Source organism: Macaca fascicularis, chromosome 9 (assembly GCF_037993035.2).
Source record: "Macaca fascicularis isolate 582-1 chromosome 9, T2T-MFA8v1.1".
NCBI classification, from domain to species: Eukaryota; Metazoa; Chordata; class Mammalia; order Primates; family Cercopithecidae; genus Macaca; species Macaca fascicularis.
Genome location: NC_088383.1, coordinates 103,528,399 through 103,672,577, shown reverse-complemented (window position 1 = coordinate 103,672,577; position 144,179 = coordinate 103,528,399). Strand labels below are relative to the sequence as shown.

General features: G+C 37.5%; 2 protein-coding genes and 1 pseudogene across 5 annotated transcripts; 2 read left to right on the top strand and 1 right to left on the bottom strand.

Moving 5' to 3' along the window:
* The first annotated feature begins 36,891 nt into the window (after positions 1–36,891).
* Positions 36,892–80,712, top strand: LOC102116849 (cytochrome P450 2C20-like). 4 transcript variants are annotated; one of them, XM_045361226.3, is made up of 9 exons: positions 36,892–37,084; positions 38,312–38,474; positions 38,651–38,797; positions 45,773–45,933; positions 47,102–47,278; positions 59,585–59,726; positions 62,431–62,618; positions 65,671–65,812; positions 79,765–80,712. In XM_045361226.3, exons 1-9 carry the CDS (start codon positions 36,917–36,919, stop codon positions 79,869–79,871), a joined length of 1,395 nt encoding a protein of 464 aa, XP_045217161.2. In that variant the 5' UTR covers positions 36,892–36,916; the 3' UTR covers positions 79,872–80,712. The 4 variants fall into 4 exon arrangements, with proteins under 4 accessions (XP_045217161.2, XP_015311894.3, XP_073858341.1 ...); XM_015456408.4 differs by lacking the exon at positions 79,765–80,712 and adding an exon at positions 67,488–68,016; XM_074002240.1 differs by lacking the exon at positions 79,765–80,712 and adding an exon at positions 67,488–68,016 and having other exon boundaries at positions 38,651–39,865.
* Positions 75,406–131,314, bottom strand: CYP2C19 (cytochrome P450 family 2 subfamily C member 19). The gene is made up of 9 exons (XM_045361224.3): positions 131,118–131,314; positions 129,115–129,277; positions 128,795–128,944; positions 117,183–117,343; positions 115,844–116,020; positions 92,480–92,621; positions 83,454–83,641; positions 78,622–78,763; positions 75,406–75,946 (listed from the first exon to the last, which is right to left on the bottom strand). The coding sequence occupies exons 1-9, from the start codon at positions 131,283–131,285 to the stop codon at positions 75,765–75,767; spliced, it is 1,473 nt and encodes a 490-aa protein (XP_045217159.2). The 5' UTR covers positions 131,286–131,314; the 3' UTR covers positions 75,406–75,764.
* Positions 104,494–105,392, top strand: LOC102146491 (histone H2A.Z pseudogene; annotated as a pseudogene).
* Positions 131,315–144,179: the final 12,865 nt, after the last annotated feature.

Here is a 144,179-nt window from a genome sequence, read left to right as displayed (position 1 = left end):
GTATTCTAAATTACTAGCACAGTTATTTGTTTACTTTATTTCTATTGTATATATTTAAGCTATAAACCATTGTTTGGTAGACATATATAGAGTAGAATTATTACTATAGTTAAAAAAGTTTACATATTCATCAATTCTATAATTACCTTCTTTTTTGTGGTATAAGCACCTAAAATCTACTCTTTTAGCAGATTTTCAGGATAGAGTATTAACTATAGTGCTCTTGCTGTTTATTAGATCTTTAGAGTTATTCATCCGATCTAACCACAAATTTGGGCTCTTTGATGCACTTTTTTCCATTTCCTCCCCCTTCCACTTTTGGTAACCGCCATTCCACTCTCTGTTTCTATGTATTTGACTTTTAAAAGATTCTTCATATAGATGAAATCATGCAATCTTTTTTCCTCCGTACCTGGCTTATATCACTTAGCATAATATCCTCCAGGTTCATTCCAGGTTGATGAAAAAGGCAATATCTCCTTTTTAAGTTTAAAAAATATTCCACTGAGTATGTAAATATGCACTACCATTTCTTCATCCATTTATTTGTCCATGAACACTTAGGTCATTTCCATATCTTGGCTATTGGAAATAATACTGGATTCGTGCAGTTATTTCTAATTGCAATAAGGAAAATTCAAGCTTTGTCAAGATCCCATATCAACAATGTTTTATCAAACATGTTTACAGGGATTCTGACAATTTACAGAGAATTTTCATACCCATCATAACCTTTTTGATCCTCTCAATTACCCTTGCCTATGGTAAAATTATTCCCACTCTAGAGATAAGGAAGCTGGGCCTTGGAGATTCAGTATTTTGTTCAAGGACACAGAGACTGAAGATGACAGGGCCGAGGCTGGAACCCTATCTCCTAACTCTTACATCATTCCCTCCAAACAAGAAATTCAGTCCACCAGAAACACCAACATTTACCATGTACTATGGGGCAATATTTCATTACTCAGGATAATCAGTGACTTTCCAATACACATTAACCAACTCAACAGTTGCAACATAGGTTGATTACAATTAGGGTGTGGTTTTGTAACCTTTAGAATTTGAGTCAGTCGAGATTTTGGTGAATAATTTATCTGAGACAAAGAGAAACCGTTATTTTATTACTTGGCTCACATAGCTCTAAACTCTAAAAGAAGTGCACTACTTTGTTTTAGATAAAATGATCTCAATGGCTCTCTTTAAAGCAATCATTTTATTTCTTGAAAAATGGGTCTCTGTTCCTCCTTTCTGTTGAGACTTCTGCCTGGTCCTTTCAAAGAATGAAAGAAATATAGATAATTAGAGACAGAAGGGGTCTCAGAGATCCACTAGCCTAATCCCTACTGTATTATTAGAAATGAGGAATTGGTGAATAAGTGAGGTGAAGTGTTGCCAGTGCATCAGTCCATAATCTTTGTTTTTAGAATCCAGGTTTTAATTCCCAGTTCAGTGCTTCTCACATTGCAGAGATTTCCTATCATTGCCCAAATGGATGGTCACGAGGGCATCTGGCTGAACCCTCCACTGTGGCAGAGTAATGCAAACCTCAGCTTCAGTGGAATTGTGAACGCAAACAACTTCTTTCTAAATAAACCTTTTCAATGGAGTGTAATATACAAATAGAATGTTAGAAACATCCTAACTCTATATAGTTCAATGAACTATCATGAACTGAATATATCTGTGTAAACAACACACAGGTCAAGAAAAATAATTCTGCCAGGACCCCAGAAGCCCCTTTATGTCTCCTCCTACCTTCCTCTCTCACTATATAACTCCAGTATTATGCCATAGGTTAGTGTTGCCTGTTTGTGAACTTAATATTAATGGAATCATATTATGTAGTTTTTGGTATCTAGTATTTTCTTTTTCTGGGTTTGTTATTGTTGTTGTTATTGTTGTTGTTGTTTTGAGATGGAGTCTCAATCTTGTTGCCCAGGCTGGAGTGCAATGGCACAATCTCAGCTCACTGCAACCTCCACCTCTCGGGTTCAAGCGATTCTCCTACCTCAACCTCCCAAGTAGCTGGGATTACAGGCATGCGCCACCATGCCCAGCTAATTTTATATTTTTTAGTAGAGATGGGGTTTCTCCATGTTGGTCAGGCTGGTCTTGAACTCCCGATGTCAGGTGATTCACCCTCCTCGGCCTCCCAAAGTGCTGGGATTGCAGGCGTGAGTCACTGTGCCCCGCCAAGTATCTAGTATTTTCACTTTATTTTGCTTGTGAGATTCATTCATGTTATCACAAATAGCAGTATGTAACTTAGGGTTACTTTAGAGTGTTCATTTCATAACAATTCCAAAATTTATCTTTTCATTGTGTTGTTACGGACTTTTGAGTTGATTATAGTTTGTGGTTATTGTGAATAGTGCTGTTATTACTCTAATACATTGTTATCCCAGTATAAGGATTTCTGTTGATGTAACTATGAGCATACTTGCTGGATGTGCATGTGTTCAGTTTTATTAATGACTGCCAAAGAATTATCCAAATGGTTTAATAAATTTACAATTGTACTGAGAGTGCCAGCTGCTTGTCTTTCTTGCCAACACTTAGTGTATTGTCTTTTTTCATTTTAACCATTTCGATGTGTGTGTGTAATAATATCTTACTGTAGTTTTAATTTGCATTTCTGTGAAGCTTCATGATGCCAAGTGCTTTGGCAATATCAAATCTATTGTGAAGGGCTTGCATAGTTTAGATATGAGTCCATTGTTGGCTTTATATATATCATTTATCTATGTATATGTATATCTATATATATATGCATATCTATATATACACATATATACACAAATGCATATATATTTATGTAATTTTAATAACTATAAATGTAACAAAAAGTTGAAAGTACAGAATATTTTCTCTATTTTGAACATTTGAGAGCAATTTCTGACCTAAAGTTCCAAACCTGAAGTATTTTGGTATATAGCTCTTATAAGCAAGGCAATTCGACTATATAACCAAAATAAAACCTTCAAATACAGGAAATTAATATTGATGCATTAGGGCCATCTAATCCTCATTTCCATCAGTGTTTCCTCAATAAGTCCCAATGATATTCATTATATTCATTTCAGAGTCCAGGTTAGAATCCTGAATCACATTTTGCAACTAGTTGTCATGTCTCCTTAGTCAACCACAGCCTCACACAGTTCCTCAGTCTTTCCTTAACCTACTTGACCTTGTCACTTTTGAAAAGCATAGGTTGGCAGTTTTTAAAATTTCTCCCAATTTGGAATTATCTGAGGTTTTTTTCATAATCAGATTCTGGTTATGCAGCTTCGGCAGGAATATCACAGAAGATGCTTTGACTTCTTATTGCATCATATCTGGTGATAAATAATTTCAATCTGTCCATTATGGGTGATGTTTACTTTGATTTTTTATTACAGTGTCTGGTTGTGTCCTCCACCATAATGTCATTCTCCTTGCATTTGTAATTAAGAAACACTTTGTGGGTAGATTCATTGATTCTATATCTACTTGTGGGTCGATTTTTGCTACTGTGTAAATATACTATATAACTAGATATTCCTCATCAAGTTTTAATGTATTCATGTATTTATTTATATCATTATGGATATTATGGATATAATAATATAAATAAATTAATCATAAATTCGGTTGTGTTCAATGGATTATAATCCATCATAACATTATTTACTTTGGTGCTCAAATTACCTTCTAATGACTGGATTCTGTGTCCTTTTGTCAAGTCCCCCTCGGTTCTTAAGCAATTCTTTACCATATTCCAGGCTCATCTTTTCTTCTTCTTCTTTTTTTTTTTTTTTTTTTTTGAGATAGAATCTTGCTCTGTCTCCCAGGCTGGAATGCAGTGGCGAGATGTTGACTCACTGCAACTTCTGCCTCCTGCATTTAAGCAATCCTCCTGCCTCAACTGAGATTACAGGCACCTACTGTAGATTCTCACTAAAGAGGGAGGAAGACTTACACTTGTGACTCCTTGCCTCTGTTTCAACTCACCAGGAAACCTGATGGCCACTGGGGCCCTCAAATGCTTCATAAGAAAAATGACTCTATCCCAGTATCGCCTCCTTGCCAGAATGCTGTCTTTGGGCTTCACCTGCTAATGTCATCATTGGCATCTTCCCCAAAAGCTTGAGTGTGGGACTTTGCTGCTTGAGGACAAAGTACAGAGGTAGTTCTGCTCAGCAGCCACAGGGGGCTGAAACAGAGTCAAGCATATCCCCAGGGTTGGCATGTGGGAAGGTGTGAGAGAAGAAAGCACAGCTGAGGTCTCAAGAATTTAGGCAACAAGTCCTGTGTCTGAGGCTCAGACCCGTCTTACACTACAAATGACAGATGAGGTTGTGCTGATTCTGAGCCTGGTCCAGAGCCACAAACATTTTCAGCAAAGCAGCTGTCAGAGTCCTCAGTGGAGCTGTGTCACAGATCCTTGGTGTCAGCCAGATCAAGGTTTGTAATGACACTGTAGAAACTGCAGACTGTTTGACCACCAAAGAGTCTCAGGTTTCCTATCTGTATGTGGATCCAACATTAGGAACCGCCTGTAGTAGGCAGTGCTTGCATTGCTATAAAGAAATAACTGAATATATCCCTAGTAGGGGGATTGCTGGATAATAGGGTAGTTTTGTTTTTAATATTTTGAGGAAATTTCCTACTCTGTTTCATAATTGCTGTACTAATTTACAATCCCCAAAACCAGGTGTAAGTGTTCCCTTTTCTCCACATCCTTGCCAATAGTTTTCTTTTTTCTTTTCTTTTCTTTTTTTATTATTATACTCTAAGTTTTAGGGCACATGTGCAGATTTGTTACATATGTATACTTGTGCCATGTTGGTGTGCTGCACCCATCAACTCGTCATTTATATCAGGTATAACTCCCAATGCAATCCCTCTCCCCTCCCCCTCCCCATAATAGGCCCTGGTGTGTGATGTTCCCCTTCCAGAGTCCAAGTGATCTCATTGTTCAATTCCCACCTGTGAGTGAGAACATGCGGTATTTGGTTTTCTGTTCTTGCGATAGTTTGCTGAGAATGATGGTTTTCAGTGGCATCCATGTCCCTGCAAAGGACACGAACTCATCCTTTTTTATGGCTGCATGGTATTCCATGGTGTATATGTGCCACGTTGAAAACATATCTGCACTCCCATGTTTATTGCAGCACTATTTACAATAACTAAGATACGGAATCAAATTAGTGTCCAACAATGGATAAACATAAAGAAAATGTGGTAAATATACACAATGAAATACTTTTCAGCCATAAAAGAAAATGAAACCCTGTCATTTGGACAACATGGATGAACCTGGAGGATATAATTTTATGTGAAAAAGTCAAACACAGAAAAACAAATAGGAAAGTTGATATTGTAGAAGCAGGAAGTGGAACAGTAATTACCAGAGACTGAGTGGGGAGGGGAGGGAGGAAAGAAAGATGGGGAGAGGTAGGTCAACAGGTACAAAGTTGCAATTAGATAGAAGGAATAAGTTCTAGTGTTCTGTTGCACGATAGGGTGACTATGCTTAACAATAATGTATTGTATAATACAAAATATTTAGAAGAGAGGCTTGTGAATGTTCTCACCACAAAAAAAAAAAAGGTAAATACATGAGATGAGGAAAATGCTAGCTGCCCTAATTTGATCATTATATAACATATATGTGTATTGAAACATCAAATTGTATCCCATAAATATGTACAATTATGTGTCAATTAAAATTTTTTTAATATTGGAAAAAAAAAGAAATAGCTGAGGTCATGTGAGGTGCCTCACATCTGTAATCTCAGCACTTTGGGAGGCCAAGGCAGGTGGATCGCTTGAGTCCAAGAGTTCACGACCAGCCTGGGCAACATTGCAAGACCCCATGTATACTAAAATATAAAAAATTAGCCAGGCATGGTGGCACATGCTTGTAATTCCAGCTCCTTGGGAGTCTGAGGCATGAGAACCACTGGGACCCTGGCAGCAGCGGTTGCAGTGAGCCAAGATCGCACTACTACACTCCAGCCTGAGTGAATAAGTAAGACCTTGTTTAAAAAAAAAAAAAAAAGAAAGAAAAAGAAAAGAAAGAAAGAAAGAAAGAAAGAAAGAAAGAAAGAAAGAAAGAAAGAAAGAAAGAAAGAAAGAAAGAAAGAAAGAAAAAGAAAGAAAGGAAGTGACTGGGAATTTATAAAGAAAAGAGGTTTGCTTGGCTCACAGTTCTGCAGGCTGTCCAGGAAGCATGGCACCAGCATCTGCTTGGCTTCTGAGGAGGCCTCAAGAAGCTTTCAATCATGGCAGAGGGCAAAAGGAGGAGCTGGCATCTCACAGGGTGAGAATGAGAACAGAAAGAGGGTGGGGGTCTAGCGGAGGGATAACATTAGGAGAAATACCTAATGTAGATGATGGGTTGATGGATGCAGCAAACCACCAGGGCATGTGTATACCTATGTAACACAACTGCACGTTCTGCACATGTAACTTAGAACATAAAGCATAATTTTTAAAAAATCAAAATACAACAAATGTTAGTGTGGACGTAGAGAAAAGGGAGTACTTACACATTGTTGGTGGGAATATAAATTATTTCAACCTCACTGGAAAATAGTATAGAGATTTCTCAAAGAACTAAAAATAGAACTACTATTCAATCCAGCAATCTCACTACTGGGTATATACCCAAAAGAAAATAAATACTTATATAAAAACACACCTTCATTCATGTTCTTGCACACTATTCACAATAGCAAAGTCAGGGACCCACTATAAATGCTCATCAATGGTTGTTCAGATAAAGAAAATGTGATGTATTTACACCATGGAGTACCACATAGTCATAAAAAACAGAAGAATGAAATTATGTTTTTTGTAGCAACCTGGAAGGAGTTGGAGGCCGTTATCTTATGTGAACTAACTCAGAAACAGAAAATCAAATACCACATGGTCGCACTTATAAGTGGGAGCTAAACAATGGGTACATGTGGACATAAAGATGGAAATCATAGACACTGGGGACTCCAAAAGTGTGGAGGATGGATTGGGGGGCAAGGGTTGGTGAATTACCTATTGGATGTAATGTTCCTCATTTGAGTAATGGGTATACTAGAAGCCCAGTCCCCACCAGTACACAACATACCCATGTAAGAAATACGAGCATGTATATTCTGACTGTATAATACCACAAAATTTTTAAAAACTAACCCATGCGATGATACTATATACTTTATGAGAGGGTGTGGCAGTAGAAAGAATGAGAATGCCTTAGCAACAAAATTCTTTTTTATGCCTTGTTTGTAGGTTATATAAATATGTTCACTTTATGTTAACACATTGAGCTGTACTTTAGAATATGTGCATCTTTTTCTATGTATATTATAGTTCAATGAAAAAGCTTATATAAAAACAAAATGTTCTGCAGAAGTAATATTTGAAGCAGTAACGACTGAGAATTTCCCAAAATTAAGAACAGACAGCAAACCACAGATTCGAGGACCTCAAAGAACACCAAGTAGGTTAGGTACCCAAAAGTCTACACCTAGGCACATGATATTTAAATGAAGAAAATAAAGACTAAGCGAAAGTCTTGAAAGAAGCTGAGGGAAGAAAACATCCTAGCTATCTAGGAATGACAATAAAAATTACATCAAACATCTCTTAAAAGTTCATCCAAATAAGAAGAGAGTAAAGCAAAATATTTAAAGTGTTGGAAAACATTCTCACTCATTTTGCTTTCTGTATCCAGAAAACATCCTTTTTAACTGAAGGAGAAATGAAGACTGTCACTCACAGAATGTTGAGAAAATTTGTCTTTAGTTCCTGCTTTGCAAGAAATGTTAAAAGAATTTCCTCAGAAAGGTATATCTCCTAATGCTAAATGACAAGCTAATGGGTGCAGCACACCAACATGGCACATGTATACATATGTAACAAACCTGCATGTTGTGCACATGTACCCTAGAACTTAAAGCATAATAATAATAAAAAAAGAATTTCCTCAGAAAGAAAAAAATGATACAAGTCAAATACTGACCCACATAAGGAAAAGAACAATGTTAGAGAAGGAGTAATTGATGGCAACATAAAACTTCTATTTTTCTTTTTTTAATTATTCTGACGGATAGTAGTTTGTTCAAAATAATAATGACAACAATATATTTGGTAATTGTACCTTATGGATAGGTGAAATGAATGGCAATGATGACATAAGGAACTGGAGGGAGGAATTAGGGATACTTTGTTACAGGTAGATGCAGTACTCATGAAGCAGTGTAGTCTTATTAGAAAGTGAACTTGAATTAATTACAAATACAAACTGCAAACTGTAGGGAAATTCCTAAAGTAAATATTGAAATATAATGTGTTAAGAAGAGGAAATTAAATTATATAAAATGCTCATTTAAAACCACAGGAGGAAGAACAAGAATTGATGACAAAAACAGAAAAAAGAACAAGAGCAATGAGTAGAAAACAGCAACAAATATGTGGTAGATATAATCCCACTATATCAAAATCACTTTAAACATAACTAAATACACCAACTAAAAGACACAAACTATCAGAGTGGATAAAAAACAGGGTCCAACTGTATGTATGATACCAAAAGCTTATTCTATGAAGATAAATTTAACAAAACTCTAGCCAGTTTCACCAAGAGAAAAAAGAGAGAAGACACATTTTAATAATGTCAGAATTAAAACAGGGACCCTCACTACTGATACCTTAGACATTAAAAGGATAATAAAGATATATTACAGGCAACTCGCTGCCCACAAACATGGTAATTTAGATGAAATAAATTAATTTCTTAAAGATACAATCTTCCAAAACTCAGGAAAGAGGAAATAGTAATCTGATTAAGTCTTTATTTACTAACTTAATTGAATCAATAATTAATAACTTCCAAAAAAGAAAGCACAAGGCTTAATTATGTTCACTCCCGAATTCCTCCAAACATTAAAGGAAAAATTTATACCAATTCTCTTTAATCTCTCCCAGAAAATAGTAGCAGAAAAAATATTTCTAACTCATTCTATGAGAGCAGCATTAACCTAACAGCAAAACTAGGCAAAGATATTAATAAAAAGGAACACTACTGACAAATATATCTAATGAAAATAGATGCCAACAATTTCAACAAAATACTAACAAACTGCATTCTGCAATACATAAAAATAATTATATTTCTAATCATGTAGGATTTATTCCAGGTATGCAAGGCTGGTTCAACATTTTAAAATCAGCTAATGTGCTCCATCACATGATCTTGCTAAAGAAGATAAATCAACATGATCAAATTAACAGTTGTAGAAAAGTCTTTGACAAAATCCAACACTAATACATCATAAATGCTCTCTCGCAAAGTAAAGATAGAAGAGAAATCTTCTCAATTTGATAAAGAGCATCTACAAAAATCTTATAACTAATATTATTATTAATGGTAAGAGACGAAACTTTCTCGCTATGAACAAGAACAAAGTAAAATGTTTCCTCTCACTACTCCTATTCAACATCATACTAGAAATCCTAACTAATGCAATAAGAAAAAGAAAAAGAAACAAGATACACCAATAGGGAAGGAAGAACTAAAACTGTCGTTGTTTGCAGATCACATGGTTATCTATGTAGAAAATCCCCCCAAATTAAAAAAATCTCTAAAAAAATCAAAAGGAAATAAGAAAAACAAAAAACTCTTGAGACTAACAGGCAATTATAGTAAGGTTGCAGGATGCAAGGTTACTATGCAGCAGTCAATTACTTTCTCATATACTAGCAATGAACGATTGTAACTTGAAACTAAAAACAAAGTATCATTTATATCAGTGGCAAAATATACGACATAACTAGGTATAAGTCTGTCACAATATGAAGAAGATTACAGAGGAAAGCAACAAAACTCGATGAAAGAAACCAAAATATCTAAATAAATGCAGATATTCTAGGTTCATGAAGTCTCATTATTGTCAGTTGCTGTCTAATCTATAGACACAATGCCATTACAATCAATATCATGCAACTTCTTTTCTAGATATTGACAACCTGATTACAAAGTTTATGTGGTGAGAACACAAATCCAGAATAGCCACTATTGAAGAACAAAGTCAGAAGATTGACCCTACTTGACCCAACTTAAAAACATTTTGTAATTATGCAAAGTATATTTTTTATTGTTATTATTTTATTTGTATACATTTATGGAATTTATGTGCAGTTTTTTTTACATATGTAGATTGTGTAGTGGCAAAGTCAGGACTATAGGGTATTCATCATCCAAATAATGTACATTGTACTAATTAATTGATAACTCATTATCCTTCCCCCTGTCACTCTTCATCTTTCTGAGTCTCCATTATCTGTCATTCTGCTCTCTAAAGTCCATGTGAACACATTTTTAAGCTCCCACATATGGGTGAAAATGCAATATTTGTCTTTCTGTGCCTGGCTTATTCCACTTACAACTTCCAGTTATATTAAGATCACTGCAAATGACATGATTTCAGGCTTTTTTTATGGCTCAATAGTATTTCATTTTGCATATACACCATTTTTTTAATCTGTTCGTGTTGAACACCTGAATTGATTCCACATATTTGATGTTGTAAATGGTGCTGTTGAAAACATACAAATGCAGATATCTTATTGAAATACTAATGTTTTTCTATTTGTTTAGATACCCAGTAATGGGATTGCTGGATTGAATTGTAGTCCTATTTTTAATTCTTTGAGAAATTTCTGTACTGTTTTGCTTAGAGGCTGTATACTAATTTACATTCCATCTAACAATATATAAGCGCTTCCTTTGTTGTGCATACCCACCAACACCTGTTATTATTTTCTTTTTAGTAATAGCCATTCTTAGTGGGGTAAGACAATACCTCATTGTGGTTTTGATTTGCATTTGCCTGATGATTAGTAATATTAAGCATTTTTTCCTTTTGTTCACTGATCATTATTCTGGATATTGGTCCTCTGTCAGATGAATTTTTCTTTCACTTAACAGGTTGCCTGTTAATTCTATTTATCTTTTTTTTTTTCTGTGTAGAAACTTTTGAGTTTAACTAATTCTTACTTGTCTTTGTTTTTGTTGTCTGTACTTTCAATGTCTTCATCATAAATTCTTTGCCCATACCGATATCTAGAAGGTTTTTTCTAGGATTTTTTTCTAGTATTTTTGTATGTTGCACCTTAGCTTTAAATCTGTAATCCATCTTGAGTTTATTTTAGTATATGGTGAGAGACAGGGGTCCAGCTTCACTTAACTGCATATGGAGTCCAATTTTCTCAGCAATAATTATTGAAGATGGTGTCCTCTCTCCAAATGTATGTTTGTGTTGGCTTTGTCAAAGCTTACTTGGCTGAACCTAAGTGACTTCTAGGTTCTTCATACTTTTCCATCAATCTATGCATCTACTTTTACACCAGTACCATGCTGTTTTTCTTACTATGGCATTGTACTGTATAATTTGAAGTCAGGTAATATAATGCCTCCAGCTTTGTTATTTTGCTCAGGATTTTATTTTACTGTTTAGGACCTTTTGTTGTTCTATATGAATTTTAGCATTATTTTTACTAATTCTGTGAAAAAATATGTACTTTTATAAGAATTTCATTGAATCTCTAGATTTCTTTGAGCAGTATGTTTATTTTAACAGTCTTGATTCTTCCTATTCATGATCATAAGATGTTTTTTCATTTGTTTGAGTCATCTACAAGTTTTTTGTCAGTGATTTGCTGTCTTCCTGTAGAGATATTTTATTTCCTTTGTTAAATAGTTTTCTAGATATTTTATTTTGTATATATTGCAAATTAGATAGACTTCTTGATTTCTTTTTCAACTAGATCATTGTTTGTGTATAGAATGCTACTGATTTTTGTAGTTTGATTTTGTATCCTATAACTTTTTTAAGTCATTTATCAAATCCAAGAGGTTTTTGGTGGAGTCTTTAAGTTATTTTAGACATAAGATCATATATTTAGCAAACAGGGATAATGAGACTTCCTCAATTCCAATTTGGATGGCTTCCATTTCTTTCTCTTCTCACTCTGCTTAGGACTTTCAGTACTATGTGGAGTAGGAGAGGCAAAAGTGGGCATCTTTGTCTTGCTTCAGGTCTTAGTGGAAAGGCTTTCAGCTTTTCCTCACTCAATAAGATGTTAGCTGTTTGTTTGTCATATATGGTTTTTATTATGTTGAGGTATGTTCCTTCTATGCTTAGGTGGTCAAGTGTTTTGTTGTGAAGAGATGTTGAATTTTATTAAAGACCTTCGCTACATCTTTTGAGATGATTATATTATTTTTTCCTTTATTATGTTGATTTGATAGATCACATATATTGATTTGTGTATGTTGAGCCATCTTTGAATTTCTAACATAAAACCAAATTGATCATGGTGTATTACCATTTTGATGTGCTGTTGGATTCAGTTTGCTCGTATTTTGCTGAAATTTTTGCATCTACATTGATCAACAATATTGATTTCTACTTTTTTTTTTATGTCTATTTCTGAGTTTAGTATCAGGGTGATGCAAATCTTCTAAAATTAGTTAGGAATAATTTCCTCCTCCATTTTTTTTATAATAGTTGCAGAAGGATTGGCATTGTTTCTTCTTTGTACATTGGTTGGATTCAGCTGTAAATCCATTTGGTCCTGGAGTTTCTGTTGTTGTTGGGAAGTTATTTTAATATTGACTCAATCTCACAGCTCATTATTGGTCTGTTCAGAATTTCTGTTTCTTTCTCTTTAATTCTTTGGAGGTTGTATAGTTCCAAGGATGTATTCCTTTCATCTAGGTTTTCTAGTTTGTGAGCATATAATTTTTAATAATAGTCTCTGAGGCCTTTTGTATTTTGTGGTATACTTTATAATGTCTCCCTTTGCATTTCTGATTTTGTTTATTTGGGTCTTCTCTTCTCTTTTCTTGGTTAGTAAAGCTACTGGTTTATCATTTTTGTTTAACTTTTAAGAATATCAGCTTTTTATTACATTGATACCTGTGTTTTTAGAAGGATGATTTTTATTATTTTTGTATACTGAAAACTCAACCATGTACATTTAACCCAGTTTAGTGGCAAGTTCTTTAGACTTTTCCTTTTCCAGATTGGAAATACAAATACAACTTCTTTGCCCATTTTATTTTTAAGTGTTTATTTTTAATTAAATAAGAATTAGATATATTTATAGGGTACAACATGTTTTCATATATGCATACAATGCAGAATGATGAAATCAAGTGAATTAGCATCTCCATCACCTCACCTACTTTTCTTTTATTGGTGAAAACATTTAAGATCTTTTCTTTTAGCACTTTCAAAACATACAATACTGTTTCCCCTTAGTTTCCCACTTATGTTTAGAACAATTCAGTGAGGCTCAGGAGTAAGGCATGAAGATAATAAACAATCACTGTCATTACTCTCTAGTACAGGAATCTAGAAATGGTCTAGATTCTGATTCTGACACTACTGAGGGGCAGAGTGAGAATCATACAGCCACCAGCTGCATTGAATAAATTTGGTCAACTCTTTTAGGGGACCAGCCCCTGTAAAATTTTGAGCACAGAGGGGCAGAGTACAGTGAATGCCCTCTGTAGGCAAAAAGGAGGACAGGGAAGAGAAATTGTGTCAAGATGAACAAGTACCTTCTCTTAGATTCACCAATAGTTCAGTCCCCTCCCTCTATAGAAGAGCAGAGAAAGACCAGGAATACTGCTTTAATGGACTATCTCCCCAAATTTCAAGCCACATTAGAAGCAATAAATAAGTATTCTTGCTTGACAATGTCATGAACTAAAAATGCTGTGGGTAACCTGACCATCACTCAGAAGTTAGCATATATAAAATGAGAAATATACTATCTTGAGAAAAGTAAAACTTTTGCACAATAATGGCAATAATAGCTATTGACTTTTGAGTGTTTATTACATGCCAGGCTGTGTTCTAATGAAAGTATTTCATTTAACCCTCACATAACTCTATGATATAGGTATATTTATTACTTAACTCTATGATATAGGTATATTTATTATCTCCTTTTTACAAATGGGGATAATGATGCACACACAGTCTAAGGAACTTGTCCCATGATACATAAGATGGGATGAAATTTGCATATTTTCTGACTTGTTTCCATCCAAGAGTAAGAAGTATATTTTGAGAGATTTATGTAGTTCACATGGATGGATTTGTGCAGTTCGTAGACTTACCCTAGGATGCAATTTGAAACCTCTTCAGTCTGTGATCGCTTATTTTTTTCTTATTGTACAAACACTGACTACCATAATCTTTGTCTACTTTAATTCAGAGACTAGTTCTTTTCTTCCATCTAAGACATTCAATCCAATGCCCTGTTTGATTTTACTGAGATATAGTTTCTAGACAAAAGCTTTATATTTAACTGTCACTATGGCTCATCCAGTCACACGCTGTTTTACCTATAGCCCCCTCCTCTTTACCCCGTTGTAGACAGATAATCAGAACAAAGGCGTGAAAAGTTAGAGGCTACCATTACAGTTTGAAAAATTTGTCAGAAGCAGACTCACCCTAGGATGCAATTTGAAATCTCTTCCTACATTTTATGGTCATTTATTTGTTTTTCTTTTCTTTTATTTTCTTTTTTTATATTATATACTTTAAGTTCTAGGGTACATGTGTACAATGTGCAGGTTTGTTACATATGTATACATGTGCCATGTTGGTGTGCTGCACCCATCAATTCTTCATTTACATTAGGTATTTCTCTTAATGCTATCCCTCCCCCAGCTCCCCACCCCCTGACAAGCTCCAGTGTGCGATGATCCCCGCCCTGTGTCCAAGTGTTCTCATTGTTCAATTCCCACTTATGAGTGATAAAATGTGGTGTTTGGTTTTCTGTCTTTGAGATAGTTTGCTGAGAATGATGGTTTCCAGCTTCATCCATGTCCCTGAAAAGGACATGAACTCACCCTTTTTTATAGCCGCATAGTATTCCATGGAGATTATGTGCCATATTTTCTTAATCCAGTCTATCATTGATGGACATTTGAGTTGGTTGCAAGTCTTTGCTATTGTGAATAGTGCCACAATAAACATACGTGTGCATGTGTCTTTATAGCAGTGTGATTTATAATCCTTTGGGTATATGCCCAGTAATGGGATGGCTGGATCAAATGGTATTTCTGGTTCTAGATCCTTGAGGAATTTCCACATTGTCTTCCACACTGGTTGAACTACTTTACAGTCCCACCAACAGTATAAAAGTGGTCCTATTTCTCCACATCCTCTTCAGCACCTGTTGTTTCCTGACTTTTTAATGATCACCATTCTAACTGGCATGAGATGGTTTCTCATTGTGGTTTTCATTTGCATTTCTCTGATAACCAGTGATAATGAACATTTTTTCATGTGTCTGTTGGCTGCATAAATGTCTTCATTGAGAAGTGTCTGTTCATATCCTTTGCCCACTTTTTGATGGGGTGACTGTTTTTTTCTCGTAAATTTGTTTAAGTTCTTTGTAGATTCTGGATATTAGCCCTTGGTCAGATGAACGTATTGCAAAAATTTTCTCCCATTCTGTAGGTTGCCTGTTCATTCTGATGGTAACTTCTTTTGCTGTGCAGAGGCTCTTTAGTTTAATTAGATCCTATTTGTCAATTTTGGCTTTTGTTGCCATTGCTTTTGGGGTTTTAGTCATGAAGTCCTTGCCCTTGCCTATGTCCTGAACAGAATTGCCTAGGTTTTCTTCTAGGCTTTTATGGTTTTGAGTCTAACATTTAAGTATTTAATCCATCTTGAATTAATTTTTGTACAAGGTATAAAGAAGGGATCCAATTTCAGCTTTCTACCTATGGCTAGCCAGTTTTCCCAACACCATTTATTAAATAGGAAATCTTTTCCCCCTTTCTCATTTTTGTCAGATTTGTCAAAGATCTGATGGTTATAGATGTGTGGTGTTATTTCCGAGGCCTCTGTTCTATCCTGTTCGTGTATATATCTGCTTTGTTACCAGTACCATGGTGTTGTGGTTACGGTAGGCTTGTAATATAGTTTGAAGTCAGGTATCTTCATACCTCCAGCTTTGTTCTTTTGGCTTAGGATTGTCTTGGCAATGCAGGCTCTTTTGTGGTTCCATATGAACTTTAAAGCAGTTTTTTCCAATTCTGTGAAGAAACTCATTGGTAGCTTGATGGGGATGGCATTGAATCTATAAATTACCTTGGGCAGTATGGCCATTTTCACGATATTGATTCTTCCTATCCATGAGCATGGAAGGTTCTTCCAGTTGTTTGTGTCCTCTTTTATTTCATTGAGCAGTGGTTTGTAGTTCTCCTTGAGGAGTTCCTTCACATCCCTTGTAAGTTGTATTCCTAGGTATTTTATTCTCTTTGTAGGAATTGTGAATGGGAGTTCACTCATGATTTGGCTCTCTGTTTGTCTGTTATTGGTGTATAAGAATGCTTGTGATTTTTGCACATTGATTTTGTATCCTGAGACTTTGCTGAAGTTGCTTACCAGCTGAAGATTTTGGGCTTTAATCATGGGGTTTTCTAAATATACAATCATGTCATCTGCAAACAGGGACAGTTTGACTTCCTCTTTTCCTAAGTGAATATACTTTATTTCTTTCTCTTACCTCATTGCCCTAGCCAGAAATTCCAACACTATGTTGAATAGGAGCGATGAGAGAGGGTATCTTTGACTTGTGCCGGTTTTCAAATATGGTATTTGGTTTTTGCTTGTTGAATTGTTTGATCTCCTTATAGCTATTGGATAATAGACTTTGTGACATGCATCTTTTGTGAATATGTTCTACTATTCTCTGGTTGTCTGTTTATATTTAGTTTTTTTTTTTTTTTTCTCTGCAGACGCTCTTTAATTGATCCCACTTACCAATTTTGGTTTTTGTTACAATTTCTTTTGAGGTCTTAGTCATAAATTCTTTGCCAAAATTGATATCCAACATGGTATTTCCTAGCTTTTCTTATTTTTTTTTAGATCTACATTTAAGTCTTTAATCCATCTTGAGTTATTTTTTGTATAGGGTGAAAAGAAGGGTGCCAGTTCCAATCTTCTGCATATGGATAGCCAGTTATTCCAGCATCATTTATTCAACAGGGAGTATTTTCCACATTGTTTGTTATTGTTGACTTTGTTGAAGAACATGTGGTTGTACATGTGTGGCTTTATTTCTGGGTTCTATAACATGTTCCTTTGGTCTATGTGTCTGTTTTTGTGTCAGTGCCATATTATTTTGGTTACTGCAGCCTTGTAGTATATTTTGAAGTCAGGTAATATGGTGCCTCTAGCTTTGTTCTTTTTACTTTTCCTTTGGCTATTCATGCCCCTTTTTATTGTTCCATATGAATTTTAGAATAATTTTGTTTAATTACAGGAAAAATGACATTAATTTTTTTATTATGGGAAAAATGGCACTGGTGGCTTAATAACAAAAAATAGTGAATCTTTAAATTGCTTTCAGCAATAAGGTCATTTTAATGATATTGATTCTTTTTATCCATGAGAGTGGAATGTCTTTCCATTTGTTTTCATTACCTCTAATTTCTTTCAGCAGTGTTTTCTAATTTTCATCGTAGAAACCTTTCACTTCCTTGGTAAGCCATATTTCTAAATATTTTATTTTTTGTGGCTTTTGTAAATGTAATTGTATTTTTGATTTGGCTCTCAGCTTGGAATTTATTGTTATATAGAAAAGCTACTAATATTCGTACACTGATTTTTTATCCTTAAACTTTACTGAAATTGTTAGTCAGTTCTAGGAGCCCTCTGGCAGAGTGTCTGAGGTTTTCTAGGTATAGAATCATATTGTCTGTGAAGAGAGTTAGTTTTACTTCCTCTCTTCTTATTTGGATGTTTTTTCTTTCTTTCTCTTGACTGATTGTTCTGGCTAGGACTTTCAGTACTATACTGAATAAGAGTGATGTGAATGGGAATCCTTGTCTTGTTCTAGTTCTCAAGAGAAATGGTTCCAGCTTTTGCCTGTTCAGTATAATGTTGACCATGGATTTTCATATATGGCTTTAAAATATTAAAGCCATATATGTTAAACTAAATTCATGCGCTAGGCCTTAATAAACCAGACCAAACCAAAAAGAGTCACTCATACTAACTACAGCATAATCAAACTAAAAGTTAAAAGAAAAAAACCAAATATCAAAACAGAACAAGTTTTTTTTCTCTCTCTCTCTTAAAAATAAATACTGGGGGGAAGGTGGAGCAATATGACAACATAGAAGGCTCCAGTAATCATTCCCCTGACAGGACACCAATTAAACAACTATCTGTTAGAAAAAAAACAGTCTTGAATAAACAATATCACCTCCCCCCATCTCTTCCTCCCACCTCTGCAGCTACTGTGTGGTGCAGAAAGCATTTCTGAGTGCTGGGGGAGAGAACACACTGCAATTATGAGGCGTTGAACTCAGTGCTGTTCTGTTATAGCAGAAGGAAAGCCAGAACAAACTCAGCTGATACCTGCCCACAAATGGAGCATTTAAACCAGCCCTAGACAGAGAGAATTGTCAATCCAGGAGATGGAACTTGAGTTCTCTCAAGCCTCTCCACCATGGGCTAATGTGGTCTAGAGTATCTAAATACTCTTAAAAGGCAACCTAACTCACAAGGACTCCAACTTTTAGGTGAGTGCTAGTGCTGAACTGGGCCCAGAGTCAGGAGACTTAGGGTGGGTGGGGAACGTGACCTACTGAGACATCAGCTGGTGATGGTTAAGGGAGTGATGGCACCTCCCCTCCCCAAAACCTCAGGCTGCATAGCTCACAGCTCCAAAAGAGATCCTTTTCTTCCACTTGAGGCAAGGAGAGAGAAGAGTCAAAAGGACTTTGTCTTGCATTTTGGATACCCAGTCACCCACAGCAAGATAGGGCACCAGTCAGACTCATGAGGCCCTGGTTCTAGTCTCTAGCTCCCTGATGATATTTCTAGACAACTCTGGGCCAGAAAGGCTGTGATGAAGAGAAAGACCCAGTGCTAGCAGCATCCATCACCTGATAAATGAATAATCCTTAAGCCCTGAATAATCAATGGCGATACTAAGATACTAAATTGGAAACTTTGAGTGAAACTCTGAGACTTGCAGGCTTCAAGTACCAACTTGGCCACAGAGGGGCAAAGTACCAAGTGGGCTACTGGAGTCATTGATTCCAGGACTTGGCACTTGGACAGCATTTTGGAACCTGTTCAGGACCAGAGGGGAGCCCACTTCCCTGAAGAATGAATTACAGGCCAGGCAGCATTAAACACAAGCTGACTGAGGCCCTTAAGCCTTAATAGACCATCAGTGGTCATCTTGCAGAACTTCCCAGGGGTCTGTCATGGTGGTGGCCATGGAGTGAGACTCTTCTGCCTTTTGAAGGGGAGTAAGAGTGGGAAGGACTGCATCTTGTAGTTTGAATGCCATCTTGGCCACAGTACCACAAAACATCAGATAGACTTCTAAAGATTTTGACTCTAGTCCCTGGCTCCTGACAGGACCTTTGGACTCACCTATGGCCTAGAGGACCTCACCATCCTGAAAGGAAGGACACAAGCCTGGCTGGCATTGCCACCTGCTTAGTGTAGAGCCTTAGAGTTTTGAGCAAACATAAACAAAGCATAGTTACAGAAGCCCATGGGTGGGATCCAGTGCTGTGTTGGCTTCAGGTTTGAACCAGTGCATTCATAGTGGTGATGGCCACAGGGATGATTGTGTCACCCACCTGCAGCTTCAGGTGGCTCAAAAGAGACTTTGTTTGAGAGAAAGTACAAAGAAAGAACAAGAGTACCTGTCTGGTAATCCAGAGAATTCTCCAAAATCTTGTCCAAGAACATCACGATGGTAACTCAATAAGTCTGCAAGAACTACAGCATTACTGAGCTTTCATTACCACCTAAAGCAGATACAGCTTAGACAACACCCAAATTCTTTCAAATAACTGAAAAGCCTACGAAGAAGGACTGACACACAAGCTCAGACTGCAAAGACTGCAATAAATACCTAATTCATCAATACCCAGACACAGATGAACAAATATTAAGAAAATCCAGGAAAACATAACCTCACCAGATACACTAAATAAGGCACCAGAGACCAATCCTGAAGCAACAGAAATATGTGACCTTTAAGACAGAGAATTCAAAATAGCTCTGTTTAGGAAACTCAAAGAAATTCAAGATAATACAGAAAAAGAATTCAGAATTATATCAGATAAAGTTAACAAAAAGATTGAAATAATTTTTTAAAAATCAAGAAGACATCTTGGAGTTTAAAAATCCAATTGGCATGCTGAAATATGCATCAAAGTCTTTTAATAACAGAACTGATCAAACAAAAGAAGAATTAGTGAGCTTAAAGACAGGCCATTTAAAAATACACAGTCAGAGGAGACAAAAATAAAAAGCAATGAAGCGCTACTATAGGATCTAAAAAATAGCCCCAAAACATAAAATCTAAGAGCTAGTGGCCTTAAAGAGGAGGTAGAGAAAGAGATAGGATAGAAAGTTTATTCAAATGAATAAAAACAGAGAACTTCTCAAACCTAGAGAAAGATATTAGTATCTAAGATTATGAAACATCAAGCAGATTTAATCCAAAGAAGACTACCTCAAGGCATTTAATGATAAAACTCCCAAAGGTTAAGGATTAAAAATAAACAGGATTCTAAAAGCAGCAACAGAAAAGAAAGAAATGACATACAATGGAGCTCCAGTACGTATGACAGCAGAATTTAGTGCACACCTTACATTCCAGGAGAGAGTGGCAAGGCATATTTAAAGTGCTGAAAGAAAGAAGATTTTTTACCCTACAATAGTGTATCTGGCAAAAAAAAAAAAAAAAAAAAAAAAAAATCCTTAAAAAATGGAGACATAAATACTTTCTCAGACCAATGCTGAGGGATTTTGTCAACACAAAGCCTGTCCTACAGGAAATGCTAGAGGGAGTACTTTAATCAGAAAGAAAAGGATGTAAATAAGCAATAAGTAAGCACCTCAAGATACAAATCTCACTGACAAAGTAAGTACACAGGAAAACATAGAATATTACAACACTCTAAACTGTTGTGTATAAACTACTCTTTTTTTTTTTTTTTTTTTTTTTCCTGAGACAGAGTCTCGCTCTGTCGCCCAAGCTGGAGTGCAGTGGTGTGATCCACATCTGGCCATAAACTACTCTTGTCTTACATAGAAAGGCTGAATTATGAACCAATCAAAAATAATAACTACAACAACTTTTCAAGAAATAGGCAGTGCCATAAGATATAAATAGATACTACAAAAAGTTAAAAAGCAGGTGGAAGAAGTTGAGGTGTAGAGCTTTTATTAGTTCATTTTTGCTTGTTTGTTTGTTTATGTAAACAGTGTTACATTGCTATCAGGTTAAAATAGTGGGTACTGAGAAAGTATTTGCAAGCCCATATGGGAACCTCAAGCCAAAATACATAAAATGGATACACAAAAAATATAAAGCAAGAAACTAAATTGTATCAACAGAGAAAATCACTTTCACTTGAAGGAAGACAGGAAGGAAGGAAGGAAATACCACAAAACAACCAGAAAACAAATGAGAAAATGGCAGGAGTAAGTCCTTACTTATCAATAATAACACTGAATGTAAATGGAATAAACCCTCCAATCAAAACACATAGAGTGGCTAAATGGAGGCAAAAACAACATCTATTGACCTGCTGCTTACAAGAAACACACTTCACCTATAGAGACACACATAGACTGAATGTAAAAAAATGGAAAAATATATTTCATGCCACTGGAATCCAAAAAAGAGCAGATGTAGCCATCCTAATGTCAGACTAAATAGATTTTCAGACAAAAATTATAAGAAGAAACAAATAAATCCACTTTTGATGACTGGAGTCAATTCAGACAGACAATATAAGAATTTTAAATATATATGCACTCAACATTGTAGCACCCAGATATGTAAAGCAAATAAGATTAGAGATAGATAGACAGGTAAACTTTAATACAATAATAACTGGAGATTTCAACACTTTACTTTCAACATTGGATAGGTTCACTTGACAGAAAGTAAACAAAGAGTCTGGGTACAGTGGCTCACACCTGTAATCCCAGCACGTTAAGAGGCCAGAGTGAACAGATGACTTCAGGAGTCTGAGACCAGACTGGCAACATACTGGGACAATGTTCCTACTCCAAAAAGAAAAAAGAAAAAGAAAAAGAGGGAAGGGAAGGGAAGGGGAAGGGAAAGAGGAAAGGGGAAAGGGAAAGGGAAGGTGAAGGGGAAGGACGAGAGGGAAGTGGAGGGGAGGGAAGGGGAGGAGAGGGGAGACATCTTTTTTTTTAATTTATTCTTATTCTTTTTTTTTAATTTATTTATTATTATTATACTTTAAGTTGTAGGGTACATGTGCATAACGTGCAGGTTTGTTACATATGTATACTTGTGCCATGTTGGTGTGCTGCACCCATCAACTCGTCATTTACATCAAGTATAACTCCCAATGCAATCCCTCCCCCCTCCCCCTTCCCCATGATAGGCCCCGGTGTGTGATGTTCCCCTTCCAGAGTCCAAGTGATCTCATTGTTCAGTTCCCACCTATGAGTGAGAACATGTGGTGTTTGGTTTTCTGTTCTTGTGATAGTTTGCTAAGAATGATGGTTTCCAGCTGCATCCATGTCCCTACAAAGGACACAAACTCATCCTTTTTGATGGCTGCATAGTATTCCATGGTGTATATGTGCCACATTTTCTTAATCCAATCTGTCACTGATGGACATTTGGGTTGATTCCAAGTCTTTGCTATTGTGAATAGTGTTGCAATAAACATACGTGTGCATGTGACTTTATAGCAGCATAATTTATAATCCTTTGGGTATATAACCAGTAATGGGATGGCTGGGTCATATGGTACATCTAGTTCTAGATCCTTGAGGAATCGCCATACTGTTTTCCATAATGGTTGAATTAGTTTACAATCCCACCAACAGTGTAAAAGTGTTCCTATTTCTCCACATCCTCTCCAGCACCTGTTGTTTCCTGACTTTTTAATGATTGCCATTCTAACTGGTGTGAGATGGTATCTCATTGTGGTTTTGATTTGCATTTCTCTGATGGCCAGTGATGATGAGCATTTTTTCATGTGGCTGTTGGCTGTATGAATGTCTTCTTTTGAGAAATGTCTGTTCATATCCTTTGCCCACTTTTTGATGGGGTTGTTTGTTTTTTTCTTCTAAATTTGTTTGAGTTCTTTATAGGTTCTGGATATTAGCCCTTTGTCAGATGAGTAGATTGCAAAAATTTTCTCCCATTCTGTAGGTTGCCTGTTCACTCTGATGGTAGTTTCTTTTGCTGTGCAGAAGCTCTTTAGTTTAATGAGATCCCATTTGTCAATTTTGGCTTTTGCTGCTGTTGCTTTTGGTGTTTTAGACATGAAGTCTTTGCCCATGCCTATGTCCTGAATGGTACTACCTAGGTTTTCCTCTAGGATTTTTATGGTATTAGGTCTAACATTTAAGTCTCTAATCCATCTTGAATTAATTTTCGTATAAGGAGTAAGGAAAGGATCCAGTTTCAGCTTTCTACTTATGGCTAGCCAATTTTCCCAGCACCATTTATTAAATAGGGAATCCTTTCCCCATATCTTGTTTCTCTCAGGTTTGTCAAAGATCAGATGGCTGTAGATGTGTGGTATTATTTCTGAGGACTCTGTTCTGTTCCATTGGTCTATATCTCTGTTTTGGTACCAGTACCATGCTGTTTTGGTTACTGTAGCCTTGTAGTATAGTTTGAAGTCAGGTAGCGTGATGCCTTCAGCTTTGTTCTTTTGACTTAGGATTGTCTTGGAGATGCGGGCTCTTTTTTGGTTCCATATGAACTTTAAAGCAGTTTTTTCCAATTCTGTGAAGAAACTCATTGGTAGCTTGATGGGGATGGCATTGAATCTATAAATTACCTTGGGCAGTATGGCCATTTGCACGAGATTGACTCTTCCTATCCATGATCATGGTATGTTCTTCCATTTGTTTGTGTCCTCTTTGATTTCACTGAGCAGTGGTTTGCAGTTTTCCTTGAAGAGATCCTTTACAACCCTTGTAAGTTGGATTCCTAGGTATTTTATTCTCTTTGAAGCAATTGTGAATGGAAGTTCATTCCTGATTTGGCTCTCTGTTTGTCTGTTACTGGTGTATAAGAATGCTTGTGACTTTTGCACATTAATTTTGTATCCTGAGACTTTGCTGAAGTTGCTTATCAGCTTAAGGAGATTTTGGGCTGAGACAATGGGGTTTTCTAAATATACAATCATGTCATCTGCAAACAGGGACAGTTTGACTTCTTCTTTTCCTAACTGAATACCCTTGATTTCTTTCTCTTGCCTAATTGCCCTAGCCAGAACTTCCAACACTATGTTGAATAGGAGTGGTGAGAGAGGGCATCCCTGTCTTGTGCCAGTTTTCAAAGGGAATTTTTCCAGTTTTTGCCCATTCAGTATGATATTGGCTGTGGGTTTGTCATAAATAGCTCTTATTATTTTGAGGTACGTTCCATCAATACCGAATTTATTGAGCGTTTTTAGCATGAAGGGCTGTTGAATTTTGTCAAAAGCCTTTTCTGCATCTATTGAGATAATCATGTGGTTCTTGTCTTTGGTTCTGTTTATATGCTGGATTATGTTTATTGATTTGCGAATGTTGAACCAGCCTTGCATCCCAGGGATGAAGCCCACTTGATCATGGTGGATAAGCTTTTTGATGTGTTGCTGAATCCGGTTTGCCAGTATTTTATTGAGGATTTTTGCATCGATGTTCATCAGGGATATTGGTCTAAAATTCTCTTTTTTTGTTGTGTCTCTGCCAGGCTTTGGTATCAGGATGATGTTGGCCTCATAAAATGAGTTAGGGAGGATTCCCTCTTTTTCTGTTGATTGGAACAGTTTCAGAAGGAATGGTACCAACTCCTCCTTGTACCTCTGGTAGAATTCAGCTGTGAATCCATCTGGTCCTGGACTTTTTTTGGTTCGTAGTCTATTAATTATTGCCTCAATTTCAGAGCCTGCTATTGGTCTATTCAGGGATTCAACTTCTTCCTGGTTTAGTCTTGGAAGAGTGTAAGTGTCCAGGAAATTATCCATTTCTTCTAGATTTTCCAGTTTATTTGCGTAGAGGTGTTTATAGTATTCTCTGATGGTAGTTTGTATTTCTGTGGGGTCGGTGGTGATATCCCCTTTATCATTTTTAATTGTGTCGATTTGATTCTTCTCTCTTTTCTTCTTTATTAGTCTTGCTAGTGGTCTGTCAATTTTGTTGATCTTTTCAAAAAACCAACTCCTGGATTCATTGATTTTTTGGAGAGTTTTTTGTGTCTCTATCTCCTTCAGTTCTGCTCTGATCTTAGTTATTTCTAGCCTTCTGCTAGCTTTCGAATGTGTTTGCTCTTGCTTCTCCAGTTCTTTTAATTGTGATGTTAGAGTGTCAATTTTAGATCTTTCCTGCTTTCTCTTGTGGGCATTTAGTGCTATAAATTTCCCTCTACACACTGCTTTAAATGTGTCCCAGAGATTCTGGTATGTTGTATCTTTGTTCTCATTGGTTTCAAAGAACATCTTTATTTCTGCCTTCATTTCGTTATGTACCCAGTAGTCACTCAGGAGCAGGTTGTTCAGTTTCCATGTAGTTGAGCGGTTTTGATTGAGATTCTTAGTCCTGAGTTCTAGTTTGATTGCACTGTGGTCTGAGAGACAGTTTGTTATAATTTCTGTTCTTGTACATTTGCTGAGGAGTGCTTTACTTCCAATTACGTGGTCGATTTTGGAGTAAGTACGATGTGGTGCTGAGAAGAATGTATATTCTGTTGATTTGGGGTGGAGAGTTCTATAGATGTCTATTAGGTCTGCTTGCTGCAGAGATGAGTTCAATTCCTGGATATCCTTGTTAACTTTCTGTCTCGTTGATCTGTCTAATGTTGACAGTGGAGTGTTGAAGTCTCCCATTATTATTGTATGGGAGTCTAAGTCTCTTTGTAAGTCTCTAAGGACTTGCTTTATGAATCTGGGTGCTCCTGTATTGGGTGCATATATATTTAGGATAGTTAGCTCTTCCTGTTGAATTGATCCCTTTACCATTATGTAATGGCCTTCTTTGTCTCTTTGGATCTTTGATGGTTTAAAGTCTGTTTTATCAGAGACTAGTATTGCAACCCCCGCTTTTTTTGTTCTCCATTTGCTTGGTAAATCTTCCTCCATCCCTTTATTTTGAGCCTATGTATGTCTCTCCATGTGAGATGGGTCTCCTGAATACAGCAGACTGATGGGTCTTGACTCTTTATCCAGTTTGCCAGTCTGTGTCTTTTCATTGGAGCATTTAGTCCATTTACATTTAAGGTTAAGATTGTTATGTGTGAACTTGATCCTGCCATTATGATATTAACTGGTTATTTTGCTCGTTAGTTGATGCAGTTTCTTCCTAGCCTCGATGGTCTTTACATTTTGGCATGTTTTTGCAATGGCTGGTACCGGTTGTTCCTTTCCTTGTTTAGTGCTTCCTTCAGGGTCTCTTGTAAGGCAGGCCTAGTGGTGACAAAATCTCTAAGCATTTGCTTATCTGTAAAGGATTTTATTTCTCCTTCACTTATGAAACTTAGTTTGGCTGGATATGAAATTCTGGGTTGAAAATTCTTTTCTTTAAGAATGTTGAATATTGGCCCCCACTCTCTTCTGGCTTGGAGAGTTTCTGCCGAGAGATCTGCTGTTAGTCTGATGGGCTTCCCTTTGTGGGTAACCCGACCTTTCTCTCTGGCTGCCCTTAAGATTTTTTCCTTCATTTCAACTTTGGTGAATCTGGCAATTATGTGTCTTGGAGTTGCTCTTCTCGAGGAGTATCTTTGTGGCGTTCTCTGTATTTCCTGGATTTGAATGTTGGCCTGCCCTACTAGGTTGGGGAAGTTCTCCTGGATGATATCCTGAAGAGTGTTTTCCAACTTGGTTCCATTTTCCCCCTCACTTTCAGGCACCCCAATCAGACGTAGATTTGGTCTTTTTACATAATCCCATACTTCTTGCAGGCTTTGTTCATTTCTTTTTCTTCTTTTTTCTTTTGGTTTCTCTTCTCGCTTCATTTCATTCATTTGATCCTCAATCGCTGATACTCTTTCTTCCAGTTGATCGAGTCGGTTACTGAAGCTTGTGCATTTATCACGTATTTCTCGTGTCATGGTTTTCATCTCTTTCATTTCGTTTATGACCTTCTCTGCATTAATTACTCTAGCCATCAATTCTTCCACTTTTTTTTCAAGATTTTTAGTTTCTTTGCGCTGGGTACGTAATTCCTCCTTTAGCTCTGTGAAATTTGATGGACTGAAGCCTTCTTCTCTCATCTCGTCAAAGTCATTCTCCGTCCAGCTTTGATCCGTTGCTGGCGATGAGCTGCGGTCCTTTGCCGGGGGAGATGTGCTCTTATTTTTGGAATTTCCAGCTTTTCTGCCCTGCTTTTTCCCCATCTTTGTGGTTTTATCTGCCTCTGGTATTTGATGATGGTGATGTACTGATGGGGTTTTGGTGTAGGTGTCCTTCCTGTTTGATAGTTTTCCTTCTAACAGTCAGGACCCTCAGCTGCAGGTCTGTTGGAGATTGCTGGAGGTCCACTCCAGACCCTGTTTGCCTGAGTATCAGCAGCAGAGGCTGCAGAAGATAGAATCTTTCTGAACAGCGAGTGTACCTGTCTGATTCTTGCTTTGGAAGCTTCCTCTCAGGGGTGTACTCCACCCTGTGAGGTGTGGGGTGTCAGACTGCCCCTAGTGGGGGATGTCTCCCAGTTAGGCTACTCAGGGGTCAGGGACCCACTTGAATAGGGAGTCTGTCCCTTCTCAGATCTCAACCTCCATGTTGGGAGATCCACTGCTCTCTTCAAAGCTGTCAGACAGAGTCATTTGCGTCTGCAAAGGTTTCTGCTGCATTTGTCATTGTGTTCTGTGCCCTGACCCCAGAGGTGGAGTCTACAGAGACAGGCAGGTTTCCTTGAGCTGCTCTGAGCTCCACCCAGTTTGAGCTTCCCAGCAGCTTTGTTTACCTACTTAAGCCTCAGCAATGGCGGGCGCCCCTCCCCCAGCCTTGCTGCTGCCTTGCCGGTAGATCACAGACTGCTGTGCTAGCAATGAGGGAGGCTCCGTGGGTGTGGGACCCTCCCGGCCAGGTGTGGGATATGATCTCCTGGTGTGCCTGTTTGCTTAAAGTGCAGTATTGGGGTGGGAGTTACCCCATTTTCTGGGTGTTGTGTGTCTCAGTTCCCCTGGCTAGGAAAAGGGATTCCCTTCCCCCTTGCGCTTCCCAGGTGAGGCAATGCCTCGCGCTGCTTCAGCTCTCGCTGGTCTGGCTGCAGCCGCTGACCAGCACCGATCGTCAGGCACTCCCCAGTGAGATGAACCCAGTACCTCAGTTGAAAATGCAGAAATCACCGGTCTTCTGTGTCGCTCACGCTGGGAGTTGGAGACTGGAGCTGTTCCTATTAGGCCATCTTGCTCCGCCCCTCCGGGGAGACATCTTTCATAATCTGCACTACACACCAAACAGTATATAATAGATATTTACAGAAGATTTTATACAGTCACTCTAGAACACACACTCTTTTCCTCAGCACATGGATTATTCTCAATAATAGACCACACTTTAAGTCACAAAACAAATCTTAAAACATTCAAAAATAATTGAAATAATATAAACCAACTTCTATGGCTGCAGTAAAGTAAAACTAGAAGTCAATAACAAGAGGAATCTTGGAAAATAAACAAATACATGAAAATTAAACAGTGTGCTCCTGAATGACCAGCGAGTCAATGAAGAAATTTAGATGGAAATTGAAAATTTCTTGAAATAAATGATAGTAGAAACACAGCATAACAAACCTATGAGATACAGCAAAAGCAGTAGTAAGAGGGAATTTTATAGCTGTAAGTGCCTACATCAAAAAAGGAGAAAAACCTTCCAAAAATAAACCATAACAATGCATCTTAAAGAAAAAGAAAAGCAAGAGCAAATGAAAACCAAAAGTAGAAGAAAGAAAATAATAAAGATCAAAACATAAATAAATGAAATTGAAAAGAAAACAATATAGAAGATGAATTAGCAAAACGTTGATTTTGGAAGGTTAAACAAAACTGAAAACTCTCTAGCAATATTAACTTTAAAAAGAGAAGACCCAAATAAATGAAATCAGAGATGAGAAAAGAGACCTGACAACTGATACTGCAGAAATTTAAAGGATCATTAGTGGTTACTATGAGCAACTATAAGTCAATAAATTGAAAAATTTAGAAGAAATGGACAAATTCCTAGACATATACAACCTATCAAGACTGAAACATGAAAGAATCTAAAGCCTGACAAGCCAATAACAAGCAATGAGATCAAAGTTGTATTTAAAATCTTCCGTGAAGAGAAGCCCTGGACCCGAAAGCTTCACTACTGAATCCCACCAAGCATTTAAAAAAGGACTAATACCAATTCTACTTAAACTATGCCAAAAAAAAAAAAAAAAAGAGCAGGAGGGAATACTTCCAAGCTCATTCTACAAAGCCAGTATTACCCTGACAATAAAACCAGGCAAAAACACATCAAAAAGAAAAAATGATGGGCCAATTTCACTGATGAATATTGATGCAAAAATTCTCAACAAAATGCTAGCAAGCTGAGTTCAACAATATTTTAAAAGGACCATTCATCATGACCAAGTGGGATTTATCCCTGGGAAGGAAGGATGGTTTAACATATGTAAATCAATTAATGTGATACATCCTATCAACAGAATGAAAACTATGTGATCATTTCAATTAATGCTGGAAAATAATTTGATAAAGTTCAACATCCTTTCATGATAAAAACATTCAAAAAATGGGGAATAAAGGAAATAAAATTCAACATAGTAAAACTCATATATGATGGAACTATTAATTATGACAGTTATTATCTTATCTAAAGAGGAAAAATTGATAGGTTTTTCTCTAAGATCTAGAGTTTAAAAACAATGCCCATTTTTATTTTCAGCACTGTTATTGAACATAATATTGGAAGTCCTAGCTAGAGTAATTAGACAAGAGAAAGAAATAAAGGGCATTTGAATGAAAAAGGACAAAATCAAATTACCCTTGTTGCAGATGGTATAATTTTATATTTGGAAAAACCTAAAGATTCCACCAAAAAAACTATTAGAACTGATTTAGAAATTTAGTAAAGTTGCATGATACAAAATCAACATACAAAAATAAGTAGTATTTTTATATGTCAATAGTCAACAACCTGAAAAAAATTAAAAAGTAACCTCATTTACAATAGTCACGAATAAAATTAAAGACATAGGAATTAACTTAATCATATGAGAGAAAGAGCTCTACAATAAAAACTATAAAACCCTAATCAAAAAAATTGAAGAGAACAGCAAAAAAATGAAAAGATATTTCATGTTCATGGATGGGAAAAATCAATATTGTTAAAATATTCATGCTACCCAAAGAAATCTACAGATTCAATGCTATCACTACCAAAAAAAAATTCTTCACAGAAATAGACAAAAAAAAAACTATCCTAAAATTTATAAGGAATTACAAAAGACCTAGAATAGCAAAAGCCGTTCTAAACAAAAATAATAAAATCAGAAGAACCACATTACCTGACTTCAAATTTTACTACAAGATTACAGTAACCCAGACAACATGGCACTGGCATAATAAAAAGACACATAAACCGATAGAACAGAATAGAGAGTCCAGAGACAAATTCACACAACTACAGTGAAGTCACTTTTGACAAACATGTCAAGAACATACACTGGGGAAAAGACCATTTTTTCATAAATGGTGCTAGGAAAACTGGATATCCATGTGCAGACAAATGAAACTAGACCTGTATAATCATATACAAATATCATATCTAAATGGATTAAAGACTTAAATCTAAGACCTTGAACTATGAAAATACTATGAAAGAACATTGAGGAAAATCTCCAAGACACTGGTCTGGGCAAAGATTTCTTGAGCTATATACCCCACAAGCACAGACAACCAAAGCAAAAATAGACAAATTAGAACACATCAAGTTAAAACACTTATGCATAATAAATAAAACAATCAACAAAGTGAAGACACAGCCTACAGAATGGGAGAAAATATTTGCAAACTACCCATCTGACAAGAGATTAGTAACCAGAATATATAAGGAGCTCAAACATTTCTATAGAAAGATATTTAATAATCTGATCAAAAAATAGGCAAAAGACTTGAATAAATATTTCTCAAAAGAAGACATATGAATGGCAAATAGGCATATAAAAATGTGCTTAACACTGATCATCAGAGAAATGTAAATTAAAACTACAATGAGATATCATCTCACTTCAGTGAAAATGGCTTATATCCAAATGACAGGCAATAACAAATGAAGAAAATGTGGAGAAAAGGGAGCCCTCATACACTGTTGGCAGGAAGATAAATTACTACAACCACTATGAGAGAACAGTTTAGAGGTTTCTTGGAAACTAAAAATAGAGCTACCATATGATCCAGCAATCCCATTGCTGGGTGCATACCCTAAAGAAAGGGAATCAGTGTGTCAAAGAGATAACTGCACTCCTATGTTTGTCGCAGTACTGTTCACAATAGCTGAGATTTGGAATGAAACTTAGTGTCCATCGACAGATGAATGGATAAAGAAAATGTGGCATATATACACAAAGAAGTTCTATTCAGCCATAAAAAAGAATGAGATCCAGTCATTTGCAACAATATAGATTCAACTGGAGATCATTATGTTAAGTGAAATAAGTCAGACACAGAAAGACAAACATTGCATGTTTTTACTTATTTGTGAGTTCTAAAAATCAAAGAAATGTAACTCATTTCATACCCCCCATTCTTCCACTACCCTTCCCAGCCTCTGGTAACTCTTCTCTCTATTAGAGAAGTTACTCTCTCATAGTTACAAGAGGCTGGGAAGGGTAGTGGGAGGGTGGGGGGTATGTGGGGTGCTTAATGATTGCAAAAAAATAGTTAAAGTAAAAAAGACCTACTATTTGATAGAAAACCAGGGTGATTATAGTCATTAATCATTGAATTGTACATTTTAAAATAACTAAAAGAGTATAATTGTATTGTAACTCAAAGGATAAATGCTTGAGGGGATGGATATTCTATTCTTCATGATTTGATTTTTACACATTACATGCCTGTATCAACACATCTCATGTACTCCATAAATAAGCACACCTACATTGTACCCACAGAAATTAAAAATTAAAGAAATATAAATAAAATGAATTCCAAAATAAAGAGAGTCTCTCTACTGTAAACCTTACAAATATACTGTGAAATACTTACTCCTGTATTAGAACAGAATAGAAAATCCATAAATGAAGCCACATACCTAGGGACGACAGATCTTTGGCAAAGTTGACAAAGATATACACTGTGGAAAGGATACCCTATTCAATAAATGGTGCTGGGAAAATAAACTTGCCATAAACAGAAGAATGAAATTGTGCCCCTAATTCTCGCTACATATCAAAATTTACTTAAGATGGATTAAAGAAAAATGTGAGACCTAAAACCACAAAAATCATAGGAGAAAACCTAGGAAAAATTCTGACATTGGCCTAGGCAAATAATTCATAACTAAGACCTCTAAAACAAATGCAAAATAGCCTGTGACAATTTTAACCTTGCCCAGTTTTTAATGGGATTATTTGTTTTGTCTTATTGACTTCTTTGAGTTCCTTATAAATTCTGGATATTAGCTCTTTTCTGAATACATAGTTTGCAAATATTTTATCCTATTCTGTAGGTTGTCTGTTTACTCTGTTAATTATTTCCTTGCTGTGCAGAAGCTTTTTAGTTTAATTAAGCCCCGCTTGTCTTAAGATGTTTTTGCAAAAATAAGAATCTAGATGTAGATCTCACAGTATTCACAAAAGTTAACTGCAAATTGTTTATAGAACTAAATGTGAAACAAAAAAACTATAAAACTCTGAGAAGATAACATAGGAGAAAATATAGAAAACTTTGGCAATTGTTCTTCAAATACAATAACAAGCGCACAATCCATGAAAGAAACAATCAATAATCTGAACTTTGTTAAAACAAAAAAGTTTTACTCTGTAAAAGACATTATCAAGGAAAGGAGAAGTCCATCTAAAAGAGGAATAATAGTTCCAAAAGATACAAGAATATATCTTTATAAGAATAAAACACTGTCATCCAAAATACTCAAAGAACTCTTAAAGTTTAACAATAAAAAACTGGACACCCTTAATAGAAACATGGCAAAAGATTTAAACAGACACCCCACCCAAGAAGATAAACAGATGTCAAATAAGCATGAAAACTGTTCAACATTACACATAATTAGGGACCTGCAAATGAAGACAACAATGACACATACCTTTACAATAAGAACATCTAAGGCATTGATAAAACCAAATGTTGGCAAGGATTTGAAGCAATGGGAACTATTAGTTATTGATGGTATGAATGCAAAATGTTACAGACGCTCTGGAAGAGAGGTTGGTGGCTTCTCACAAAACTAAAATATGCTTACCATATGATCCAGAAGTTGTGCTCCTTGATATTTGCCAAATGAGTTGAAAACATATGTCCACACAAAACTTACACATGGACATTTATAGTATCTTTACTGATTATTGCCAAAATTGGAAGCAACCAAGATACTCTTCCCTAGATGAATAAACTGTGGTACATCAATGCAAGGGAATATTATTATATTACTATTTGGTGGTAAGAAGAAATGAGCTTTCAAGCCATGAGAAGACATAGAGAAACCTTCTGCGTATTAGTAAGTGAAGGAAACCTGTCTGAAAAGGCTACATACTGTGTGATTCCAACTATATAACAATCTCTTATAGTAAAGGCAAAACTATGGCAACACTAAAGGGAACTATGGTTCGCTTGTTACCAAGGACTTGCAGGGAAGGGAGAGAATAGGCAGAGCACAGAGGATTTTTCAGAGAGCAAATCTATTCTGTATGATGCTACGATGGTGGATATATAGCATTATACATTAGTCAAATTTATAGAATGTACAACACAAAGAGTAAACGCTATGTAAACTTTGAACTTTGATTGATGATTATGTCTTATTGTTGGTTCACTGACTGTAACTGATGAACCCCACTGATGGAGGTTGTTGATTGTGGGAAAGACTATTTGTAGGTGCTGCGAAGGGGTTTGTGGGAACTGTTGCTGGGAGGCTAAAATTGCTATAAAAATAAATTCTATTAATAAAAAAATCGTGTCTAATTCACCACTCTAACCAAGCTGAGGTTGGTGTCAATCTGTGACTGTGGAGGGCTTAATTAATGTTAATACACTCTTGATCATTTGGACTCAGGTGGGATTTCTATGAGATGGGGTATTTCACTGAACCACCAACAGGAAAACTGGGATTCTAATACAAAATCTTTTACTGGTGCATTGATAATGCTCTAACTCACTGAGTCACCAATTGCTCACTCCTGAAAAACAAAACAAAATTAAATTAGTAGATCTCAGAGATCCTAACTGTCTTTAAATTATCTACCTACCTTTTATTCTTAAAAAGAAGGGTCAAGGCAGGAGCCTCAGCTCAAGAGAAGAAACAAGGAGCAGAGCAAGGACAACTGTCTCTCACGGAATAAAATTATTGCTCTAAAGAGAGAAAGTGAACTTATTTTATCCAAATAAACTAGCTTATACCTATGTCAGTGAGGCAGTAAATTACTGCTTCCCTTTGCCTAGATAAAGGACTCACCAGGACCTGGACTCAGTCACCTTTTACAGGTTGTAAAACCAAACACGTCTGACCTACATTTTACTCAACTGGTGCTAGAATTATTAACTAAATTAATGTTTATTTTGAAAGTCACTGATTAGATTAATCCACAAGTGTGGAATTTTAGTAAATCTTGGTGCACAATCAACAACCCCCATCAGTGGGGTTCATTAGTTACAGTCAGTAAACCAACAATAAGACATAATGATCAACCAAAGTTCAAAGTTTACATAGGGTTTACTCTTTGTGTTGTACATTCTATTAGTAACTGAATGTTTTGCTTAAAAGGAACGCAGCAAGATGCAGGGGTTATGGTTTCCAGCCCCAGCTTGGTCACTTGCATTCTGTGTGCCCTTAGCTAAAGTACTGAATCTCCATAGTCTAACTTTCTCCTCTCTAAACTGGGAATAATTTTACAGGGGGCAAAGATAATTGAGAGAATAAAAAGAGATGTGACGAGTGTGAAAATTCTCTGTAAATTTGTCATAATGTCTGTAGACATAATCGATAAAACATTGTATAACTAGGTCTTAATATTTTCCTAATGAAAGAGCTGGAAATAACTGTACTGGTCAATTTAGAATAAAGGTAATCTTTTCAGAGCATGCCTTTGTACATATACTTTGTCATTAGTGATCTAGGAAAGTTCATAAATCCAGTTGAATTCAGATCTTCATGACCATTGACTATCAGTTCCCATTCAGGTCTGCACATTACAGTCGTTCTGTGCCCTGGGTCCATTCAATGATTTCCCTGTGTTCCATCTTCTATTGAATCCACAACTGTTGTTCTGTATATAATTTCTCTTCCTTGCTGTGTATGATTACATTCTATTATCTGTAACAATAACAGACCAAAAACAATAGAAGCAGCTATGTCTGGAGGTGACTGGGAGGAGGAGAAGCCATAGATTTTCAAGCCCGCTGCTATACGTTATTTGAGATTGGCCCTTTCCTTAACAGTGCTGAACAATTTTCACTTGTGAGGTGATTCAGAGGGCAGAACTCTAATTTTTATTTCTTCTTTTGAGCATCTCTTGTCCTCTTATCCTTATAAACAAATAATGGACTTCTATTTAATGTGAAGCCTGTTGCTTTCTGAACAGAGTCAAGGTGGTGTATTTTCAGAGTAACTAATGTCTGGGGTTTGTTTGGTTTTTCTAAAATTGTTCTTGAGCCAGCTCTGGTGCAAGTGGTAATGCACCCCAATGGGCATCAGAAGATCTCTGCTCAAATCCCGGTTTTACCAGTGATGAGCTGTGTGGCACTGACAGGTGTCCTGTTCTCCCAGAGTTTCTTTCCCCATTTGAAAAATAAAAAATGATAATCTCTACATTCCAGTCTCTTTTAATGATGAATATACATAGATATATTATTTTATATATTTGATATATTTAATAATATAAATATGTATTTATGTTATTATTATGTAATAATGTATGTAACACTCCCTGCTAATTCAGTGTGTTTCTTTGACATGTAAACAATCACCTATTATTATAATAATGTAATAATAACATAAATATTATGTAATAACATAAATACAGATTTATGTATATTGTTTATATACAATTTAAATACATATATAATTTATTAGTTAATGCTTTGATATATGTGTGGTCATTCAACATGTATGAGTTATATTCAGTATTTCATGTTTAGGCAGCAGTATTTTAAGTGAACTATAATAAATATTTGAAAGGCTTTTGTTATCAAGGGCAAAGTCTCTTATTTTTTGATATAGCATTACAATGTACACTTTTTATACATGACATATAGAATACACTGATTTCCCTCAAAGTCATAAATTCCCAACTGTGTCATTAATCTGATAATATGGAATTTTGATTATATTGGAACATAGAATCATTTACTTCAGTATTTCTCCATCATCACAGCACATTAGAACAACCAGGAACTTTTAATTACCAATACCTGGGCTCCAATCCAATATAATTAAACCAGAATCTCCTAGACGGGAACTGCAAAGAAGAAGTAGGGCAAAAGAACATTTTTTCTCTATCCATGGGCCAAAGTCCACACAGAAAAAAAGTATAAATTGGACCTAGGTGATTGCTTACTTTACATGTCAAAGAGACACACACTGAATTAGCAGGGAGTGTTATAAAAGCCTTGGAGTGCAAGCTCTCAGCTGTCTTAGTAAGAAGAGAAGTCTTCAATGGATCCTTTTGTGGTCCTGGTGCTCTGTCTCTCCTTTGTGCTTCTCTTTTCACTCTGGAGACAGAGCTCTGGGAGAAGGAAGCTCCCTCCTGGCCCCACTCCTCTTCCTATTATTGGAAATATGCTACAGATAGATGTTAAGGACATCTGCAAATCTTTCAGCAATGTAAGTATGCTTTATGTTCCTCCAGTCACTTGCAAAGGGTAAGTTATTTGACTGTTATTTTTAGAAAAAATATATTCCTGGAAGCACACTATTACAATAGATCATTGTAAAGCAAAATACTCCCTCTGAACTTCTTTGATGTTTCTTTTGTCTTTCTAAGTCTGTCATTGTCAGAAATAGTAGAGTGTGTCGGTACATTTTGTGAATACACAGTCATTGGGGTCATTGTACGATAGAATCATTTAATACAATGTCAAAAGTTTGAAGTGCTGTTTCCCCTCTTTGTTTCAGAGTGTTTTGCTATGATTTTTGACTGAAGGTGAAGGTAAATGTGTGTGATTAGAAATTTCATCCAATAAGTCCTCTACCGGAGTAGTCATGTGTTTTATTCAGAGTGGTCATGAAAATCAAACTTCTCTGAAGATCGCTTTGATGGCTGATATGAAAGAAATATCTATGGGTTCAGGGCAAGCATAAGTGCATGAAAGAAAGAAGTAACCAGTCAGGGCCCAATTGGTGGTTAACAGAATTCTTCTGGATTCTGAACAAAGCCACTGTCTGTGGCCAAGATTGCTGGAGAATGGAAGAAATTCTTCTTCCAGGAGATGCTGAATGTCCTGATTCTAACTTTGTGGTGTTTCATCTTTCCATACTGGTAATATCAGTAGTTACAAACTGGATTGGGCATTAGAATTGCCTAGGGTGACACTGAAAATACAGATTTCTAGGGTTCATCACAGGACTGCTGAATCAGAATCCTCATGGTAAGAGCTTTACAGGTGACCCTGAAGTCCTTAGCTGGGTATTGGCCTCAAGGCAGACATGGGGGAGTGATAAATTGCTCAAGCATAAGCTTAAATTAGCAGAGGTTCAAGTTTGGAGCTTCTATATATTACCTGTGGGACTCTGAGAATGAATTTGGAATTCTCTGGCCTCAGTTTCTTCATTTTTAAAACAGGGCAAATGAATGTGCTCAATGTGTTGAAGTGAGGATGAACTGTGATTTGTGTACCAATTGCCTGGGTTATTGCATAGCACATCATAGGCCATCTATAAGTGGCTGCTATAACAATCACCATCACATTTATGTACAAAATTCAGAAATATCGAATCTATGTGTGGCAAATATAACATGAAAAAATACAATGAAAATATCAGTCTGAATCATACATAATATTTGGAGCAAATAGCGACTTATTTTGCTGCTATTTGCATTTCCTTTCCCAGTTCTCAAAAGTCTATGGTCCTGTGTTCACCGTGTATTTTGGCATGAATCCTGTAGTGGTGTTGCATGGATATGAGGCAGTGAAGGAAGCCCTGATTGATAATGGAGAGGAGTTTTCTGGAAGAGGCATTTTGCCAATATCTCAAAGAACTACTAAGGGACTTGGTAGGTGTGCATATACCTGTGTCAGCTTTGGTAACTGGGGTGAGGAGGACGGAAAACAGACTCCTAAAAAGCTTCTCAGTAGAGCTTAGCCTATCTGCCTGGCTGCCAAGTGTTGCAGTGCTTTCTTCCTTGGTTGTGAATTCTCCTAGTTTCTGCCCTTTTTTTTTTTTTGTTAGGATTTTCCAGCAATGGAAAGAGATGGAAGGAGATCCGTCGTTTCTCTCTCACAACCTTGCGGAATTTTGGGATGGGGAAGAGGAGCATTGAGGACCGTGTTCAAGAGGAAGCTCGCTGCCTTGTGGAGGAGTTGAGAAAAACCAAGGGTGGGTGACTCTACTCTGCATCACTGACCTTAACAGTTAGCTGTCTTCACCAATGACATCCTTGGAAACATTTCAGGGGTGGCCAGATCTTCATTGTGCATCCTGGTTGTCAGCCCTCAGGTGGTGGAGGGAGGTTTGAAGCAGAGACAAGGGAGGTTTTGTGTACCTGTGCTTTACCTGTATAAATGTGTTTGTTCATAGGGTGTAGGAATAAAAAGTCATTTAATCCAATTTTCTGCTCAATTTTGTTTCCCTGTTTTCAAATCAGAAATCATAAATAAGGGTCTTGAGTTCATTTTTGAAAAGAGTTAAAGAAAGTTTCCCCCCATAACATAAATCTGCGTTGCCTCCACCAGAAGATTTCACCAGAGAACACTTGGAAAGTGGACATGGTGGAAATGACCTCATCACACCCTATGGAACATGAACCAAGTGACATGTGCTTTCATTTGATTAGAGTTTTTTCATATGGTCAGACTCACATGTCTGGAAATTCCTTCCAGGTCCATGCCTACAGCTCTGGCAAGTGATGACACTATGTATGGTTTCACTTTCTTAGGTATATCTCAGTACAGTTTTCATCAGTTCTTATTTCTCAGGAAACACGGTACTATTTGAAAACTGTCAGGATTAATTATTTCTTGTTAGCCACTACTTACTGTAACAATTTATATATTTTGAGTAAATATAATCTACAGTATAACTCAGCAAAATACACAAATACTAATCAGTAAATAATTTGTTTAACTGGATTTTAACTATTATGAAAAACTCTTTATCTTATCTTCCTTAAATGTAATTTGGCTATGTTTTCAGTTCTGTCATCTTTTTTCCCCTGTATTGGATCTTAGCTTTAAAATTTGTGCGAATCGTTTATCTCCCACTGCCAGTTTACTCACCTATGAAGTGCTTGTTATAATCAATGTGATTATCAGCCGGGATAAAAAATTACCTTTTTAAATTCACTCTCTCGGGGCGGAGCAAGATGGCCGAATAGGAACAGCTCCAGTCTCCAACTCCCAGCGCCAGCGACACAGAAGACCGGTGATTTCTGCATTTTCAACTGAGGTACTGGGTTCATCTCACTGGGGAGTGCCGGACGATCTGTGCTGGTCACTGCTGCAGCCCGACCAGCGAGAGCTGAAGCAGGGCGAGGCATTGCCTCACCTGGGAAGCGCAAGGGGGAAGGGAATCCCTTTCCCTAGCCAGGGGAACGGAGACACACAACACCTGGAAAATGGGGTAACTCCCACCCCAATACTGCGCTTTAAGCAAACAGGCACACCAGGAGATCATATCCCACACCTGGCCGGGAGGGTCCCACACCCACGGAGCCTCCCTCATTGCTAGCACAGCAGTCTGTGATCTACCGGCAAGGCAGCAGCAAGGCTGGGGGAGGGGCGCCCACCATTGCTGAGGCTTAAGTAGGTAAACAAAGCTGCTGGGAAGCTCCAACTGGGTGGAGCTCACAGCAGCTCAAGGAAACCTGCCTGTCTCTGTAGACTCCACCTCTGGGGACAGGGCAATAACAAACACAGCCGAAACCTCTGCAGACGCAAATGACTCTGTCTGACAGCTTTGAAGAGAGCAGTGGATCTCCCAACACGGAGGTTGAGATCTGAGAAGGGACAGACTCCCTGCTCAAGTGGGTCCCTGACCCCTGAGTAGCCTAACTGGGAGACATCCCCCACTAGGGGCAGTCTGACACCCCACACCTCACAGGGTGGAGTACACCCCTGAGAGGAAGCTTCCAAAGCAAGAATCAGACAGGTACACTCGCTGTTCAGAAATATTCTATCTTCTGCAGCCTCTGCTGCTGATACCCAGGCAAACAGGGTCTGGAGTGGACCTCAAGCAATCTCCAACAGACCTACAGCTGATGGTCCTGACTGTTAGAAGGAAAACTATCAAACAGGAAGGACACCTACACCAAAACCCCATCAGTACATCACCATCATCAAAGACCAGAGGCAGATAAAACCACAAAGATGGGGAAAAAGCAGAAAAGCTGGAAATTCCAAAAATAAGAGCGCATCTCCCCCGGCAAAGGAGCGCAGCTCATCGCCAGCAACGGATCAAAGCTGGATGGAGAACGACTTTGACGAGATGAGAGAAGAAGGCTTCAGTCCATCAAATTTCTCAGAGCTAAAGGAGGAATTACGTACCCAGTGCAAAGAAACTAAAAATCTTGAAAAAAAAGTGGAAGAATTGATGGCTAGAGTAATTAATGCAGAGAAGGTCATAAACGAAATGAAAGAGATGAAAACCATGACACGAGAAATACGTGACAAATGCACAAGCTTCAGTAACCGACTCGATCAACTGGAAGAAAGAGTATCAGCGATTGAGGATCAAATGAATGAAATGAAGCGAGAAGAGAAACCAAAAGAAAAAAGAAGAAAAAGAAATGAACAAAGCCTGCAAGAAGTATGGGATTATGTAAAAAGACCAAATCTACGTCTGATTGGGGTGCCTGAAAGTGAGGGGGAAAATGGAACCAAGTTGGAAAACACTCTTCAGGATATCATCCAGGAGAACTTCCCCAACCTAGTAGGGCAGGCCAACATTCAAATCCAGGAAATACAGAGAACGCCACAAAGATACTCCTCGAGAAGAGCAACTCCAAGACACATAATTGCCAGATTCACCAAAGTTGAAATGAAGGAAAAAATCTTAAGGGCAGCCAGAGAGAAAGGTCGGGTTACCCACAAAGGGAAGCCCATCAGACTAACAGCAGATCTCTCGGCAGACTCTCCAAGCCAGAAGACAGTGGGGGCCAATATTCAACATTCTTAAAGAAAAGAATTTTCAACCCAGAATTTCATATCCAGCCAAACTAAGTTTCATAAGTGAAGGAGAAATAAAATCCTTTACAGATAAGCAAATGCTTAGAGATTTTGTCACCACTAGGCCTGCCTTACAAGAGACCCTGAAGGAAGCACTAAACATGGAAAGGAACAACCGGTACCAGCCATTGCAAAAACATGCCAAAATGTAAAGACCATCGAGGCTAGGAAGAAACTGCATCAACTAACGAACAAAATAACCAGTTAATATCATAATGGCAGGATCAAGTTCACACATAACAATCTTAACCTTAAATGTAAATGGACTAAATGTTCCAATTAAAAGACACAGACTGGCAAACTGGATAAAGAGTCAAGACCCATCAGTCTGCTGTATTCAGGAGACCCATCTCACACGCAGAGACACACATAGGCTCAAAATAAAGGGATGGAGGAAGATTTACCAAGCAAATGGAGAACAAAAAAAAAAAGCGGGGTTTGCAATACTAGTCTCTGATAAAACAGACGTTAAACCATCAAAGATCCAAAGAGACAAAGAAGGCCATTACATAATGGTAAAGGGATCAATTCAACAGGAAGAGCTAACTATCCTAAATATATATGCACCCAATACAGGAGCACCCAGATTCATAAAGCAAGTCCTTAGAGACTTACAAAGAGACTTAGACTCCCATACAATAATAATGGGAGACTTCAACACTCCACTGTCAACATTAGACAGATCAACGAGACAGAAAGTTAACAAGGATATCCAGGAATTGAACTCATCTCTGCAGCAAGCAGACCTAATAGACATCTATAGAACTCTCCACCCCAAATCAACAGAATATACATTCTTCTCAGCACCACATCGTACTTACTCCAAAATCGACCACGTAATTGGAAGTAAACCACTCCTCAGCAAATGTACAAGAACAGAAATTATAACAAACTGTCTCTCAGACCACAGTGCAATCAAACTAGAACTCAGGACTAAGAATCTCAATCAAAACCGCTCAACTACATGGAAACTGAACAACCTGCTCCTGAGTGACTACTGGGTACATAACGAAATGAAGGCTGAAATAAAGATGTTGTTTGAAACCAATGAGAACAAAGATACAACATACCAGAATCTCTGGGACACATTTAAAGCAGTGTGTAGAGGGAAATTTATAGCACTAAATGCCCACAAGAGAAAGCAGGAAAGATCTAAAATTGACACTCTAACATCGCAATTAAAAGAACTAGAGAAGCAAGAGCAAACACATTCGAAAGCTAGCAGAAGGCTAGAAATAACTAAGATCAGAGCAGAACTGAAGGAGATAGAGACACAAAAAACTCTCCAAAAAATCAATGAATCCAGGAGTTGGTTTTTTGAAAAGATCAACAAAATTGACAGACCGCTAGCAAGACTAATAAAGAAGAAAAGAGAGAAGAATCAAATCGACGCAATTAAAAATGATAAAGGGGATATCACCACCCACCCCACAGAAATACAAACTACCATCAGAGAATACTATAAACACCTCTACGCAAATAAACTGGAAAATCTAGAAGAAATGGATAATTTCCTGGACACTTACACTCTTCCAAGACTAAACCAGGAAGAAGTTGAATCCCTGAATAGACCAATAGCAGGCTCTGAAATTGAGGCAATAATTAATAGCCTACCAACCAAAAAAAGTCCAGGACCAGATGGATTCACAGCTGAATTCTACCAGAGGTACAAGGAGGAGTTGGTACCATTCCTTCTGAAACTATTCCAATCAATAGAAAAAGAGGGAATCCTCCCTAACTCATTTTATGAGGCCAACATCATCCTGATACCAAAGCCTGGCAGAGACACAACAAAAAAAGAGAATTTTAGACCAATATCCCTGATGAACATCGATGCAAAAATCCTCAATAAAATACTGGCAAACCGGATTCAGCAACACATCAAAAAGCTTATCCACCATGATCAAGTGGGCTTCATCCCTGGGATGCAAGGCTGGTTCAACATTCGCAAATCAATAAACATAATCCAGCATATAAAGAGAACCAAAGACAAAAACCACATGATTATCTCAATAGATGCAGAAAAGGCTTTTGACAAAATTCAACAGCCCTTCATGCTAAAAACGCTCAATAAATTTGGTATTGATGGAACGTACCTCAAAATAATAAGAGCTATTTATGACAAACCCACAGCCAATATCATACTGAATGGGCAAAAACTGGAAAAATTCCAGCACACTGGATTGAATTGTAGATTAGAAACTACAAAAAAAAAATAAGTGAATTTGAAGACATAAGAGAAGAAACTATTCTAAATTAAACAAAGGGAAAAAAAAAGACTGAAATAAATTGCTGGGTATATACCCAAAGGATTGTAAATCATGCTGCTATAAAGACACATGCACACGTATGTTTATTACGGCACTATTCACAATAGCAAAGACTTGGAATCAACCCAAATGTCCATCAGTGACAGATTGGATTAAGAAAATGTGGCACATATACACCATGGAATACTATGCAGCCATAAAAAAGGATGAGTTTGAGTCCTTTGTAGGGACTTGGATGCAGCTGGAATCCATCATTCTTAGCAAACTGTCACAAGAACAGAAAACCAAACACCACATGTTCTCACTCATAGGTGGGAACTGAACAATGAGACCACTTGGACTCAGGAAGGGGAACATCACACACAGGGGCCTGTCATGGGGAGGGGGGAGGGGGGAGGGATTGCATTGGGAGTTATACCTGATGTAAATGACAAGTTGATGGGTGCAGCACACCAACATGGCACAAGTATACATATGTAACAAACCTGCACGTTATGCACATGTACCCTACAACATAAAGTATAATAATAATAAATAAATTAAAAAAAATAAAAAATAAAATAAAATAAATTCACTCTCTCAAGTGCAGTTAAAGAAAAAGAACTGGATATCAGATTGTACCTGAGAATCACACACACACACACACACACACACACACACACACACACACACACACTCACCAAGGCTTCCCAAAGTACCTTTCACCCTCTAGGCTACAACAACAGCTTTTCTGAAACTTTAGAGCCCTGTAATGTTTAAAGGAGTCTGGCATAGAAGCTGCTAACTCAGCAGGTTTCCTGTTGTTCAATGTTCCAACTTTATTCAGAACCCTTTCATTTCATGTCACTCTTATTTAGGACCTATCGATGTGAATTTGGGCACCCTTTCCATTTATGTTCACTAGTCACTTGGTTACAGCAATTTCACTTTAGAGATTCCTGCACCAAAAAAAAAAAAAAAAAAAAAAAAAAGCCTTTTTAATTATTTATTTACCTGTAAAATGACAGATTTGGCCTCACTTATGGTCAAATTTAAAACTTTATTAAAACATACTTATCTTGATGACTATACTGAATAATATCCCAGAATCCACAAGAATAGTTTTGCCCAAATGAATTAAATTTGGAAGATGACTGGAAATGATAAACATTATTTCCAAAGGAAGGACATTCATTTTTTACAAATTGATAAAAGAAATAAAAAGATTCCATTTATCAATTTACTTTTTGGTTAGCTTTACTGGGATTTAGATTTGAAATTAAAAGTTAACATTTTACTTATTTAATCTGTTATACTTAATGCTCATTTATATTAGTTTTTCTTCTCATATCATATGGATGTGCCTGCTTTTCACATTTGTTCCCTCAAACACGTGCATTCACCCACAATCTCCCTAACTTTATTCCTATTGGTTCAGCACATTATACTTCAGCTATTCATTATATATAAGACATTTCTAGGTCCCCAACTTATCTCTTCCTATCTCTGTGTTTACTGTCCAGAGGCTTTGCAGACAGATATGATTCTGCTCTAAAACTTGAATTACTAGCATTTCAAAAAAGTCTTCTTTTTCCTTCCAAAATAAAAGATACCTTGGGTTAAAAGAGTTTAAATAAAGGCAGTGGATGTGAATTACCACGTGTGAAATGACATTGTGTAGCTAGACTGTAATGCTCAGCTCATATTTAAGGTAAAAGTAATGTGTTTATTTCATGCATACTGAGTTTTTTTTTTTGGACACATGAGAAATTTCTAAGATATTGTTTAAAATTTCTAAATTTTCTTTATGTCTTAACAAACGCAGATCTTTTAAATATTTATTTTTCAATAATATTTTCAAACTATTTTTAAATCTTTAGCCTCACCCTGTGATCCCACTTTCATCCTGGGCTGTGCTCCCTGCAATGTGATCTGCTCCGTTGTTTTCCAGAAACGATTTGATTATAAAGATGAGAATTTTCTCACCCTGATGAAAAGATTCAATGAAAACTTCAGGATTCTGACCTCCCCGTGGATCCAGGTAAGGCCAAGATTTTATCTTCCTGGGAAACCATTTTTGCTCTTTTTTCTGGTAAGTCCAAAATTCTATATGGACCAAGCCATGAAGTGCATGTTTGAACACCACAGTCCTGCTCAAAAATTTATGAAGTGAACATCTGGGAAAGATGACCAAGTCTTTTATTTTACACACAGAAAATGAATGCCCAAATACAGGGGTGGCTTTCAAGCCCAATGACTTCCTGACCAGTGGTTTATCCACTAAATTCCAAAGACTGTTTCAATAAAGTACTTTGGTGACCACCCAAAAGCACGTCCATACCACTCCATGGACATCCGGGCCCTTTCTGAAGGTTTCCATTACTCAGTAGGCTTATCCTCCAATCAACGCTTACTGACCTTTTTCTAACATTACTTGGCAGAAATATTCTAATTTAGGGAAAGACTATCTCCATCAAGGAGGGAGAATATTTGTGACCATAGAAGGTGCCAGGAAACACTGAGTAGGGCAGGTGTGTTTGATGCTGTAGCTGAGATCCTGGCTGATGAGGCAGCTAGGTTAGGAATGACAAAAATGGTTGGTTTCATCGTGTATGAACCATAAACAAACATTCAAATTTTACCCTGTGCTGAGTTGGCATGTCCTACACTCTGCCTAAATAATGATTGTGTGATCTTAGAGAAATCACTTAACTGCTCAGGTGCACAGCTGGGTTTTAAGGTATCTCTGGGTTGCTTGCACTTCTAAAATACTGATTCCATTTTTGAAGCTACTTGACAGAAATAAAAACAGTGAGTTCTAGCTTCGTGCTTTCTATCAGGTTGCCCAAATCCCCTTAACCTCTAGCGTCATCAACTAAATATAAATCATAGTAATTCATGCTATCTTATATCTCAAGTTAGTAGGGAAGACTTGGTTTAAACATAAGAAAATTGATATTAAAATGCTTTTATACAATAAAAATGATGTATGGGTGAAGAAAATAATTATCATCTTTGATTTCCTGTTCAAAATTTTATCCATCCAATCTTTAGGTACAGAAAATTGCTACACGTGCACAATAAAAATTTCCCCATCAAAATGAACATGATATTTTATTTGTATTTATAGCTATAATTTCAATCAGGGCTTGGTGTAAGATACATATGTCTTATGACGTGTTTATATTTAATATTCTTTTCTCTTTTAGGTCTGCAATAATTTCCCTCTACTCATTGATTGTTTCCCAGGAACTCACAACAAATTGCTTAAAAATGTTGCTCTTACAAAAAGTTACATTAGGGAGAAAGTAAAAGAACACCAAGCATCACTGGACATTAACAATCCTCGGGACCTTATTGATTGCTTCCTGATCAAAATGGAGCAGGTAAGATACTAGCAACAGATCAGTAATTTGATTTCTTGTCCATTTTGTGATTCATCGAATCCTTCTGTAATTTACTAAGGATGTTTAAATGATCAGGCCAGTAATGCTTGAAAAACATCGTAATTACTTATTGTATTTATGGGCCTGCACTAAACATCGTGGAAAATATAAAATTGTCCAATGGCTAGAATGCATAGACCCTCTTTTTGAAACAAAAATAATCTATGTGAGTAGAATAATATAGACATGCAGTCAAATGGAAACAATTACCAATAAGTAGAAAATATAAAATATCCTACCATAAACTGAAGATGGATATCAGTATTGCACGCAGATTATGTGACAATGGAAAAGAATGACATCATAAATGGGCTTCCTGCATGCCCTGCATATTGAAATAGTGCTTAAAATATTTGCAGTATGGAACAGAAGAAAGGTGTAAGTCTGACTGAATGATTTGTGGAGAGGTGTGTGGTGGGAGAGAGTTGGTGGATGGAAGAGAGAAGGTTTAATTTAGTGTAACCTAAAATGAATTTGCACAAAGGAGTTGGAGGTTGATGTTTATTAGGTAACCTGTGAGCGTGAATCCTGTTTTCATTGCACTATTTATTTAAAAAGCATTTTTTTTCCTATTGAATTGTCTTGACAACCTCATTATAAACGAATTGAGTATAAATATGAGGATTTGTTTGTGGGCTCTCAATTCTACTTCATTGATCTATCTGTCCTTATGCCAGTAGTACCTCATTTTGAAGTCTTAATTACTGTAGCTTTGTATCAAGTTTTCAATTCAAAAAGTGTGAGTCCTCAAAGCTTTTTTCAAGACTAGTTGGGCTTTTAGGGGTTCATTCAGTCTCAACATAAATTTAAGAATAAACTTGTCAATTTCTGCAAACAAGCCCATAGGGGTTTTAACAGATCATTAAATCTAGAGATTAATTCAGAAAATTATGATATTTCAAATATTGAGATGAAATTCATATACCATATATCACCCAATTTAAAGTGTACACTTTAATGGTATTTAGTTTAATTACAATATTGTGCAACTGAGTTATGAGGCGGGAATCAACTCCAGAGGTGGGACTTGGACACGGGACGAGATTGATGACTAGCTAAAACAGGGCCAGGACAAAAGCAGCTTTCACTCAGTCCCACTCACCAGTGTACCGTGTCAATTTACTATTCCCATGGCAACACCCAGGAGTTACCTCCCCTTTCCGTGGCACCCAATGATCCAAAAGATAGGACCCATTCCCTGCACAAACTGTCCCTTAATATGCATGCAATTAAAAGTGGGTATAAAAATGACTGCAAAACTGCCCTGAGCTGCTACTCTCTGCCTATACCATAGCCCTGCTCTGCAGGAGACCTCACAGAGCTGTACCACTGCCTGTTCAACAAAGCTGTTTTCTTCTACCTCTGAGTTGCCCTTGAATTCTTTTCTGGGAAAAGCCAAGAACCATCCCAGACTAAGCTCTACATTGGGACTCGCCTGCCCTGCCCCATCTCTCTCTACTTTCAAAACTTTTTTATCACTCCACAGAAACATACTATATCATAAACTAGTTACACCTCATTCCCCACTCCATCATTGTAGTAAACATTAATCAACTATCTTTATGGATTTTCCTATAATGAATATAGCATATAAAAGGACCCATGGCATATGTGATCTTTTTTCCTGACTTCTTTCACATAGCATAATGATATGGAGGATCAACTAACTTTTAGCATGTGATAGTACTTTGTTGCTTTTTGTGGTTGAATAATATTCCATTTTCATGTACACATACAACAATTTGCTTATCATTCATCTGCTGATGATCATTTGTATTATTCTCACCTTTTGGCTCTTACAATGTTGCTATGAACATTTGTATGCAAGTTTCTTCATGAACATATTTTCAGTTTTCCAGGGTATAGTCCTAGGAGTGTTATTTCTGGGTCATATGGTGATTTTATGTTTAACTTTTTGAGAAACAACTAAACATTTCTACAGTAAATGCACCATTTTAAAGTCCCACTAGCAATGTTTGAGGGTTCCTTTTTTCCACATTATAGCTAATATTTGTAATTTTCTGTTTTTCATGTCAGCGCAAAATGGTATTTCATTGTGGTTTTGACTTGACCAATGATATTAATCAGCTGTTTACCATTTTTACATGTTCTTTGGAGAAATGTTATTCAAGGCCCTTGCATTTTATTTTATTTTATTTTATTTTAATTTTATTTTTGAGACAGGGCCTGTCTGTGTTGCTCAGGTTGGAGTACAGTGCTGTTATCTTGGCTCACGGCAACTTCTGACCCTTGGGCTCAAGTGATACTCCTACCTCAGCTTCCCAAGTAGCTAGGAGCATAGGCATGAGTCCGAACACCCAGCCAATTTTTGTATTTTTTTGTACAAATATAGTTTCATCATGTTTCCCAGGCTGGTCTCAAACTCCTGAGCTCACGCAGTCCACCCACCTCAGCCCTCCCAAAGCACTGGGATTGCAGGTGTGAGCCACCACACCTGGCCCTTTGCTCATTTCTATATTGGGTTGCTCATCATTTGTTGTTGAACTGTAGGTAATTGTTTATGGATTCTGGGCATTAAACCCTTACTAAATATGTATCAAATACAAATATTTCTCCCATTCTGTAGGTTGTCATTTCGCATTCTTAATTTTGTCCTTTGATGAACAAACATTTTAAATTTGGTGAAGCCCAGTTTGTCTCCCTTATTTTAGTTGCTTTGGTGTCAAATCTATGCATCCACTTCCAATTCTGAAGGCATTAAGATTTAACCCGATGTTTTATTCTAAGAATTATATAGTTATAGTTCACATTTGAGTTTTTTGTTCACTTTCAGTTATATTTTGCATAAGAGTGAGATAGGGGTTCAACTTCATTCTTTTGTATGTGGTTACCCAGTTGTCCCAGCACTGTTTGTTGAAGAAACTCTTCCTTTATTTATTTTTTAAACTCTTCCTTTAGATTGAATGATCTTGGCACATTTGTTGAACATGAACTGGGCATAGATGATTAGGTTTACATTTGGATTTCAATTTTATTCCATTGGTCTTTATTTCTTTCCTTTTGCCAGTACCATGCTGTTTTGACTACTATAGTTTTGTTTTGAAGTTTGGAAATTTGGAAATTGAGTCCTCTCCCTGTAGTTGCATATAAATTCAGGACTGGCTTTTCCTTTTTTGCACAAATAAAAATTTTTAAAAAGGACATTGGAATTGTGACAGTGATTACATTCAATCTTTAGATTACTTTTGGAAGCATTGCCATCTTAACAATTTTAAGTCTTTCAATCCTTTAACATGATGTGGTTTGCCATTTATTTAGGTACTCCTTATTTTTCTAAGCAACATTTGATAGTTTTCAGTCTTTTATCTTCTTGACTATAGATTCTCAGGGCTTTTGGCCTTTTGGATGCTATTGCAAATGTAATTATTTCCTTGATTTTATTTTCATATTGTTCATTGCTGATATAAACAGACACAACTGATATCTGGACCGTTCTTACACCCTAAAATTAAGCTGAAAATATTTGTCAGCTCTAGTTGTTTTTGTGGGTTGCATGGACTTTTCTTTATATAGAATTGTGTTATCTTAAAATAGAAAGAGTTTTACATCTTGCTTTCTTACCTAAATGCCTTTTATTTCTCTTTCTTATCTAATTGTTTTGGCTAGGACCTTAAGTGTTACGCTGAATAGTAGTAGAAAAATTGGGTATACTTGGATCTTTTCCACCTGATTTTGGGGCATAAGCTTTTAGATTTTCATAATTTGATATAAAATATCTTTGGAATTTTTATAAATATATTTTATTATAAGGAATTTCCCTTCTCTTCATATTTTTGAGTCATTTTATCAGGAAGAGTGTTGAATTTTGTCTTATGCTTTCTCAGCTTCTATTGAGATGGTCATTTTGTTAGATTTTTCCTTTCTTTCTAATAAGGTGATGTATTATATTGATTGATTTTCTTATTGAAGCACTCTTGCACTCCCCATATAGATCCCATTTAGTTATGACATATAATCCTTAATTTTTTGAAAAAAATCCATAATGTACAAGTTGCTATATTATTTCTGTTTCTTGTCTAATTGTTTTGGCTAGGACCTTAAGAAAGATGCTGAATAGCAGTAGTAAAAGTGTATATACTTTGGGTTTTTTTCCCCCCGATTTTAGGGCATAACCTATTAGATTTTCACAATTTGATATAAAATGTCTTTGGAATTTTTATAAATACATTTTATTATGATAAGGAATGTTCCCTTCTATTCATATTTTTTAGTGATTTTTAAAATTATACTTTAGGTTCTAGGATACATGTGCAGAATGTGCAGGTTTTTTACGTAGGTATACACGTGCCAAGGTGGCTTGCTGCATCCATCAACCCGTCATCTAGGTTTTAAGCCCCACATTAATCAGGTATTTGTCCCAGTGCTCTCCCTCCCCTTGCTCTCCACTCCCTGACAAGCCCTGGTGTGTGATGTTTCCCTCCCTGTGTCCATGTGTTCTCACTGTTCAACTCCCACTTTTGAGTGAGAACATGCAGTGCTTGGTTTTCTGTTCCTGTGTTAGTTTGCTGAGAATGATGGTTTCCAGTTTCATCCATGTCCCTGAAAAGGACATGAATTCATTCTTTTTTATGGCTGTATAGTATTTCATGGTGTATATGTGCCATATTTTCTTTATCTAGTCTATCATTGATGGGCATTTGGGTTGCTTCCAAGTCTTTGCTATTGTAAATAGTGCTGCAATAAATGCACATGTACATCTGCCTTTATAGTAGAATGATTTATAATCCTTTGAGTATATACCCAGTATTGGGATTGCTGGGTCAAATGGTATTTCTGGTTTTAGATTCTTGAGGAATCACCACACTGTCTTCCACAATGGTTGAACTAATTTACACGCCCACCAACAGTGTAAAAGCATTCCTATTTCTCTGCATCCTTGACAGCATCTGTTGTTTTCTGACTTTTTAATGATCGCCATTCTTAACTGGGTTGAGATGGCATCTCATTGTTAATTTTATGTTTGGATATTGTAAATGGGATTACTTTTTAAAATTATTTTTTAAATTTTTCACTGTAGGAATATAGAAATACTAGCGATTTTTGTATGTTATTTTGTATTTTCCAACTTTACTGAATTTGTTTATTTTTCATAGTTTTTTAGTGGAGTCTTTAGGTTTTTTAAAACATAAGATTATATTATCTGGAAATGAGGATAATTTGACTTCTTTCATTCTAATTGGGATCCCCTTTATATCTTTCTCTGATTGCTCTAGCTAGGTATTCCAATACAATCTTGAATAACAGTGGTGAAAGTAAGCATCCTTGTTGTTTTCCAGACCTTAGAGGAAAGGCTTTCCATTTTTCCCCATTTAGTGTGTTACTAGCTGTGTGTCTTTCGTAGATGGCTTTTATTATGGTGAGGTATGTTCCTTCTATACCTTGTTTTTTTAGGGCTTTTACCATGAACGGATGTTGAATTTTATCAAATAATTTTTCAGTTATCGATTGAAATCACCATATGCTTTTGTTCTTTATTCTGTTGATATGATGTACCACATCTATTAATTGGCATATGTTAAAGCACTGTTGCATACAGGGATAAACCCCACCTGGTTGTGATGAATGAGCTATTTAACGTATTCATTAATTTGGTTTGCCGCTATTTTCTTGAGGATTTTTGCATCAATATGCCTCAGAGACATTGGCCTATAACTTTTTTTTAATGTGTCTTTGGTTTTCTTATCAGAGTAATACTGGCCTTATAGAATTAGTTTGGAAGTATTCCCTCCTTCACTATTTTGTGGAATAGTTTGAGTAGGATTGGCATTAGTTCTTCTTTAAATGTTTGCTAGAATTCATCATTGAAGTAATTGAGTCTTGAGCTTTTCTCTACTAGGATGCTTTCTCTTGAGTTCAATCTGATTACTTGTTATAATTTTGTTCAGGTTTTGGATTGCTTCATGGTTCAATTTCAGTAGGTTGTATGTATCTAGGAATTTGTTCATTATTTCTAAGTTTTCTAATTTATTGGTATATAGTTGCTCATGGTAGCCACCAATGATCCTTTGAATACCTGTAATATCTGTTGTAATGTCTTCTTTTTCATCTCTGACTTATTTGCATCTCACCTTTTTCCTTACTCTGGCTAAAAGTTTGTCAGCTTTCTTTAACTCTTCTAAAGAACAACTTTTTGCTTTATTGATATTTTGTATTGTTTTCTTTATTTCAATTTCATTTATTTCTGCTCTGAGCTTTATTATTTCTTTTCTTCTACTAATTTTGGGTTTGGTTTGCTCCAGCTTTCGTAGTTTTTTAAGGTATATTGTTAGTTTGTTTAGTTGATGTTTTTCTTCTATTTTGATAGTTGACACTTACAGCTATTAACTTTATTCTTAGTACCACTTTTGCTGAATCCCATAGGTTTTCATATGCTGTGTTTTCTCATCATTTGCTTCAAGAAATTTTTCAATTTTCTTCTTAATTTCTTCATTCTCCCACTGTTCATTCAGGAGCATATTGTTTAATTTTCATGTATTTGAACTTATACAAAATTGATTCAAGATGGATTAAAGACTTAAATGTGAGGTTCAAAACTATAAAAACCCTAGCAGAAAATCTAGGCAATACAATTCAGGACGTCCTTGGGAGTTTTATTATTAAATACCTGGAAGTAGTCTTCATTGGGTTTAATCTGCTTGGTGTTCTATCAGCTTCTTGTACTTAGATAGTGATACCCTTCTCTAGTTTTGGAAAGTTCTCTGTTATTTTCCCTTAAATAAATGTTCTACTCCTTTCTCTTTCTCTACTTCCTCTTTAAGGCCAATAACTCTTAGATTTGCATTTTGAGCCTATTTTCTCGATCCTGTAGGTGTATTTCATTGTTTTTTATTCTTTTTTCTTTTGTCGCTTCTAACTGTATTTTCAAATAGCTTGCGTTAAAGCTCACTAATTCTTTCTTCTGCTGGATCAATTCTACTATTCTATTATTCTACTAAAGACTCTAATGTATTCTTCAGTATGCCAATTGTATGTTTCAGCTCCTCAATCTCTGCTTAACTCTTGTAAATTATTTCATTCTCTTTGTTACGTTTATCTGATAGAATTGTGAATTTCTTCTCTGTGTTATTTTAAATATTTTTAGCTTTCCTCAAAACAACTATCTTATATTCTCTGGCTGAAAAATTACATATCTCTGTTTCTCCAGGATTGGTCCCTGGTGCCTTATTTAGTTCATGTGGTGAGGTCATGTTTTCCTGGATTTTCTTCATACTTATAGATGTTCATCTGGGGCTGGGCATTCTAGAGTTACGTATTTTTGTTTCTTTGTAGTCTGGGATTTTTTTTTTGTACCCATCCTTCTTGTTAGGCTTTCCAGATATTAAAAAGGACTTAACCTATTTTTGACTTGCCCCTAGAATACTGCACTGGCAGTGAACTGCACTTTTTTTAAATAAATGGGAAATGAGTTAAGTGTTGTGATCTAAGCTTTATCTACTTTAGGGGCACTCCAAGCCCAATAATGCAGTGGTTCTTGAAGACTTGTAGAGATACTGCCTTGATGGTCTTGGACAGGATCCAAGAGAATTCTGTGGATTACCAGACAGAAACTCTTGTTCTCTTCCCTTAGCTTCTCCCAAATAAACAAAGTCTCTCTCTCTGTTCTGAGCCAATTGAAACTGGGGATAGAATGACACAAGCACTCATGTATCCGCCACCACTGTGACTGCGCTGAGCCAGACTTAAAACCAGCAGAACACTGGGTCTTGCCCAAAGCCTGCTGCAACCACTCCCTGGCTACTGCATATGTTTCCAAGCATCTGGGGCTCTACAATCAGCTGGTGGTGAATCCAGCCAGGCCTGTGTCCTTCCCTTCAGTGCAGCAAATTCCTCCAGTACCCAGGCATGTCCAGAGGTACCACCTAGAAGCCAGGGACAAGAGTCAAAAACCTTAGAAGTCTATTTGGTGTTCTGTTGTACTGCAGCTAAGCTGGCACTTAAACCACAAAATGCAGTCCTTCTCACTCTTCCCTTTCCTTTCCAAAGGGAGTGGAGTCTCAAGCTTTGAGCAGTGCTATCAAAGGCCCATTGAGAATACTAGACCCTGCACAAGAGCCAAGTCCTGGTTTTGGAGACTCCAGGAGTGCACTTGGTGCTCTACCCTCCTGTGATCAAGCTGGTACCTAGTTGCAAGACAAAGTCGCCTTTATATTTTACTCTGATATCTCAAGTAGAAGGAGTCTTTCCTGATGGCCAGCTAGCTGGGAATGTGTTGAGTCTTACCTGAAGCCAGCAAGTCTCAGAGTCTAACCCAAAGTCCTCAACATAGTACCCGGGTATTGCTGCTAGCTATTCAAGCCCCCATTCCTCAAGCAGAAGAAAGGAGTTTCTTTTGGAAGTGAAAACTGTGCAGCTTGGGATTAGGAGAGGGGGGATGTCAGCGCCCCCTTACCCATCTTCAGCTGGTGTTTCAGTAAGTTGCACCTCCCACCACCGCTCTACTGTCTCTGGGCCCAGTTCAGAACTAGGACTCACATAAAAGTTACAATCCTTGTAGCCAAGTCTGTCTTTCAAGTTCATTTTCAGTCCCAGAGCCCTATAGTCCACAGTGATGAGGCTTGTAGAAACTTGGTTCCAACCACTGGTATCAGAGATTCATCTCAGGCCAGGGCTGGTTTAAATGCTCCTTCTGTGAGTGGGCATCAGCTGAATTTGGGCCTGTTTTCCCTTCTGCCATAACAGAACATCACTAATTTTATGCTCTATAATTACTGTGTTCTCCCTCCTTCAGTACTCAGAAACACTCTCTGAACCAAGCCACTGCTGCCAGGGGAAAAGAGGATGTCAGTAATTCGATAGTATTTTTTCTATCTCTTCTGTTCCTCTTTCAGTGATACACATTTAAATCTAGGTACTGTGCATGCTCATCTGATTTTGGTTCTTATGAAGGTACACTTTGTGTAGATAGCTGTTAAGTTGATGTCCTTGCATGGGGAATAATCAGTGAAGCATTCTATTCTGTCATCTTGCTCCACTCTCTCATTTGTATATCTTCCTTTGAGAAATTTCTGTTCATGTTGTTTGCCCACTTTTTACTGGGAATATTTCGATTTTTTTTTTCTTGCTGTTATGAGTTTCTTGTAGATTCTGGAAAATAGTCCTTTGTTGAAAGTATATTTTGCAAATATTTCCTCCCATTCTATAGGTTGTATGTTTACTCTGCTTGTTGTTTAACTATACAGAAGCTCTTTCGTTTAATTAGGTCCCATTGTCAATTGTTTTTATTGAAATTGCTTTTAAACACTGAGTCATAAATCCTTAGCCTACACCAATGCTCAAAAGAGGTTTCTTCTAGGTTTTTGTCTAGAATTTTTATGATTTCAAGTCTCATATTTAAGTCTTTAGTCCATCTTGAGTTAATTTTTGTATATGGTGAGATATAGGAATCATATTTCATTCTTCTACATGTTCCCCTGGGTAATATAAGCCAAACACAAATCCCACAGCTACTAGTCTATGTGGCTCTCTCCTGCAAGAACCACCTCCTAGCTGGAAGCCAATAGGCACAGCCTATTACAACATCTGCTGGCAAAATAACACAACATTTGGGAAGGAGAAAACTTTTGTCTTATCTCAGCTAACACCATACCCACATCACCCCAGCTAATTAGAAGGTCTTGAGTGTGTTCACAAACCCAGTACATTGCTAGTACAGTTGGCATTTGAGGAAATCACCACACTAAGCCTATTTATAACCGAGTAAATCTTACAGAGTCTATATCACTCTCTTGCCACCCCCATCAGAGGTTGTGCTTGCATTTGCTGCTGGGAGACCAGAGGACAGTTAGGCCCACTCAACATTGCCCTCCTTTGTAGCAAAGAGTGGAACCCAAACACTGTACATCTCTCAGACCTTCCCACAGCCCAAGGCATCAGAGATTTCCAGTTGGCTGACAAAGATGTCAATCATCAATAATCCTCAGAAGGAAGAGCCAATATTACAGGTGAATAATCATAGGCCAAATGGACTGTTAAAGAGAGAGCAATGAAGCTTATTGGTCAATTCATAAGAAGAATCTACAATTCACAAATGCGCGCACGCACACACACACACACACACACACACACACACACAAATAAAGTAAAAAGAAGCTGGCAGGGATAAAACCCTGAGAAACTTAGTAATCCATGGAAAGGACAGGTAGGAGTGTTCTTAGCCTCTCTACCCAATTTGGCAAGCTACTGGGATCTGAAGTCAAGGTGACCTTCTTTATCTTCATGAGCACAAGTACTGGAGTGGGCTGTGGTTTTGAGACTTCTCAAGAACATTACCTTGTTCACACAAGTTCCCTTTCCTTTTCCCTTGGATCTGAGCTCTTTTTAACTGTTTTGGTAGAATTCACTAGTGAAGTAATCTTGAGCTGGAACTTTGTTTTTGGTGGGGGGTAGTTCTTGATTACTAATTCAAATACTTTACTTATTGTAGGTGTATTCACACTTTCAGTCTATGAGAACTTTATTCGATTAGTCCCTTAGCCTTGGCATTTGCATTACCCCTACTCTTCTTTATCCAATATAGGCAGTTAATGCCTCCTGTTTTTGTATTAATAATTGCCATTTCTCTTCACTTTGTATTTTCCTATTTATTCCTGAACTTATTCCTTAGAATAAGTTGCCTGTTGCCTCCCATCTGGATTACAAGTTTGTTAGACCTGTCTTGTCTTTGTGAACTCATTATCCTTCACTATATTTCATTCTTGGTTTTGTTGACATATTTGTTTTACACATTTCAGCTTTGTAATGAATACATAGGTGATACTGAGTCTTTGTAAATTTTCAACAGAAGAAAATTGCAAACTCTTGATTCAAGAGTGTAATACTTTTCATGATATGGCCCTAATTTACCTATATTTACAAACTAAAACTGTGTTCACTTACAAATAATTAAAAAAATCATAAAAATGAATGTGTTAGGCTGTTATTGAATTGCTACAAAGAAATATCTGAGGTCAGACAACTTGTAAGAAAATGAGGCCCAATTGGCTCACAGTTTTGCAGGCTGTACAAGCATGATGCTGGCATCTGCTCAGCTTCTGCAGAGTCCTCAGGGAGTATTTGCTGATAGCAGAAGGCAAAGCAGGAACAGACACATCATATGGCAAAAGGAGAAGCAAGTTGGAGAAACAGTTTTAATCAACCAGATCTTATGTGAACTCACTTATTATCAGGATAGCATCAAGGGAAATAGCGTTCATGAGAAACCTACCCCCATGATCCAATCACCTCTCACCAGGTCCCACCTACAACACTGGGGATTAAGTTTCAACAAAAGATTTGAGAGAGATAAATATTTATTATCCAAACTATATCAAGAGCTTAATCAAATAGTTGGCTTATATATCTCAAATACAATAAGTCTTATGGTGGGCTAGAATAGAAATAATATGGTAGCCCTTAAGCATGAGAAAGTCAAGTACCTTCTTTCTTTTTGTTTACCATGTTTAGTATAGAAGTCTTCATTACTATGATCAAATGCTCATGTCAAAGATGATGTCAATCCTACCTCCCCTTTCACATTCATGTTTTGAATAATAAGGAGAAAATAGAAGATTCATGTTCTGGTTTGAATGAATCCTCTACAGTTCATGTGCTAAAAGTGAATGCCCAATGCAATAGTGTTGGTGGGTGCAGCCTAACAAAACATGACTACGTCATCAGTGTTCTGCCCTCGTAAATATACTCATGTCATTATTGCAAGAGTGGGGTAGTTCTTGACAGCTTGTTATAAATGTGAGTGTGCCCCCACCCCTTGCTCTTACTCTTACCCTTTCTTGCCCTTCTACTTTTTGCCATGTGATGAAGTAGCAAGAAGGCCATTGCCAGAAGCCACTGCCATGCTCTTGGACTTCCCAGCCTTCAGAATCATCAGAAATAAATTTCTTTTCTTTATAAATTACCAAGTCTATAGTATTATGTTATATAGCACAAATTGAACTAAGACAGGGCATCAGTATACTTCTGCTTTTATTTCTGGGGCAAGAAATACTCTGTGTGACTAACCTAAGCAGCAAATGATTTCATGAATGGAACTTGTACGTCTGTCAGGAAATAAAGTTTGAGTTAACTGATCTGCAGTTTCTGCCATACCATACAGTTGCTTTTTCTAATACTGTACTGTCCAGTATCTCTTTTGGCTAACTTTATAACATAGTATGTTTCTTTAAAATTTAGTGTATTTAGATATACTGGCACATAATTTGTCAGATAATTGCATGAAATCATTTCTAGGAAAAGGACAACCAACAGTCAGAATTCACTATTGAAAACTTGGTTGGCACTGTAGCTGATCTATTTATTGCTGGAACAGAGACAACAAGCACCACTCTGAGATATGGACTCCTGCTCCTGCTGAAGCACCCAGAGGTCACAGGTAGGACCACAGATGATGAACAAAGTGAATTTTAGAACAGTGCTGAGAAGATGGTGCCAGTGTCCTCCACCTTGTTTCTCTCTGAGAAGCTTCATTCTTTAAATTTCTGTGTCATCAGCTGGAATCTGTCTAAATTTCATGACATGATTAAAAAGGACATCTTTGCACAATGGAGGAGGATGACTGAGATCAGTAAAAGCAATATGGCAGTAGCAAAATAAATAAAGCCCTGATGAAGTATCTAGATTTCAGCAGAGGTAATTTGTGGTAGGGAGAACCAGTATAAGTTGGTCTAGCAGTGAATGTTGGTTTCATTATGAAAAGTCCACTTTGAACAGTAGGTTCATTCTTGAAGGTATCTTTTCTCGTTTTGAAAATTCCGTGTTCTAATGCTGGGGTAGGGAGATGAAAACAATCTTTATTGAAGCATAAATGGAAATTCTAGAATTGTACTGAGGCATCCTGAGATAAATTCCAGTCTGGGAAATAATCTAAAAGTTAGGCTCCTAAGAAAGGTGTTTCCATTTAAGCAGAGGCCATACCTAAAGGAATTTTATTTTTCCAAAAGTGTGTTTCATAAAACTGCTGTTTGACCAAATAGGAATATTTGGAAGGGGGGTTAATAATTGCATCTTTCACATACAACTTTTCTTTAGAATTTATAATTTACCTTTAGAGTAAACTCTACATTTCCTTAGAATTCACATTTAAATAGTTCCCGTTTTGCAGCAGATAACATACCTTTTTTCCTGTGTCAGGATCCCACTGAAATTTCAGTAACTAAATTACAAATAAAATTAGCCTGTTGAAGTAAAAAGAGAGGAGAATAGAAAACAGCCAATAAAAACACAGAGAGACAATGAAGGTCTGACATGACACGGCATAGAGGATGGAGTTGTAGCGTAAGTTACAAGAGGAGAAGCTAATCTGTGTCACTATGATTCTCATAAGGGTCAGTATTTGGAGGCACCAAGAGCCAAAGAAGGTAGGGAATGAGACTGAAAAGGGAGGCTCTCCTGCCCAGGTTTCCTCCATGACTCCTTTTATCAGGTACATGATTTTTTCCCACTGGAAAAGGGAAGCACAGTCTCCAGAGAAATAGAGCCTAAGAACCCCTGTACTCGGGGACACTTTACAGGGCCAGGAAAGTGTGAGGTGTGAAGCCAGAAAAAAAAGCTTTGGGAAATATCTATTCCTCAAATTCAAAGACTCAGCACTTTTCTTCATCTTGCTTCCTGACATTCAGCAGCTAGATATTCTCCAGAGAAGAAACAAGTCTAGAGAAAAGACCTCCGTATTTTGCCATCTTAATAGAAAGTTATCTACAAGTGTTCAGCAGAGTGAATGAAATTAAAACATCCATCACAGGACACAAAGTCATGGAATTTCAGAGCACCAGAAGTAAAGGGAAAATTAAAATGTTTCAGACAGTTATATCAAGTCATATATAAAATACCAGCATTCAGACAGCATCAGAATTCTCAAGTATATTATCTTGTGTATTCATAGAAAAAAAGTATTTGGGAACTACATGCTTGTTACAAATTTCACCCTCTATACTAACTTTCTCCAATACTGGGGATTGTGCTCTATCTCACATCTGAAACCAAGTCAGAAGAAATTAAGGGTGCCAGGAATCAGGAGACCCCATGTAAGAGAATGAGTGTCAGAGAGGCTACTGGGCTCCTAGGAAACAACCACTTCAGAAGGGAACAGGTAAATAATACACGTAGAGGAGACTTCAAGAACCAAAGAGATGTGATTGATAGTCTGAGATTTCCCTATAATTGAGAAATTATTACTAGGAGTTTCAAACATGTGCAAATTCTCTAACTTGAAGAATAGAAAATTGTGATTTAACTAAAGAACCAAGGAAGAATATGTGTGTGTGTGTATATGTGTGTGTGTGTTTGTGTGAGTATATTTAGAATGATATAAACATGAATAGTGATATAACTAGAAATTGTGGTCTAAATGTATCCTGGTAAGTAGAAGGAGGAGAATTGTGTGTGTGTAGATGTGTGTATGTGTCTGTGTGTACACATACGACTTTGTGGGCGTGTGTCTATACATGGAATAGAGATGGAGATAAAAATTCTCATCTCACATACCAGAAAATCATTAAATATTGTCTAAAAATTGTTAAGTAAAAAATAGAAAGAAATAGTGGTTATTTAGAAATGTAAATATAAATTTCAGAAGAAGCTGCTAGCATGCTCAAAGTGGCCACAATTGGGAAGTGGAGAAATGAAGACAGTACCAGTGCTAATTGCATCACTGCCCCCGCCCCACCACCGCACACACAAATATATTTACAAAATCATTACAATTTAACGTTATACCCCATATATTTTTTCGATAATACACATAATATTTGATTCCTGTTTTTCTGTTTGCAAGCACTGTAATTTCTTGACTTATTATGTTTTATTTTTAAAATATTTATTACTTAAATTTGTATTAGTTGTCATATATGCTAATTTATAGAAATGTACTTGTGCACTGTAATGACTAGTTTGTAGGAGAACGGTATGTGTCTATATTACAGTAATCCTTTTTATATGGCTGGTTGTACTTCTGCACATGTAACTCATGTTTGTAATATTGCTGGGATTTTTACATCATGTTTAATGTGACCATGAATTGCTATGACAAATGTTCCATATATCTCCATTTCCATCAGTTCTTTCTTGTGTCTTGTCAGCTAAAGTCCAGGAAGAAATTGATCATGTAATTGGCAGACACAGGAGCCCCTGCATGCAGGATAGGAGCCACATGCCTTACACAGATGCTGTAGTACATGAGATCCAGAGATACATTGACCTTGTCCCCACTGGTGTGCCCCACGCAGTGACCACTGATATTAAGTTCAGAAACTACCTCATCCCTAAGGTAAGCTTGTTTCTCTCACACTATATTTCTGTGCTTCTGAAATTTCCAAAGTGCTAGTTTAGCTCCAATCCTCTAACAACAGAAGATGAGAGAAGTGCAAAACTCATACATGTGGCAGCTTGATGGACTTTCTGCTATTTTGTTTGGGGCTATAAAGATTTATAAAGCTAGGTCTCCTTAATAGGCTACTCTTAGGTGTTTATACTTTCAAATAGTTGTTGAAAATATCAGTGTGTCAATTTCCCAAAACACTCTTCTGAGAGTTTTATCAAAGTGACATTCATTGTGTAGTTCAATATGGAAAGACTTAACATGTTCATGCATTAAATATTTTAATTCATGAATATGGTTATGCTCCCAACTTATTGAGCTTTATTCTATTTTCTCAGTAATGTTTTCTTTTCAGTGCAGTGGCTTACAACTCTTTTATTAGGTTTTTCCTAGATAATTAATATTTTGTTGTTATAAAATTTTAATGCTTTTTTATTTCTTTGTAATTGGTATATGTAATTGTGTTCAATTATATTATTTTGATGACCTTATATCTAACAACTTTCCTAAATTTACCGATCATTGCTAATAATTTATCTGTAGATATACTTGGAAATTCCATGTACATTATTTTGCTATCTGGGTTAATATGTATTTTATTTCTTATTTTCCAATGATTTTTGTCTTCAATTTGTCTTTATTGCATTACTGCACTGGCTAGGATTTCCAGGATAGCATTGAATAGAATTGGTGATAGAGGACATCCTTATTTCATTTCTAATCTGCTGGGGGGTAGACTATAAGAATATTAATATTTCACTACTGAGAATGATGCTTTAAGTATTTTAGTAGATATTCTTTATCAGAAATCTTTAAGATTCTAGTGGATATTCTTTATCAGATTAGGGAAGTTTTTCCTCTTCTCTTATTTTTATATAAATTTTTGTCATGAATGTGTGTGCAATTTTATCAAATTGATTCTCTGCATCTATTTATATGATTGTATATACTGGCCTCACATCCCTCACTAAATATACAAAGTATACACAAACAGCTGGATTTGCTCTGTTACTTACTGTTCAGGACTTCTGTATTTATATTCATAAGATATTTTGGTCTGCAATTTTTCTTCCTCAACATTTTCTTTTCAGAGTTTTGATAACAAGATAATGCTGGCTGCATAAAACTAGTTGAGAAATGGTCCCTAATGTGGGTCTGTTTTCATTGCTTTCTTTTCCTTCCACTTTTCTTCTTGTGACTGCTTAGTTGTGTCTTTCAAATGCCTAAAACCCTATGGCTCAGTACCAGATATTATATATGAAAAAATGCAGAATTTCGGAGAACGTTTATCTTTTTCCAGAATGGATTCATTCACCTCTCATAGGCAGTTATAATGACAACACCTCCTGTCCCAATTCAGAATTGAATATGACATGAACACAGTCAAAAATTGACTGTAGGTATGAGCTCACCGCTCTGAAGTTCTCCCGTCACTGGGGCCAATTGTCTTTGTAATCTGAGGCCAATTTTGGTCTTTGCAGCTTTACAATGCTGTCTATCATATGGTTTCTGTACTCATCCAGATGTTTTAGTTGCTATGCTAAAAACTACACTATTCCACCTATTATTCAATGAAAAATAATAAAAGTTATATTTTCATGAAGGAAAACAATGAGACTGATAAGGTTTCAATTACTAATGTTATCCTCCAGAGAAGACAGAATTGATAACTTATCAAGATGCGATGGGGCTTTCCCTAATTATCACTGATTTTTTACAAGGATTAGGACTTCAATCCACACTGTTTTTACCAAAGCACACAATCAGAAGAGGTTTTTCTTTCTCAATACAAGCGTTTATCTACACGTCAATACTGCAGTATGTATGCCCCAAAACAAAGATTTTTCTTATACATCATAATAGAGTATTCACGCTCAGCAGCTATTGTTCAAATAATAATACAGCCTAAATTTAAATTTTTTCAATTTTTCTAGAATATTTTTATGACTTTTTTCTTCTGCAGTTTACTATCCAGGCAAGGAACAAGCATATAATTCACTTATGTTGACCTTTTCACTTCCTATAACCAAGGAAAGTTCCTTTCCTTGTTTGTTTCTTTTTAATCAGTTGACCATTTGAGATCAGCAGTCATTTAAAATGTTCCTCAGGCTAGTTTTGTGTGACTGTTTTCTAGAGGCAGATTCCAGCTACAATTTTGGCAAGAAAACTACATAGGTGCTGAATCCCACTGAATATCCCACTGAATCACATTGATGAGGTGGGAGCATAAAATGTCACATATGTCATTATCGGTCACGCTAAGTTCCTCATATAATATGGTGGTATCCTCCAGATCTTACCATTGTAGGGGTTCTGCTTTTTATACACAACTAGTAAAAATCTATGGGAGTACATTAAGACTTTGTGAAACTCCTGCTTCCAGAATCACACACCCAATGGTTCTAGCTTTAATTGATGATCCTTACCTGACCTGATGATCCTGACTTGAATTGTAGCAAAGTGATAATCTTTCTAATTTCATCATCTTTTCAGTGTTTTAAGCTAAAATTAATCTGTAGCATGGCAATAATAAGCACTCAATAGTTTTTACTGGTTATTGCACTTGTGGTTATCATTCCAGATGACATCATGTTAAAATAGATTACATGTTTATTTACAAAAGTTCTATGAACAGATACTTTGGACATTTCAAGTGTCAACAGAGACTTCCATTTTAAACCATAATCTACATAATCTAAATACAAGATGTGTGAAATTTGAAGTGATGGGGACAGACAAGGGCATCAAAACTTGATGATCTGGAGAACACATTCAGAGGGTTACACACAAGTATCCAAGATGTAAGACTTCAAATGTGATTGGAAAGTTCTTTAGCAAGCTTCCACTACTGGCCTTTAGCTCATCCATGTAAATTACTGTGGCTTGCTGGACCTAAGTTCCCCCACCTATAAATCAATGATATGGGGCTATGTGATGTCCACTACTTCTTCTCACTTCTGGACTTCTTTATAAATCAGATTATCTGTTTTTTTACTTCCAGGGCACAATCATAATGACATTACTCACTTCTGTGCTGCACGATGACAAAGAATTCCCTAATCCAAAGATCTTTGACCCTGGCCACTTTCTGGATGAGACTGGCAACTTTAAGAAAAGTGACTACTTCATGCCTTTCTCAGCAGGTAATAGAATCTTGTTTCCATTTGCATTTGAAGGAAAGAGAGAACTTTTTGGAATCAGTTGGAATTTACATGGCACCTCGTCTGGGGCTGGTAGAATTGCTATTTGTCCGTGATCAAGAGCACCACTCTCAATACCCATGTGCTCCACCCTCACAATATACCCTCATTGTTGGGCCAGATAGTGGGGCTTCCAGGAGTTAACCCTATTGTTCCCAACTGAGAAAACTAACATCTAGGTTGACTGAACTCTGCCACTAGATACATCACTAAGGCACCCAAGAGCTCCTCCTGGAAAGTAAAATTCACCTGATCTGTCCTTACCTGCCTTGGTGAATGTATCTGAGTCCACAACTGCATTGAGTGTCTTCTACAGGGTGTCTGTCACCTCCCAGGCTGAGCTCCAAGGGCACAACTTTCAATGAGAACAGAGGCTCACTCCTGAGTTAGGGAAGAAGAGTAAACAGGTCATTGTAATTTAGTCAGACCGGGACAGTGAGAGAGGAATGCACAGGCCCCTGGGTAGGGGCTAGAGGGGGAATCTGCATGCTTCCTGCTCTCTCATACAACACAGTGAGGCATAAAATGGAGAAAGAAACTCAGAGGATGTTTGATGTGCTTCAAAGAAGGTGATAAAATTTAAGGGAAGGCTGGGCATTTTGAGGGAGATAATGAATGACAGAGCAGGACATTTGCTTTAGATCAAGGATGCCAGAACCTTTTCCAAAAAATTATGGGGTTCCAGAAACATTGGCAAGGGAGGAGGTTACTTTGCAGTGATTCCATAGCACCCTGTCTTCCTCCAATCATGATCATATATCCTGGATACTTGTTTTTCACACCTGTGCTTTGTGTGCTAAGTCTCTGGCCATGGAATCTCCTTCCTTCACTCTTTGATCTTTTATGTCTGCTTTATATTTGGCACTGTAGATACCAAGATGACAAAGACAGAGACCTTCCTTCAATAATTCACATTTTAGCACAATAGATAAATAAATACAGAATTATGATTCCTGGTGATCCATGCTTTAGTGAAAACATGAGTATGATGTTGAAGAAAATGAGAGAGCATAGGATTTTATTACTTGAGGGAATTGTAAAGAGTGTGAAGATGAAATGAAATTGAACCTATGTCCTGAATGTAGCCTAATAAAGATGTATCTTAGCCAAAACGAACAACAGGATATGAAACTTGAAACTTCTTGGTATGTTTAAGATTGATGAAAAGTGTGTATGACTAGAGTTGAGAACAGATTATGTGAAAAGTGGAAGGAAAGATCATGGAATATCAGGCTTGGAACAGGAAACAAGAATGTGCACGTATTTCTCTAATGACAGATGGAAACTCAAAATGGCAACAGAGTTGTTTTAATGTGGAAATAAATAATGAAGCGACTATTACGGCACTGATAATCAATGAATATTTGCTGAATGAAGGGTTCCTATTGAGATTAGATGTTAGATAGCAAATGTGTCTCTTTTTGTACATTTGTTTGTCCTACCATCCATTAATCCAGCCATCATTTCATCCATCCATCCATTCATCCACATGTTCATTCATCTACCCAATCATTAATCAATTCTTTACTGCATATTCTGTTTGTGCAAGTCACAAACATACTGTCACAGTCACAGTTTAACACAAAGAGTAACTACTTTCTCTCTTTGTTATCTTCAGGAAAACGAATTTGTGCAGGAGAGGGACTTGCCCGCATGGAGCTATTTTTATTTCTAACCACAATTTTACAGAACTTTAACCTGAAATCTGTTGCTGATTTAAAGAACCTCAATACTACTTCAGCTACTAGAGGGATTATTTCTCTGCCACCCTCGTACCAGATCTGCTTCATTCCTGTCTGAAGAATGCTAGCCCATCTGGCTGCCGATCTGCTATCACCTGAAACTCTTTTTTATCAATGACATTCCCACTATTATGTCTTCTCTGACCTCTCATCACATCTTCCCATGCACTCAATATCCCGTGAGCATCCAACCTCCATTAAGGACAGTTGTTCAGGTCGCTGCACAAATATATCTGTAATTATTCATACTCGTAACACTTGTATTGACTGTCACATATGCTAATACTTTTCTGATGCTGACTTTTTAATATGTTATCACTGTAAAACACGGAAAAGTGATTAATGAATGATAATTTAGATCCATTTCTTTTGTGAATGTGCTAAATAAAAAGTGTTATTAATTGCTGGTTCAGTTCTCAGACTTTCCCTCTTTTGTGCATAATGCAAGAAATAAAAGAAAAGAGAGTGCCAGGAGGCCAGGCTTGTCCTCATAATAATAAACAGAGAGAGAGAGTGACAAAGGAGAAGAGGGGGAGGAAGGTCTCTGGATGTTTGCCATCTAGAGTTACTGAAAGTTTGGCTTTATAACAGGAAAAGTCTGTCCAAGAGAAGAAATAACCTTCAGGGAAATATTGAGAGAATCAGTTCAGTTGTGTATTATTTGCAGATAAAATGAGGCTAATTACTTCAGGGCCACAGAATCAATTTACGGTGCATTTATGTTAAGTGTAAAACAAGAAATAGAAATTAGAAAAATAATGTAATCTGTTGAGACTTTCCAAGGATTTTCTTCTTGTTTGGAGAGAGAAGAATAAACCCCAGAACATATGATTAGCAATATGATTAGTATATATTCATACTTGACTCCAAGTTGAAAACATAAAGCGAAAAAAAATTCAAATTTTTATTTAGTGTTCACAATGATACCAAAACAGAGGCATGAATTTAGACACTTAATCTCCATTTCTTCACTGACCCACTCATCTTTAACCCCATAGGCGAAAAAATTGAGCAGGGACATGAGGGCACTCAAGCACAAAGCCTCTGTAAACAGTCAGAACCACTACAGCAGGTTCAGTGGTCCTCTTATCGGAATAAGGTTACTGAAATCTGTCTCTTGTACAACGAAAGCTGTAGCTATGGCTTGTGGAACAGTGGGTAGAGGTGGGCATCTGGTGGAGGCCAGTGCTTGTATAGTTGCTAGAGAAAAATTAAAATCTTGAGCCAGTTGGAACACAGTTTATTCTTTAAGTGTGGGGGTGAATGACCTAACTCTTGCCTGCCATGACCTTAGGTCCTATTTATAAGTTGATATCTTATTGCCACAAAGAGTCCACCCCATCAGTCTCATGGTCTCTATTTTAACACTAATGTTGATGAGTTGTTTTGTGTCAACCACAAAAGGGAGGGGGTCTAAAGAGACATGTCTGATCTCCCATCCTCTCATGGCCGGGAATACAGTTTTTAAGGTTTTTGCTGGAGTTCCGTTGTCCAAACAGGCTTGAGATTTATTTTTAGTTTACAATAATTACAAAATTTCAAAGAATATACCCACAGAATACATCTAAGTTACATAGTTGAGAAGAACATAGTTACAATGGAGAAGACAGCCACACACTATCTGAACCTAGTAATCAAATGACCTCATTCTAATGAAACACATTGAAATTGTCTATCACTCCAAAATGAAAAGTATCCTCTGTGATATTCCTGGCAGAGATTCATCTGCTCAATTTAATCATTAAAAACATTAGACAGGCCTAAATTGAGGGACATTTTATAAATATTCAGCCTATACTCTCAAAGAGTGGCAATGTCTTAGAAATCAAGTAATGACTAAAGAACTGCTCCACACTGAAGTTGATGAAAGAGATGTGACACCTAGTTGTGGCATGCGATTCTGGGTTCTGAACTAAATTATGAGAAGGACAAAAAGCATATATTTTGGGACTTTTGGTAAAACACCAACAGGAACAAGAATTAGAAAGTTCCAATGCATTCACATTGATTTTCTGATCCTGATGGTTTTACTATAGTTATATAAGAGAAGCACATTGTTTTGAGTAAATACATACGAAAACTATCTGGAATCAGGTCAGTATTTACTTTCAAAAGGTTCCATGTAAAACAATTATTTGTAAGAACAAGCACCGCTCAACTACATGGAAACTGAACAACCTGCTCCTGAATGACTACTGGGTACATAACGAAATGAAGGCAGAAATAAAGATGTTCTTTGAAAACAATGAGAACAAAGATACAACATACCAGAATCTCTGGGACACATTTAAAGCAGTGTGTAGAGGGAAATTTATAGCACTAAATGCCCACAAGAGAAAGCAGGAAAGATCTAAAATTGACACTCTAACATCACAATTAAAAGAACTAGAGAAGCAAGAGCAAACACATTCGAAAGCTAGCAGAAGGCAAGAAATAACTAAGATAGAGCAGAACTGAAGGAGATAGAGACACAAAAAACCCTCCAAAAAATCAATGAATCCAGAAGTTGGTTTTTTGAAAAGATCAACAAAATTGACAGACCGCTAGCATGACTAATAAAGAAGAAAAGAGAGAAGAATCAAATAGACGCAATAAAAAATGATAAAGGGGATATCACCACCGACCCCACAGAAATACAAACTACCATCAGAGAATACTATAAACACCTCTATGCAAATAAACGAGAAAATCTAGAAGAAATGGATAATTTCCTGGACACTTACACTCTTCCAAGACTAAACCAGGAAGAAGTTGAATCCCTGAATAGACCAATAGCAGGCTCTGAAATTGAGGCAGTAATTAATAGCCTACCAACCAAAAAAAGTCCAGGACCAGATGGATTCACAGCTGAATTGTACCAGAGGTAAAAGGAGGAGTTGGTACCATTCCTTCTGAAACTATTCCAATCAATAGAAAAAGAGGGAAACCTTCCTAACTCATTTTATGAAGCCAACATCATCCTGATACCAAAGCCTGGCAGAGACACAACAAAAAAAGAGAATTTTAGACCAATATCCCTGATGAACATCGATGCAAAAATCCTCAATAAAATACTGGCAAACCGGATTCAGCAGCACATCAAAAAGCTTATCCACCATGATCAAGTGGGCTTCATCCCTGGGATGCAAGGCTGGTTCAACATTCGCAAATCAATAAACATAATCCAGCATATAAACAGAACCAAAGACAAGAACCACATGATTATCTCAATTGATGCAGAAAAGGCTTTTGACAAAATTCAACAGCCCTTCATGCTAAAAACGCTCAATAAATTCGGTATTGATGGAACGTATCTCAAAATAATAAGAGCTATTTATGACAAACCCACAGCCAATATCATACTGAATGGGCAAAAACTGGAAAAATTCCCTTTGAAAACTGGCACAAGACAGGGATGCCCTCTCTCACCACTCCTATTCAACATAGTGTTGGAAGTTCTGGCTAGGGCAATCAGGCAAGAGAAAGAAATCAAGGGTATTCAGTTAGGAAAAGAAGAAGTCAAATTGTCCCTGTTTGCAGATGACATGATTGTATATTTAGAAAACCACACTGTCTCAGCCCAAAATCTCCTTAAGCTGATAAGCAACTTCAGCAAAGTCTCTGGATACAAAATTAATGTGCAAAAATCACAAGCATTCTTATACACCAGTAACAGACAAACAGAGAGCCAAATCATGAGTGAACTCCCATTCACAATCGCTTAAAAGAGAATAAAATATCTAGGAATCCAACTCACAAGGGATGTAAAGGACCTCTTCAAGGAGAACTACAAACTACTGCTCAGTGAAATAAAAGAGGACACAAACAAATGGAAGAACATACCATGCTCATGGAAAGGAAGAATCAATATCGTGAAAATGGCCATACTGCCCAAGGTAATTTATAGATTCAATGCCTTCCCCATCAAGCTACCAATGAGTTTCTTCACAGAATTGGAAAAAACTGCTTTAAAGTTCATATGGAACCAAAAAAGAGCCCGCATCTCCAAGACAATCCTAAGTCAAAAGAACAAAGCTGGAGGCATCACGCTACCTGACTTCAAACTATACTACAAGGCTACAGTAACCAAAACAGCATGATACTGGTACCAAAACAGAGATATAGACCAATGGAACAGAACAGAGTCCTCAGAAATAATACCACACATCTACAGCCATCTGATCTTTGACAAACCTGAGAGAAACAAGAAATGGGGAAAGGATTCCCTATTTAATAAATGGTGCTGGGAAAATTGGCTAGCCATAAGTAGAAAGCTGAAACTGGATCCTTTCCTTACTCCTTATACAAAAAATTAATTCAAGATGGATTAGAGACTTAAACGTTAGACCTAATACCATAAAAATCCTAGAAGAAAACCTAGGTAGTACCATTCAGGACATAGGCATGGGCAAAGACTTCATGTCTAAAACACCAAAAGCAACAGCAGCAAAAGCCAAAATTGACAAATGGGATCTCATTAAACTAAAGAGCTTCTGCACAGCAAAAGAAACTACCATCAGAGTGAACAGGCAACCTACAGAATGGGAGAAAATTTTTGCAATCTACTCATCTGACAAAGGGCTAATATCCAGAACCTACAAAGAACTCAAGCAAATTTACAAGAAAAAAACAAACAACCCCATCAAAAAGTGGGCAAAGGATATGAACAGACATTTCTCAAAAGAAGACATTCATACAGCCAACAGACACATGAAAAAATGCTCATCATCACTGGCCATTAGAGAAATGCAAATCAAAACCACAATGAGATACCATCTCACACCAGTTAGAATGGCAATCATTAAAAAGTCAGGAAACAATAGGTGCTGGAGAGGATGTGGAGAAATAGGAACACTTTTACACTGTTGGTGGGATTGTAAACTAGTTCAACCATTATGGAAAACAGTATGGCGATTCCTCAAAGATCTAGAACTAGATGTACCATATGACCCAGCCATCCCATTACTGGGTATATACGCAAAGGATTATAAATCATGCTGCTATAAAGACACATGCACACGCATGTTTATTGTGGCACTATTCACAATATCAAAGACTTGGAATCGACCCAAATGTCCATCAGTGACAGACTGGATTAAGAAAATGTGGCACATATACACCATGGCATACTATGCAGCCATAAAAAAGGATGAGTTTGTGTCCTTTGTAGGGACATGGATGCAACTGGAAACCATCATTCTTAGCAAGCTATCACAGGAACAGAAAACCAAACACCGCATGTTCTCACTCATAGGTGGGAACTGAACAATGAGATCACTTGGACTCAGGAAGGGGAACATCACACACCGGGGCCTATCATGGGAAGAGGGGAAGGGGGAAGGGGGAGGGGAGAAGGGGAGGGGGGAGGGGGGAGGGATTGCATTGGGAGTTATACCTGATGTAAATGACGAGTTGATGGGTGCAGCACAGCAACATGGCACAAGTATACATATGTAACAAACCTGCACGTTATGCACATGTACCCTAGAACTTAAAGTATAATAATAAAAAATAAATAAATAAATAAATAAATAAGAATTTAAAAAAAAAAAAAAGAAAATGTGGCACATATACCCCATGGAATACTATGCAGCCATAAAAAAGGATGAGTTTGTGTCCTTTGTAGGGACATGGATGCAGCTGGAAACCATCATTCTTAGCAAACTATCACAGGAACAGAAATCCAAACACCGCATGTTCTCACTCATAGGTGGGAACTGAACAATGAGATCACTTGGACTCGGGAAGGGGGACATCACACAGCGGGGCCTATCATGGGGAGGGGGGAGGGGGGAGGGATTGCATTGGGAGTTATACCTGACGTAAATGACGAGTTGATGGGTGCTGACGAGTTGATGGGTGCAGCACACCAACATGGCACAAGTATACATATGTAACAAACCTGCACATTATGCACATGTACCCTAGAACTTAAAGATAATAATAATAATAAATAAATAAATAAATAAATAAATAAAATACATTTTCATTTCCCAATGAAGGTTTAAAAGGTATAATGTGTAATTTCCATTTGATCTTCCCATTAATGTAATACCCATTTCCACTTTCTCCTCTATTATCTCTCTGAATCTTTCGCCTATGTTTCTATCACCTTAGAGGATTTGCTGGCATATTACTTGATAGGAAAATAGCAAGTTTTAATACAAGATGTGTGATATAAGCCCAATATTGTAAACATTTAGCCCTATATGTATGTTTGCATAAGATATATATCTATATAAATGTATATATTATATATACATATATACATGTATATATTATATATACCTATATACATGTATATATTATATATACCTATATACATGTATATATTATATATACTTGTATATAATGTATATATTACATGTACATATATAAATGTATATATATTATATATACACACACATAATGTACACATCCATATATAGATGTACATGTACACCTGTACCCACATATTATCTTTAAAATGTATTCCAAAGTGTAAGTAGCTTCTTCTGGGAGATGACCTGTGAGAAGCATTACGAATTATGTTACTTCTTCTTACATTCCAAATAGAAGACAGGAGAGTGGTGAATATAATTTAACATAAGATACTTAACTGTCTATGCTTTGGAGATGACCTGAGGCTAATTATATTAGGACCATAGCATAAAATTATCATCCCACTTAGGTTAAAAGTTAAATAATATAGGAGAAGCTGAGAAAGATTAAATCCTGGTAATTCTTCTTAGAAATTTTGTCCAGCCAAGCGTGGTGGCTCACACCCGTAATCCCAGCACTTTGGGAGGCCGGGGTGGGTGGATCACTTGAGGTTAGGAGTTCAACACTAGTCTGGCCAACATGGTGAAACCCTGTCTCTACTAAAAATATCAAAAATTAGCCTGGTGTGGTGGTGGGCATCTGTAATCCCAGCTACTTGGAAGGCTGAAGCAGGAGAATCACTTGAACCCTGGAGGTGGAGATTGCAGTGAGCCAAGATCATGCCATTACACTCCAGCCTGGGCAACAAAAGCAAGACTCCATCTCAAAAGAAAAAAAAAAGAAAAAGAAAAGAAATTTTGTTCATGTTTGAAGACAGAAGCATGACAGGACACATGAGAAGCAATATGAAAGCATATATTTATACTTCATTACATCAATATAAGTTGGAAACATGAAGTAATAAAAGTAATCTGATTCTTCAGAGATAAAGTAATGACACTTTAAAGTAACACCAGGCCAGGTGCAGTGGCTCACATCTGTAATCCCAGCACTTTGGGAGGCTGAGGCGGGCAGATCACGAGGTCAGGAGATCGAGACCATCCTAGCTAACACGGTGAAAACCCGTCTGTACTAAAAATACAAAAAATTAGCCAGGCATGGTGGCATGCACCTGTAATCCCAGCTACTCAGGAGGCTGAGGCAGGAGAATCACTTGAACCTGGGAGGCAGAGGTTGCAGAGAGCCGAGATCCCACCACTGTACTCCAGCCTAGGTGACAGAGCAAGACTTTGTCTCAAAAAAAAAAAAAAAAAAAAAAAAAAAGGAACATCAATGTGGATATAAGAATTCTAACATTTAATGTCCATTCCTCCCTTTGGCTGATCCTCTTAATATTTCCCTACAGGTTGAAGCTGCTCCTGAACAGTTTCTCACTTTCAAATCCAATCCTCAAATAACTCTCACACTCAGCAAAAATAGCTTCCCTACCCTCTTCCCCTTTGTCCTTTCTGTCCTTATCGTTTTGAGAACCAGCAGGGCCTCCTGGAACTCTATTTTTCTTTAACTTCTGACCTGCATTATGCATAAAAGAAGGAAGGTCTAATAAACTGACTGAGCAAATAATAATACTTTTTATTTAGAACATGCAAAGAAGAAATGCCTTTGAATTATGATACACAAATCATCTTTCTCTATTTAATAATAACATATTAATAACAACATTAGATAAGTATCAGCATTAGGTGACAGTCAATGCAACCGTTACAGAGTATGGAGAATAGCAGATATATTTGCACTGTGAAGCATAGGAAACTCTCCTTAACGGAGGCTGAATGTTCACTAGATCTTGAGGGAAGGGAAAATGTGAGATGACAGGCCAGAAAAGGCATCACATATAGTGAAATGTGGATAACGCCCCAGAGGAAAGAGAGCTGCAGGGACAGTACAGCAGCAACCAGACCATCTGCTCTTCTTCAAACAGGAATGAAGCACAGCTGGTAGAAGGGTGGCACAGAGGCAAACCCATTGACAACTGGAGTGGTGTCAAGGTCCTTTGGGTCAACCAGAGATTTCAGGTTAAAGTTCTGTAAAACGGAGGTCAAGAATAAAAACAGCTCCATGCGGGCCAGGGCTTCTCCCACACAAATCCGTTTTCCTGAAAATAGCAAACACAGAGAGCAGTTACTCCTCATGTATAACTGTGACAGTGACAAACACTGTCTCTGTAACTGGCACAAACAGAATATGCAATAACTGTTCAGTGAATTGTAAGAGGGATGAGGAGATAGATGGGTGGATGGGTGCATGCATGAATGAATGGATGGATGGGTGGATAGATAAATGGATGAATGGATGGATGGATAGGCAACTGAAAAATGAATGGACATACTGACTCTTCACCTAATATCAGATCTTAACAGCCACCCTATATTGAACAAATATTTATTGAGTACCAGCTACATGCCAAGCACTTTATTAAAATCTTTCTACAGACTTTAAATGCCTTCGTCAATCTTTCTTTAGAAACATACATTCCTTGTCAAGTGGATTTAACTGAGCAGGGCTTAGAGGAGGAAGCTAACATACTGTATTTCCCTTTGTATTTCTGGCTCAACATGCAGTCAAATATTTTTTTTTCCCCTAGGTACTTTCAGGAGCACATGTCTAAACATGCCACCTTCTCACTTTAAAACTTTAAATGGCTTCCCTGTCTGTCCTATAGGATAAGGTCCCAATGGATTGACCTGGACCTCACATTCTGTTTCCAGTCTGATGATCCATATCACTCCTTGCACTCTTCAAATTCGATACTGTCAACTCTAGGCATAGCCACTCGTCATCAGTCTCCAGCACACCACAAGGTTTCAAGTTTTACAGCATGCTGCTCCTTTTGATCAAGATGAACTTTTCTGTTACTGCAGTCAGGACATAGGTCACATTTTATCTCCTTTTTTACCCTCTTTCTCATCTTCTTGAGCAAGAAAAATGTTGCTTTCTCTTGGTTTCCTCAACATTATATTTATGCTTCCATTGAAAAATGTGCTATGGTCTGAATATGCCGCCCCCAAATTCATATGTTGACAAATAATACCCAATGCAACATTACTAAAGAGATGGCTCCTTTTAGGAAGTGAATAAGTCAGGAGGGATCTGTCCTTGCTAAACTAATAACATCAAGAGATACAAGGGAGCCATTTCACCCTTTTTGCCTTTTTTGCCCTTCTGTCATATAAGGATACAGAGGGTGCATTATCTATAAGGAATAGGCCCTCCCTAGACACTGAACTTGCTGACACCTCAATTTTGGAACTCCCAGCCTTAAGAACTGTGAGAAATATATTTCCATTATTCATCAATTGCCTAGTCCTGGATATTTTGTCATGGCCAAAGAAACAGGTAGCATGGGTCACCTAGAATAATAATTACTGATTTATTTATTTATTAGAATGTGATATGGTTAGGCTCTGGGTCCTTACCCAAACCTCATGTCAAATTGTAATTCCCAATGTTGGGGGAGATACCTGGTGAGAGGTGATAGAATCATGGGGGATAATTTCCCCCTTGCTGTTCTCATGATAGTGAGTTCTCATAAGATCTGGTTGTTTAAAGGTATGTAGCCTTTCCTCTTTGCTCTCTCTCTCCTGCTCTGCCATGGAAAGATGTGTTTGCTTCCACTCTGCCTCCCACCATGATTGCAAGTTTCCTGAGGTCTCCCAGCCATGCTTCCTGTACAGCCTGTGGAACTGTGAGTCAATTAAAACTCTTTTCTTCATTAATTACCCGGTCTCAGGTAGTTCTTTATAGCAATGTAAGAATGGACTAATACATGTGCCAAATGTGAATGCTTGAAGGAAGATTTCTTTTCTTGTTGTCTTGGTATCTACAGTGCCAGATATAAAGCAGATATCAAAGGCCACAGAATGAAGAAAGGAGATTCTACCACCAGACGCTCAGCACACACATTTCAGGTGTGGAGATCCAACATCCAAGATACATGGCCATGACTAGGGGAAGAGCGTGGTGCTCTGCATCACTGCAGAGTATCCTGCTACATTCCCAATGTCCCTCTCCTCCCATTGACAGTTATTTGGCAAAGGTTCTAATATCCATTATTTAGAGCTAATGTCCTGCTTCTGTGGCTCATTATCTCCTTTAACAGCCCTGCATTCTCTTCCTTTCATCCTCTCTGCCTCCTTTGAGATAGCTCAAATGTCTTTACTGCTATTAAAATGTTACTTATGCCTCACTTTGGGGTATAAGAGAACAAGAAGCAGACAGCTTTTCCATCTACCTCTCAAACTCCAACAGCCTGTTCTTTCCTATATCACAGCCTCAGTCCTATTGAACTACAATGATCTGTTTACTCTGCTTTCAAAACTCAGAAGCGAGCCTTTTAAGACCCTCTTCAGTGTTTGAGGATAATTTTATCCTACAGGCCCAGCCTAGGGGGTGAGGGACACCATGTGGAAAACACTCAGTGAAGTTTTGGAGTGAGATAACTTCCTCATGGCTAGTGAGGAAAATGTAATTAGTTTTATCTTCTAGGAGGAGTTCTTGGGTACCTCAGTGGTGTATCTAGAGGCAGAATTCAACCAACCTATACTTCAACTTTCTCAATTTGGAAGAATTGGATTAACTCCCCAAAGCCCACTAATCTGGCTCAATAATTAGGATATATCATGAGCAGGGAGCACACAGACATTCAGAACAGTGCTCTTGATCGTGTACAAAGAGTAATTGTACCACTGCAGAGGAGGCACATGTAAGTTCCAACTGATCAAAAAAGTTATCTTATACCCTGAGACACAAATGGAAATACATTTATATTACCTGCTGAGAAAGGCATGAAGTAGTTACTTTTCTTAAAATTGCCACCTTCGTCCAGAAAGTGACGAGGGTCAAACATCTCTGGGTTGGGAAATTCTTTGTTGTCATGTAGCACAGAAGTCAGGGAAATTAATATGGTTGTGCCCTATAAACAAGAGACATAGATGAACTGAGCTGTAAAGAAGTCATGAAGGTTGAAGAAACAGTGGTAATCACATAGTTGAATCTTTTGATGTGCAGATGAGGAAACACCATTCCAAAGAAGAGCAGTACCATTTCCAGATGGATAGACCAAGTAATAAGAGGCATTAGCTTAAGACCAGTGACAATAATCTTGCTAAAGTGCCCTGCAATCACATTTGAAGTCCTCAGTACTTGGATACTTGGGTGCAACCTTCTGAATCTGTCCTCCTTTTCATCAAGCTTGGACACTAGTGGCTGTCCACACTTGCTGCTCTATTCCATCACTTTGGTTTTCACCAACCTTATGTGTAGAGTATGACTTAAAGTTGAAGTATCTTTTGACATGGGAAATGGCCACAGTATCTGTTCACAGGGCATTTGTGAATAAACACATGATTGAGTTTCAAATGACGTCTTCTGGGATGATAACTAGTATAGTCACAAGTATAAAACTATTGAGTTCTTGTCATTGCCATGCAGTTTGTTTGTCTTCATTTAAAGATATGGGAGAGATATTCATTACAGATTAATCCTAGCTTAAAAATACAGAAGGAACAATGAAATTAGAAAAATCACCTATTTGTAACCATTCAGGTCAAAATCATCAGGTCAGGTGAGGATCATTAATGAAAGATAAAACTATTGGATGTGTGACTTGGGAAGCAGGGTGTTCAGTTTTAAAGTACCATGCCATAGATTTTCATCATTCACACATGAAAATCAGAACCCCATCAATGAAGAGATCTGGCAGATTCCGACTTATTTGGTGAGAATCTTAGCATAACCAATAATGACATATGTGACATTATGTGCCCCTGCCTCACCACTGTGATTCAGTGGGATATTCAAAGTACTATGTAGTTTTCCTGCCAAAGTCATAACTGGAATATAATATCTAGAAAAGAATCATACAAAATGAGCCCCAGGAAAATTTAAATGACTAACAGTCTCAACTCTTCACAGAGGTCAACATGTCGAAAGGAAACAGAGGAAATGGACTCTTCTTGATTACGGGAGATGAAAATAACAGGATACCGAAATTATGTGCCTGTTTCTTGACTGGAGAATGAATTGCAAGAAAAAAAGCGATTAACATATTCTTTAAAAATTGGAAAATTTTAAATATAAGCTGTGTAGTTAATAATATTATTGTATTAATAACTCCACATTATGAATGCTATTATTGTCATGTAGGAGAAAACCATTGTTATTGTGCTATACGTACTGAAGTACTGAAGCATAAATAGATGGATGGACAGATATCAAAGTAGATAAATACACATACTGCCATATGTACATATACATATGTGTGTGTAATGTTACTGATTTTAAAATATTTTATAATAAAAAGGTGAAGAAAAATTCTACCCCCTAAATTTTCATATCAATAGTCTATGATTTGGTTTTTCAAAAATATTCCCTTGAATATTTATAAACAAGTACTATATTAAAATGTTATTAAGAACCAAAGCAGATTTATTTCAACAAATGTTACTTGAATAACTAGAAATTTATAGACATTGAAGCATGACCATTATTACTTCATATTACAAATAAAAATTCATTTGAAATATGTCGTTGATCTAAATATAAGAGCTCAAGCAAAAATATTCCAGGAAGGTTAAAAGCCAGTCTTTGGAATCTTGTGCTGACAAATATTCTTTAATAGGACACAAAAGCACAAATCAATCACACATATTTGCAGAAAATTCTACTGGACAGGAATGTCTTATATTAGGCATCAATAAAAAATACTCCCTGCACGAGTCCATCCTGCCACCTGTTTTTGTATGGTATGTGAGCTAAAAGTATTCACATTGAACAAATGCAAATAAGAAATAATATTTTTGAAACACATTTTATAGGAAATTTACATTTGTTTCTATAAAAATTGGAACATATCAATCCTCATTCATTTGCAGATTGTTTATGACTGCTTTCATGCTACAATAAGAGATGTCAAGTATTGCAACAGAAACCACATGGCCGGAAAATCTAAAATATTTACTATCTGGCCCATTACAGAAACAGTTTGCCAACTCCTGTCTCAGACTATTATCTCCAGCTAGATAAATGGATCCAGCCTGTAGCAGAAAAACACATGTATCTGATATGTAAAGAGGGTAGAATTGGCCACACAGTGCTGCATTTTTCTGTACTGGGCTATTCCATGAAGAAGGGATTCAATGGGTGATTCCCTTGGGCTCTGGCTTCTCAGGGCTCAAAAGACACCAGGCACAGCATGAGCTGCCCTGCAGGGGGATGAATGAAGAAGCTCATCAGATGTAGTATTCCCTTCCAGCTGTTCACCAAAGATGATGCAGTGAACTGGGGAGACTGGCAGCTCCTAGCTGATTCTTCAGTATATTTCTCATTTAGTTAGTTATAGGAGGAGAAGTAAGTTTCATTACTATTACCCTCAGACCCTAATTTTGAGAAACAAAAGTCTTCTCCTGGTTACCTCCTGTGTTTGTGATAACAGAGTGCATTGAAGTCTTATCTCTTGTACTAAATCAGTGACCACTAGGGTAAGCCCCATAATCTCTCAGTAAATTATCAATCCTGTCTTCTTCAAAAGATGACATTAGTAATTGCAACCTTACCAATATCATTCCTTTTTCCTCTTGAAAATACAACTTTCAGTTATATTATTTTTTATTTTACTAATCATATGTATTGGTTTTAAATGGAAAAAGTAGGTTTGAGATGGCAACTGGAGTGTCTGGATAAATACAGAAACCATGTGATAGAAGGCATTGTAAAGCTGCCAAGACAAAAATTGGTCTCAAGGTTCCAGAGGTAGGAGAACCTCAAGAGCTAAGCTAACACTGACACTCAATTTTCGACTGGGTTCACATTATGTCCAATTCTGAATCATGACAACAGGTGTTATGTCATTATGACTGCCTATGGGAGAGGAATGAATCTTTCTTTGAAGAATATAAACCTCTGAAATTCTGCAGTTTCTTATATATAGCATCTGGTATTTAACCAAAAGTTATCAGGCATTTCAAAGATACAACTAAGTGATCACAAGAAGAAAAGTGGGGAGAGGGAACGGCAATAAAATCAGACTCGCATTAGGAAACTTTTCTTGCCTAGTTTTATAAGGCTGGCATAATCTTAATATCAAAAATCCTGAAAATTCTAAGAAAAAAAATTACAAACCAAATCTCTTGTGAATGTAAACACTGAAGCCCTAAACAATATGAAGAAGGTCAATTCATCTCTATGTGCATACTTATTTCTATTTATTGAGGAATGTAAGCCCAATACATATAATCTGATGTTGTGTGGATATTTGTCCCCTCCAAATCTCATGTTGAAATGTGATTCCCAATGTTGGAGGTGGAGTCTGGTGGGAGGTATTTAGGACATGAGGGTGAATTCTTCTTGAGTGGCTTAAAGCTCTTCTCATGATAATAAGTGAGTTCATATTCTGTTAGTTCATACACGAGCTGGTTGTTTAAAGTCACTTCCACTCCTTTTTCTCTTACTCCCTCTCTTGCCATGTGACATGCTTGCTTCCCCTTCACCTTCTTCCATGATTGAAAGCTACCTGAAGTCCTCACTAGGAGCAGATGCCTGCCCCCATTATGCCTTTTGCACAGCCTGCAAAACCATGAGCCAAAATAAAACTCTTTTATTTACAAATTACCCAGTCAAAGACAGTCAAACATATTCCTTTATAGCAATGGAAACAGACTAACACACAATTATAGAAATAGATGCAGAGAATTGATTTGATAAGATTTTACACACAATTATGACATATATCTATGACAGCAAACTTCTCTAATCTGATCAAAAATATCTACCAAAATCTACTTCAAGCATCATTCTCAATACTGAAATGGAAAACTTCCACTGCTTCCTGCAGATGAGAAATGAGAAACAAGGATCCCCACTGTCACCAATTCTATTCAACACTCTCCTAGAAATTCTAGCCAATGCAATAATTAATGCAATAAAGAGACATTAAGCCCATGAGAAATGGAAAATAAGTAATAAAACAGTATTAACCCAGATACAATATAATTATACAGAAATTACAATGAATCCAGAAATAAATTATGAACAGCGATTAGTAAATTTAGCAAAGTTGACAGATTAACATCATCAGAATGACAAAAACTAATTATGTTCCACAACAAAAATATTAATTATCTAGGGAAAACCAAAGACTTGAAAACCATGACAACAAATCACAAATTTCCTGGGAAAATAAAAGAAATCCCAAATAAATTGGAAGCATAATTATATTCAGGAATGGAAAGACGCAACATGTCAAGATTCAGTTCTTTCCAAACTGATCTATAAATTTAATGTCACCCTGACAGAAATTCCAGCCCAATGTTTTGGGAAATTGACAAACAAATGCCTTTAAAATTTATCTGGAAATATAAGCACCTGAGAGTAGCCAAACCAATCTTGAAGAAAGATAATAAATCTGGAAAACACACATTGCCAGACACTAGGACCTGTTACAAAACTTTGTAGCCCCAAACTGGAAACAACAGAAAGTCCCATTAAACTGCCATACATATGAGTTACGCACTTCTCTCACCCAGTGATGGTAGAGGATAAGAATGATACTATGAATTTGGGGGCTTCAAAAACATGGAGTTGCAGTGTAGGAGAAGCAAACTTACCTTGGGGATGAGGTAGTTTCTGAATTTAACATCACAGGTCACTGCATGGGGCAGGTTGGTGGGGAGAAGGTCAATGTATCTCTGGATCTCGTGCACCACAGCATCTGTGTAGGGCATGTGGCTCCTGTCCTGCATGCAGGGGCTCCGATTTCTGCCAATCACACGTTCAATCTCTTCCTGGACTTTAGCTGATAAGACACAAGTAAAAACTGATGGAAAAGGAGAAAAATGGCACATTTGTTGCAGCAATTCAGGGGTACATGAATCATGATGAAGGTATCCAAACATCATTAGAAATTTAAATTATAGTGCTGGAAGTATATGCAAATGTAAAGAGAGGACTGTTACAGATGCACAAATGTGTAACTACCATAAACTAGGCATTAAGAAAAATCTGTACACATATAAGCATAGAAAATTATCTTCAATAAAGGAAGACAGGAAGGATTGAAAAAAGGAAGAGAAGTCCACAAAACAACCAGAAAACAAATAACAAAAGGGCAAGGGTAAGTCCTTACTTATCAATAATAACACTGAATGTAAATGGGCTAAAATCTCCAATCAAAAGACATACTGACTGGATGGATAAACAAGACCCATTAATCTGTTGCCTAAAAGAAACACACTTCACTTATAAAGACACACATAGGTTGAAAATAAAGAAATGGAATGAGACAGTACATGCCAATAGAAAAGAAAAAAAGAGCAGGAGTTATTATATTTAAAACAGAAAAAGTAGATTTCAAAACAAAAACTATAAGAAGAGACAAAGAAGATCACTATTGGTGATAAAGTAGTCAGATTGGCAAGAAGATGGAAAAATTTTAAATATATATGCAACCAACAATGGAGCACCCAGATATATAAAAGAAATATAATTAGAACTAGAGAGAGATACTCCCCAGTACAATAATAGCTGGAGACTTCAACATCCCACTTTCAGCATTGGACAGGTCATCTAGATAGAAAATCAACAAGGAAACATTCAACTTTATGTGCACTATAGACCAAATGGATCTAATAGATATTTGCAGAATATTTTATCCAACTGCTACAGAATACACATCCTTTTCCACAGCACATGGATTGTTATCAACAATTGACCATATGTTAGGTCACAAAACAAGTCTTAAAATATACAAAGAAACTGAAATAATATCAAGCATCTTCTCTGACCACAGTGTAATAAAACCAGCAATCAATAACAAGAGGAATTTTGGAAGCTACACAAATAAATGGAAATTTAAAAATATACTCATAAATGGGGAGTGGGCCCATGAAGAGATTAAAAAGGAAATTGAAAAATTTCTTGAAACAAATTTTAATGGAAACACAACATACCAAAACCAAGGGGCTACAGCAAAACCAGTACTAAAAGGGAAGTTTATAGCTACAAGAACTTATATCAAAAATGGAGAAAATAGACAAATAAACAATCTAATGATGCATCCTAAATAATTAGAAAATCAAAAGCAAATTAAACCCAAAATTAATAGAAGAAAAGGAATAATAAAAATCAGAGCAGAAATAAATAAAATTTAAATGAAGAAAAACAAAAGATCAATGAAATAAAAGTTGCTTTTTTGAGAAGTTAAACAAAATTGACAAACCTTTAGCCAGGCTAAAAAAAAAAACAGAGTAGATTCAAATAAATAAAAACAAATTAAAAAGGAGGCATTACAATTGATACTGCAGAAATTCAAAGAATAATTAGTGGTTACTATAAGCAACTATATGCCAATAAATTGGAAAGTCTAGAAGAAATGGACAAATCACTAGACAAATATGACCCATCGAGTTTGAACCAGGAAAAAATCCAAAACCTGAACATGCAATGACCAGTACCAAGATCAAATGAGAAATAAAAAGTATCCCAGTAAAGAAAACCCCAAGACTGGCTAGCTTCACTGCTGAATTTTACCAAACATTTAAAGAAGAATTAATACCAATCCTATTCAAACTATTCCAAAAAATAAAGGAGAAGAGAATACTTTGAAACTCATTCTGTGAGACCAGTATTACCCTGATACCAAAATCAGACTAAGACACGTCAAGAAAAGAAAACTACAGGTCAATATACCTGATGAACACTAGTGCAAATATCTTCAACAAAATACTGGCAAACCAAATTCAGCAATACAATAAAAAGGTCATTCACAATGACCAAGTGGGATTTATCCCTGGGATGCAAGGATGGTTCAACATGTGCAAATCAAGCAGTGTGATACATCATATCAAAAGAATGAAGGATAAAAGCTATATCATTTCAGTTGATGCTTAAAAAGTATTTGATAAAACTTAACATCCCTTCCTGATAAAAATTCATTTAAAAAAACCTGAGATAGAAGGAACATACCTCAACATAAAAAAGTTATATGACAGAGCCACAACTAGTACTATACTGAATGGGGAAAACCAAGAGTATTTCCTCTAAGATCAGGAACATGACAAGGATGCCCACTGTCACCATTGTTATTCATCATAGTACTGGATGACCTAGCAAGACCAATCAGACAAGACAAAGATATAAAGGCTATCCAAATTGGAAAGGAAAAAGTCAAAATATCCTTGTGTTCTGATGATATAACCTTATATTAGGAAAAACCTAAAGATTCCACAAGATAATTATTAGAACTGATGAACAAATTCAGTAAAGTTAAAGGATACAAAATCAACATAAAAATCAGTAGTGTTGTTACATGCCAACAGTGAACAAAAAGAAAAAACAAATTTAAAAAGTAATCCCATTTACAATAGCCATAAGTAAAATTAAATACTTAGGAATTAATTTAACTAAAAAACTGAAAGATGCCTAAAATGAAAACTATAAAACACTGAGGAAAGAAATTTAAGAGGACACAACAAATACAAAAATATTTCATGTTCATGGATTGGAAAAATCAATATTGTTAAAAATGTCCATACTATCAAAACAATCTACAGATTCAATAAAATCCCTATCAAAATATCAATGGCATTCTTCACAGAAATAGAAAAAATAAATCCTAAAATTTATATGGACCCACAAAAGACCCGGAATAGTCAAAACTATCCTAAGCAAAAAGAACAAAACTGGAAGAATCACATTATCTCACTTCAAATTATACTACAGAGATAACTAAAACAGCATGGTACTGACATAAAAACAAACACATGGACCAATGGAACAGAATACAGAATCCAGAAACAATTTCACAGACGTAGAGTGAACTCATTTTTGACAAAGGTGCTGATACGGTTTGGCTGTGTCTCCACCCCAAATCTCATCTTGAATTGTAATAATCCCCACAAGTCAAGGGTGAGGCCAGGTGGGGATAATTGAATCATGGGGGTGGTATCCTCCATACTTTTCTCATGGTAGTGAATAAATCTCACAACATCTGATGGTTTTATAAATGGGTGTTCCCCTGCAAAGCTCTCTGCCTGCTGCCATGTAAGACGTGACTTTGCTCCTCATTCACCTTCCGCCATGATTGTGAGGCCTCCCCAGCCATGTGGAACTGTGAGTCCATTAAACGTCTTTCCTTTAAGAACGTACACTGAGGGAAAGACAGTCTCTTGAATAAATGTGCTGGGAAAACTTAATATCCTACAAAGAAGAATGAAACTGAACTCATATCTCTTGCCATATACAAAAATCAACTCAAAATCAATTAAAGGCTTAACTCTAAGACCTCAAACTCTGAAACTCATATAGGAAAACACTAGGAAAAATCTCCAGGACATTGGTCTAGGCAAAAATTTCTTGAGCAATACCCTACAAACACAGGCATTCAAAGCAAACATGAACAAATGGGATCACATCAAGTTAAAAAGCTTCTGCACAGCCAAAGATACAATCAACAAAGGGAAGAGACAATTACAGAATGGAGAAAAATATTTGCAAACTATTCATCTGACAAGAGATTAATAACCAGACTATATAAGAAACTCCAGCAACTCTATAGAAAAAAAATATACTAATCCAATCCAAAAGTGGGCAAAAGATTTGAATAGATGTTTCTCAAAAGAAGACATTTAAATGGGTAAGAGGTGGTCAAAAAGGTGGTCAACACCACTGATCATCAGAGAAATATAAATCAAAACTACAATGAGATGTCATCTCACTCCAGTTAAAATGGCTGATATCCAAAGACAGGCAATAAGAAATGCTAGTGAGGATGTGGAGATAAGTGGACCCTTGTATAGTGTTGGTGGGAATGTAAATTAGTATGACCAGTATGGAGAGCTGTTTGAATATTCCTCAAATAACTAAAAATAAAGCAACCATATGATCCAACAACCCTACTGCTGGGTATATACCCAAAAGAAAGGACATAAGTACATCGAAGAAGTATCTGCACTCTTATGTTTGTTGCAGCACCGTACACAATAGCTAAGACTTTGAAACAACTTTAATATGCATCAACAGAAAATGTAGTATATATACACAATGTAGTTCTATTCAGTCATAAAAAGAATGAGATTCACTCATTTTCAACATGAAGGGAACAGGAGATCATTATGTTAAGTGAAATAAGGCAGGCAGAGAAAGATAAACATAGCATGTTCTCACTTATCTGTGGGATCTAAAAACAAAAGAATTGAACCAATGGACATAAAGTATAGAAGCATGGTTACCAGAGACTCGAAAGGGTAGTGGGGCCTGGGAGGGGAGGTGGGGATGAATAAGACTTACTATATGGTAGCACAACAGGGTGACTATAATCAATAATAACTTAATTGTACATTTTAAAATAACTTAAAGAATGTAATTGAATTGTTTGTAACTCAAAGAATAAATGCTTGAGGGGATACACCATTCTCCATGACATGCTTATTTCACATTGCACGCCTGTATCAAAACATCTCATGTACCCCCAAACATATTAATATATACTACTATGTACCCATAAAAATTAAAAAAGATAAAAATGAAAAATCTATATATACATATACATTAGTATATATGATAATTAATATAAATAAAAATAATAAAATGTTTGCAAACATAAAGTAAGCATATAATTTAGTCATGAAATTACTGTCTTGGAAAAAAACAAGGATTAATTTCATATCAAAATAACATGTTGCTTAAACATTAAATTATACTATCAGATTTATGCATATATGTGACTGTATTTATGCATCTGTGTGTGGGAGGGGTCGCAAATTGCAATGGTATTCTCTTCATTCTCACACTTTCCAAATTCACCATTTTCAACATTCCAGCAGCTTCTTCTGAACATACATTCACATTTTTAAATAAAGACTCTGTTTCTATTTCTTACTTATCTTTTTGTGGATTATATTAATAATTTTTTATTATGAGAGATGAGAATTTTAATCTTCAACTTCACCTCATATTTGAACACACCCTCAGATAGACACACTCACTTTACAACACTCCTTTTTCCAGAATATATTTAGATGACAATTTTTATATCAGTATTCATTGCTTACATCATTCTGACTACACAAATATGGTTCTCTGGTAAGACAGCTATGATTAAATTGTATTTTTAGTACTATCCTGGGCTTAACCATGTCTCCTTATTTCAATTTGTAATTTCTGTTTCCCAAGTTAGAATTATTGACAAATGTTCAGGCAGATGTTTGAAACTCCTTTTTGAGCTATTGGAAACTCTCATAAAATCTGTCACATCTCTTTTGTTCTTGCTGTCTCCTCTCACTTCTGAATTATCCACCAGGTCCATTCTTAAGTAGTTGTTTTCTAGGTATGGTGCTAGGCAGCCTCCCTGACATTCTCATTCTCCTACATGAGGTTTCCTGATTGCTGGAGCTCAGGACTTTCTCTAACTAGGTTTCAGGCATTTGAATGAAGCATATTCTCCAATATTTTTCTGAGAAAGGGAAAATAGAAGGCAAAATTTTTGGCAAACATGCAAGTATGAAAACACCCTATTTCTATTAATATACAAGATAATATTAATAGTTCTTGAGAATTCTGAATCTTAATTGTTTCAATATAACCTGGTATAGATCTGAAAGTTTTTGTAGTTTTCCCTTTAATTCTCATGTCCTGACATTCCATAACCCTGTGTCTAGCAGTATGTGTTTTCATTTCATTCACTCTGTTGGACATTGAAGAGAATTTTCCATTAAGATGGTGAAAGAAAAATGTCATTTCTCTAGATCAGTTCCCTTTGTGTTGGATAAAGTTAGCTGCTGAATTTTAGGAAGCAAGATGAATAAAAGAGCTAAGAGTCTCCTAATTGAAGGAGCAGACCCGTACCAAATCTGCCTTTCAAGCCTACACCTCATGCCTTTTCTGGCACTACCCTGTGTCTCTGAGTACAGGGCTTCTTAAGCTCAGTTTCTCTAGAGAGCGAGCCTCCTTCTTCTTGTGGGAAGAAATCAGTTACCTGATGAAAAGGCTTGTGGAGGAAACGTAGGCAGGGAAAGCCTCCTTTTTCAGCCTCATTCTCCACTATTCTTTAACCCTTGAAACTTCCAAATACTACTATTGGAGAGACTTAAGGGACACTGATTAACTTTTCCTCCTTGATAAATTTTTCTCTTCTGACTTTTTGGTTACAAGTTTATCCTCTCTGTACAGATTTGTCAATCCTCTATATGCTCTCTGTGTTTAGGAAATTTGTTAAAGTCTTCTTGACTATCTCCTGTACTCTTCCTATCTTAAAGGACCTAAATGTCTAATATCCAAAATCTATAAAAAAATAAAATAAAATAAAATAAAATAAATCAACAAGCAAAAAACAAAAAAAAATCAATTAAAAATGGGCAAAGGACAAGAACAGGTACTTCTCAAAAGATGACATACAAACAGCCAACAAACATGAAAAAGTGCTTCAACATCACTAATCAACAGAGAAATGCAAATCAAAATCACAATGAGGTACCATCTCACACCAGTCAGAATAGCAATTATTAATATTAAAAAGTCCAAAAACAACAGATGCTGGTGATGTTGCAGAGAAATGGAAATGCTTTTACACTGTTGGTAGGTATGCAAACTAGGTCAGCCACTGTGGAAACCAGTTTTGATATTTTTGAAGGAACTTAAAATAGAACTACGAGTTGACCCAGCAATCCCACTATGGAGTATATGTCCCAAAAATATTCATTCTATCAAAAAGACACACACCCCAATATGTTCACTGTAGTGCTATGCACAATAGCAAAGAAATGGAATCAATTTATGTGCCCATCCACAGTGGATTGTATGAGAAAAATGTGGTAAATATACACTGATATGGTTAGGCTGTGTCCCCACTCAAATCTCATCTTGAATTGTAGCTCCCATAATTCCCACATGTTATGGGAGGAACTCAATGGGAGGTAATTTAATCACGGAGGCAGGAGTTTTCCATGCTGTTCTCATGATAGTGAATAAGTCTCTACCAGAGACTTTTTGTGAGGCCTTTCCAGTCATGTGGAATTAAGAGTCCATTAAACCTCTTTCCTTTATGAATTACCCTGTCTCAGGTATGTCTTTATTAACAGCATGAGAACAGACTAATACATACACCATGGAATGTTACGCAGCCACAAGAAAGAACAAAAATTATGTATTTTGCAGGACGATAGATGAAGTGGGAGGTCATTATCCTAAGCAATCTAATACAAGAACAGAAAACCAAATACTGCATGTTCTCACTTATAAGTGGGAGGTAAGCATTGAATACACAAGAACTTAAAGATGGGAACAATAGACACTGAGGATCACTAGATGGGGGAGGGAGGAAAGGGATGTGGGCTGAAGAACCATCTGCTGGGTAATATGTTTACTGTCAGTGTGATGGAATAGCTGGGACCCCAAGCCTCAGCGTTACACAACTTATCTATGTAACAAACCTGTATTTGAACCCTTTAATCTATAATGAAAGTTGACAAAAAATCTTGTAGAACTCTATAGGTTAGTAACTGTTCAAAAAAAAGGCCTAATTCTTATTTGTAATTAGGTTATTGTCATGTCAATGGGGGATACTGACAGAGGAGAAAAAAAGAATATTTCTTATCTGCAGCATAAGCAGAAGGCCTTAAAAGTAAATTTCTAAAGTAAAGTTGTACATAAAAGATAAAATTATTGACCCCCTCAAAACAAAATCTTATTTTGTCCAACACCAATTTCATGGGAACTGTCTCAGGTACATATTCTGCCTAAATGGAACATTCTTTAGGTACCTCTTCTAGTAAACAGAATTACCTTCCTTATGAATCCAACTTTTTAGAATACTTAGCAGACTAGGAATTTTCTCAGGCAGACTCACTACATTTCTAGGATTACCATTTATCTTTCAATAAGTGGAGTTTCCAGTTTCCCTACTCCAGCATTCGAACCTGAAATTTTGAGAATGAGAAAAGTTATCTTCAAAAACATACTTGCTATTTAAAAATGGGCTTCTCATAATAAACCCAACATGTAATACTAGGCCAATTTATCTTGTCTCTTCCTGACATAAATCATTACCTTTTTTTTTCAGAGATGCCCTACCCACCTTGGACCAGAGCTCTATTGCTTTTGCTACTGCTGTCTGTCTTCATTTGTCTCAGTTATCTTCCTCTACTGTGTAAACATGCCCCCTTTACCTTTTTTTCCTTGTTTTTTTTTTCCTTCTGAGACAGAGTCTCACTCTGTTGCCCAGGCTGGAGGGCAGTGGCACAATCTTGGCTCACTACAACCTCCACCACCTGCGTTCAAGTGATTCGGGTGCCTCAGCCTCCCGAGGAGCTGGGATTACAGCCACGTGCCACCATGCCTGGCTAGGTTTTACATTTTTACTAGAGACGGGATTTGGCTATGTTGGCCAGGCTGGTCTTGAACTCCTGGCCTCAAGTGATCCACCCACCTCAGCCTCCCAAAGTGCTGGGATTACAGGTGTGAGCCACCATGCCAGGCCAAGATATCCCATTTTAATCACACCATTAGTTTGGAACAGATTACAGCTGGGAGCAGAGTTTAAGTAATGAAGCTTCTCTAAGAGAAACAGGAAGGAGGACACTAGCAACACCTTCCCAACATCTTCTCTGAAAGTCAATTAACTCTTCATCTGTGATCATACCTGTGACCTCTGGGTGCTTCAGCAGGAGAAGGAGAGCATATCTCAGGGTTGTGCTTGTCGTCTCTGTCCCAGCTCCAAACAAGTCAACTGCAGTGTTTTCCAAGTTTTCAATAGTAAATTCAGACTGTTGGTTGTGCTTTTCCTAAGAATGATTTGATGCAATTATCTGACAAATTATTTACCAGCATATTTGATTACAGTGAATTCAAAATTACTCACATTGTTATATGGTTACCAACATAGAAACTGGAAAGTATAGTACTAGAAAAAAAATACTGTGTGGTGTAGCGGAGGCTGTAGGCCATCTGGCCCAAACTTTATTTGCTACCCCCTTATTCCATGCTTGCCTAAAAATTCCATTCATCAGGCTCTCTGCAGCTGGCTGAGTCACACAGCATTTTTTTTTTTTTTTTTTTTTTTTTTTTGTGCCAAAAGATATAAGCAGAAGGTCTCTAGGTCCACTTTCATTTCCTCTTTCATACTCAAAACACAAATGTGAAGTAGGAGGTAGAATAGACCCCATCCTGGGATTTAATAATGAAAATGAAGGTCTGTATACTAAATTTAGTGGGAAAAAAGGAAGGCCCTTGACTCTCTGCTGCTTTGGGGCTGCTGTATTATCCCTAGATTGCCCCTCTGTGAGATTCCCTGTATTTGAGATAAATAAAGACATTATGTGTTAAAGCCATTATTACCTGTAGACAACTACAATCTAAATTAGTAAAAAGGCAAATTAGGGCCATATCATTAGATACTGTGAGCCTGAATCAAGAGTCTGCAATTATCTTCTTCTGTCAGAAAGGTACATGGACTCAACATTGCCTCCAGATTCATTATAAAGTTGAAATTTTGTAAAAATAAATATGAAAAAAGCAATATGACAGCAAAACCTAGGATAAATTATAGAGAAAGAGAATGGGTTTACAATAACAAGATGGGCCCACACTATTATAATAGAGATGGGAGGCAACAGACAACTTTTTCTAGGGTGCAGCAGTGCAGGAATAAATAAAAATATGCAAAATGAAGAGAAAGGACAATGATGAATATGGAGAATAAAGGGATTAATTGTCACAGGGGATAAAGGAGAGAGTAAGGGTAACGCATATGCCAAGGCTCAAAGACTGGAGTTTTCATAATTTGGAAGTTAGGAGAAAGAAAGCAACAAATAATGAATACTTAGTTGAAAGAGATCATCAATATACAAAACATATTACTTTTTAACCAGTCTCTAGGCCAGTAATAAATTAATTACGTTTTCAGAGTCTCCAAGTGATGTGTGTCATGTTGAATATTGTTTAATCAACACCACTGAAATAGACTAGATCCTCTCAACATGTCTACTTACTAGATGAAGATGGTCCTATCCCTTGGTAACATCAGCTTCACACAGTTTTCTAAGCTTGTCATGTTAAAAATTACTCTTAAGTAAGAACAGTGCACTCACAAACCAGTATTAACATTTCCATCTGTTGACTTGAGCTTGGTTATTTAGCAGTTATGTGCCTATCCTACCTTATTAATGATAGTAGCCATATTCTACTTGCTGTGCTCATATCTAAAGAGCACCCCTCTACCTCAGACACAGGCCAGGACATTGTCCTGCACCTCGCCCTCAGAAACAGACTCACAGCTACAACTCAGTCTGTGGGCTTCAGCTGCTAGGGTGTGCTATAGAGTCACAGATCTTGGCTCTGTGGGCAATCTACATTCAATTCTGCCACAGAGAGTGAACCTGTACCCCAAGACCCAGGTGTCACAGTACCTGATTAAAATACCTTGAGTCTAGAATAATGTTTCTATGACAACTTCAAGGATGTATACCTGTAACCCAGCACCAATGCAGCTGCATGTATGCCATGTCAGATTTGACATCAAAAGGAATCCCTTAGGCTAAGTCACCCTAATTTTAGGAAAATAAAAATGGGAGGACACCCAAATACTTTGACACCAGGGACATTAACAACCTACACTACTCTTGATACTGCTGCAAACTTCTACAGCCTAGGCCACTGAGGCACCCAAAATTATTTCTGATGTTGACCACAGCTAGAGAAACTACACAGATACTATCACACTGCATCTATTCAAAAACTGAGTTACCCACTCTTCATCACCTGCACACAAACACTCAACTTCAGATGAAAGTCTTTCTCTATGAAATCCACTCTAGAAACTGGAATAGACATTGTCCCACCACATGCATAGACATCAATGCAGGGACAAAACATGAAAAATCAAGAAATATTACACCACCAAAAAGACATAATAACTCTCAAATAACAGAACTCGATGAAAACAAAATCAACATATATTCAAAAAAGGAATTCAAAATAATTACCTTGAAGAAACTAAATAAGGGGGGTGGCTGGCAAGATGGTCGAATTGGAACAGTTTCCATCTGCAGCTCCCAGCAAGATCAACAAAGTAGGTAAGTTATTTCTGCATTTCCAACTGAGGTACCCAGCTCCTCTCATTGAAACTGTTTAGGCAATAGGTGCAGCCCACAGAGGGCAAGCCAAAGCAGGGTTGAATGTCACCTCACCCAGGAACCCCAAAGGGTCAGGGAACTCCCTACCTTAGCCAAGGGAAGCAGTGAGGGACTGTGCCATGAAGAATAGTGCACTCTGGCCCAGATACTATGCTTTTCCCATGGTCTTCGCAACCTGCAGACCAGGAGATTCCCTCAGGTGCCTACACAACAAGGGCACTGGGTTTCAAGCACAAAAATGAGGAACCAATTTGCACAGACACTGAGCTAGCTGCAGGAGACTTTTTCATACCCCAGTGGCACCTGGAACACCAGTGAGACAGAACTTTTCACTCACCTAGAAAGGGGGCTGAAGCCAAAGAGCCAAGTGGTCTTGCTCAGCAGATCCCATCCCCATGGAGCCCAGCAAGCTAAGTTCCACTGGCTTGAAATTCTCGCTGCCAGTACAGCAGTCTGAAGTTTACCTGGGATGCACGAGTTTGGTAGGGGAAGGGGCATCCACCATTACTGAGGCTTGAGTAGGTAATTTTCCCCTCACAGTATAAACAAAATGGTTGGGAGGTTCGGACTGGCCAGAGCCCACTGCACCTCAGCAAAGCAGCTGTAGCCAGACTGCCCCTCTAGATTCCTCCTCTCTGGGCAGGGCATCTCTGAAAAACAACGTAGCATCCCCAGTCAGGGGCTTATAGGTAAAACTACCATCCCACTGGGGCAGAGCACCTGGGGGAAGGGGCAGCTATGGGTGCAGCTTCAGCAGACTTAAATGTTCTGGCATTCTGGCTCTGAAGGGAGCAGCAGATCTACCAGCACAGTGCTTGAGCTCTACTAAAAGACACACTGCCTCCTCAGGTGGATCCCTGAGCCCCATGGCTCCTGATGGGAGGCACCTCCAAGCAGGGGTTAACAGACACCTCAGAAAGGAGATCTCTGGCTGGCATCTGGTGGGTGCCCATATGAGACAAACTTCCAGAGGAAGGAACAGATAGCAATCTTTGCTGCTCTGCAGCTTCCGCTGGTGGTACCCAGGCAAACACGGTCTGGAGTCAACCTCCAGCAAACCCCAGCAGACCTGCAGCAGAGGGGCTTGACTGTTAGAAGGAAAACTAACAAACAGAAAGCAATAGCATCAACACCAACAAAAAGGATGTCCACACAAAAACGCCATCCGAAGGTCACCAACATCAAAGACCAAAGGTAGATAAATCAATGCAGATGAGGAAAAACCAGTGCAAAAAGGGTGAAAATTCAAAAAAACAGAACACCTCTTCTCCTCCAAAGAATCATGACTCCTTGCCAGCAGGGAACAAAACTGGACAGAGAATGAGTTTGATGAACTGACAGAAGTAAGCTTCAGAAGGTGGGTAATAACAAACTCCTCTGATAGAAACGAGCATGTTCTAACCCAATGCAAGGCAGCTAAGAACCTTGAAAAAAGGTTAGATGAATGGCTAACTTGAATAACCAGTTTAGAGAGAAGATAAATTACCTGATAGAGCTGAAAAACAAAGCACAAGAACTTCATGAAACATACATAAGTATCAATCGCTGAATCGATCAAGTGAAAGAAAGGATATCAGAGATTAAAGATCAACTTAATGAAATAAAGCCTGAACACAAGATTGGAGAAAAAAATGAAAAGGAATGCACAAAGCCTCCAAGAAATATGGGACTATTTGAAAAGACCAAACCTACATTTGATTGGTGTACCTAAAATTGGTGGAGAAAAGGGAACCAAGTTAGCACACACTCTTCAGGATGTTATCTAGGAGAATTTCCCTAATCTAGCAAAATAGACCAACATTTAAATTCAGAAAAAACAAAGAACATCACAAAGATACTTCTCGAGAAGAGTAACCCCAAGACACATAACTGTCAGATTCACCAAGGTTGAAATGAAGGAAAAAATGTTAAGGGCAGCCAGAGAGAAAGGTCGGGTTACCCACAAATGGAAGCCCATTAGACTAACAGTGGATCTCTCTGCAGAAACCCTACAGGCCAGAAGAGAGTGGAGGCCAATATTCAACATTCTTAAAGAAAAGAATTTTCAACCCAGAATTTTATATCCAGCCAAGCTAAGCTTCAAAGTGAAAAAATAAAATAAAATCCCTTACAGACAAGCAAATGCTGAGAGATTTTGTCACCACCATCTTGCCTTACAAGAGCCCCTGAAGGTAGCACTATATATGGAAAGGAACAACTGGTACCAGCCACTGCAAAAACATACCAAATTGTAAAGGCCATTGACACTATAAAGGAACTGCATCAACTAATGGGAAAAATAACCAGCTAGCATCATAATGAAAGGATCAAATTCACATATAACAATATTCACCTTAAATGTAAATGGACTAAATGTCAAAGTTAAAAGACAGAGACTGGCAAATTGGATAAAGAGTCAAGATCCATCAGTGTTCTGCATTCAGGAGACACATCTCACATGCAAAGACACACCTAGGGTCAAATTAAAGGGATGGAAGAAGATTTACTGAACAATTAGAAAGCAAAAAAAAGCAGGGGTTGCAATCTTAGTCTCTGATAAAACAGACTTTCAACCAACAAAGATTAAAGAAAAAGACAAAGAAAGGCATTACATAATGGTAAAGGGATCAATGCAATAAGAAGAGCTAATTATCTTAAATGTATATGCACCCAATACAGGAGCACCCTGACTCATAAAACAAGTTCTTAGAGACCTACGAAGAAACTGAGGACCCCACACAATAATAGTGTGAGACTTTAACACCCCATTGTCAATATTAGACAGATCAATGAGACAGAAAATTTAACAAGGATATTCAGGACTTGAACTCAGCTCTGGACCAACCGGACTTAATAGACATCTACAGAACTCTCCTCCCCAAATCAACAGAATATACATTCTTCTCAGCATCACATTGCACTTATTCTAAAATCAACCACATAATTTAAAGTAAGACACTCCTCAGCAAATGTAAAAGAACAGAAATCTTAGTCTCTCAGACCACAGTACAATCAAATTAGAACTGAGGATTAAGAAACTCAAAACTGCATGACTACATGGAAACTGAATAACCTCCTCCTGAATGACTACTTGGTAAATAATGAAATTAAGGCAGAAATAAACAAGTTCTTTGAAATCAATGAGAACAAACACACAACATACTAGAATCCCTGGGATACAGCTAAAACAGTGCTTAGAGGAAAATTTAGGCCACTAAATGCCCACAGGAGAAAGAGGGAAAGATCTAAAATTGACACCCTGACATCACAATTAAAAGAACTAGAGAAGCAAGAGCAAACAAATGCAAAAGCTATCAGAAGACAAGAAATAACTAAGATCAGAGCAGTACTGAAGAAGACAGAGATTCAGGAACTCTTCAAAAAATTAATGAATCCAGGAGCTGGTTTTTTGTTAAGATTAACAGAATAGATAGGCTGCTAGCCAGACTAATAAAGAAGAAAAGAGAGAAGAATCAAATAGACACAATAAAAAATGATAAAGGGGATATTACCACTGACTCCACAGGAATACAAACTACCATCAGAGAATACTAAAAACACCTCTATGCAAATAAACTGGAAAATCTAGAATTAATGGATAAATTCCTTCACACATACACCCTCCCAAGACTAAACCAGGAACAGAAAACCAAACACCACATATTCTCACCTATAAGTGTGAGTTGAACAATGAGAATACACGGACACAGGGAGGGGAACGTCACACACCAGGGCCTGTCAGAAGGTTAGGGGACTAGGGGAGGGATAGCATTAGGAGAAATATCTAATGTAGATGACGGGTTGTTGGGTGCAGCAAACCACCATGGCACATGTATACCTATGTAACAAACCTGCGTGTTCTGCACATGTGTCCCAGAACTTAAAGTGCAATAAAAAAAAAAAAGAAAGAAATAGCAGAATAGTAGTTCGTAGAGGTAGAGAAGTAAGGGAGATAGCCAGAAATTGGTTAACAGATACGAAAGTTCAGCTATATAAAAGGAATAAGTTACAGTGTTCTACAGCAGAATAGGGTGACTATAATTAACAACACTTTATTGTATACTTTAAGATAGCTAGAAGAGTAGATTTTTAATGTTTCCAGCATAAGGAAATGAAACATATTTGAGGTTATAGATATGTTAATCATCCTGCTTGATCATTACACATTGTATACATGTACTGAAATATTACAGTACACCCCATAAATATGTACAATTATTGTGCCCACTGAAATAATAAATTATAAATTTATTATAATATATCAATAATAATATAAATTTATATATTATATATAATATAAATTTATAATACATTTATAATATGCAATATTTTATACATTGCAGTATAATTTTTAATATTTATAAATTATTACTAAATAAATAATAATTAAATCAAATAAATAAAGGCTAAGAAAACAAAAGACAACAAGTGTTGGTGAGAATATGGAGAAATTGGAACCCTCATGTCCTACTGATAGAAATGTAGAATGGTGCAGCTGTTAAGGAAAATATTAAGGCAGTTCAAGAATTAAAAATAGAATTACCACATATCCCAGAAATGCCACTTCTGGTTATACACCCAAAATAATTGAAAACAGCACATCAAAGAGATATTTGTTTACCCATATTCATAATAGCATTACTTACAAAGTCAAAAGGTGAAAGTAATCTGGGTGCCCATCAACAGATAAATGGGTAAGCAAATTTGATTTATAAATACAACGGAATATTATTCACCATTAGAAAGGAAGAAAAATCTGACACATGCAAAAACATGAATAAACCCTGAGAACATAACATTAGGCTAAGTGAAATAAACCAGTCACAAAAGGGCAAATATGTAATGATTCCACATTTATGAGGTACCCAGCATACTCGATTTTACAGAGACACAAAGTAGAATGTTGGTTGCCATGGGATGGTGGAAGGGAGAAATGTAGAGTTATCATTTGAGGTGGGGGTGGGGTTCTACAACATTTCTTCCTGCATCATCTACGCCTCTGGACACTTCTCTTTGGGCAACCCATTCCCTTTGACTTCATATAAATTTCAGGGCAAGAGATAAGGGAACACAGTCTCTGGCAGATAAGACTGACAAAGACCTCAAAGAATGTGGTGGGCCACCTTTACAAGGCCCATCTTCTGTTCTTGTGTTACTATGGATGCACTTCATGGAATTATTAATATAAATTAGTTTGCATAGTTGAGGAAATTATGTTACTTGGTTTTGTTTGTTGATTACTCTGTTGGTAGAGACAATTTTGCCATGTTAGGCAGGCTGGTCTCAAATTCCTGAACTCATGCAATCTGAGTTCATCAACCTCCCAAAGGCTGGGATTACAGGCATGATCTACAATGCCCGGCCAAGAGTTATTATTAAATGGGTATAAAGTTTCCGTTTTGCAAGATGAAAAGAATTCTAGAGATGTATGGCAGTGACGTTTGCACAACAACGTGAATGTAATTAATACCAACACACTATACACTTAAAATCATTAATACAGAAACTTTAATGTTATGTGTATTTTGCCACAATCTTTTTTACAAAATTTTAAAAATTATGCACAATAAACAAGTGAGATTTATCCCAGAAATGCAAAAGTGGTTCAACAAGAAAGTCGACCAGTGTACTACACCATATTAGAATAAAAGAGAAAAACATGTTCATCTCATTAGATGCAGAAAAAAAAATTGACAACTTTTAATACCCATCATAACAAAAACACTCAGAAAACTCTAAATGAAATAAAACTACCTTACCAAATAAAGCATATTTATGAAAACTCCAATGCTAAAGCATACTATATTGTGAAAGACTAAAAGCTTATCACTTAAAATCAGAAAGAAAAGAAAAAAAACAAGGATGTCCATTTTAACTACTTTATTTTTTTTTTTTTTTTTGAGACAGAGTCTCCCTCTGTCGCCCAGGTTGGAGTGCAGTGGCGCGATCTTGGCTAACTGCAAGCTCCGCAGTGAAAGGTTCACGCCATTCTCCTGCCTCAGCCTCCTGAGTAGCTGGGACTACAGGCGCCCGCCACCACGCCTGGCTAATTTTTTTTATTTTTAATAAAGATGGGGTTTCATCATGTTAGCCAGGATGGCCTCGATCTCCTGACCTTGTGATCTGCCCACCTCGGCCTCCCAAAGTGCTGGGATTACAGGCGTGAGCCACCACGCCTGGCCCATTTTTACTGCTATTAAACAATAGTATTCGAAGTTCTAGCCAGAGCAATTAGGCAAGAAATGAAATAAAACACATTCAAATAGGAAAGGAAAAATTCAGATCATATTTGAAGATAACATGATTCTGTATATAGAAAAATCTCATACAGTACAGATAGAAACAAGTAGAGATAATAAATGATTACAGCATAATTTCAGGGTACAAGATCAATGCAAAAATCAGTGTTCTCTCAGGGCTGATGCTAGTGCCTGCCATTATGGGACCTGTACATAGGACTGCCCAGTCCAGCGACACCCATCTTGATCCCCTTGGGGCTGAGCGGGGAGCCCAGACTACTTTGAATTCCACAGATTAACAGAAGGTCTGAGGAAACAGAGAAGTTCCCCCAGAAAACAAGGATCAAGCTGTGCTGTATCAAGCTAGCTTTTGCTCATAAGTGCCATCTACTGACTTGTATGTCAAACTGCACAGGCCAATATAAAACAACCCACAGAGGTGAACACAGCTATAGAATCAAAGTCAAAGGCCCTACACAGCATACTTTATAGTCACACCCCATTGGAAGCAGGAGAGAAAAAGGAAAGAAAAAAAAATAGGGAGAGGAAAAACAATTCTATCTGCACAAAAATAATTTCAAAAATCAGAAGGGATAGCCTCTTCAAATAAGAAGAAACCAGCATAAGAATTCTGGCACCATGAAATGTCTGAATGTTGTAAAACCACCAAAGCATCGCATGAACTCCCCAGCAATGAACCCTAACCAAACTGGCAACCCAGAAATGACAGATAAACAATTCAAAATATGGATTGCAAGTAAGCTCAGTGATCCAAGACAAGGTTGCAAATCAATGCAAATAAACTACTAAAGCAGTCCAGGAGATGGAGCGACAGATAAACATCTTAAAAAGAAACCAAAGCTTCTGGAATTGAAAGACTCACTTAAGGAATTTCAGAATACAATTGAAGGGTTTATCGATAGACTGGACCAATTTCAGAGCTTGAACACCACCAGTCTTTTGAACTAACTCAGACAAAAATAAAGAAAAAATAATTTTAATAAAGGAACAAAGTCTTCAAGAAATACTTGATTATTTCAAAGGAGTAAACCTAGGGATTATTGGCATTCCTGAGAGAGAAGTAAAAGTAACCAATCTAGAAAATATATCTGAGCTAATAAGTTGAGAAAATGTTCCCAAACTTGCTAGACAGGTAGACATCCAAATACAATAAACCCAGGGAATATATGTGAGACACTATACAAAATTATTATCATCAAGGCATTTACTCACCAGGCAGTCCAAAACCAAGGCTAAAACATAATTTTAAAGGCAACTAGAGAAAAAGGTCAGATCACATACAAAGAGAACCTTGTCAAGCTAAAAGGATGCTCAGCCTATTTTCAACATTCATTTAGAAAAAAATTACAAAAAAAGAATTTCATATTTTGCCAAACTAAGCTTCAAAAGCAAAGAAATACACTGTTGTCCAAACAAGTAAGTGCCAGGAAAATCTGTTACCATTAGCCCAGGCTTATAAGAGATCATTAAGGGAATTCTAAATATGGAAATGGAAGAACAATACCTGCTACCAAAAAAACACACTTAAGTATATAGCCCACAGACTCTATAAAGCAATCACACTATAGAAACTACAAAGCAACCAGCTAACCACTTCACAATAGAATCAAAACCTCATGTATCAATGTTAACATTGAAGATAAACAGTCTAAATGCTCCACATAAAAGGCAAAGAGCAGGAAGTTGGATTAAAAATAAGACCCATCCTTCTACTGTCCTCAAGACTGCGAGGCCCATCTTCTACTAGTAGAAGTAGAAGACCCGTCTCAGACCTAGAAGAACCATCTCAGACCTAGAAAACCCTAAGGAACCTTCCAAAAACTCCTGGAACTGATACACAACTTCAGTGAGATTTCAGTACACAAAATACATATTCAAAAATCTGTAGCATTTATATACACCAAAAATGTTCATGCTGAAAGCCAAATCAAGAACTCAATCCCATTTACAATAGCCACAGGAAAAAACCTAGGAATACAACTAACAAATGGGGCAAAAAGGTCTCTACAAGGAGAGCTACAAAATACTGCTGAACAAAATCATACATGACACAAACAAACGGAAAAACAGTTCATGCTTATGGATTGAAACAATCAATATCATTAAAATGGCTAGACTGCCCAAAGCTATCTACAGATTCAATGCTATTCCTATCAAACTACCAATGTCATTTTATTCTAAAATTCATATGGAACCAAAGAAGAGCCCAAATCCAAAGCGATCCTAAGCAAAAAGAACACTGGGAAGCTTCATATTAGGTGACTTCAAACTATACTGTAAGCTTACAGTAACCAAGAGAGCATGTAACTGGTACAAAACACAAATTGAACAAAAGTAGAGCAGCCAGAAATAAAGCCACACACCTATAGCCATCTCATCTTCAACAAAGTTGACAAAAATAATCAGTGAGGGAAAGAATTCTCTATTTAGTATATTGAACTAGGATAACTGACTAGCCATATGCAGAATGAAACTGGAACACTTCCTTGCACTTTATATAAAAATTAACTTGAGATGGATTAATGATCCAAATTTAAGACCTCAAACTATAAGAATCATATAGAAAAAAAAATCTATAAAATACCATTCTGGATACAGGCTTTAGCAAAGAATTTATGAATAATTCCTCAAAAGCAATTGGAACCAAAATGAATATTGACAAGTGGGACCTAATTAAAGAGCTTCTGCACAGCAAGAGAAACTACCAACAGAATAAACAGACAACCTACAGAATGGGACAAAATATTTGCAAACTGTGAATCCAACAATGATTCAACAGTGAGAATCTATAAGGAAGTTAGACAATTCAACAAGTTAAAAAACAAGTAACCCCATTAAAAAGTGGGCAAAGGACATATGTCCTTCCAAAGAAGACATACACATGGCCAACAAGCATATGACAAAATACTCAACATCACTAATCGTCAGAGAACTGCAAATCAAAACCACAGTGAGATATCATCTCATACCAGTCAAAATGGATATGATTAAAAAGCCAAAAAATAACAGATATTGGTGAGACTGCAGAGCAAAGAAGACACTTATATACTAGTGGTGGGAATGTAAGTTAGTTCAGCCACTATGGAAAGCAGTTTGGAGATTTCTCAAAGAACTAAAAGCAAAACTACCATTTGATGCAGCAATTCCACTACTGGGTATGTACCCAATGGAAAACAAATTGTTCTACTAAAAAGACACATGTGCTCGTACGTCCATCCCTGCACTATTCACAACAGTAAAGACATAGAGCCAACCAATGATGTGTCGCATAAAGAAAATGTGGTGCAGTTTGAATCGTGGTGCGACAAAGGAGTAGGTGGTGGGATCTCACCGTGGGTCCAATTAGCCTTTTCTCTGCGTTGTTTGTTTCAGCTTCAGCAGAATTCGAAATGGCTGGCGGGAAGGCTGGAAAGGACTCCGGAAAGGCCAAGACAAAGGCGCTTTCCTGCGCGCAGAGAGCCGGCTTGCAGTTCCCAGTGGGCTTTATTCATCGACACCTGAAATCTAGGACGACCAGTCATGGACGTGTGGGCGCGACTGCCGCTGTGTACAGCGCTGCCATCCTGGAGTACCTCACCGTCGAGGTACTCGAACTGGCAGGAAATGCATCAAAAGACTTAAAGGTAAAGCGTATTACTCCTTGTCACTTACAACTTGCTATTCGTGGAGATGAAGAATTGGATTTGCTCATCAAGGCTACAATTGCTGGTGATGGTGTCATTCCACACATCCACAAATCTCTGATTGGGAAGAAAGGACAACAGAAGACTGTCTAAAGGATGCCTGGAGGAATCCTTGTTATCTCAGGACTCTAAATACTCTAACAGCTGTCCTGTGTTGGTGATTCCAGTGGACTGTATCTCTGTGAAAAACACAATTTTGCCTTTTGGTAATTCTATTTGAGCAAGTTGGAAGTTTAATTCGCTTTCCAACCAATCAAATTTCTGCATTCGAGTCTTAACCATATTTAAGTGTTACTGTGGCTTCAAAGCAGCTATTGATTCTGAAGTAGTGGGTTTTGATTGAGTTGACTGTTTTTAAAAAACTGTTTGGATTTTAATTGTGATGCAGAAGTTACAGTAAGAAACATTTGGTTTTGTACAGACATTATTTCCACTCTGGTGGATAAGCTCAATAAAGGTCATATCCCAAAAAAAAAAAAAAAGAAAGAAAGAAAAGAAAATGTGGTATATATACACCATGAAATGCTATGCAGCCATTAAAAAAATCATGTCTTTGCAGCAACATAGATGCCGCTGGAGGTCATTAACTTGAGAGAATTAATCCAGCAACAGAAAACCAAATACCACATGTTCTCATACAAAAGTGGGACACAAAGATGGAAACAATACACACGGAATTACTATAGAGGGTAAAGAGATATAAAGGCAAGGGCTGAAAAACTACCTATTGGGTACTCGTCTCACTACCTGGGTGATGGCATTATTTGTACCCTAAACTTCAGCATCACACAGTATACCCATGTAACAAATGTGAACATGCACTTCCTGAATCTAAAATAAGTCAAAAATTTTTTTAAAAAAGAAGGCATTTAGTATGGTATCATTTTAAAATCAGGCAATCAATGGTCATAACTAAATACAAAATTTAAGATAAACTTGCCTTTTAAACTAAACCAGACCCTTGCAACAGAGGAGAAAAGAATATCTAATACCTAAATAAATTGAAAACTATCCCATGTTCAAAGATTGGAAGACTTAAAGATGGCAATACTCCTCAAAGTGATCTAAAAATTCATGCAATCCCTACCAAAATACCAATGGTCTTTTTTCCAGAAATGAGAAAGTTGATTATTCAATTTATATGCAACTACATGGTGATGAAGCAGCTACGTTTTCTGGGATATATACCTACAGATTTGTCATCATGCCCCAGGAAAATTTAGGACACAGACACATCTGAGTGGGTTAAGTAGCTGAACATTTAATAGAAGAAAGGAGAGAAAAGAGCAACTTCTTACGAGACAGGGGGAAGAGGGGGAAGGAGGCAGACCCAGCAGATTTTATACGCAGGCTGGAAAAGGCGGTGTCTGATTTACATGGAGCCCAAAGATTGGTTCAATCAGGTGTGGCATTTACATAGTGGACAGGGAAGGCGGGCCACCTCACTCTAATCTTATTGTGCAAATGAACTTTCCACTTGACTGGTGCCATCTTGTCTGTTCCTTACTGTACATGTGGCTGGCAAAGGGAAGGGAAGATGGAGCCGCCATTTTGAACATACCTAGTCACAGGTAGTTCTTTCCTACCAGATTCACCGGTGCAGGCTTCCAGCTTGTTTCTCTATGTCTGCAGCTCGATTTTACAGGCTGCTCTTTCCCAGAAAATGATTTGGGGTTGCTTTTCATTAAAAAGAAAAATCCTACCGAGGACTCCCAAATGCTTACTATCTGCCTAAGTAATTTCTTCTTAATTTCTGTATCAGTGAGTTCTCAGTTTCCAACTTCAAAACTTACTACAAGGTATAATAATCAAAAGTGTGGTCCTAGCATAAAGATAGACATCAAGACCAATGGAATAAAACCAAAATCAAGAAATAAACCTAAACATCTATGGCCAATTTAGTTGTATCAAGGGTGCCTAGACCATTCAATCAGAGGAAAGAATCTCTTCAATAAATGGTGATGATACAATTGGATGACAAAATACAAAAGAATGAAGCTCAGACCTTCCCTACCTCACTCCAAATGAAAAATATAACTGAAAATGGATGGAAAAACTTAAATATAAGAGCTAAAATTATAAAACTCTTAGAATAAAACATAGAGGTAAATCTTCATGACTTCATATTTGGCAATAGATTCATAAATTTGATACCAGAATAGCAAAAGAAAAAATAGATAAACCAAACTTCATCAAAATTAAACTTTGTGCATCAAGAATATAATTAGGAATGTGAAATGACAACTGACAGAATGGGAGGAAATATTTTCATATTATGTATATGTAAGAGTTTACTGTTTTGAAAACATAAACAATTCTAACAGCTTAAAAAGAAAAATAAAGGAAACTTAAATAAGAAATGGACTTGAATGACATTTCTCCAAAGAAGATATACAAATGGGTAGCAGTATATTAAAAGAAGTTCAAAATCACTGGTCATTAAATACAAGTTAAAACCCCAATAGAGCTGGGTGTGGTGGCCCTCACCTGTAATCACAGCACTTAGGAATGCCAAGGTGGGCAGATCACCTGAGGTCAAGAGTTCGCAACCAGCCTGGCCAACACGGTGAAACCCTATCTCTACCAAAAATATAAAAATTAGTCAGATGTGGTGGCACATGCCAGTAATCCCAGCTGCTCTGGGGACTGAGGCAGGAGAATTGCTTGAACCCAGGAGGGAGAGGTTGCAGGGAGCTGAGATCATGCCACTGTACTCCAGCCTGGGCAACAGAGTGAGACTCTGTCTCAAAATAAATAAATAAATAAATCCATACTGAGATACCACTTTACATTCACTAGGATGGCTTTAATAAACACAGAAAATTACAAGTATTCACAATTATGTGGAAAAATAGAAATCCTTATACATTGCTGGAAGGGATATAAAATGCCACATTCATCGTAGAAAAGTTTGGCTCTTATACAAGAAGAGAAACATAAAATCACCATTTGACCCAGCCATTCAACTCCTGAGTATATACCCAAGAATTATGAAAACATGCCCATAAAGAAACATACACAAATGTTCAAAGCAAGATTATCTATAAGAACAGAAAGTTGGAAAAAATGCAATGTCCATAAACAGATGAATAACAATTTGTGATATATGTGCATGGAAAATAAAATATTTTTTATCCACGAAAAAGAATGAAGTACTGATGTATACTATAACTTAGATGAGCCTCCAAAACATTGTAAGTGTAAGGACCCTGAAACAAAAGGTCACATATGCTATGAGTTCTTTATATATCCATAACAGGCAAACCCATAGAGACAGAAAGAAGATTAGAGGTTATTACGTGATGGAGTGGGGGAATGGAGTAATTATTTAACGAATATAATGTGTTTTTGTGGTGTGATAAAAACATTTGAAACCAGAGAAAGCTGACAGTTGCACAACATTGTGAATACATTAAATACCACTTAGGTGTATGCTTTCCACTGGTTAATTGTATGTTGTGTGAATTTTACTTCAATTTTTTAAATGGCCTAACTCCCTGTTTTACAGATTTAGTGCAATCCTGTCAAAATCCCCATTGGCTCCTTTGAAGAAATTGACAAGTTAATCCTAAATTTCATATGAAGATTCAAGGGACCCAGAATAGTGAAAACAGTATTGAAAAAGGACAACAAAAGACTCACACTCCTTGATTTAGTAAGTTGATATTAATACAAAGGTACAGTAATTAAGACTTCAAGACAGTGTACTATAGGCATTAGGACAGACATATAGATCAATGGAGTAGAATTGAGAGCCCCCCAAAAAAACCCTTCACACATTTATAGTCAATTGGATTTTGACAAGGTTGTCAAGACAATTCAACAGGGGGAAAAAATAGCCTTTCCAAAAATGATGCAATGACAACAGAGGTGATGTTTACACGGTATCTGATAGACACCAAATTCCAATTCTTACCTGTACAAATCATTTTAGTTTACACTCAGTGAATCCTTCCCTCTTCCATCCACCTACTCTTTCCCATCACACACCTCTACACCTCTATGTAAAGCATCCCAACCCATCTGAAACCCCTACTCTGATTCTCACAGCAAATATTTTAAGGCCTATTTCAATCCGCCGGAATGCAGGAAACCCACCTAGGTTAAGCCATTCTTTCCCATTCTCAAATAAACTGTGTGTAATAATGATGTTCATTTTCATCCTATGACATAATATTTTATATTCTCTAACTTGTTGATAATTGCTTCCATTTCACCTAAAACATGTATTTTGTTTCTCCTTGGGTAGATTTTTGTTGTTATTATTATTATTATTATACCTTAAGTTCTGGGATACACGTGCAGAACGTGCAGGATTGTTAAATAGGTATACAGGTGCCATGGTGGTCTCCTGCACCTATGAACCTGTCATCTACCTTAGGTATTTCTCCTAATGCTCTCCCTCCCCTAGCCCTCCACCCCTTGACAGGCCCCAGTGTGTGATGTTCCCCACCCTGTGTCTATGTGTTGTCATTGTTCAACTGCCACTTATGAGTGAGAACATACGGTGTTTGGTTTTCTGTTCCTGTGTTAGTTTACGAGAATGATGGCTCCCAGCTTCATCTATGTCCCTGCAGAGGACATGAACTCATCTTTTTTATGCCTGCGTAGTATTCATGGTGTATATGTGCCCCATTTTCTTTATCCAGTCTGTCATTGATGGACATTTGGGTTGATTCCAAGTCTTTGCTATTGTGATAGTGCCACAACAAACAAATGTGTGCATGCGTCTTTATAATAGAATAATTTATAATCCTTTGGGTATATACCCAGTAATGGGATTGCTGCATCAAATGGTATTTCTAGTTCTAGATCCTTGAGGAATTGCCACACTACCTTCCTCAATGATTGAACTAATTTATACTCCCACAAACAGAGTCAAAGCGTTTCTATTTCTCCACATCCTCTTCAGCATCTGTTGTTTCCTGACCTTGTAATGATCGCCATTCTAATTGGCATGAGATGGTATCTCGTTGTTTTTATCTGCATTTCTCTAATGACAAGTGATGATGAGCTTTTTTTCATGTTTGTTGGCCACATAAATGTCTTCTTTTGAAAAGTGTCTGTTCATATGCTTCGCCTGCTTGTTGATGGAGTTGGGTTTTTTTCTCTTTTAAATTCGTTTAAGTTCCTTGTAGATTCTGGATATTAACCTTTTGTCAGATGGACAGATTGTAAAAATTTTCTCCCATTCTGTAGATTGCCTGTTCACACTGATGATAGTTTATTTTGCTGTGTAGAAGCTCTTTAGTTTAATTAGATCTCTTTTGATTTTGTTGCTGTTGCTTTTGGTGTTTTAGTCATGAAGTCTTTGCCCATGTCTATGTCCTGAATGCTATTTCCTAAGTTTTCTTCTAGGGTTTTTGTGGTTTTAGGTCTTATGTTTAAGTCTTTAATCCATCTTCAGTTAATTTTTGTATTAGGTGTAATGAAGGGGTCCAGTTTCATTTTTCTCCATATGGCTAGCCAGTTTTCCCAACACGCATTTATTAAATAGGAAATCCTTTCCCAATTCTTGTTTTTGTCAGGTTTTTCAAAGCTCAGATGGTTGTAGATGTGTGGCTTTATTTCTGAGGCCTCTGTTCTGTTCCATTGGTCTATATATCTGTTTTGGTATCAATACTATGCTGTTTTGGTTACTGTAGCCTTGCAGTATAATTTGAAGTCCGGTAGCGTGATGCCTCCAGTTTTGTTCTTTTTGCTTAGGATTTTCTTGGCTATACAGGCTCTCTTTTGGTTCCACATAAAATTTAAAGTAGTTTTTTCCAATTCTATGAAGAAAGTCAATGGTAGCTTGATGGGGATAGCATTGAATCTATAAATTACTTTGGGCAGTATGGCCATTTTCACGATATTGATTCTTCCTATCCACGAGGATGGAATGTTTTTCCATTTGTTTATGTCGCCTCTTATTTCCTTGGGCAGTGATTTGTACTTCTTGAAGAGGTGCTTCACATCCCTTCTAAGTTGATTCCTAGGTGTTTTATTCTCTTTGTGGCAATTGTGAATGGGAGTTCACTCGTGATTTGGCTCTCTGTTTGTTTATTATTGGTGTCTAGGATGCTTGTGATTGTTGCACAATGAATTTGTATTCTGAGACTTTGCTGAAGTTTCTTATCAGCTTAAGGAGATTTGAGGCTGAGACGATGAGGTTTTCTAAATGTACAATCACATCATCTGCAAAGAGTGACAATATGACTTCCTCTCTTTCTATTTGAATACCTAATTTCTTTCTCTTGCCTGACTGACCTCACCAGAACTTCCAATACTATGTTGAATAGGAGTGGTGAGAGAGGGCATCCTTTTCTTGAGTCAGTTTTCAAAGGAAATGCTTCTAACTTTTGCCCATTCAGTATAATATTCACTATGGGTTTGTCATAAATAGCTCTTATTATTTTGAGATACGTTCCATCAATACCTCGTTTATTTAGAGGTTTTAGCATGAAGAGGTATTAAATTTTTTTGAAGGCCTTTTCTGCATCTATTGAGATAATGATGTGGTTTTTGTCATTGGTTCTGTTTATATGATGGATTACATTTATTGATTTGTGTATGTTGAATCAGCCTTGCATTCCAAGGATGAAGCCAACTTGATCGTGGCGATAAGCTTTTTGATGTGTTGCTGGATTTGGTTTGCCAGTATCTTACTGTGGATTTTCACATTGATGTTCATCAGGTATATTGACCTGAAATTTTCTTTTTCTCTTGTGTCTCTGCCAGGTTTTGGTATCAGGATGATGCTAGCCTCATAAAATGATTTAGGGAGAATTCCCTCTTTTTCTATTGTTTGGAATAGTTTCAGAAGGAATAGGATCAGCTCCTCTTTGTACCTCTGATAGAATTTGACTCTGAATCAGTGTCTTGTTTTGTTTGTTTGTTTTTTGTTTTTTGTTTTGTTTTGTTTGGTTGGTAGGTTCTTCATCACTGCCCCAATTTCAGAACTTGTTATTGGTCTATTCATGGATTCTACTTCTTCCTGGTTTAGTCTTGGGAGGGTGTATGTGTCTAGGAATTCATCCATTTCTTCTAGATTTTCTGGTTTACTTACGTAGAGGTGTTTATAGTATTCTCTGAGGGTAGTTTGTATTTCTGTGGGATCAATGGTGATATGCCCTTTATCATTTTTATTGTATCTATTTGATCTTCTCTCTTTTCTTCTTTATTAGTCTAGCTACTGGTCTATTTTCTTAATCTTTTCAAAAAACAACTTCTGGATTCATTGATTGTTTGAAGGAGCTTTTGGGTCTCTATCTTCTTCAGTTCTCTCTGATCTTAGTTATTTCATGTCTTCTGCTAGTTTTGAATTGTTAGCTCCTGCTTCTCTAGTTCTTTTAATTGTGGTGTTAGAGTGTCGATTTTAGATATTTCCCACTTTCTCCTGTGGGCATTTATTACTATAAATTGCCCTCTAAACACTGATTTACATGTGACCCAGAGATTCTGGTACATTGTGTCTTTGTTCTCATTGGTTTCAAAGAACTTATTTATTTCTGCCTTAATTTTATTATTTACTCAATATTCATTCAGGAGCAGGTTGTTCAGTTTACATGTTGTTGCGTGATTTTCAGTGAGTTTCTGAATCCTGAGTTCTAGTTTGATTACACTGTGGTCTGAGAGACTGTTTGCTATGATTTCCATCTTTTGCATTTGCTGAGGAGTGTTTTATGTCCAATTATGTGGTCAATTTTAGAATAAGTGCAATGCGGTGCTGAGAAGAATGTATATTCTGTTGATTTGGAGTGGAGAGTTCTGTAGATGTCTATTAGGTCCACTTGGTCCAGAGCTGGGTTCAAGTCCTGGATATCCTTGTTCATTTTGTGTCTCATTGGCCTGTCTAATATTGACAGTGGGTTGTTAAAGTCTCCCACTATTATTGTGTGGGAGTCTAAGTCTCTTTGTAGGTCTCTAAGAACTTGCTTTATGAATCTGGGTGCTCCTGTATTGGCTATATATATATTTAGGATAGTTAGCTCTTTTTGTTGCATTGATCCCTTTACCTTTATGTAATGCCCTTCTTCATCTCTTTTGATCTTTGTTGGTTGAAAGTCCGTTTTATCCGAGACTAGGATTGCAACCCTTGCTTTTTTTTTTTTTTTTTTTTTTTTTTTTTTGCTTTCCGTTTGCTTGGTAAATCTTCCTCCATTCCTTTATTTTGAGCCTACATGTGTCTTTGTACATGATATGGGTGTCCTGACCACCTATGGGTCTGGACTCATTATCCAACCTGCCAGTCTGTGTCTTTTAACAAAGGCATTTATCTCATTCACATTTAAAGTTAATATTCTTATATGTGAATTTGATCCTGTCATTATGATGTTGACTGATTATTTTGCCCATTAGTTGATACAGTGTCTTCACAGTGTCAATAGTCTTTACAATTTGGTATGTTTTTGCAGTGGTTGGTACTGATTTTTCCTTTCCATATTTAGTGCTTCCTTCAGGAGCTCTTGTAAGGCAGAACTGGTGGCGACAAAATCCCTCAGCATTTTTTTGCCTGTAAAAAAATGATATTTCTCCTTTGCTTATGAAGTTTAGTTTGGCTGGATATGAAATTCTGGGTTGAAAATTCTTTTCTTTAAGAATGTTGAATATTGGCCCCTGCTGTCTTTTGGCTTGTAGAGTTTCTGCCGAGAGATCTGCTGTTAGTCTGATGAACTTCCCTTTGTGGGTAACCTGACCTTTCTTTCTGGCTGCCCTTAACATTTTTCCCTTCATCTCAACCTTGGTGAATCTGACAATTATGTGTCTTGGTGTTGCTCTTCTCAAAAAGTATCTTTGTGGTGTTCTCTGTATTTCCTGAATTTGAATGTTGGCCTGCCTTTCTAGGTTGAGAAAGTTCTCCTGGGTAATATCCTGAAGAGTATTTTCCAACTTGGTTCCATTCTCCTCATCACTTTCAGGTACACCAATCAAATGTAGATTTGATCTTTTCACATAGTCCCATATTTATTGGAGGCTTTGTTTGCTCCTTTTCATTCTTTTTTCTCTCATCTTGTCTTCACGCTTTATTTCATTAACTTGATCTTTAATCTCTGATATTCTTTTTTCTGCCTGATCAATTTGGCTATTGATACTTGTGTATGCTTCACGAAGTTCTCATGCTGTGTTTTTCAGCTCCATCAGGTCATTTATGTTTTTCTCTAAATTGGTTATTCTAGTTAGCAATTCATCTAACCTTTTTTCAAGGTTCTTAGCTTTCTTGCATTGGGATACAATATGCTCCTTTAGCTCAGAGAGTTTGTTTTCACCCACCTTCTGAAGCCTACTCCTCTCAATTCATCAAACTCACTCTCCGTCTAGTTTTGTTCCCTTGCTGGCAAGGAGTTGTGGTCCTTTGGAGGATAAGAGGCATTCTGGTCTTTGAAATTTTCAGACTTTTTGTGTTGGTTTTTCCTCATCTTTGTGGATTTATCTACCTTTGGTCTTTGATGCTGGTGACCTCTGTATGAGATTTTTGTTGATGTTGATGCTTTTTCTTTCTGTTCATTAGTTTTTCTTCTAACAGTAAGGCCCCACTTCAACGGGTCTGCTGGAGTTGCTGGAGGTCCACTCCAGACCCTCTTTGCCTGGGTATCACCAGTGGAGGCTGCAGAACAGCAAAGATTGCTGCCTTCTCCTTCCTCTGAAAGCTTCAACCCAAAGGGGCACCCACCAGATGCCACCCAAAGCTCTGCTGTATGATGTGTCTATTGACCCCTGCTGGGAGGTGTCTCCCCATCAGGAGGCTTGGGGGTCAAGCACCCACTTGAGGAAGCAGTCTGTCTCTTAGCAAAGCTCAAGCACTGTGCTGGGAGATCTGCTGATCTCTTTAGAGCTGGCAGGCAGGAAAGTTTAAGTCTGCTGAAGCTGCGCTCATGGCTACCCCTTCCCCCAGGTGCTCTGTCCCAGGGAAATGGACACTTTATGTACAAGCTCCTGACTGGGACTGCAGCCTTTCTTTCAGAGATGTCTTGCCCAGAGAGGAAGAATCTAGACAGACAGTCTAGCTACAGTGGCTTTGCTGAGCTGCAGTGGGCTCCACCCAGTTCTAACTTCCTTGTGGCTTTGTTTACACTGTGAGGGGAAAACCACCTACTCAAGCCTTAGTAATGGTAGATGCCCCTCCCCCCACCAAGCTCCAGCATCCTGGGTGAACTTCAGACTGCTGTGCTGGCAGGGAGAACTTCAAGTCAATGGATCTTAGCTTGCTGGGCTCCATGGGGGTTGGATCCATTGAACTAGACCCCTTGGCTCCCTGGCTTCAGCCCCCTTTCCAGGGGAGTGAACAGCTCTGTCTCACTGGTGTTCCAGGTGCCACTGGTGTATGAAATAAAGAACTCCTGCAGCTAACTCGGTGTCTGCCCAAACAGCTGCCCAGTTTTGTGCTTGAAACCCAGGACCCTGGTGCTGTAGGCACCTGAGGGAATCTTCTGGTCTGCAGGTTGCTGAGACTGTTGGAAAAGCATAGTATCTGGGTGGGAATGCACAGTTCCTCATGGCAGAGTCTCTCACAGCTTCCCTTGGCTAGGGGAGGTAGTTCCCTGACCCCTTGAGCTTTCCAGGTGAGGTGATGCCCCACCCTGCTTCTGCTCACTCTCCATGGGCTGCAACCACTGTCTAACCAGTCCAAATGAGATGAGCTGGGCACCTCAGTTGGAAATGCAGAAATCACCGACCTTCTGCGTTGATATCACTGGAAGCTGCAGAACAGGGCTTTTCCTATTCTGCCATCTTTGTTGTTCAGGTAGATTATATTTATCTAAACAATCGAGTCTATGTATTCTAAATATTTAACAATTTAATTTTATATTTTCTATGATGCTTACTTGATATTCATCCATACAATAAAAACTTAAAATACTTCTCAAGCATTACTCCTTGACCACTTAAACATCCATAGTAAACCCAAAACTAGTCAATGAATCACAAATACGCAAGCAGTCACATAATTAAGCTTTTGTTAACTTTTTACCTTCTCCATTTTCATCAGGAAGCAATCAATAAAGTCCCGAGGGTTGTTCATGTCCATTGATTCTTGGTGTTCTTTTACTTTCTCCAAAATATAACTTTTCAAAAAAGCAACGTTTTTAAGTAATTTGTTATGGGCTCCCGGGAAATAATCAATGAAAGGAGGAAAATTATTGCATATCTAAGAGAAAACAACAATTTATTAAATTAAAAGCATTTAATAAAAGCTTACATACCATATACCAAGCTCTGGTTGTAATTTAAAGATATAAATATAAATAAAATATATTCTATATCTTGATGGAGAAATTTTTATTGTACATATGTAGTAATTTTCTGATTATAAAAGATTTGAGGAAGAAAATTCTTACCAGAGAATCAAAGATGATAATCATTTCCTAGACTCATATCTCCTTTTTATAGTATAAAAGCATCTTTATATTAATTCTCTTACTTTTTACAATTCTTCTCTACAATCTTGAAATATAAGATGGTGTCAATTACTACATTCACGTTTTGTAGATGACAGCATAGGTTAAAAGAATTTGGAAAATCTGATTGATAGTACAAAGCTAGTCCCTACTATATTGATTTCTATCAAGCAACCTCTGAAATGTAATTAGTATTTTAGAAGTTGGAGGGGTTCAAAGATGCTTCAAATTCCAACTGTGCACCAGAGCAGTTAAATGACTTCTCTAAAATCACACAGTTATTATCTAGGCAGAGTATAAAACATGCCAGTTCAGCACAGGGTAAAAGTGTGATGTCTGTTTATGGTTCATACACACACAAGAAAACAATAATTTTGTCATTCCTAACCCAGCTATCTCATCAGCTAGAATCCCAACTGAGATATCAAACACCCCTGCCCTATTCAGTGTTTTTTGGCAGCTTCTATGGTTCCAAATATTCTCCCTCCTTGAAGGAGATAACATCTTTTAGATTAGGATATTTCTGCCACATAATATGACAAAGTGTGAATTGGAGGACAAGACTTCTGAGTAATGGAAGCCTCCAAAGTGCCTGGATGTCCATGGAGTGATATGAGCACGCTTTGGGGCTGTCACCAAAGTACTTTATAGAAAAAGGGCTCTGGAGTTTAGTGGAAAAAACACTGATCAGGGAGCTAATGGACTTAGAAGCCAGATCTATATTGGGACATTCATTTCTTGTGCATAAAATAAAGGGCTTTGCCATCTTTCCCAGATATTTACCCCATGGCTGTATGGGCAAGACTGTAGTATTCAAAAATGCACTTCAGGGTTTGGTCCATATAGGATTTTGAATTTGTCAGAAAAAAAGGGCATAAGTGGTTTCTCGGGAAGCAAAAATCTTGGCCTTACCTGGATCCAGGGGCTGCTCAAAATCTTGACGTTTTCATTCAATTTTTCCATCACTTTAAGAAATTGCTGATCTTTATAATCAAAACGTTTATGGAAAATAATGGAGCAGATCACATTGCAGGGAGCACAGCCCAGGATGAAAGTGGGATCACAGGGTGAGCCTAAAGAATTGGAAACAATTTTAAAATACTAGTAAACTGTAGTTATAAAACACTTTGTATTTGTTAACAGATAATAATAGTTTAGAAGTTTTAAGCAATGTTTTACCTACGAATTCCCTTAACAGCAAAAAAAAAAAAGAGTTCGGCATGCATAAAATCAACGCACCACTTTTACATTAATCCTGAAATAACCATTACAACCTAGCTGATTGAATAATGGTTGCTCAAATGCTAAATTTACATTCCTGGCCTATTTGTCTTTTACTTTGGAAAGAAAAAAAAGGAGAATTTTTTTAAAACCTAGTAATTCAAGTTTCAGAGAGAATCACATCAGTCTGCAAAGTCTGTAGACAACAAAGCACTGAGATAGAAAGCGTGAGAATGGTTGGGGATTTCAAAGCTTTTTATATTATAATGAATAGCTGAAAGAATCATGCGTTGAATCAGTAGAGAGGAACTAGAGAGACTATGGGTGAATTCATGTATTTGAGAAAATAAATGTAAGAAGCAGAATGTGTTTTATGAGAAGGAAAACAAATATAAATGAATAGTATGTCTAACATAGATTAGTTTGTCAAAAAAAATTAAACAAAAACTTTTTATTTGAAATGTAAATCCCAGGCAAGGCAAACAAGGAAAAATAAATTAGATGGAGCATGGTGGCTCACGTCTGTAATCCCAGCACTTTGGGAGGCCGAGGCGGGTGGATCACCTGAGGTCAGGAGTTCAAGACCAGCCTGGGCAACATGGTGAAATCCCATCTCTGCTAAGGATGCAAAAATTAGTCGAGTGTGGTGGTGGGTGCCTGTAATCCCAGCTTCTTGGGAGGCTGAGGCAGGAGAATCTCTTGAATCCAGGAGGCAGAGGTTGCAGTGAGCTGAAATCGCACCAGTGCACTTCAGCCTGGCAAAAGAGCAAGACTCTGACAGAAAGAAAGAAAGAAAGAAAGAAAAGAAAGAAAGAAAGAAAGAAAGAAAGAAAGAAAGAAAGAAAGAAAGAAAGAAAGAAAGAAAGAAAGAAAGAAAAGAAAGAAAAGAAAGAAAAGAAAGAAAAGAAAGAAAAGAAAGAAAAGAAAGAAAAGAAAGAAAAGAAAGAAAAGAAAGAAAGGAAAGGAAAGAAAGAAAGGAAGAAAGAAAGGAAGAAAGAAAGGAAGAAAGAAAGGAAGAAAGAAAGGAAGAAAGAAAGGAAGAAAGAAAGAAAGAAAGAAAGAAAGAAAGAAAGAAAGAAAGAAAGAAAGAAAGAAAGAAAGAAAGAGAAAGAAAGAAAGGGTAAATTAATAAAAGGAGTTTTTTGTTTCTTTAGTTTTTTAAAAATGAATTTTCTTCTTTAGGAACTAAATGCCTATCATCTCTAATCATCCTTCATATTTAACTTATTTGAAATTTGACATTGATTATGCCAAGTCTATCATTTAATAGCTAAATAAATTAAATTATAGGAAAGATTTTCTTGTTTGGTGGAGGATCTCTGAAATAAAGTTGTAATCAAGTGATTGATAAACTTTTTTAATTTTTTTATTTTACTTTAATTTCTGGGATACATGTGCAGAATTGTGCAGATTTGTTACATAGGTATACATGTGCCATGGTGGTTTACTGCATCTATGAACTTGTCATCTAGGTTTTAAGCCCCACATGCATTAGGTATTTGTCCAATGCTCTCCCTCCCCTTGCCCCCCAACCCTTCAACAGGCTCTGGTGTGTGATGTTTCCCTCCCTGTGTCCATGTGTTCTCATTGTTCAACTCCCACTTATGAGTGAGAACATGTGGTGTTTGGTTTTCTGTTCCCGTGTTAGTTTGATGAGGATGACGGTTTCCAGCTTCATCCATGTCCCTGCAAAAGACATGAACTCATTAGTTTTTATGGCTCCATAGTATTGTGTGTATGTCCGTAGTGTGTATGTCCCACATTTTCTTTATCCAGTCTGTCATTGATGGGCATTTGGGTTGGTTCCAAGTCTTTGCTACTGTAAATAGTGCTGCAATAAACATACATGTGCATGTATCTTTATAGTAAAATGGTTTATAATCCTTTGGGTATATACCCAGTAATGGGATTGCTAGATCAAATGGAATTTCTGGTTCTAGATCATTGAGGAATCAACACACTGTCTTCCACAATGGTTGAAATAATTTACACTCCCACTAACAGTGTAAAAGTGTTCCTATTTGTTCACATTCTCACCAGCATCTCTTGTTTCCTGACTTATTAATGATCACCATTCTAATTGGCATAAGATGGTATCTCATTGCGGTTTTGATTTGCATTCTCTAATGACCGGTGATGATGAACTGTTTTTCATGTTTGTTGGCTGCATAAATCTCTTCTTTTGAGAAGTGTCTGCTCACTCACTTTTTGATGGAGTTGTTTGTAGGAGATCAGTCAGAGTGGTGGGAGAAAGTATAGGGAAAGGAACAGCTCTTCTGAAAGGTGAAAAGGCTCTGCATAGCTTCAGGTGAGAATAGATGAAGGCAGCTGTTCTCTGACCCTGAGGCAGAGGGCAAGAGTATGCACAAGGGAGGGAAGGGGAAGTCATCATGAATAGGCTTGTTTACTTATATTGACCAGGAGCTGACCTTTGATCATCCCTGCTTGATGTGCCCTGAAAGGGGAACAATAAATATTAATTACCTACAGATTATGTGGGCTCCAGGTTTTCAGCATTGTGCCTACACTGAATAAAAGCATGCAGCTCCAGCTTCTCGAGGCTACACTCTGGCCACTTAAGCCAGACAGCCCCCTAGCTGCTCTTACACTGCATACCTCTATATGAGTATTCGTTTCATCCATTGGCCAGGGTCTGCAGGACAGACCCAGTAGTTTTTGTTGTTGTTGTTGTTGTTGTTGTTGTTGTTGTTTTGTAAATTTGTTTAAGTTCCTTGTGGATTCTGGATATTAGACCTTAGTCAGATGGATAGATGGCAAAAATTTTCTTCCATTCTGTAGGTTGCCTTTTCACTCTTATGATAGCTTCATTTGCAGAAGCTCTTTAGTATACTTAGGTCCCATTTGTCAATTTTGGCTTTTGTTGCCATTGCTTTTGGTGTTTTAATCATGAAGTCTTTGCCCATGCCTATGTCCTGAATGGTATTGCCTAGGTTTTCTTCTAGGGTTTTTATTGCTTTAGGTTTTACATTTAAGTCTTCAATTCATCTTGAGTTAATTTTTGTATAAGATGTAAGGAAGGGGGGAGGCTCCAAGATGACCAAATATGAACAGCTCCAGTCTGCAGCTCCCAGCGTGAGTGATGCAGAAGATGGGTGATTTCTACATTTCCAACTCAGGAACTGGGTTAATCCCACAGGGGTTTGTCAGACAGTGGGTGCAGCCCACAGAGCAGGGCAGGGCATCACCTCACCTGGGAAGTGCAAGAGGTGGGGGAATTTCCTTTCCTAGCCAAAGGAAGCCATGAAAGATTGCACCTGGAAAATTGGGACACTGCCACCCTAATACTGCGCTTTTCCAATGGCTTTAGCAAATGACACACCAGGAGATTGCATCCCACACCTGGCTCAGACAGTCCCACACCCATGGAGCCCCACTCACTGCTAGTACTGCAGTCTGAGATCAAACTGTGAAGCGGCACTGACACTGGGGAGGGGCAGCTGCCATTGTTGAGGCTTGACTAGGTAAACAAAGTGGCTGGGAAGCTTGAACTGGGTAGAGCTCACCACAGCTCAAGGAGGCCTGCCTGCATCTGTAGGCTCCACCTCTAGGGGTAAGGCATAGCTGAAAAAAAGGCAGCAGAACCTTCTGCAGACTTAAAAATCCCTGTCTGACAGCTTTGAAGAGAGTAGTGGTTCTCCCAGCATGGAGTTTGAGATCTGAGAATGGACAGACTGCCTCCTCAAGTGGGTCCCTGACCCTGAGTAGCCTAACTGGGAGACACCTCCCAGTTGGGGGCGACTGACACCTCATATGGCTGGGTGCCCCTATGAGACAAAGATTCCAGAGGAAGGATCAGACAGCAACATTTACCATTCTGCAGCCTCTAATGGTGATACCCAGGCAAACAGGGTCAGGAATGGACCTCTAGCAAACCCCAATAGACCTGTAGCTGAGGGTCCTGACTGTTAGAAGGAAAACTAACAAACAGAAAGGACATCTGCACCAAAACCCCATCTGTACATCACCATCATCAAAGACCAAAGGTAGATAAAACCACAAAGATGGGGAGAAACCAGAGCAGAAAAGCTGAAAATTCTAAAAATCAGAGTGCCTCTTCTCCTCCAAAGGAATGCAGTTCCTCGCCAGCAACAGAACAAAGCTGGATGGAGAATGACTTTGACAAGTGAAGAGAAGAAGGATTCAGATGATCAGTAATAACAAATTTCTCCGAGCTAAAGCAGGATGTTCAAACCCATTGCAAAGAAGCTAAAAACCTTGAAAAAAGATTAGATGAATGGCTAACTAGAATAAACAGTGTAGAGAAATCCTTAAATGACCTGATAGAGCTGAAAATTATGGCACAAGAATTACGTGACACATGTACAAGCTTCCGTAGCTGATTTGATCAAGTGGAAAAAAGGGTATCAGTAATTGAACATCAAATGAATGAAATGAAGTGAGAAGAGAAGTTTAGAGAAAAAAGAGTAAAAAGAAATGAACAAAGCCTCCATGACATATGGGACTATGTGAAAAGACAAAATCTACATCTGATTGCTGTACCTAAAAGTGACAGGGAGAACAGAACCAAGTTGGAAAACACTCTTCAGGATATTATCCAGGAGAATTTCCTCAACCTAGCGAGGCAGGCCAACATTCAAATTCAGGAAATACAGAGAATGCCACAAAGATACTCCTTGAGAACAGCAATTCCAAGACACATAATTGTCAGATTCACCAAGTTGAAATGAAGGGAAAAATGTTAAGGGCAGCCAGAGAGAAAAGACAGGTTAGCCACAAAGGGAAGCCCATCAGACTAACAGCAGATCTCCTGGCAGAAACCCTACAAGCCAGACGAGAGTGGAGGCCAATATTCAACATTCTTAAAGAAAAGATTTTCAACCCAGAATTTCATATCCAGCCAAACTAAGCTTCATAAGTGAAGGAGAAATAAAATCCTTTACAGAAAAACAAATGCTGAAAGATTTTCTCACAACCAGGCTTGCCTTACAAGAGATCCTGAAGGAAGCACTAAACATGGAAAGGAACAACCGGTACCAGCCATTGCAAAAACATGACAAATTGTAAAGACCATTCATGCTAGGAAGAAACTGCATCAATTATTGAGGAAAATAACCAGCTAACATCATAATGACAGGATCAAATTCACACATAACAATGTCAACCTTAAATGTAAATGGACTAAATGCCCCAATTAAAAGACACAGACTGGCACATTGGATAAAAAGTCAAGACCCATCAGTGTGCTGTATTTAGGAGACCCATCTCACATGCAAAGACACACATATGCTCAAAATAAAGGGATGCAGGAAGATCTACCAACAAATGGAAAAAAAAAAAAAAAAAAGCAGGGGTTGCAATCCTAGTCTCTGATATAAAACAGACTTTAAACCATCAAAGATCAAAAGAGACAAAGAAGGCCATTACAAAATAGTAAAAGGATCAATTCAACAAGTAGAGCTAACTATCCTAAATATATATGCATCCAATACAGGAGCACCCAGATTCATAAAGCAAGTCCTTAGAGACTTACAAAGAGACTTAGACTCCCATACAATAATAATGGGAGACTTTAACACCCCACTGTCAACATTAAACAGATCAATGAGACAGAAAATTAACAAGAATATCCAGGAATTGAACTCAACTCTGCACCAAGCAGACCTAATAGACATCTACAGAACTCTCCACCCCAAATCAACAGAATATACATTCTTCTCAGCACCACATCACACTTATTCCAAAATTGACAACATAGTTCGAAGTAAACCACTCATCAGCACATGCAAAAGAAGAGAAATCACAACAAACTGTCTCTCAGACCACAGTGCAATCAAACTAGAACTCAGGATTAAGAAACTCACTCAAAACTGCTCAACTACATGGAAACTGAACAACCTGCTCCTGAATGACTACTGGGTACAAAACAAAATGAAGGCAGAAATAAAGATGTTCTTTGAAACCAATGAGAACAAAGATATAACATACCAGAATCTCTGGGACACATTTAAAGCAGTATGTAGAGGAAAATTTCGAGCATTAAATGCCCACAAGAGAAAGCAGAGAAGATCTAAAATTGACACCCTAACATCACAATTAAAAGAACTAGAGAAGCAACAGCAAACACATTCAAAAGCTAGCAGAAGGCAAGAAATAACTAAGATCAGAGCAGAACTGAAGGAGATAGAAATACAAAAAACCCTTCAAAAAATCACTGAATCCAGGAGCCAGTGTTCTGAAAAGATCAACAAAATTGATAGACTGTCAACAAGATTAATAAAGAAGAAAAGAGAGAAGAATCAAATAGATGCAATAAAAAATGATAAAGGGGATATCACCACCAATCCCACAGAAATACAAACTACCATCAGAAAAAACAATAAACACCTCTACGCAAAAAAAACTAAAAAATCTAGAAGAAATAGACAAATTCCTGGACACATACACCCTCCCAAGACTAAATCAAGAAGAAATTGAATCCCTGAATAGACCAATAACAGCTTCTGAAATTGAGGCAATAATTAATAGCATACCAACCAAAACAAGTCCAGGACCAGATGGATTCACAGCTGAATTCTACCAGAGGCACAAAGAGGAGCTGGAACCATTCTTTCCAAAACTATTCCAATCAATAGAAAAAGGAAGAATCCTCCCTAACTCATTTTATGAGGCCAATGTCATCCTGATACCAAAGCCTGGCAGAGACACAACAAAAAAAGAGAATTTTAGACCAATATCCCTGATGAACCTCAATGCAAAAATCCTCAAAAAAATACAGACAAATCTAATCCAGCAGCACATCCAAAAGTTTATCCACCACAATCAAGTTGACTTCATCCCTGGGAAGCAAGGCTGGTTCAACATATGCAAATCAATAAAGGCAATCCATCATATAAACAGAACCAAAGACAAAAACCACATGATTATCTCAAAAGATGCAGAAAAGGCCTTTGACAAAATTCAACAGCATTTCATGCTAAAAACTCTCAATAAACTAGGTATTGATGGGACATATCTCAAAATAATAAGAACTATTTATGACAAATCCACAGCCAATATCATACTGAATGGGCAAAAACTGGAAAAATTCCCTTTGAAAACTGGCACAAGACAGGGATGCCCTCTCTCACCACTCCTATTCAACATAGTGTTGGAACTTCTGGCCAGGGCAATAAGGCAGGAGAAAGAAATAAAGGATATTCAGTTAGAAACAGAGAAAGTCAAATTGTCCCTGTTTGCAGATGACATGATTGTATATTTAGAAACCACATCGTCTCAGCCCAAAATCTCTTTAAGCTGATAAGCAACTTCAGCAAAGTCTCAGGATACAAAATCAATGTGCAAAAATCACAAACATTCCTATACATCAATAACAGACAAACAGAGAGCCAAATCATGAGTGAATTCCCATGCACAATTGCTTCAAAGAAAATAAAATACCTAGGAATCCAACTAACAAGGAATGGGAAGGACCTCTTCAAGGAGAACTGCAAACCACCACTCAGCAAAATAAAAGAGGACACAAACAAATGGAAGAACATTCCATGCTCATGGATAGGAAGAATCAATATTGTGAAAATGGTCACACTTCCCAAGGTAATTTACAGATTCAATGCCATCCCCATCAAGCTATCAATGACTTTCTTTACAGAATTGGAAAAAAATACTTTAAAGTTCATATGGAACAAAAAAAAAGAGCCTGCATTGCCAGGACAATACTAAGCCAAAAGAACAAAGCTGGAGGAATCACGATATCTGACTTCAAGCTATACTACAAGGCTGCAGTAACCAAAACAGCATGGTACTGGTACCAAAACAGAGATATAGACCAATGGAACCGAATAGAGCTCTCGGAAATAATACCACACATCTACAACCATCTGATCTTTAACAAACCTGACAAAAACAAGAAATGGGGAAAGGATTCCCTATTTAATAAATGGTGCTAGGAAAACTGGCCAGCCATATGGCAAAAGCTGAAACTGGATTCCTTCCTTACACCTTATACAAACATTAATTCAAGATGAATTAAAGACTTAAATGTTAGACCTAAAACCTTAAAAACCCTAGAAGAAAACCTAGGCAATACCATTCAGGACATAGGCATGGGCAAGGACTTCATGACTAAAACACCAAAAGCAATGGCAACAAAAGCCAAAATTGACAAATGGGATCTAAGTAAACTAAAAAGCTTCTGCACAGCAAAAGAAACTACCATCAGAGCGAACAGGCAACCTACAGAATGGGAGAAGATTTTTACAATCTACCCATCTGACAAAGGGCTTTTATCCAGAATACACAAAGAACTTAAACAAATTTACAAGAAAAAATCAAACAACTCCATCAAAAAGTGGGCAAAGGATATGAACAGACACTTCTCAAAAGAAGACATTTATAGACATTTATGCAGCCAACAGACACATGAAAAATGCTCACCATCACTGGTCATCAGAGAAATGAAAATCAAAACCACAATGCCACAAATACTACAAAACCAGAAATACTATCTCACACCAGTTAGAATGGCGATCACTAAAAAGTCAGGAAACAACAGGTGATGAAGAGGATGTGGAGAAATAGGAACACTTTTACACAGTTGGTGGGACTTTAAACTAGTTCAACCATTGTGGAAGACAGTGTGGCAATTCCTCAAGGATGTAGAACTAGAAATACCATTTGACCCAGCCATCCCATTACTGGATATATACCCAAAGGATTATAAATCATGCTGCTATAAAGACACATACACATGTATGTTTATTGTGGCACTATTCACAATAGCAAAAACTTGGAACCAACCCAAATGTCCATCAATGATAGATGGGATTAAGAAAATGTGGCACATATACACCATGGAATACTATGCAACCATAAAAAAGGATGAGTTCATGTCCTTTGTAGGGACATGGATGAAGCTGGAATCCATCATTCTGAGCAAACTATTGCAAGGACAGAAAACCAAACACTACATGTTCTCACTCGTAGGTGGGAACAGAATGGTCAAAACACTTGGACACAGTGTACGGAACATCACACACCAGGGCCTGTTGTGGGGTGTGGGGGTGGGGAGGGATGGCATTACGAGATATACCTAATGTAAATGACGAGTTGATGGGTGCAGCACACCAACATGGCACATGTATACATATGTAACAAACCTGCATATTGTGCACGTGTAACATAGAACTTAAAGTATAATTAAAAAAAAGAAAAGAAGAAGAAGATGTAAGGAAGGGATCCAGTTTCTGTTTTCTGCATATGGCTAGCCAGTTTTTCCAACACCATTTATTAAATAGGGAATCTTTTCCCCATTGCTTGTTTTTGTCAGGTTTGTTGAAGATCAGATGGTTGTAGATGTGTGACCTTATTTCTGAGGCCTCTGTTCTGTTCCATTGGTCTATATATCTGTTTTGGTATCAGTACCATGCTATTTTGGTTACTGTAGCCTTGTAGTATAGTTTGAAGTCAGGTAGTGTGATACCTCCAGCTTTGTTCATTTTGCTTAGGATTGTCTTGGCTTTACAAGCTCTTTTTTGGTTCTGCATGAAATTTAAAGTAGTTTTTTCTAGTTCTGTGAAGAAAGTCAATGGCAGTTTGATGGGAATAGCATTAAATCTATAAACTACTTTTGGCAGTATGGCCATTTTCACGATATTTATTCTTACTATTCATGAGCATGGAATGTTTTTCCATTTGATTGTATCATCTCTTAATTCCCTGAGCAGTGGTTTGTAGTTCTCCTTGAAGAGGTCTTTCACATACCTTTTAAGTTGTATTTCAGGGCATTTTATTCTCTTTGTAGCAATTGTGAATGGGAGTTCGCTCATGATTTGGCTCTCTGCTTATCTATTATTGGTGTATAGGAATGCTTGTGATTTTTGCACATAGAATTTGTTTCCTGAGACTTTGCTAAAGTTGCTTATCAGCTTAAACAGTTTTGGAGCTGAAACAATGGGGTTTTCTAAATATACAATCATGTCGTCTATAAACAGAGACAATTTGACTTCCTCTCATCCTATTTCAATACCGTTTCTTTCTTTCTCTTACCTGATTGCCCTGGCCAGAACTTCTAATACTATGTTGAATAGGAGTGGTGAGAGAGGGCATCTTTGTCTTGCTCTGGTTTTCAAAAGGAATTCTTCCAGATTTTGCCCATTTGATATGATATTGGCTATGAGTTTGTTATGCATAGCTCTTATTATTTTGAAATATTAAACTTTATACTTAAACAGCTTCCAAATTCACACCCATAAGCCCTAAATAGTGACTTTAATCAAAAGTACTCTGAATGAATAGCAAGGCATTGAACAGCTGGAAGTCTGTTGAGTGTGTGTGTATCATTCACAGATAAATCTGATTTTCAGTCTTTCATTTCATATGGAAAACAGAATTTAAAAACAAGGTAATTTGGTATCCAAGCTGATAAACTGATTCATTGTAAAGCTTCATAGGTGAGCAGAGTTGGCAGTGGAAAATAATAATTACCATAAGTTTCGAAGCCAAAATTTCATAAATATGGTTAGAAAAAGATAACCAAAACTGAAATGGAGCCAAATTGTACTTAAGGAATACAGATTACAGAGTTATTACTAATAATTAAAATCTAGGTAAATAAATCATTTTATAAATTGACATTTGTGTATGTCACAGAATTATGCTACAGCATATGTTTACTCAAAATACATAAATCAATAGAGTAACAAGAAGTGACACTATTTTTTAAATAATGCTGTGTTTACAGAGAAATAAAAATTGATGAGAACTGCAATAAGATATGCCTAAGCAATACAAACTGTAGAATGTCATTACTGGCCAGAACGGCAAGCAGGGGCCTAAAAGAAACCCCAGACAAGTCAGTGAGGCTGACCATATAAACACAGTCCAATTAAATAAAAGCATGTGCCGTTTGGCTCATGCTCCCTAGGGGTGTGATAGGGTCATTCCCACCATGTCCACTTGCCAAGTATTCTCTGGTGACTTGTTGTGGAATAGGTAATGGGAAAAACACTGCTCTTTAACTCTTTCAAAAAATGAACTCAAACCTATATTCATGATTTCTTATTTGAAAACAAAGAAGCAAAGTTCAGGAGAACATAGGATTAAATGAACCTTTTATACCCACACTGTATGCACAATCATGCCTGTACACACACAGCACAAATATGTGCAAATTCCCTTGGCTCTCAGCCTCAAACCCCGCTTCACATGAGCTAACAACCAGGACTCATAATAAAAGATCTGGCCACCCCTGAAATGTTTCCAAGAATATCAGTAGAGGGGAGAGCAGTCCAGTAAGGTCAGTGATACAGAGTAGGTTCACCCACCCTTGGTTTTTCTCAACTCCTCCACAAGGCAGCGGGCTTCCTCTTGAACACGATCCTCAATGCTCCTCTTCCCCATCCCAAAATTCCGCAGTGTCATGAGGGAAAAACGCCGGATCTCCTTCCATCTCTTTCCATTGCTGAAAACGATTCCTAACAGGAAGACAAACAGAAACTAGTAGGGAGATCCCAGGCAAGAAAGAGGAAGCTGACACTGAGCAGACATTTGGATGGGCCAAGCTCTGCATGAAAAGCTCTGCTAGTCTGTTTTCCATCCTCCCCATCCCCATGACCTATGCTGAAATAGGCACATGCACACCTACCAAATCCTCTGTTAGCTCTGTCAGCCAATGGAAAATGTCCTCTTCCAGAAAACTCCTCTCCAAGATCAATCAGGGCTTCCTTCACTGCTTCGTATCCATGCAGCACCACCATGCGTTCCAGGCCAAAATACAGAGTGAACACAGGGCCATAGACTTTTGAGAGCTAGAAAAGGAGATACAAGTAACAGCAAATGAAGTCACTATTTCATCCATTTACTAAGCCTGACTTAGATTCATATTTTCATTGTATTTGTAAGCTTTTATTCAGTCATACAGGCTCAAATATTTCTGAATTATACATATAAACATGATGATTATTATTATACTTGCCACTCAGATGGCCTATGATGTGCAAGGCAATGGTCAGACAATTACTACACAGATTACAATTAATCTTCACATCAACATATTCAGCAGGTCTATTCGCTCTACTTTAAACAAACAAACTGAGCTAAGAGAATGATAAATTCATTTGCAGTGTCCCACAGCTAATATACAGAAGACCCAAATTTGAAACTCCACTTACCCAAACACTCATGCTTGAGAAATTTATCAGCAGCACTCTCATGTCTACCTTAGCACAAATATCCCTTCAAAAACTAATAATTTCCTGGTCTAATAGCCTTTTATGATTAGCATGCATCATAACATTTACAGTAAAATCACCTCTCTATGGACTCCACCTAGGACTCCCAAAAGCCCACGTAGAGGTCCCCATTGCTGGATCAATAGTCCCCACAGCAGTACTCCTAAAATTAGGTGGCTATGGGATTATACGAATCACCTTAATCCTTAACCCCCTAACAGAGTTTATAGCTTATTCCTCCCTCATATTATCCCTATGAGGAATAATCATAACAAGCTCTATTTGTCTGTGCCAAACTGATCTAAAATTACTCATTACTTACTCCTCCATAAGCCACATGGCGCTTATTATCATGGCTATTCTCATTCAAACCACCTGAAGTTTTACAGGCACAACTGCCCTAATAATTGCCCAAGGACTAACCTCATCTGTACTATTCTGTCTTGCAAACTCAAACTACAAACAAATACACAGCCAAACCATACTAATAACATGGGGCCTTCAAACACTTCTCCCCCTGATAGCCACATGATGACTCCTAACTAGCCTTGCCAACCTTGCCCTGCCCCCTACCATCACTCTAGTAGTAGTCTTCATAACTATACCTCATTCTCTTGGTCTAATCATACCAGCATGCTTACAAGGTTTACTATACTATACTAATCGCAGCCCTTTACTTTCTGTATGTGCTAATTATTACACAATGAGGGGTATTCACATATCATATGAACACTGTTAAACCATCTTTCACATGAGAAAAAAACCCTAATAATTATACATCTTCTACCACTATTCCTACTATTACTAAACCCTAAGGTCATTTTGGGGTTTATATATTGTAGCTATAGTTTAATTAAAACATTAATTTGTGGATCCAATAATGGAAGTCTATAACGTCCTATCTACTACTTATCTGCTTTTGCTGGTCCTGAACCCACAGTTATTTCCTTTGCAACAGGCATAAATTATTTCTTCAGAAAAGTTCAATTTTCATGGCTATTCTGAATAAAATACATGGCTAATATAGTAGAGGACCTACATAATAAAATCTCTAATAACAAACACATCCCTTACCATTTACCTTCAGCCAAAAATTATAGCAAATGACTATGAAATAAAGAAGGAACACAACATTTCAAACTATCGACACTTTGTTATTTTGAATCTAACATGCAAAGACCTAAATCTTTCTCTACTCACAAAATACATGATTGCATTCCACTATTTCTGACCCTGACAGACTCAGTTACACTGAGGTTTCACCTCTGCAGTGATGGAGAAAAGGCAACAAAAGCCTTTCAAAGTATTTTACTTTACAATGATCTCTTGTAACAATGTACCTCTAGGGATATATTTTATTCAAAATCTACAGGTGAATTTACTTACCTTTTGCAAGCCACTGAAGGAGCATACTTACGTTGGTTAAGGATTTGCTGACGTCCTTAATATCTATCTGTAGGATATTTCCAATCACTGGGAGAGGAGTGGGGCCAGGAGGGAATTTTCCTCTCCCAGATCTTTGTCTCCAGAGTGAAAGGAGAAGCAAACAGGAGAGACAGAGCACAAGGACCACAAGAGAATCCATTGAAGCCTTCTCTTCTTGTTAAGACAACCACGAGCTTGCGCTCCAAGCCTTTTATAACACTCCATGCTAATTCACTGTGTGCCTTTTTGACGTATAAAGTGACCAATCACCTAGGTCCACCATATGCTCCTTCTGAAAGGACTTTGACCCACTGATAAAGATAAAAATAAAATGTCCTTTGGTCTTGTTCTCCTTCATTCCAGTGCCCACTTTGGAGCCTAGGTATTGGTAATTTAAAAAATAAATAAATAAATAAGTTAACCCAAGTGGTTCCAATGCACCATCATAATTGAAAGCACTGAAGTAAATAATCTGATGCAAAAACAATTACTCAAAATTCTGAATTCTTAGATTAATAACCAGTTGGGAATTTATGATTTTGAGGGAAATTGATGTATTCTATGCCTTGTATATTTTGAAAGTATGTCAATGCTATATCAAAGATTAGGAGACTTTGTCCTTTATAATGAAATCGTCTATTTAATATAGCCTACTAAAAATACAGCAGCCTAAACATGAAATAGCTAACATAACTCATATATCTTAAATAACCAAACATATATCAAGTAAATTAGCTTAGCAGATATAAATACCCTTACCATTAAACCCCCTGAAAAAACACATGAAGCCAGGAATTGTTATTTTTTATTTTTCAAATGGGAAAAGGGAGACCCTGGGAGAACAGGACACCTGTTGGTGCCACACAGCTCATAGCTGGCAGAACTATGTTTTAGCAAAACAAAACAAACTTCCAAACGTTAGTCATTCTGAATATATACCACATTGATTCTGTTCATAAAACAGGATTCACATTAAATAGAACCCCTTATTTATCTAAGCAAAACAGCCCCAGGGATGCTCATGAGAAAAAATAAGAGTTCTCCCTTCTCCATCACTGCAGAGGTGAAACCTCAGTGTAACTGAGGGAACCGCTGATCTCGGAGAATTTGGTGCTAAGGGCTTGAGAAACTAAGGCTTCTTGACCTCCCGGTCACCTCCAGACATGGCTGCTTTCTATTGTTTTTGGTCTCTCATTTTCAAAAATAATGTAAAAAAGCAAAGCAAGCCTAGAAAATTATGGACAGAACAACAGCTGTGAATCTAATAGAGGGTGGGAGGTAGGGAAATCACTAAATGGACTCATAGCACAAAACCACTGACCTTAATGGGAACTGACATTTTGAGTTGAGGGCCTAAATACAACTAGAAAGATACACTTTACTAGATCACTAATGACAATACTTATGCAAAGCCATTTTCTTTGAAGATATCATCATATTTGTTCTAAATTCCCTAGTGAGGTTATTTCTAGTTGTCTTATTAAGAAAACTTAAGTTGGCCGGGCGCGGTGGCTCAAGCCTGTAATCCCAGCACTTTGGGAGGCCGAGACGGGCGGATCATGAGGTCAGGAGATCGAGACCATCCTGGCTAACACGGTGAAACCCGTCTTTACTAAAAAATACAAAAAAAACTAGCCGGGGAGGTGGCGGGCGCCTGTAGTCCCAGCTACTCCGGAGGCTGAGGCAGGAGAATGGCGTGAACCCGGGAGGCGGAGCTTGCAGTGAGCTGAGATCTGGCCACTGTACTCCAGCCTGGGCGACAGAGCGAGACTCCGTCTCAAAAAAAAAAAAAAAAAAAAAAAAAAAAAAAGAAAACTTAAGTTATGTTAAGACACAATTGCACAATGTTTTACTGGTCATTTTTAACAGGGATTCTAAAAATTTACAGAGAACTCGCACACCTCATGTCCCTTGGGAATCTCTCAATTACCTTTGCTTACAATAAAATTGACCCATTTCAGGAATGAGGAGGCTGAGCCTTGAAGATTCAGTACCGTAGCGAAGAACATGGTGTCTGCTGCCGCTAGAGCTGAGACAAGAACCCATAAGCCCTGCATCTTGAAGGTTACATTTCAAGCAAAACATTCAGTTCAATTGAGTCCACAGATATTTACTGATTATGTACTAAGGTTCAGTATTTTGTGATTCAGTCTAGTAAATGATTTTCAAAATAAACATTAATTTCATTAATAATTACAGCCCAAATTGACTAGATTGGGGGTCAGAAGAGTTTGGTTTTATAACCTTTAGTACTTGGGTAAGTCAAAGGCCTTGGAGAAACCTTTATACAGAGTAAAGAAAAGCAACAACTTGGTCCCTGACTCACGTAACTCTGAACCCTAACAGAAATATACTACCTTATTTTAGGTAAAATAATGTCAGTTGCTCTCTTTAGAATAATCATTTCATTCCTTGAGAGCTAGGTGTCCCAGCTCTGCTCCTCCTCTCTTCTGCTGAGCTGAGGCTTCTCCTTAGACCTTTCAGTTTATAGAATGAAAGAATTATAGATAATTTGAAGACATAAGGGATCTCTGAGATCAACTATTCTAAACAGGGTTTGTTTTGTTTTTTAGAAATGAGCAATTTTTGACTCAGTGAGACAGTATCACAATGCCTCAGTATAAGACTTAGAATCCCAGTTTTTCAATTCCCAGTTCAGTGACATGTCATATCCCATCTCATAGAATTCACATCTCAGTCCAAATGATCAGGGGAGTATCAATATTAAGCCCTCCACAGTCACTGAGTAATACAAACTTCAGCTTGACAAGAATGGTGGGTTAGAGTAGGCTTTAGAAAAATGTATTTCTTAACAGCAGTTTGGGGTTTCCAGCAACACTAAGTGGAAAGTATATAATTACCAATGCCTCTTTCCCTGCACCCATACACAGCCTCTCTCACAATTAAGAACTCTCATGGGTTACAATCAATGAACCAACATTGACACATCATCATCAACCAAAGCTCATAGGTTATGTGGGGTTCATTCTTTGTGTTGTACATTCTATTGTATTTGACTAATGCATAATGACATTTATCCACCATTGTAATATCATATAAAACAGCTTTACTGACCTTAAAACCCTCTGTGCTCTACCGGTTCACCCTCTCTTCCTTGTGAGCCCTAGCAACAAATAATCTTTACAGTGTCGGCATAGTTTTGCCTTTTCCAGAATGTCATGTGTTTGGAATCATACAGTAGGTAGCCTTTTAAGATTTAACTTACTAATATGTATAAAGTTTCTCCGTATCTTTTCAAGTCTTGATAGTTCATTTTTTTTTAACACTAAATAACATTCATTGTATAGGCTTACCACGTTGTTTATTCATTTATCTATTGAAGAACATCTTGTTGATTTCTAATTTTTGACAATGATGAATAAAACTGCTATAAATATCCATGTGCACATTTTTGTGTGGAAATATATTTTCAATTCATTTGGCAAATGCCAAGGAGCACAACTACTAGATAACATAGTAAACATACTTAGGTTTATTAGACACTGCCCAACTGTCTCCTGAAGTGTCGGTACCATTTCTCATTTCCAATGAGAACTATGACTAATAGTTCTCATCGCTGCACATCCTTGTCAGCATTTGGTTCTTTCAGTGTTTTGAATTTTAGCCATTGTATAAGTGTGTAATAGTGTCTCATTGGGGTTTTAATTTGCAGGTCCCTAATGACATTTAATGATGAGAACTTTTCATATATTTATTTGTCACCTGTATGTCTTCTTGGGTGAGGTATCTGTTCAGCTCAGTTGCCCATTTTTTTAATCAAGGTGTCTGAATTCTAATCGTTGAGTTTTAAAAAATTTTAGATAGCTGTCATTTATCAGATATATCTTTTGAAAATATTTGTCCCAATCTGTGTCTTGTCATCTCATCCCCTTGATAGTGTCTTTTGTGGAGCAGAAATTTTAAATTTTAATAAAGGCCAGCTTAGTTATTCTTTATTTTATGGATTGTACCTTCACTGTAGTATTTTAAAAACCATTGCCAGATCAAGGTAATTTATTTTCTCCTACCTTATGTTATCAGAGTTTCATAGTTTTGCATTTTATATTTACAAGTTAACTTTCATTAAAGATGTAAGGTTTATTTCCAGATTCATTTTTCTGTATGTGAATCTCCAGTTACTCCATTAGTCTTTGTGGAAAAGACTATTTTTTCCCATTGACTTGCCTTTGCTTTTTTTCAAAGATCACTTGGCTGTATTTCTGATTATCTATTTTAGGCTCTTTACTCATTTGCATTAATCTATCTGGCTATTTTTTCACCAATGGCACACTCTATTGATTACTGTAGCTTCAAAATAAGTCTTGAAGTTGAATTGGGTAAGGTTAATCATTTGACTTTGTTCTCCTTAACATTGGCTGTTCTGGGTTTTTTGGCCTCTCCATATAAACTTTACAATCAGACTGCTGATATCTAAAGATAAAAAATAATAAAAATAGAGGCCCCCCAATTCCAAGATGGCTGAATAGGAGCTCCAGTCTATGGCTCCCAGGGTGATCGACGGAGAAGATGGGTGATTTCTGCGTTTCCAACTGAGGTACTTGGTTCATCTCATTGGGACTGGTTGGACAGTGGGTGCAGCCCATGTAGGGCAAGCCAAAACAGGGTAGGGCATCACCTCACCTAGGAAGAACAAGGGGTTGGGGGATTTCCCTTTTCTAGCCGAGGGAAGCCATGAGAGACTGTACCGGGAAAATTGGGGCAATGCTGCCCAAATACTGCACTTCTCCAATGGTGTTAGCAAAGGGCACATCAGGAAATTATATCCTGTGCCTCGTTCAGCAGGTCCCACGCCTATGGAGCCTTGCTCACTGCTAGCACAGCAGCCTGAGATCAGACTGCAAGGTGGAAGCCTGGCTGGGGGAGGGGCATCCGCCATTGCTGAGGCTTCAGTAAGTAAACAAAGCAGCCAGGAAGCTCGAACTGGGTGGAGCCCACCACAGCTCGATGAGGCCGGCCTGCCTCTGTAGACTCCACCTCTGGGGGCAGGGCATTGCTAAACAAACGGCAGCAGAATCTTTTGCAGACTTAAATGTCCCTGTCTGACAGTTTGAAGACAGCAATGATTTTCCCAGCACAGTGTTTGAGCTCTGAAAACAGACAGACTGCCTCCTCAAGTGAGTCCCTGAATCCCATGTGGCCTAACTGGGAGACACCTCCCAGTAGGGGCTGATTGACACCTCATACAGCCAGGTGCCCCTCTGAGACAAAGCTTCCAGAGGAAGGATCAGGCAGCAATATTTGCTGTTCTGCAAAATTTGCTGTTCTGCAGCCTCCACTGGTGATAACCAGGCAAACGGGTTCTGGAGTGGACCTCCAGCAAACTCCAACAGACCTGCAGCTGAGGGACCTGACTGTTAGAAGGAAAACTAACAAACAGAAAGAAATAGCATCAATATCAACAAAAAGGACATACACATCAAAACCCCACCTGTAGGTCACCATCATCAAAGACCAAAGGTAGATAAAACCACAAAGATGGGGAGAAACCAGAGCAGAAAAGTTGAAAATTCTAAAAACCAGATCACGTCTTCTCCAAAGGATCATAGCTCCTTATCAGCAATGGAAAAAAGCTGGATGGAGAATGACTTAGATGAGTTGACAGAAGTACGCTTCAGAAGGTCGGTAATGACAAACTTCTTTGAGCTAAAGGAGGATGTTTGAACTCATGGTAAGGAAGCTAAGAACCTTGAAAAAAGAATAGAAAAATGGCTAACTAGAATAAACAATGTTGAGAACACCTTAAATGACCTGATAGAGCTGAAAACCATGGCACAAGAACTACATGATGCATGCACAAGCTTCAGAAGCTGATTCAATCAAGTGGAAAAAAGGGTATCAGTGATTGAAGATCAAATTAATGAAATGAAGCAAGAAGAGAAGATTAGAGAAAAAAGAGTAAAAAGAAATAAACAAAGCCTCCAGGAAATATGGGACTATGTGAAAACACCAAATCTACCTTTCATTGGTATACCTGAAAGTGACAGGGAGAAAGGAACCAAACTGGAAAACACTCCTCAGAATATTATCCAGGAGAACGTCCCAACCTAGCAAGGCAAGCCAACTTTCAAATTCTGGAAATACAGAGAACACCACAAAAATACTCCTCGAGAAGACCAACCCCAAGACAAACGATTGTCAGATTCACCAAGGTTGAAATGAAGGAAAAAATGTTAAGGGCAGTCAGAGAGAAAGGATGGGTTATACACAAAGGGAAGCCCATCAGACTAACAGCAGATCTCTCAGCAGAAACTCCACAAACCAGAAGAGAGTGGGGGCCAATATTCGACATTCTTAAAGAAAGAATTTTCAAACCAGAATTTCATATCCAGCCAAACTAAGCTTCATATGGGAAGGAGAAATAAAATCCTTTACAGCCAAGCAAATGTTGAGAGATTTTCTCAACACCAGGCCTGCCTTACAAGAGATCCTGAAGAAAGCACTAAACATGGAAAGGAACAACCAGTAACAGCCACTGCAAAACATGCCAAATTGTAAAGACCATCAATGCGAGGAAGAAACTGCATCAATTAACGGGCAAAATAACCAGCTAACATTGTAATGGCAGGAACAAATTCACACATAACAATATTTTTATTATTATTATTATTATACTTTAAGTTCTAGGGTACATGTGCATAACGTGCAGGTTTGTTACATACGTATACTTGTGCCATGTTGGTGTACTGCACCCATCAACTCGTCAGCACCCATCAACTCGTCATTTACATCAGGTATAACTCCCAATGCAATTCCTCCCCCCTCCCCCCTCCCCATGATAGGGCCTGGTGTGTGATGTTCCCCTTCCCGAGTCCAAGTGATCTCATTGTTCAGCTCCCACCTATGAGTGAGAACATGCAGTGTTTGGTTTTCTGTTCTTGTGATAGTTTGCTAAGAATGATGGTTTCCAGCTGCATCCATGTCCCTACAAAGGACACAAACTCATCCTTTTTTATGGCTGCATAGTATTCCATGGTGTATATGTGCCACATTTTCTTAATCCAGTCTGTCACTGATGGACATTTGGGTTGATTCCAAGTCTTTGCTATTGTGAATAGTGCTGCAATAAACATACGTGTGCATGTGTCTTTATAGCAGCATGATTTATAATCCTTTGGGTATATACCCAGTAATGGGATGGCTGGGTCATATGGTACATCTAGTTCTAGATCCTTGAGGAACCACCATACTGTTTTTCATAACGGTTGAACTAGTTTACAGTCCCACCAACAGTGTAAAAGTGTTCCTATTTCTCCACATCCTCTCCAGCACCTGTTGTTTCCTGACTTTTTAATGATCGCCATTCTAACTGGTGTGAGATGGTATCTCATTGTGGTTTTGATTTGCATTTCTCTGATGGCCAGTGATGATGAGCATTTTTTCATGTGTCTGTTGGCTGTATGAATGTCTTCTTTTGAGAAATGTCTGTTCATATCCTTTGCCCACTTTTTGATGGGGTTGTTTGTTTTTTTCTTGTAAATTTGCTTGAGTTCTTTGTAGGTTCTGGATATTAACCCTTTGTCAGATGAGTAGATTGCAAAAATTTTCTCCCATTCTGTAGGTTGCCTGTTCACTCTGATGGTAGTTTCTTTTGCTGTGCAGAAGCTCTTTAGTTTAATTAGATCCCATTTGTCAATTTTGGCTTTTGCTGCCGTTGCTTTTGGTGTTTTAGACATGAAGTCTTTGCCCATGCCTATGTCCTGAATGGTACTACCTAGGTTTTCCTCTAGGGTTTTTATGGTATTAGGTCTAACATTTAAGTCTCTAATCCATCTTGAATTAATTTTCATATAAGGAGTAAGGAAAGGATCCAGTTTCAGCTTTCTACTTATGGCTAGCCAATTTTCCCAGCACCATTTATTAAATAGGGAATCCTTTCCCCATTTCTTGTTTTTCTCAGGTTTGTCAAAGATCAGATGGCTGTAGATGTGTGGTATTATTTCTGAGGCCTCTGTTCTGTTCCATTGGTCTATATCTCTGTTTTGGTACCAGTACCATGCTGTTTTGGTTATTGTAGCCTTGTAGTATAGTTTGAAGTCAGCTAGCGTGATGCCTCCAGCTTTGTTCTTTTGACTTAGGATTGTCTTGGAGATGCGGGCTACTTTTTGGTTCCATATGAACTTTAAAGCAGTTTTTTCCAATTCTGTGAAGAAACTCATTGGTAGCTTGATGGGGATGGCATTGAATCTATAAATAACCTTGGGCAGTATGGCCATTTTCACGATATTGATTCTTCCTATCCATGAGCATGGTATGTTCTTCCATTTGTTTGTGTCCTCTTTTATTTCACTGAGCAGTGGTTTGTAGTTCTCCTTGAAGAGGTCCTTTACATCCCTTGTAAGTTGGATTCCTAGGTATTTTATTCTCTTTGAAGCAATTGTGAATGGAAGTTCATTCATGATTTGGCTCTCTGTTTGTCTGTTACTGGTGTATAAGAATGCTTGTGATTTTTGCACATTAATTTTGTATCCTGAGACTTTGCTGAAGTTGCTTATCAGCTTAAGGAGATTTTGGGCTGAGACAATAGGGTTTTCTAAATATACAATCATATCATCTGCAAAGAGGGACAATTTGACTTCTTCTTTTCCTAACTGAATACCCTGGATATCTTTCTCTTGCCTGATTACCCTAGCCAGAACTTCCAACACTATGTTGAATAGGAGTGGTGAGAGAGGGCATCCCTGTCTTGTGCCAGTTTTCAAAGGGAATTTTTCCAGTTTTTGCCCATTCGGTATGATATTGGCTGTGGGTTTGTCATAAATAGCTGTTATTATTTTGAGGTACGTTCCATCAATACCGAATTTATTGAGCGTTTTTAGCATGAAGGGCTGTTGAATTTTGTCAAAAGCCTTTTCTGCATCTATTGAGATAATCATGTGGTTCTTGTCTTTGGTTCTGTTTATATGCTGGATTATGTTTATTGATTTGCGAATGTTGAACCAGCCTTGCATCCCAGGGATGAAGCCCACTTGATCATGGTGGATAAGCTTTTTGATGTGTTGCTGAATCCGGTTTGCCAGTATTTTATTGAGGATTTTTGCATCAATGTTAATCAGGAATATTGGTCTAAAATTCTCTTTTTTTGTTGTGTCTCTGCCAGGCTTTGGTATCAGGATGATGTTGGCCTCATAAAATGAGTTAGGGAGGATTCTTCCTTTTTCTATTGATTGGAATAATTTCAGAAGGAATGGTGTCAACTCCTCCTTGTACCTCTGGTAGAATTCAGCTATGAATCCGTCTGGTCCTGGACTTTTTTTCATTGGTAGGCGATTAATTATTGCCTCAATTTCAGAGCCTGCTATTGGTCTATTCAGGGATTCAACTTCTTCCTGGTTTAGTCTTGGAAGAGTGTAAGTGTCCAGGAAATTATCCATGTCTTCTAGATTTTCCAGTTTATTTGCGTAGAGGTGTTTATAGTATTCTCTGATGGTGGTTTGTATTTCTGTGGGGTTGGTGGTGATATCCCCTTTATCATTTTTTATTGTGTCTATTTGATTCTTCTCTCTTTTCTTCTTTATTAGTCTTGCTAGCAGTCTATCAATTTTGTTCATCTTTTCAAAAAACCAACTCCTGGATTCATTGATTTTTTGGAGGGTTTTTGTGTCTCTATCTCCTTCAGTTCTGCTCTGATCTTAGCTATTTCTTGCCTTCTGCTAGCTTTCGAATGTGTTTGCTCTTGCTTCTCTAGTTCTTTCAATTGTGATGTTAGAGTGTCAATTTTAGATCTTTCCTGCTTTCTCTTGTGGGCATTTAGTGCTATAAATTTCCCTCTACACACTGCTTTAAATGTGTCCCAGAGATTCTGGTATGTTGCATCTTTGTTCTCATTGGTTTCAAACAACATCTTTATTTCTGCCTTCATTTCGTTATGTACCCAGTAGTCATTCAGGAGCAGGTTGTTCAGTTTCCATGTAGTTGAGCGGTTTTGATTGAGTTTCTTAGTCCTGAGTTCTAGTTTCATTGCACTGTGGTCTGAGAGACAGTTTGTTATAATTTCTGTTCTTTTACATTTGCTGATGAGTGGTTTACTTCCAATTATGTGGTCAATTTTGGAGTAAGTGCGATGTGGTGCTGACAAGAATATATATTCTGTTGATTTGGGGTGGAGAGTTCTATAGATGTCTATTAGGTCTGCTTGCTGCAGAGATGAGTTCAATTCCTGGATATCCTTGTTAACTTTCTGTCTCGTTGATCTGTCTAATGTTGACAGTGGAGTGTTGAAGTCTCCCATTATTATTGTATGGGAGTCTAAGTCTCTTTGTAAGTCTCTAAGGACTTGCTTTTTGAATCTGGGTGCTCCTGTATTGGGTGCATATATATTTAGGATAGTTAGCTCTTCTTGTTGAATTGATCCCTTTACCATTGTGTAATGACCTTCTTTGTCTCTTTTAATCTTTGTTGGTTTAAAGTCTCTTTTATCGGAGACTAGTATTGCAACCCCTGCCTTTTTGTGTTCTCCATTTGCTTGGTAAATCTTCCTCCATCCCTTTATTTTGAGCCTATGTATGTCTCTGCATGTGAGATGGGTCTCCTGAATACAGCAGACTGATGGGTCTTGACTCTTTATCCAATGTGCCAGTCTGTGTCTTTTAATTGGGGCATTTAGTCCATTTACATTTAAGGTTAAGATTGTTATGTGTGAACTTGATCCTGCCATTATGATATTAACTGGTTATTTTGCTCGTTAGTTGATGCAGTTTCTTCCTAGCCTCGATGGTCTTTACATTTTGGCATGTTTTTGCAATGGCTGGTACCGGTTGTTCCTTTCCATGTTTAGTGCTTCCTTCAGGGTCTCTTGTAAGGCAGGCCTAGTGGTGACAAAATCTCTAAGCATTTGCTTATCTGTAAAGGATTTTATTTCTCCTTCACTTATGAAACTTAGTTTGGCTGGATATGAAATTCTGGGTTGAAAATTCTTTTCTTTAAGAACGTTGATTATTGGCCCCCACTCTCTTCTGGCTTGGAGAGTTTCTGCCGAGAGATCTGCTGTTAGTCTGATGGGCTTCCCTTTGTGGGTAACCCGACCTTTCTCTCTGGCTGCCCTTAAGATTTTTTCCTTCATTTCAACTTTGGTGAATCTGGCAATTATGTGTCTTGGGGTTGCTCTTCTCGAGGAGTATCTTTGTGGCGTTCTCTGTATTTCCTGGATTTGAATGTTGGCCTGCCCTACTAGGTTGGGGAAGTTCTCCTGGATGATATCCTGAAGAGTGTTTTCCAACTTGGTTCCATTTTCCCCCTCATTTTCAGGCACCCCAATCAGACGTAGATTTGGTCTTTTTACATAATCTCATACTTCTTGCAGGCTTTGTTCATTTCTTTTTCTTCTTTTTTCTTTTGGTTTCTCTTCTCGCTTCATTTCATTCATTTGATCCTCAATCGCTGATACTCTTTCTTCCAGTTGATCGAGTCGGTTACTGAAGCTTGTGCATTTGTCACGTATTTCTCGTGTCATGGTTTTCATCTCTTTCATTTCGTTTATGACCTTCTCTGCATTAATTACTCTAGCCATCAATTCTTCCACTTTTTTTTCAAGATTTTTAGTTTCTTTGCACTGGGTACGTAATTCCTCCTTTAGCTCTGAGAAGTTTGATGGACTGAAGCCTTCTTCTCTCATCTCATCAAAGTCATTCTCCATCCAGCTTTGATCCGTTGCTGGTGATGAGCTGCGCTCCTTTGCCGGGGGAGATGCGTTCTAATTTTTTGAATTTCCAGCATTTCTGCCCTGCTTTTTCCCCATCTTTGTGGTTTTATCTGCCTCTGGTCTTTGATGATGGTGATGTACTGATGGGGTTTTGGTGTAGGTGTCCTCCCTGTTTGATAGTTTTCCTTCTAACAGTCAGGACCCTCAGCTGTAGGTCTGCTGGAGATTGCTTGAGGGCCACTCCAGACCCTGTTTGCCTGGGTATCAGCAGCAGAGGCTGCAGAAGATAGAATATTTCTGAACAGCGAGTGTACCTGTCTGATTCTTGCTTTGGAAGCTTCCTCTCAGGGGTGTACTCCACCCTGTGAGGTGTCAGGTGTCAGATTGCCCTTAGTGGGGGATGTCTCCCAGTTAGGCTACTCAGGGGTCAGGGACCCAGTTGAGCAGGCAGTTTGTCCATTCTCAGATCTCAACCCCCGTGTTGGGAGATCCACTGCTCTCTTCAAAGCTTTCAGACAGAGTCATTTGCGTCTGCGGAGGTTTCTGCTGCTTTTGTTGTTGTTTACTGTGTCCTGTCCCCAGAGGTGGAGTCAACAGAGACAGGTAGGTTTCCTTGAGCTGCTGTGAGCTCCACCCAGTTCGAGCTTCCCTGCGGCTTTGTTTACCTACTTAAGCCTCAGCAATGGAGGGTGGCCCTTCCCCAGCCTCACAGCTGCCTTGCAGGTAGATCGCAGACTGCTGTGCTAGCAATGAGGGAGGCTCCGTGGGCGTGGGACCCTCCCGGCCAGGTGTGGGATATAATCTCCTGGTGTGCCCGTTTGCTTAAAGTGCAGTATTGGGGTGGGAGTTACCCGATTTTCCAGGTGTTGTGTGTCTCAGTTCCCCTGGCTAGGAAAAGGGATTCCCTTCCCCCTTGCGCTTCCCCGGTGAGGCGATGCCTCGCCCTGCTTCAGCTCTCGCTGGTTGGGCTGCAGCAGCTGACCAGCACCGATTGTCCGGCACTCCCTAGTGAGATGAACCCAGTACCTCAGTTGAAAATGCAGAAATCACCGGTCTTCTGTGTCGCTCACGCTGGGAGTTGGAGACTGGAGCTGTTCCTATTCGGCCATCTTGCTCCACCCCTCACACATAACAATATTAACCTTAAATGTAAATAGCGTAAATGCTCCAATTAAAAGACACAGACTGACACTTTGGATAAAGAGTAAAGACCCATCAGTGTGCTGTATTCAGGAGCCTCATCTCACATGAAAAGACACACATAGGCTCAAAATAAAGCGATGGAGGAAGATCTACAAAGGAAATGGAATGCAAAAAAAAAGCAGGGGTTGCAGTCCTAGTCTCCGATAAAAGAGACTTTAAACCAACAAAGATTAAAAGAGACAAAGAAGGCCA

Excerpts from the sequence above, each read along its gene's own strand:
- LOC102116849 (XM_015456408.4), top strand. The coding sequence starts at position 36,917 with ATGGATCCTTTTGTGGTCCTGGTGCTCTGTCTCTCCTTTGTGCTTCTC. Across the intron at positions 47,279-59,584 it reads TCCTGATCAAAATGGAGCAG|GAAAAGGACAACCAACAGTC; the intron begins GTAAGATACTAG and ends AATCATTTCTAG. Across the intron at positions 65,813-67,487 it reads CTTCATGCCTTTCTCAGCAG|GAAAACGAATTTGTGCAGGA; the intron begins GTAATAGAATCT and ends TGTTATCTTCAG.
- CYP2C19 (XM_045361224.3), bottom strand. The coding sequence starts at position 131,285 with ATGGATTCTCTTGTGGTCCTTGTGCTCTGTCTCTCCTGTTTGCTTCTC. Across the intron at positions 117,344-128,794 it reads GGAGTTGAGAAAAACCAAGG|GCTCACCCTGTGATCCCACT; the intron begins GTGGGTGAACCT and ends CCAATTCTTTAG. Across the intron at positions 116,021-117,182 it reads TGAGCAGCCCCTGGATCCAG|ATATGCAATAATTTTCCTCC; the intron begins GTAAGGCCAAGA and ends GTTTTCTCTTAG.